This window comes from Salarias fasciatus, chromosome 10 (assembly GCF_902148845.1).
Source record: "Salarias fasciatus chromosome 10, fSalaFa1.1, whole genome shotgun sequence".
NCBI lineage: Eukaryota > Metazoa > Chordata > Actinopteri > Blenniiformes > Blenniidae > Salarias > Salarias fasciatus.
In genome coordinates this window covers 8,204,604-8,348,782 of record NC_043754.1, presented here as the reverse complement: position 1 = coordinate 8,348,782, position 144,179 = coordinate 8,204,604, and the positions used below count along the sequence as shown (strand labels likewise).

Below are 144,179 nucleotides of genomic sequence, written 5' to 3'. Positions count from 1 at the left end.
TAAGTAGTTTTTGCTTGAAGTTGTGGAATTATAGCATCCTGTCTTTCAACAAACACTAGAGGCAGATTTTCTGTCTTCTCACACACGTATGCAAGAGTACTTTGATAGATTTCCGCATTAGTGGAGTTCTTCAGGTTCAGGAACAGCAGGATTGTGCCTTGATAGCCTGGCTGACCTGTTTGTCTTTCATTATGACTTGAAAATGAATAAATCCACAGTCCGGGCCTGTTGAGACAAAGGTCTCACCTACTGAGTCAAACTCTAATAATAATTTTTTAATCATGTCACTGGAGACAAAGCGATCTGCGATCAACCCTCCACATTGGAAGTGTGTGCCGTAACCCTAACCCCCAGGGAAGAGCACCGCAATGGCGAAAGGCTTTTTTGTTTTTTTTTGATGGATTCAGCCATTTGTTACCGACTCACGGCACCGAGAGGCCAGCGGGGAGACTCAAAATTAGAGTGACAAGTTGTGTGACAGTCTGATCAAAAAGAGAATAGACTGTAACTTTATTAGTGCCGCCCATCAATCAGCCCGAGCAAAGGTTTACAGGCACCTCGGTGACAGGGCGGACATCGTTGCACCGCTGATGGTGATGGGTCACAAAAAAAAACCTAGCGTGACAGACATCTGTCTCCTCCTCGGTTTTTCTGATCACAAGTAGTTTTTTCTCTCATCACATTGTCATTTTACATTTTACTGTCTCCAGCAAAGGTATCAGACATATGGTTCATGGGCCAAAATGGACGACATGACGGAGAAGATGTTTCTAATTGCTTTTCTCCAGGTAGCAGAGATAATGCAACGCTGAGACCCAGACCTGAATGTGTGATTTCCACACCCAAACACAGCTGGTCAAGTTATTTGTTCCATTTTCTGTTGTAGCAAAATTGACAGAGATTATATGGAGGTCAAACGGAGGACGGCGTCAGAATGGAAAGAGGCCTCTAAATGATGCAATGTTGACATCATATTTTTTCAACTTTTTGTGAAAACATAAATACAGACCATTTGAGAATGCTTTCAAACTCCTTTGCACTGAAACAAAGGGAGAAAAGTCGACTGTGCTAACATGTTACAGATGGAGTCCGTCCAAGGGAAAAGCTGGCGGCATGAGGTCTCTGAATTGAAAACAGTTTGACACCTGTGATCTGGAGTTTAGGGGGAATATCAAAAACAACACACACGAGAAAAAAATCTCCAAACATTCTTCCATCCTCTATAAACACTTTATCAAACTTACAGTTGTGGGACTTAAAAGGGAAGAAAAACTGCAGTTACTGGAGAAAACCCATGCAGAAATGCACTGAGAAAACATGCAAACTCATAAAACCCAGAATGTGAGGCTACACCACAAATCTTAAAAGTGAAATAATAAAAAGGACTAAGCATTACAAAGAGTTTAAGATATATAGGAAGTATCTCACAGTTATTTCTGCACATGGTAGTGGCATTTGGAGCAGTCACGATCAGACTGCGACGCAGGATAAAATATATTTAACACCTTTTGGGTGTTGAGACACAGTGTTCGCATTAATATGTTTTTAAAATGTGCAAAACTTCTGCTGACATTTATTTCTCTCTAAATATACTTCTTTTTAAGTTATCCACATTAGTAATGTCAGCAAAATCAGACGCTTTTTTTTGCATTAAATTTTTATTTGAGCATATTTCTGATTGGTCTTGGATATCGAGCCTGTAAAACTGCGTATGATTTCAGGACCGAAGCACATGGTTTGATGTCATTTTCAAGGTTTTGTGCACCTTCATGTTATTTGTTCAGATCATCTTGTCTTGGATGTGGGATAAGAAGTTATATATTTATTTGCCAACTAATATTTCTCAAGAAAATGTTGCTTCCTAAAAATAAATATGCACATCTGAGGAACAGAGTTAGTTCACTGGATACTTTGTGAAAGCCGCGATGCTGAAATCAAGCTGTTGCTCTCGATCCTCAGCAATTTATTAAAGGTGAAGCCCTAATTTTCTTAACTCTTCTTCAACAGCTCCAGAGGTTGTTAGAATGAAAGAAGACGGATATCTGATATGAAACCGGCTCTTCCTCCTCCTCCTCCTCCGTTCTTTCTCTGCATCCCCTCTGGCAACTCCAGCAACACACCAACACGCCGAAATGAGAGAGGGGTCATTTTAACTTGAGCCCTCTGCCAGAGCCGCGGACTTCGAGGTAAAACATTTTGTTATCAAACCACAAACAGCACATTTCTTCTTCTTGAAAACTAAGTAGGAATGTTAAATGAGAAAAAGTGGGCAGTGTTCAGGAAAAAGCTCATCTTCTTATAATCTTCCGATGAAAGGCTCAATTAAAAAAATGTTTCCAAATTTGAGTATTCATGCATAAAACTTGTTTTTAATTCATTTGTCTTTTTATTGTCTTCGGAGTAGCTCATGCTGCAGGTGTAGGAGTCATTTAGAAACGCAAGAAGAACAGATTTTCCTGCTCAGTTTTTGTTCAGATCGCTTTTTTCGCCGTGAACATGCGACACATTCTTGAACATTTTAGTGGATGTTTTCATGCTTTTCAGTGCTGCATTTCTTCGGAAAGCGGCTATTCACTCCCGATATGAATCTCATTCTGGCAGAGAAGCAGCACAGCTTTGCATGATTGGCTGTATTGCTGTCCTCTCACACTCCCACAGACATGCATTTGATTTGTCACCAGCATCCAAAGTCTTATCTAAACACTGCGAAGAATCTCTGAGTAAATGTTCCCTGTTGGCACACTCCAGCAGCACAGAAACCGACGGTTCTTCCAAAGGATCCTCTAAGTACCTTTCTTGCGAGCGGAGATTAGAATGTGCTGCGAAATAAAGGAAATAAATGATGTGGAGATGACTTGGCATGTCGGAACATGCGGGCCACGTTACGGTATTACCATACGATAAGAGGGACGGGAGCAAGTTTCCATTTTGTCTGTTCATGTGAGAGGAGAATGAAAGAAAACAGCCCTGAACTTAAGTAATTGGCTTCAGAAGTTGCAGCTCCCTCGCCCTCCGTTTCTGAGCTGAGGAGGAGAAACCTGCCATGCTTGTCAAATCTTCATGACTGTTACTGTGATGGTCAAAGGGAGCAAAAAAAAAAAAAAAAAAAGCTTCCGTCCTGTAAGAGCGGGAAAAATACAGGTTTAGCCGAGTGTGAAAAAATGTCTCATTATTAAAGTGAAATATGTCATATTGGCAGCAACCAAATTGACACTTTGGAAATCCGCCACATTGTTAAATGTTTAAAACCGCTCATTACGGCCTCGATAGTAATTTCCTATCACATTACCGGTAAGGTTTCAGATTACTGTAAAGGTGAAAAAATTTCCATTAAATAAATAAGTAGCACACCATGTGGCGTGCATGTAATAAGGTTTGATTTATGGTCTGACAAGCACAGAATCAGTGTCAGCACCAAACTCGGACTCGATCACACGCACGGACTATATCTAGTGAGAGTGTGTGTGTATATGTGTGTGTGAATTTACTTTTTCAGTCACACAGAATGGCTTAAATACCGATGCAACACAATATCCTCCGAGGGGAAAAAGCAACAACAGTCCTGTTTGTTCGGCGTGAAATGCTTGATCCACTCGCAGGTGCTGTGCAAATATGTATATTATTTTCAATAATTAATGAAAATACAGACGCACACAGCACACTGCGTTCCGGCATATGTGCATACATCTGCGTTAGTGTGAGGCACGTCGGGGTTAATGAGGAGAGATGCTTTAAGGCACATTCTTGCCGGTGCTGCTTTGTATGTGTGCTGGTATGTTTAAAATACAGCGTGCATTAAATGAAAGAACCCCAGGAATGTTGAGAATGGGTGACTAATAAAAGGGCTTAGAAGCTTAAGCACGCCTGTGATAACTCTTGAGGATAGCCGATTTTCACTCAAGTGAAATAACAATGCAAGTAAAGCAGAAGGTGTTCATTACCGTGACTATAAAAAAATCAATAGGATACATTTCCCAGCATTTACGGATCAAGCCTGATGATTTTTTGTTAGCAAACACCGTATCATTTGTGCCTCCCATAATCTTCTCACTGTGAGAAAAGGTCTTTCCCTCTGTTTTGCTCTGCACATGTGTTTGCATTTAAAGACACTGCGGCTTGTTTTGCAAAGTTTCAGGCAGGCTAAGGGAGACAAGTGAAACCAAACAGCAAAGCGTAATCTTCGCAAACAATAGCAGGTATTGTGGTGAAATCTCTTCGACTAAACTCACACTTCATCACTGTTTCTGAAGAATTCCTTAAGCACTGTGTAATGAGTTATCATCACTGGATTGCGCTGTTGCCAAGCGCGCGGGGCAACTTCAAAAATTCTGGAGCCGCATTTCCAGAAATACTTGTAATCAACCGAGTTCTGATTTTCCAAAACTGATTAGCTGCTGCCATTCAGTATTTGGCAAGCAGTCTCCCCCAACTGTTCAACTTTCAGAGCTGTGGCTCACACTGACTTTTTTCTGTCTTCAGACATACCACGGCGCTCCGGTTTAAAAGAGTCTTATCACACCGGCCCTCCTCAGTGAAATAGACAGCACAAATACGTAAGCAGCAGCTTAAGTCAGGCTCATTAGGCTGCACGAAATCAAGCTATCTTCAGTCTTGAATAAATCCCTCGGGAGGTAATGTAAAGTTAAATTTTTCACTTGGCGGCCAGACAGAAGACATCGCTTCCCTGAGATATACTCGCTGCTCGGCGGGAGATAAACAGCCAGAGCCAGAGGACGTGAGCAGGTGCCGCAGCCCCACATTACATCCCGGCTCCCTCGGCTGCAGCCGTCCCCGGCCATGCCCCCTTCACCCGCACAGCGTGAAAGGCAAACCTCAAGGTACCGCTTCCAAATAAACAAGTAAAAGTATGTATTTGTTGTGACCCCTGGCCAAAGCTGTGAATGCATTTGGGGTACCACAAAAAAAAAAAAAAAATACATAAAACATCTCTGGTACATGTAATGCGTCTCCAAATAAAATAACTCAGAGCAAAATGGTTAAAAAAAAAGAGGAATTTTCTTGCAAATTTGAAGTCAAATCAATGGTGGCTGAGGGGGCTTTGAATCATGTGTGTGCATTATGTATCCTGCAACAGTTGCACAACACGCACATGAATACTCTGAAAACATTTGTGCGGGACTGGAGCTGAGGTTATCGTTGACTCACATTCACAAATTGTGCGCATAAATATTTGACGATCACGATTTCCTGTTTTTGGGAAAAACTAGCCCGTGTTTTTGGTCATGAATGAAAATCAAGGATCTTTGAAAGCAATGTTATTAATCATTAACCCTCATCATTAGCACATAATGTATTGAAATTAAAAATGTGTTCATGCTTGAGCGTACTGAAAACACTTCAAAAGCTAAACCTGGCGCAGACTACAATTACAGAATCTCACATCTTGAAGTAAAGAAGGGTTGGGAGGGGGGTTCACTCTGTTGCTGTGCAGGCAAGACAACTGGGAAAAAAAAGAAACTTTGGGGGAAGATGAGATGTGGTGCTTCAGCTTTCCACACTGAACAGATTTGCGTTCCATATGTCTGGGGCAACAAAAGAGAGACCTCCTGAGAGACAACCAGAACCTTCAGCGGTGATACAGGAAGCAGACGAAATGCTGAGATGAGAAACATCTGACGGGGTAGGCTCGATTCCCCAAAAAGAGAAACAAAAAGAAGAAAAAGGTGCTTTGGAGTTTTCAGGGAGGAAGTAAACAAGCAAAAAAAAAAAAAAAAAAAAAAGAAAGAAAATGTTATTGGCTGGAAGCTGAGGTGAGAGGTTTTTTGAAGGACCAGACAGACTCTTTAAAGCCAAGGGAGGGACATGCTGTTATTCAATTATGTAGTTTTCTAATTTACTGAAGATACTGTGGGGGGAAAAGACGAGGAAGTGGGTTTATTTAGTCAGGAGAAAGAAAAGGGAGCGAGTGAGACCTTTATTTGATGAGTACTAGACACATGAGGTGAGGCAAAGAAGGAGAGACCTTTAATTAGACAAGATCGACAGTGAGAGGCTGTGAAGTCTAATTAGGTATGTTGGAAAAAAATGGTTTTGAAAGTGAGATCACTCAACTGGGTGAGAGACTTCATTATAGTTGGGGGGGGAAAAAAAAAAACAGGAAAAGCCAACCACAGACAATGCATTTTTTTTTTTTTTTTCCAAATTACCACTGGCGACATTTTAGATAACAAGTGATTAGCTCTTTTGTCTGTTTCATTAGTGAATAAACTTCCTGTCAATTTAATTTCCATGATACCGAGGGCTTTTCTTCCTCGGCGGAGCAGATCGAGCTCAGTGACCTTGTGAAGTGACAGTCTCATTGGGCTCGGGCAGGTATTCTCCCGACCACTGGTAATTCCGTGGCTTCCCATGTCATCGGCAGTTACAGGACGTGAGAGGGAGCACGCTACGGGGAAATATCAATACAAATTGGGCAATTTAGCCATGAGTATTCTGTTGCCCACCTCTTCAAAATGTCTCAGTACAATAGCTGCCATTTTTCTTATTCCAGCCTGGGAAAGCACAACAGTAACAATAATAATAATAAAAAATAAACCACCTTAAAAAACCTTGCGTTGTGTACAGATTTAACCCTAATAATATGCAACCACAATTGCTTTCCGATGAAATACTACACTGATTATAGTGAATATATACATTTACAGATACTTATGCTTTACCTTTGAATTAGGTATGTTTCTCATTACAAAAGAAAAAAAAATGAATTGGAAGATAAAAAAAAAAAAAAGCTTCTAACTTCAGATAGAATAGAATAAAAATACTTCATGAATACCAGAAGAAAATTCTTTAAATTATTTAAGCAAGACCGTCCTGCAACAGCAGAAATTCCATTTCATTGATAGATGGAATAAACCAAAATATCTCTCGTAACTTGTTCCTCACGGATCCATAGCTTGAGTTTCAAAGTGCTTTAAGTCAGAATCGAACCTCAGTCCTCGCCTATGTTTTACATAGCATATGCTTCATCACACACAAAAAAAAATAACGTTTTCTCACTTGGCACTGTGATTTTCAAAATAGGAGATAATATTGTTAACAGCTGTTTTTCTGGGGTAAGTGGATGTTTCTGATTTAAAAATAGTACGACTCTAAATATATTCTGCAGCTGCCGCACACCGTGCATAACAGCTTTTTTAAAATGATTTTTGTCTCCATTACACTTTCAATAAATTCAATGGAAATTTAAATATTTGATAGTTTTAATCTTTATTTATTTATTTTTTAAATATTTCTTCTGGAAAAAAAAGTCATATTGGGAAAAGGCATCCCGAGACCCCCACAGCTGAACCTGATGCTTCGAACTCTCTGGACTCTCCACACTCTAATGACCACTGTTGTGCTATGAAGCTGGATCTCAACCTTTATAGGTAAAAATGACTTGACTTCTTCAAGCTTTGGACACAGAATTATCCATTTTTCCATGGAAATGGGTTGGAGATGGGGTTTCTTGTCCAGGGCCTCCTGTTTCCTCCTATCAAATTTAGTAATTTATATTAATTCTGTAAATACTCGTCATATTTATTGTTATTTAGTGTTAATTGTTTTCTCTTAATTCCCTCTATTTATATTTTATGCTTGTGCCCCCTTTTTTTTTTTTAATCTCTTCCTTCTTTTCCATAAAAACAAATTTCTCGTATACTTGCCAATAAAACCGTTTCTGATTACGATTCTGAAATGATATAATCACTTCTGCATGCTTAATTAAAGAGTTCACGTTGGAAATTGTTTTGCACAAACATGTGCAAGTTCTCACCTCAGAGAGAGAAACACTATTTTCAAGGAGGAAATAAATATATGTGGGCACTACTGATGTGATTGTAGTTGAATAGTTTATAACAAGCTCCAAAAAATGCTTTGTGTTATCAGATTGCAGGCGTGCAGCGCCTGATGGCATAAAAATAAAGGTGTGAATACACCCAGGATGCCATGAGGATGGATTGTGATCCAATCAGACAGGCCACCTCCGCAGGAGGTCTGAGATGCATTGTGACCCTATTGAACGAACGTGTAATTGCAGTGCGCGTGTAATAATGGCCGGCGCGACATACTCCTCCCGCTGAACAGCTGAGCGTCGGAGCACATCTCCTCTGAATAATGCCGGCCGCAATCCTCAGCAAACAAATTCTGAATTTTGATATCGATTTGACACCGGCTCCCCTTCTGTAAAGCCACCCGCCATAAGCAGAATAAACAGAGAAACAGGCGATTATGCTGAGAGTTTTGGTGTCACATGTGATTGTGAGCAGCATGTTCAGTACAGAGGAAGCAGCAGGAGGCGCTTTTCAATGCATCTGCAAGATAAAAAAAAAATAAAAAATACAGAACAGTAGACTTGGTCTTAAAATAAAATTTGGCAATCTGATTCAATCAGTTCCCATTCGGATAAAACTAAAGACATCATTCCATCCATTCATCCGTCCATCTATAGATCCTCTCACTTCATGCAGTTAGGTTGCAGAGGCAGGAGCTGATCAGAACTGACACCAGGCTAAAGGCGGCGAACACACTGGACAGGTCACCAGTCCATCACAGGACTAACACAAACCGACAGGCAATCACTCACCCTCACACTCACACCTACGGCCAAAGTAAAGTCGCCAATTATCTTAAACGGCTCGGGGATGAACCTGACCGGGCTCAGGAAAAACATGCAAACCAAAAGCTGAATCTTAATTTCTGAAGTGAACGTAAGTCTTCTTGCTCGGAGACAACAGTTGTAATCACCACAGCGAAGTGAGCCAGATCACAATATCAACAGGTGTGATCAACACTATAGAGACACTTCCTCTTTTTCTTTTTCTAACATAAGCTACTGCGCTGTTCTTCACAGCTCCCATTGTTAATGCAGTTGTTATCCACAAGTTCTGTGATGTTTTGTTTGTGTTCAATTAAATAAAAGGTTCAGTAACGATGTTAAAAATGTAGCCTTAACAATTGGAAAATTAAAAAATAAATCTCGTGTAGTGTATTTACAGACTGAGGGATAACTAACCTATGAGCTTGAGTCATGTCCGTGTCTGAACCTGGACTCTTTCATTTATTTTCTTTTACCATTTAGTGAATCGGCTAATAGAAACTAACTTAGGCTCCATTTACACAACAACATTTTCGAATGAAAATGGAAAACATTTATCTCTGTTTATATGACAACTGGGCAGAGCCATTGAAAATGCAACTTTTTGAAAACCTTGTTGTGCAAATCAGGCTTTAGGTAACAATCACAATTCAGTCACAGATTAATTAGCTGCTGCAATCCCTTCCAGTCAGTAGGGTCAAAGTACACAGAGTGAACATCGATGTTGTTTTACGGTTTTTATAAAGCTGATTCAGTTCCAACAAGATGCTGCTTTCAAGTTTTTCATCGCTCAGGAAGTTTACGAGATAGAAATTGTTAGTTCATGAAAAAAATACAGCACTCCATAAATTATAGAATTGAAAGTCAGACAACAGTTTTGCTGTTCCCGTGCTTCCTCTGGGTATGAATAAAAATATTACACCGCATTTCATTCACAAGAACAGCATAAAGTCAGGCGGACAGGCAACGCTGTAGCAGAGCTGAGCATTCAAGTCATACAAAAATGCAGCATTCTCAGGGTTCTTGAAACGGCCCAAATTTAGTCCTGGATTATTGACCTATGGTGGGCATGGTTATTATCTTTTTTTTTCACAACTCTGGAAAAAAAAAGCTTGTACTTTGGTGCCGTTAAGCAACCGAGAAAGCAGATTTATACCCACAGCATAATTAGCATATTTCTGAAACTGATTATTTCAAATATTCCGCTACTCCCGACGGACATTGCTGCTTCGTTTCCAACATGCTCATACTGTTCATCTTACCGTTACAAAAAAACCAAAAAAAAAAAAAAGGAGCTATTAACTGCTGATTTACCAAAACTTAAACGTGAAAGCCACACAAAAGTGAAAGACACCACAAAACCCACTGAGGAGGATTTACCTTCATATTGGACTCCTCTCACATCGGGAGTGTGTTCAAGGTATACGGTGAGTTCACAACTAACACCCAGCTGACCTTAACTGCTGCTGGACCTGTGTTTGCTCTTCAAAGTAAGCAAGGTTTTTAAATTTCCCAACGCATAAAAAACCAGAAAGCGATCAATATTTCACATCTATAGTGTTCTCGAACCAATTCTGCATTGTAACCAGAATCCAATGTGAGCGAGTGTACCGAGGTGCCGCCCTCCCTTTGATGCTCTCATGGAGATTAAATCGTTATGAAGGAGTCCAATAGAATGATTGTAAAGTGAAATGAATCTCCCTTGAAATCATTTTGGAATTTGAATAAGTTGAACCAATCATTATCTGTAAATGAAACATTGAAATCGTTCCCCGGTGATTTTTTTTTTAAAGCAGTGGGTTTATTAAGGCTGCCTACGAAAAGAGAGTAATATCTCAGCACTGGGTGATCGATATTTTTTCTCTAATGCAAGAGCAACATGCGCCCTGAATGTATTGTATCTCCAGGACTGCAAATGTGGATTCACCTCCATCATTGCGCGGCCGGCAGTTTGTATTCTTGACAGAGATTCTCAACAGGCCTTGAGGCATTGCTGATATAGATCTCAAGATCAACCCAATTTTCAGCCGATATGTAAGCCACTACTCATTTCACTCGCTGCGTGTACACAGCTGACTCATCCTACCATGATCCCACTCTGCTCCCATGGCTCCATTCAATATCGTGTATGATGCTGTGTTACTCAAAATGATTTTACAAGCAGAGCTCAGCCTTTAATAAAATGAAGATGAAGAGGAAGAAAGAGGGGGGGGGGGGGGGGGGGGGGGGGGGGGGAGTCTCTCGATGCTCAACTTTCTGCGTTTACATTTCCCAGTCTCAACTGGTCTGGTACTTGAAAAGGCTCACATTTTTTTTGAGAGGGCACAGACATGCTTGTGTGCCGGCGTGAAAGCGGAAAATGATCCGCACAAATGTGCATTTGCACGCATTACAGTATCACCGCAATATATAACACAATGGGTTTCTCTCTTCCGCTCTCTCCTTCTCCCTCTCTCAGGTTACAATTTATGACCAAAACACAATGTTTCCACTGCATTAACTAGGTTTGAGGTCAATTAATAAAATCAGAGAGAAGGAAGGGGGGGAAAAAAAAAAAAAAAAAAAAAAGCTGCGGCGGCACACATTCACAGCGCTGTCCTTGAAACCAGTCGTAAACCACTCACTGCAGCACCAGAAATAAATTTCTGATCATGGGACCAGAAGTAAACTGCTGACTACACAACTGGAAACAAACAAGCAGCTACGAGACCAGAAATAAACGACTGGCCCACAGAGCTGGAACTAAACTGGTGATCACAGGAGAGTAGATAGATGACCAATTATCAAGCGGTGAACAGGCAAAGCTCCAAGGGTTTGACATTCGGAGGGCTGTGTGTGTGTGTGCGTGTGTGTGTGTGTGTGTGCACCGCCCCCTCTAACCGTACCACCCCCACCCCTCAACAAGCTGGTGCCCTTTCAGCCGCCACTTAAAAGATTTGGTGAATTTGCTGTCGTGTGCTGGCTGCTCCAGAGGAGATGGGTCAGACCCTCCTAAAGGTTACATTCTGTCACATCGGGGAAGGAGGTCAGCCGCTCCTGTGGCTTACAATCAGCCAGTTATCTCCAAAAGCGAGAGTGCTGGTGTGTGTGTAGAATTATGTTAGTCCAATTAATAACAATTTTTTTTTTTTGCATATTTACAGTATTTTCTGTAAAAAAAAAAAAAAAAAAAAAAAAAAAGAGAGAAAAGGGCATTTTTTAAAGTGGAGGGTGTGCATGAGATTTGAATGACATGTAGTCGATTAGCATTATACACCCAGAGATGAACCTAGCTGCTTTTTAGTAAAGAGGATTCATGAAGAGTGACAAATGGCTGGCACTCATATCTCCTTTTAATATTTATATAAATAAGTGAAAATATCATTTCTTATCATCTGGACATCTGGGTGTAAGTGGCATTCTTACCTCACAGCAAGTACATCTCCAGCTGAAGTCCAGTTTGAGCCACTTCTGTTCAGAGTTTGCATGTTTTTCCCAGGCATGGATGAATTTCGGACATTTTCCTCCCACAGTCCAGAATCGTGTGTTGAGGTAAACTGGCCTCTGACTTGAGTGAAGACCCTGGATTAAATAAAGAGGAATAAATGGATGGATTGTCTCATACTTTAACTTCCTGATTGAAATCCAAAACATTAACACTCAACTATCAAACAAAAACTTGAAAAACATGTTTCGTTTTGCAAGTTCTTTAAAGAACCAGATAGTCTGAAAGTTGAATCACTTAAAACATATGTTAACAGCTTGATATACAAAACTTTTTTTTCCTTTTAACTCTCGTTTGGCCTGCAGTAAGCCATTCACATATGCTGGTATCTAATATTGATCACCACAGAATGAGCCATCTCAGCACAAATCGTGCTTGTCAATAAAAGTTGGAGGTGCTCAGAAACTGTGAAATGCAAAGCCTTTTGGATATTTCACTCAGAATGAAATACGGCGCAATTAATATAGATATCTGGACTCATATGTTCTTACAGACTTTTCCCAACTCATCACTGCATTATAAACAAATCACCGCAGTTCAAACAGTGCAGCACATTAGTTATGAGATTGGTACGCGCACGTAAATTAATTCGGCAATAAAACCCCCGGTGAAATAATAGGTTGCTGCGACCAAATACCGTTAAGGCTCACACAGAGAAAATATGGCATTGGGATAATGAGCCAATCAATTATTTGGATCTGCTCGAGATGACAGTTGGCTCCTCAACATTCAGCAAAGTCAACCCGCCGCCTGGAAATGTCACCGGGTGTTTCTGTTTTCGCAAAAGATTCACCCCAAACTGAAATACCCTCAGAGAGAAGAAGACAGAGGAAACAAAGAGGAACTACAACAGCTCCCTCTGAGAAGAAAGTGAACCACAACCAATTATTCTATCACCTGGAGGCTTCTGTAAAAGGTTGACGGATTGTGCGAGGCAGGTGATTAGTTTTAAGTGTCAGATGATTGGGCTGTGAACTCTGCACTTAAGGAACTATTACAAGGACTAATAGAAGGAAAGCTAATATTGCTCCCCAAAAACTCCCTAACAAGCTTCCTCACACATTTTTCTAATATAATTTAAACATATTACATCAAATGGTGAGACAACTTTCTCTGTCAAATACCTAGAAACCTTTCACTGCAGTGCTGCGGAGAACAAGACCAGAAAAAAAAGCACACATGTGGCAGTAATTTCATTATAAATAATTAAATTTGATAGTTTTTCCATCATATTGGCAATAAAGCTGTCATCCAAAAGTACTGAAGGTTACCGCAATGCTGCATATGACTCAACCAGAGAGATTCATCTAATTACACTTAATATTTAATTATGAATCACTGCCTGCGAAACTATAATAGGCCACGACTATCTTCCAACAACACACTGTACTGCCTTCAGGCATTATGTGTTCTACACATAGCTCTTCTTTAACATTTCATTCGTTGTGAGGATTCTTGTGTTTGTGCAAACCGCTCCAGAGGTGTTTGCGCTGTTCCACCTGCTTTTAAGTCCGTGAGCTTGATGAATGTAATTGATGCCGCGACATACACGCGTTTGCTTTCTTGTTTCAGCACTTCATCAAGGAAGGGGGCTATGTTTGGGAACTTTCTCATGTCTTCGTAGCCGACGCTGGCACGTTAATCACAGTTGCAGGATACGAGATTGGATAGCTGTGCTAATCATTGAGGAAGGTGTTGCTTGTGGAGGATCTCTGTAATTGGAAAGAAAGGTGATGGCAGTAGTCGACACGTCTGAAATATACTTCTGTTTACAGTTCTATAGCAAAGCCTCTTTCATATACCATGGATTTTTTTTCCATGTTCTGAACTCATATGCACATTATGCCGAGATGTATTATTTTTTAAATTGAACACTTGATTGGAAAATGACAGTATTTAGTTGTGCAGGCATGTCAAACTTATTTTAGAGCAACATATATAAACCCAGCTTGAGCTTGATTGGGCCAGACTAGTAAAAAAAAACCAAGTATATATCCTTGTGAAACAACAACAAAAACAACAATTTCAAATTAAGGTCAGGGGGCTCTGCAGCCGATCCCGGCTGACTGCGAACAAAGGCAGGATGGACCCCAGACGGGTCACCGCTTCAACACAGCCACAGGACCCGGAGCAAATTCATGCACGAGCAGGGAGAACAGGAAGACCCTTCAACCCATGACTCCACCTTTCAGACAACTCTTGTATTTTGTGCAAAGAAGACTGAGGATACTTCATAAATGTTCACTGTAACTTCCTAAAAGAAATGAAAACCAATCTGAAATTCTCTCTGCCACAGTGTTTCTCCCCAGACTGAAGCTTGTTGCTTTCTTGGCTTCACAGTTTTCTGCAGCCTTCAGTGTGCACGTTTTAATGAACTCATCTTTATAGTAAGGCTTTCATGCTTATGTGGTTTCACTAGTTGGATTTTCATCGCTCCAAAACAGGAGGCACCTTTGCGGTGCAGATCTGGGTGTTGCGTCAGCCGCTCTGACTGAAACAGCGTGAACGCTGGGGACACATTAAGAACGCCAGTTCCTTTCTTTCTTATTTTCAAAAAGCTGTAGATTTGTCTGTCTGTTTTTGAAATTTTTACACTGGGGAGGGCCATGCCATGAGGTGAATTGAACGATTGGGTGTGCTGGTTTTGGGCCAGAGCTGCGGCACTGTACAGAACGGAAATGATAAAAGTGATTTTGATGGTTTTTAATTGTACACTTTGAAAGGTTCTGTTTTCGTAAGAAAATGACCGAGGCATCAGAAAGCCTCTAAATAAGGCTTGATCCTCATTTCCATCTCGATTGTACTTGCATTTCAGAATCAACATGCATGTTGTCTGATCCCGTCCCGTGTCTGTCAAAGACTTTATCCGAGGTATTTCCTTTCTTGCTTTGTTTTTCCTCTTTTTTTTTTTTTTTTTTTGCAGCAGTCAAAACTACTCGCTGCTCCCGATTCGTCCTCCGTTCAATTAAGTTTACTTTCCATTCCGATCTCCACCTGCTCTGAACTGGGTGACATCGGTCTCAAAAATGTTTTTCCTGTAATTGCGCTTGACAAACAACCCGCTGGCCCAAGTAACTGTTTATTGACTTGTCTCTCCGCAGAGTGCGGCCGCCGCCGCTCCTCGTGGCGCAGTGCCACTGTAGCTGTTTGAGGCGCGCGAGATGCCGGCCTGCACCCATCCCCACCCAGGTGCCACAGTGTGTAAATGCAATGATCGATTTCAAATTTGTGGAGAGCTGCAGGGAATGCCGACGGTTACACAAACGGCTCCGTAGCCGAAGAATCTCGGCTCCTCTACCTGTAGAATTTTTCATTGAGCCCAAATGGGTGCCGTTTGCTCTCTCGTTGCTCACATATTTCATGTCTGTCTGGCTTCGGCGGCTTTAAAAGGGTCTCATAAAAAGATGAAGAAAATGGGTGTTTGAGTGCTTGTAAGCAGGTGCCGTACGGCGTGTGCCTTTTATCTCTACAGTTGTATTAGAAGGGTGCTGGTTCAATTCCCCATCTCTCCCTGATGTGTCACCTCTGTGAGTCTCTGAGCAAGACCCTTGACCCCCATCAATTCCCTGGAGTGCCATATCATGACTGCATCTCTGTATTTTAGAAACAGGGTTGGTCAATAAGGGGGAAATAATGACATTTCCCCAAGAGGATTAGTAAAGTACAATTAGTTTGGTTTCATAGCGCATATTATTGATGCAGCCATTATTGTTTTTTGGTACATTTTTTTCAATGCATCCACATAAAAGATAGGAACATTAGGTCCTATAGAAATTCTGTCCTGTTTATAACCATGTGTGCTTGTTTGTAATGGAGTCGGCTGAAGTCGTGAAAGTACTTCTAGAAAAAAATAAAGTGGGTACTTGGAAAAAGAAAAGAAAGAAAATCCCACTATGACCTCTGATATTGTAAAAGCACAGCTTAGACTGCTAATGGAAACGAGAGGAGGGAAAAACTGCTAATGTATTTCAGACATCTGACGACATCTGTGTATATGCTGGGTACATCTTAGGCGAAGGCAAACTGTGTTAATTCCATTTGGACCTGTAGTGGCGGCTTATTAGATTACTGATGTAAATGTCATGTTTATCAGGTTTAGAGATGTAAATGGAAAGAATTAAATGTATCTTTTAAGGCTGCAAAAAAAAAAAAAAAAAAAAAAATCTGCAAACAGTTTCTCCCTGGCTAACTGAGAGCTTGTGTCGAGTCTGGAACAGAATTTGAGGCTGATTTAAATCCAATACTTATTGCTGGTGGCCCACATGCCTTTGAGTGCGTGGGTGGTTTACATTAAGCTAAGTGAATATTTGGTTCTACAGTCAGCCTAGAAAGTATTTGGACAATGAAGCACTGTTTGATATTTTGGCTCCATTCTTTTTCCTGCTTGAAATGTTCAGCTGGATGATGATAATGAGGTCAGATGGTTTTAATTTTAAAGTATATTCAAATTCAAATTAATATTCAATGGAATGCTCGTTCCTCGCTTTTTACTTTACCGTTCGAGCCATTATGCGCCTCTGGTGCCTGGAGACACAAGTGCCTCTCCATAAACAAGGGGCTTGTTGTGAACCGAGGCCAGCGGCACTGAAGCGCTGCTCACCTGTTCAGCCCGGCAGCCAACTCCTCCGTGCTCCGCTCTGCCCTGCCAAGCTACACCGCAACCAGCTGGTGGCAATCTTCAATTACAACACCTGAGCTGCATTAACTCATCAGCCCCGGCCGCGGGAAGCAGCAGGTGTGTGAGGGAGAGGCGCGCCGGGCCCGCCGGTACCTGCCGACTCGGCCTGGCTCGTGTCAAAGGAAGCCACAGCCTGTTTGGTTCATGTTTTGCAGAGCAGAGTTTTTGCTCCCCTGCATGTGCAATTTTATGTTTGTTTGAGTTTGAAGTGGAGCCATCACTCCCAGTGATGCATATGTTAGAACTGATGGTGTTTTAATGTGCCGATGAAGTCATAAACCATTCATGTAAAAGAGATTTGCAGCTTCTGGCACAACAATGATAATTCTGATATAATACAATTCCCATTATTGTAACAGCAGCGATCTCATCAGCATGTCAAATCTCACATTTCTTTGGAGTGTTTTCTTTGTATCAAGTGCATGTGTGTGTGTGTGTGTGTGTGTGTCACAGTGTACCGTAGGCAATAGTGTCCTAGAGGTTTGTGGAGTGGACTTAGAAACTGGAGGTTGCAGGTTCAAATTTCACAGCTGAAATGTTGTCTCCATGAGCAACCTTTAACTCTGATCCACATAATAGAATCAGTTAATCTGGACAAAAATATTTTTTTCATATTTGGCAGCCATAAACTCAAGGTGATGAAGAGGTCCAGCAATAAGCTTGATCGATTTAGATTGACAACTTGAGCTGTTTGACTTGTTACGTGATCCTGTTCACAGGGACAGGACAACAAACATTCAGTGGATGCTCATGCGTCACAATTGTGCCAAGAAAATCCTACCCCCCCTCACCATCATCAGGAACCTGAACTGTTGATACGAGGCTGGATGGATGCAAGATTTCATGTCGTTAACACCAAATCCTGAACCTGCCGTCTCAATGCGGCCACAGCAATAAAGACTCATCAGACAGGCAACATTTTTCCAATCTTCCGTTGTCCAGTTTTTGCGAGCCTGTGCGAACTGTAACTTCAGCTTCTTGTTTTCATCTGACAGAAGGGGCACAGAGTGTTTTGCTGCTTGCAGCCCGTCCGCTTAAGGCTTTGCCATGTTGTGTGTCAGAGGTGCGCTTCTGCATACTTTGGTTGTAACAAGTTAGATGAGTTACTCTAGTCTTTCTGTCTGCTCTCCTCTGACCTCTGGCATCAACGAGACATTTCAGCCCAGAGAAATGCACGAATAGATATTTTCTTCTTTTTTTTTCTTGGACCATTCTCTGGAAACCCCAGATATCATCAGTTTGTGGAACAGTCAGACAAAGCCCGTCTGGCACCGACAAACCATGCCATGTTCAAAGTCACTTAAATCACCTTTCTTTCCCTTTTTTTATACTCGGTTTGAAGTTCAGGAGCTCATCTGACTTGAATACATTGAGTTCCTGCCTGATTAGCTATTTTGCATGAACCATTTGAACAGCTAAAACTAAGGAAGTATGTGTGTGTTTTATCTGCTTTATACCTCAGGTCTCCATGTATCTATTTATCCATCCATCCTCTGCCTGTCTCCCTTTGTTTCTCACTCCCTTTCTCAGTTTTTTTTTTTCTCTTCTCCCCTTTGTCACTTCCGCTGTCTGGAAATATATATGTATAATTAGTAAATAGGTAGCGAACCTACCGTGAGGCTTATAGTTATTCATCAAAAAGTATCATGTGAAGTTATCACCGTTAATTTCTTTTTTAGTGTTTCATGTTAATAAGGTTAGCATGTAAAGAGGAAAATCTTGGGAGTGAGCTCCTGCTCTCAGCCACATATTACACACCACCTTCAAGTGGAATCCCCCGAGGAATTCTTTGAAAAGCAGCCTGCCTGCAAAGAACATAGGATGTTCGGCTTCACAGTAATTGCACAAGGAGATTTCTGACCTGTTATCTGACCAATTACTTTTAACATAATTGAATGTGTGTGTGTGTGTGTGTGTGTGTGTGTGTGTGTGTGTGTGTGTGTGTGTGTGTGTGTGTGTGTGTGTGTATTTTGTTAAATACTAATATCCTTGATTAAAGTAAACCCTCTGTCCTTCAACCTTGCAGTCATTATGGTGTTTCCTTGTAAAACAAATCATTACTACAAACTAAAATTCAATCTCCTTCAGTGCTGTGGCATCATAGCAAGTCCTCAATCTCGGTGGCAGTGTGCCTCATTGCTCGAATTAATTTTGAGCCACTCCGAGGCATCGGCTCTATTTAGACAAAGATTTGTTGAAAAGAAGAAATTTGTTTTCGGCTATTTTAACACGAGGAGCAGCCATATTTGACAGTTTTTCAGGCTGCTACCGGAGTTCACAGCTGTCAAAAATAAAGATTTGCTTGGGAACAAAACCTCTCTTCTGGGTTGTGATGAATTTAACTTCAGACTATTTAACAAGGGGCAGCGTGTGAGTGTGTGTGTGTGTGTGTGTGTGTGTGTGTGTGTGTGTGTGTGTGTGTGTTATTGTAAATGTAATTATAATTGAATTAAAAGCCTCTAACAACCACCTACATAATTCAAATTTATCATCTGAGGATCTACCATTGGCAACAATATGTTTTAGTTCAAAAAGATAATTAGTTGTACATTTTCCTGTAGGGCCAATAGTGGATGCTGTTGTTTTTCTTTTTTGTTTTCTTTTTGTGATGAAACCACAAATGTGTGCAGAGAACAATTTCCTATAAACATTAGCAATTCAATGGAGAGGCGGCCAAGTCGTATTGCTGTTACTGGTGACTCTTAACTACAAAACTTCCAAGTCCCAGGAGAATACGGTGTACATGCGAAGCAGCAGTGTTTCAGAAAAGTTGCATTTTCCCCCGTTTTCACAGAGCTAGAGTCAGTGTTTTCAAAACGTTCAAACTTTGGAAAAAAAAAAAATGTTTTCAGTGGTTTTGACCTCCAAAATGCAAAGAAATGTGGTCCACTGTCGCCTGTAAATGTTGTCCAATAAACCAGGCTTTATTCTTAATGCAAAAGAAGTGACAGCGCTGATTTTTAAATACCTTTATTTGACATTTTTACACGGATTGAGTAATTTTAATGTCTATGCAAAAAGGTGGAATTATGCAGACCAGAATAGGTCTACATTCCTCTTGTGCCTCTGAGCTCTCCAAATGATGAATAAACCTATAAATATTGTGAAATCAGCAATTGTTTGACATGGGTGTGCTTCAGAGCATGCTGCTTCATTACCAGCGGTCTGTCAGTGCAAATGGGGAGCTTGTACGTACTTGACAGAGAGTGTACTCAGGTGGGATGTAATAGAGTGGTAAACGAGTGATGCAAAGCTTCACTGACTGACGCAATGACGGCTTTCGGTGTCCGCTGATGCACAAATATAGTGTGAGGTGTTTTTTTTTTTTTTTTTTTTCCTCCAGTCAGAACAGCTGATGGGCAAGATTAAATTAATGATGATGCTGTACATGAAACATACCAAGTGCACTCCTCCAGAGTCCTGTTTCACTTCAAGCAACTGTCCCATAATGATGATTTACTTCAATTTGCTTCATCAATTTTAATGCAGTAATATCCCGCTCAGTTAAAAATGTAAATGTGAAACTACTGGTGAGTGATATAATTTCATGAGTTTGATCAAACTTAAAAACTCGACAACACAGTGCGGCATTCCACATGTATTTGACTTATCAATCATTTATAAAGAAATGGCCTTGGATGGATGAGTAGGGAAAAAAAAAAAAAGAAACACATCAGCTTCTTGCTGTACTTGAAACAGTTGTGCACACACAAGAATTCAGATGTGGATTGATCGCTCGGGCATTTTTCCGGCGCCTGTGAAATAACTGTGACAATGTCTGGAACATTGTTTTGCTCATTCGAGCAAAGAGCAGTTTTGAAGAAAAAAAAAAAGCATCGCTGGCAACCAGGATGTGTCTGATCCATGTTACATTTGTATTCATGGTATTAAGATACATCGATTTTTGAAGTCATTCATTGATACAGCAGCCGTGGTGCAAGCTTTTAGAAGCATAGCTCCCAGGTGCATGGTTTATTATATAGAGAGCAGATGTAGCTTGAAGAAACATTGCTGTTTGAAAGTATTTAATTGGAGACTGCATTGCAAGACAGCCAGCCCTGCCGCTGGTTTTATTCTAATTGCCAGCAGCAAAGCACTTAATGAAGCGAGTGGTGAAGAGTGTGGGTAAAAGAGTGAGAGTGACCAGGTTTCCAAGGCAACAGCAGCGGTAGCTGAGTAGTGTTTTCATCTTGAGGAAAAGGCTACAGGAGAGCAGTGTTTCCCCGCAGTGCTTCCTGCAGCTCCGTAATGAATATCTATACAGTAATAGATACATTCATGGAAATGTTGCAGAGTCAAAAAATTCACGCAGATCCACGGAGGACAGCGTCAACAATGGACCGGAGGAAAAAAAAAAATCTTCATTCAAACCTGCAGGATTAGACTCGTGCGGCCCGCCTCTCAGCTGTAAGCTGCAATGTTTGGACAAAGAAATACCAAAGCCATTCTTTGCCTCACTCATTTCTCTTACAGATCACAGTATTTTCTTTAGACTTTAGCAGCAGCAGCAACTGACCAAAACTACAGTTCAGTTCTACAAGTTTATCTGAGCCACAAGGCCTTAAAAAAGTATCTGTTGTCCCCGCCCACACCCCCACCGCCATTCTCTGCTGCACTTCAACCTCAGGTTGTATTCAAAGATTTGTTATTTTTAAACATCATTTATGAGAAAATTGTTTTCATTTCCTCTTTTGCCAGTGGTCCTCATTCATGTGTGTCGTGTGTTCCAAGTAGGACACACCATGCCCAGCAGGAAAAGGGGGAGAGGCAGAGCGTGGCCGATGTGTTGCATTAGCCCAACGGTCAGTAATGGAGGAAATAAAGCAAAAAAAAAAAAAAAAAACTTGCTGAAGGGAACGTCTGAAAAAAAATCTCAGTGATTCAGGGAAGGCTTCTTTACTATTAGAACATCATGACCTTGTATGATCTGTGATCATGTTTGTACACTGAAAAGTGAGGTTATGCTGGGAAATGCGAGTGAAATTTAATTCCATAGGATCCATCCTGTATCAGGAAAAAAGCATCAGTCTGTCAGCGAAATGGAAAATACGTGACATTTGACTATTATATTTCAGTTTTGATTTATTTCTATTTACATGAGAGGATTTTCTCTACACCAAGAATTAAAGACTTCTCACATGAACAAGCACAGTCAGCCCCCCCACCCGCCTTTCTTCTGGTCAGTGCATTCCTTCTACTACTGGAGGAATAAAATCTATCTCCCCCTCATGAGTAATCAAGGCTACTTCATCAGTAAACCGGACAAAACACATCAAATAAATGCATTTTAAAGGCAAATAAAGCAGAGCTGCCAAATCCAAGGCATTGAAAGTGAAACTCGTGTTATTAGCTCTACGATCACACTCAGCACCCACTCAGCCTCAGCCTAAGTAGCAATTTTTTGGTCGAAGTCAGACTTCCCAACAAAATGTCCTGGCTGCTGGGACCTATAAGCAGTAAACAGCATAATAAGAGGAGCGCTAGTTAGTTTTATTCTTAAAGCGTTTGCCAGGTAAAATGTGCCCTTAAATGCAGCCTGTTACTTTACATCCCGTTCTGAAGTAGATGTGAGTTTTAGCTTGGATTACTTGAAATAAATGACAAGAAATAGGAGAAAAGAAAGGAGCGCTGACACCTCCCCCACTTTCATTCGTCAGGAACTTCCCCGTCACACACGCCTTCACAAATGGCACCCTGGACGCGCGGCACTATTGAATGCAAGATGCTTCATATCAACGCCAGTCGATTAAAGTCTTGAGATTTATAGCGGAGTCACAGTTTGATATTCACACTTTTTAACTTTAAAACAAGCTGAAATGTCACCGCCGTCGATGCCAGCCCACTACACTATTAAGGGAATATGATTTGTAAAACTGAATTATAAGTTGGGCTGCTCATGAGATATGTATGGAGTTATTGATTCAATTTAACATCTTCAATTTATCATCTTCCTGGCTTCATCTTTATTGCGTTGTCAATTACCGCATGGTCTCAGGTCTCTCTCGCCCAATTCTAGGTGACTCCACTGAATAGCAAAACACTTCCATGAGTCAAAAACCAGATAATAACCATAATACTGCGACAGCACATCCCTCAAGTAAGAGGGTCTCCAGCAGAACATAGACACATTAATAATTGATAGATAGAAAGCCAGCACTACACGACAATTCCGTGAAGCCCGGAGCCTGCCACAGGAGAAATTTCCTGCAGCAAATAGGTCTTGAAGGTGCCAGTTATGTCATCTTTCACCACAACGGTGAAGTGCAATGGCAAGCAAGTGTAATAGACTAATAAATTAGAAAATGAAAACCCCTACCCCAAGTTAAAATTCATCGGAGAGCAGAAATGTAGTAAAGCCTAACCATCTGTGAATACTGGAGGGGGGGAAAACCTGCCAAAAGCACCAAAAATGTGAAAACCACAACAGTTAAGCATTTGGGCAAGTAGTCCTCCACTTCCCGGCGGGCTGGAATACTTAATGCTATAATAATACTTGTTTCAACAATGGGTTTGTGGAAGGTTTAAAAGCACCCACAGCCTATCAGCCACCATGCTGTACTTAAGTGGTTCCTCTTCGGTCTTTTGCAAATTTAATCAGAAACGACCACATCGTTATGAATCAACCAAAAACTTAAATTCACTTCATCTAATTACTCTTTCTCCCCGAGCGGCTTGATGGAGGTAAAAGAGTCACACAAGGGCCTGAAAAAGAGAGTTTTTCCTGTTTTTCTGCAGGAGGAACTTGCTTGAGTAACTTTGGTGAGTTTATCTGCTCTGATGCCACGCTTAACTTGCTGCTAATTTTAGCCTCCCAAGCTTCGCGGGGAGTGAGAGAAAGCCAATATTATCAATCGCGTCTAACCTTAAAGCTAGACAGGGACTGCCTTGATGGAGACAGAATAAAGATGATGTAATAACTACACTTGTCATTGTACTGCGTCCACACTTTGCAAGATTGGAGCAATTTTTTTTTTTTTTTTTTTGGTCTGTGAACACCGGCGCATTGTTGTGACGACTGTTAATTGTCTTCATTATTGCCGGATGGGGTTGTATGGATATGTGATGGTGTTTAGAGATGCAGTGCTTTAAAGGTCGATCCCGCGGGACAAGGTCCTCTGAAGCCATCAAGTAAATCCCTTCCAATTTACTGACTGAGGAGACACAGCAGCTGCTTAACTTATCATGAGATAAAAGAGTAAGAGACCTTTGCTCTCCTGGTCAATCTGAGTCAAACCTTATTTCCTTCAAACAAAGCAGAAATTGATTGGGTTTGAAGCCTGTCGATGTGAACTATTTTTATATTTCTTACAACCTTGAAAAAGTAATTACCAGTGTTGTGAATAAGACATAAAAAAAAGTAGCTGTTTATGTACCACCACTATTGGCAGCGACAAATTAATAGTTTATTCGTAGGAAATTAGAAAAAACAGTTTCAGTTTTAGTGAGTTGACTGAAGCATTGGCAGAGTCGCAAAGCTGCTGTCTCTCACTTAGCCAACTGCTAAAATTAAAGTTGTTTTCTCTCATGAAGAGGAGTTCATTCCTGTTCAGTGTAAGTAACATGAGAGATATGTGAGTGGAAGTACCATTAGCATTAGCCTAAATCCAGAGTGAGTGCGATGCATTTGTATCAATAAATTAGCCCGTTCGCTGCTACCGGCCTGTTTGTAATTAATCTCAGCTCCATGTTATTAGGTCTAAATTCATTTACTTACAAGAAAAGCCAATAGATTATAACTGACTGATGCAACTTCAGCTCAAATTAATAAGTGAATCTGACAAGACACTGATCCACACAGCGTCAAACTCATTGACTGTGACACCGAAAATTAATGTAAAAATTTACCTTACAGAATCATTAGCAGAGCCGGCTGACCTGTTAGGCAATATGGCAAATGTTCATCAATGGTCTCCATTGAGAGGTCACAAAATATGGAGATAAAAATCTTCAAAAGCCTTTAAAAGCCTCAAATGAGAAAACTCACATTGATTCAAATGTGAAGTAATATACAATTAATACCACTGCTAATAGGAATACCAAATAAGTCCTTTTGTATGCTGTAGATATTTTATTTAGTTACTACATCGTGTAAAAGCAGCCATTGTGTGCAAACTGTGTGGTCATTTAGCTTGATGTTGATTATTGTTTTTATAATTTTTGACGGTTTTTTATTCTCTCATTTACAAGGTTTTTACTTTGTGGTCAGTGTTTCTATTCTAATTGAGATTTCTTTATGCTTTACTGTAATTTCTTCAGCAGGTAAATTGGGCATTATTTTATTTTATAAATAAAAGGCAGTGAGAAAAAAATGACATTCCATTTCTTTTGTAGGTATATGGAGCTCGCTGATGGAGCGGGGTACCTCAAAAAATCTCTCCGCCTTTTTTTTTTTTCATAAAGGTGTGTTTTCCCTCCATTTACACAACAATACAGTCGGAGCGTTGTCAGACAGTTCCAACTTCAAGAGGCCTTTTCAAAAATTGCATTTTCTTTGGCTCTGTGGATTGTTGTCGTGTAAACAGACACCCACAATGCAGCAAATGCATTTTCACTTGTCATTTAAACAGGACCTCGTATGAATATAGACTCATGTCGTTTATCATTCATCCCGATTCCCAAGAATTAAACGGGCTGGTCTCTTGTACAGTATTTTGATAAGAGGGAATTCTCTGCCTGCTGTGTCTCGTAGCTGTATGGCTGAAAAGAAAGATTTGTAACTGATGTTGTTTGATAGAATGGGCGTTTTTTGTTTAGCTAAGAAGACTGACAAAATCATGCTGACAGTGTCGTCTGTCTTTATTGCTCAAAAGTTTTGTGTGGAACAAAGGCATCTGCCTCAAATATACAACAGGCTGGTTTAGTTTCAGGAAACAAGTAGAAACATTCAATGTGTTTTATGCCATTCAGGAAGCTTAAGGAAACCCAAAACCAAGAACTTTACCTGTAATTTTCACAACAACATCCAAGCCGACAAAATAAAAAAGGAAAATAAAGAAATCGGCATATCAGTGTATCTCAACAAAAAGTAAGCATAATAGAAAATATAAATTAGATGTAAGTTTAAACCAGGCAGGAAAAAAAAAGAAGTTTAAAACTTTTTCTTTCTTAAATGTAAATGGAGAAAAGAACATTGTGGCTTTCAGCTACACATTGAAAAAAAAAAAACCTAATTTAACATCCTGTTTCACTTTTAACATCCTGAGATAGTGGGGTTTTTTTCTATTATTTTCACGACTTTTCTTTTCAAAAACTAAAGTTGAAAGAATGAAACAAAGAAGGTTTGAAATGTTCAGGCGTGTTTGGAATAAATTGAAAGTTCTTGAAAGTTTTTTTTTTAATTGGAGTATATTTTAATTTCATGACATACACCACTTCAATAGTCAGTCATTTTTAAGTGGGTTTGGGGTTAGAGAACAGAGAATATGCTCAAATCTTATGCTCCGTGTTGCTTTCAGAGTTTGCTGTTTGTAGGATCAGCCCGTTGTGTTGTTTTCTTTATGAAGACGCGACAGGAGCCGCAATTCACGCTAAAAGCAGTCATGGTTCTTTTAAGGGCTGGACAGTTCATGCAGATGCTTTTAATCCTCCATCTCACATGGAGGAAAACATACATTTATGCCTTGGGCTCACCAATTCACGCAGCGTGTCAAGGTCTCCCTCTCTGTCTCTCTCTCTCTCTCTCTCTCTGGGTCTATTTTGACGTAGCGTTCGAGTCAGCCCTTTGCCCCCATTTTCCAGCATTCATTGTTCTCGGTGCTGCACATACCTCTGCCTCGGCATATCCATAGCACCACTAGTGAGGCCAAGAGGCCATGCACACTGCTCATCACCAAGAACATACAGCGGATCCTCGAGAGATGTGGGCATGAGAGGGCCTGTGGTGTTAGAAGTGTAAATGAGGATTCAAGCCCTGAAAGCACTACTTGTTGAGAGCGTGTGTATTTTGTGAATATGTAATGGGACTCACAATTAGGTAACAGGTACGTCGAAATCTTGACACAAAAATGCTGCACGTAATTGGTACTCCAGGTAGCAAAGGTGAAAACCCGACGCAACAAATTACGTGATGTACTTTCTTCCCTCCTGATCAGCCGCTTGCAGTTCCCTCAGTGTTAAGCCGCGCGCTCCACGTGAACGCGTCTGTGGTTTGCTTGAGCACACACTCACATTCAGACATATCTCAGTTTGACGTCAAAGTTTGCATGATGCTGTATTTGTAACTTTCAGTTTCAGCAAGGAAGCCGCCAACCTTAGCACCTGCAATATCCAATTAAATGTGATGAGCCATTTTTGTGTAACCCTTTCATGCCCGACGTCACCTCCCTCCGTCGTTCACTGAGATAGTGTGTGAAAAGCAAGCGCAGCGTTACTGTCTACGCCCAAATCTTCATGTAACAAAGCCATACGGCGAACGGGGGCTGAGCCATAATGGCTGCTGGCAGGTATGACTGAGGACAATGTGACTAATGAGTGGAGATTAACAGGCTTATACAAGGGAGGGTGTTGCTTTTATCTGCTTCCAGAGGAGTTAATACCTCCAGTTTCACTGGCCGGTGCACTTGTTCAGCAGTCTGCGGATACCCCGAGCATATGTTTAATCTTTTCTGTCAATATTATGTAAGTATAATATAGTTCAGGCCAGCATAGCATGACAATAAGGAGTTATGATGGTCTCAGAGCCAGCCCTGCCCAACGTGATGCCCGAGGCAGGATTTTGCCCCCCACCCCCCATTCCCGTGATTTACATACGCTTAAAGAGGAAATGAAGTAGCAGTGCTTTGACCTTTGTCTTTCGTTTATGAGATACCATGTCACTCAATTTACATGCTTAAGATAACACCAAAACACCAACACAGAAAATCTGATGCATGTCTACTGCTTATATACAGCGTATTTTTTTCTGCACGTTAAATTACTTACAACTTCATTGTCGTTACAGTGGAATGTTATTTTCCTCACGCAAAAAAGCAGTAAACTACAGTTTAATATGTATAAGAATGCTAAGTTATGAAGCATTATAACAACAATATATATTATGTATATATTATATATTTTATATTTAACAAGCATAATAGTAAAAAAAAAAAGAATTTGTACTTTAACACTGATGTAAATATATTAATATTCAACTGTAATACACTGAACAACTAGGGTTAAGTGCAGATTAGGTCAATGTAGACAACTACTAGATTTATTCTTTACAAATGATCCATGACAGTAAAAACCACTCCACTTATTTGTTATCATTTCCAGAAATATTAATTAGACATTGCTTTACATTTGAGTCAATGCAAACATTTCCATGTTAAGAGTGAATAGTAATAACTTGTTTCACTTTTTATTTCAAAGCAGGAGCTGTGGGAGCAGTGCAAAGAATTATGGGAAGTTATTTCCCAAGGATTTATATACATTTAGTGTAGTTATCCATGTTGGTTCTGTATTAATGTTAATTTTTCATTGCCGTCTGTTATTGTTTCATCTTCCATTGCGTTGTAACCGCGTGGCACCATGAGTGCAAGAGACGTTGCAGCTGATCTCGACCCTCGCTACTGTATGATGTTCTCATGTGTTAGTTTATACATCTGAGTCTGTGGTTCTATACTAAGCTCAGTGATCTATTTAAAGCACATCCTGTCTGTGGCACCACAAGGAATTCTCTGAATCGCCCTCTTCGTGTCATGCTTGATACCATTAGATGGTCAGGTAATCACTTCAGTTTAGTCTGACAGTTTTTTTTCCCAATTATTATGAAAGCAATCATGTTATTCAAAAGATGAATCCAGACAATATTTAGAACCAGTCAACAGGTCAAATCACCGGGTTCTGTCTCTAATTGTCACTTTGTTCAAATCAGAGAGTGGATCCTTTGTCTTCTCTTGACATCCCTTTTTTTGTTTCCAAATAAAATATCTTTAACCTTTTGACTGGATTGACATGATGCTAAGTAAGCTCATTCACAGCCTTGAGAATACAAAAACATTCCCATTTGCCTCAATACTGATTATTTAGATGTTAACAGGAAAAATACACCTTTTCAAGAAAAAAATAAAGAAGCATCATTTCAAGTCAGTTTGTTGGCTATCACTCTTGCTTAAGGTTTTACCCAAAAATCTATCAAGTGGCAGTCAGTGCATACTCATGATACTATGTATCTGAAATGTTGTAAGCTTCTGAGCTTTTCTGAACAGAAAATGCAGATGGAAACATTTCACACTAAATCATGTGGTAAGATATTAAACTTTTCTCCTGCACATGCGCGCATAGATGGACATTAACAACAAAGTTTATAGCTGAAAGTCAGCTGTAACAGCTATCCAACTTTATCGTCTGTTCATATGAACATTTGTGCTCTCGGTGTTATTCTTTATAATGTATTGTCCTCTGCACATGTGCATAAGGTTTCATCCTAAAACCAAAACCTTTCTGAAACGTCTTGTAGATGCGGCCTTCAAGCAACAATAGTCAATATTTTTGTCCTAAATTTGAATATTTCAGTGAAGTCAGTGAATACTGATGCTGTAATTTTATTGAGAGTGGATTCATTAATTATGCAAACTAATTTAGTCAACAAACTGACAAGTGTTAGATACCGTTTGCCATAAATCTGCCTCATTTTCTTGAACACAGTGTGTCTGGTGGTGACCTTACCCGAGTACTGGCCGGTTCATCCAGGTTTGTAGCAGCATCTTCACCACAGTGGACGGAGAGCAGTTCCTCGATTAGGCACAATAACAAGAAATTTATGAGATCACGCTATTCACTCTCGTCTCAGCATATAAAGCAAAACGCTGCAGCTTCTGAACACTCTAAATCCACACATGACAGGAGTAACAACGTGTTTTAAAGATAGTCTGGGAAGAATTTAATTGCTGCTTTTAGTTTGAGTGTGGTTGGTGGGGAGTCACTGTACCTTTCAGTCCACCGAGAGTCTTCTCCTCAGTTTTGAGCAATTTTTAGATGATAAATTCTCTTTTCGATAACTTCTGTTGCTCCACAGCACCTCGCATGGATGTTTCTGTTGCAGAGAAATGAAAAAAGAAATCATTTTCCGATAATTAGTCTTCATCATCAGATGTTTATCATGTTTCACAACAGCTGCTTCAGTTCAAAACCTGTTTTTTTTTTCTGTTTGACGAGCAGATTGTTGTTTGTTCCACAAGATTCCCGCAACTGGAATGTAAATTAACCCTTTATCCGACAAGTAAACACTTCTGCATGGCTTCCTGTTTCTTTCAAACCAGTCAATGCCAACATGTTGTATCATTTTTTTTTAATTTGCTCTGCCATTCATTGAGATAAGTGCTCAAGCTATATTTTGCCTCCGAGCATCTTTTCCTTCCAGTCAGCTCAACTGGCTTGCAAATATAATAAATCATGAAAAAAAAGTGATAAAGCAAAGCATAAAAATAGTGCACATTTTCAAATGCACACTATTTTTTATGGAGTCATATCACATATCATATACTGTATACAACATAAAGTGGTGCTCGACAGCATGTTGCCAGTTCTTCACAGAAATCCAGTCAGCACTTAAATTTAAATACTTTTCAATGTGAAATAGTAAAATGAGCATGAAGTGTCAGTCAGAGCAGTACAAATGTGTTTTTTTGTTGGTTTATTGAAAATTTTTACAAGATCTACTCCTAATTTTTGCAGATTTGTGTCATTCCCGATTTTAAAAAAAATCATGCATCTTGAAATACCAATCATGTACTCATGTACTACTCAGACTGTTACACCAAAATGAAGTTTAATTCAATTAACAGGAAACTTACCTCAGTAATTAACCGAAAGAAGATGAAAGGACCCAATATTGTAAAGGTTTAGATGCTTGTTTCTGATCTGTGTTAAGTCTGATGGAACTCTGGAAAAGGCACCGATTGTTAATGATAATGGTTTACTCATCACCGCCTCTCTCTCTGACTGAGCTGCAGCCTGCAGTCATTCAAGGCCTGATGAAGGACACCTGGGCTGCAGCGCTGGTCGGAGGAGGAAAGTACAACAGGTTTTTGTTTTTTGTTTTTTTTTGACTGATTTAAACTCTATATATTTGATTCATAATCAGCAATTTTGTTTAATTAAATTTCACATAATAATAAACATTTAAATTGGAAGTGCCAATTGATCTGCAGCTGTATTTTCTCCAGATCAAATCAAGTATTCCCTCTGACTTGTGCACCAAAGCTTTGGATTGAGGCAACAACACAAACATTTCAGTGGTCCTTCAATGGGATTAAAGCGGGCCACATGGTGTATTTGAGTTTAAAACCTCCACATTAAAGAGTTACTGAGGCAAATAGTGAATAATAAGATTCACTCATACACACATTCGTCGTCATATTCACTCACACACAAAAAAACATGACTTGTGACGTTTCGTGTGGTAGAAAATGAGGACACAGCTGATCAAATATTAACTCTGATCAGTCGAGGCTCCCCCGGTTGTCCAATCCCATGTTTGGCGGCTCGAGTCCACATCTTCCCCTGTGTCAAAATGTCCCGTGAGACACTGAAGGCTGAGCTGCTCTCACTGGCGTGGCAGCACCTTGCATGGCAGCCGTCATCGTGAGTGTGTGAGTGTGTGAATGCTTGTCTGCACCGGTGTGGCGCACGGTGTGCGTCGAAACTGCTTGAGTGGCAAAATGCACTCTGTACGTAGAAGCCGTTTACCATTTCAAAGAAATGGTGCATTTTGAAGATCGATAAAAGTGAACCAGCTACGGGTGGGACATTAAAGAAAAGAACTGTCCCTTTAGTTTTCTTCACAATGATTTCCAGCTCTCACAGTGGCTGCTTAAAAGACTACAAACTATTTTCAGCTTTTAGCGGTTTCCCATTTCATGCAGCCTCTTGTCATTCTGTTCTGATTTCTGAAGTTAGTCAGAATATTGTCCACTCCTCTGACATTTCAATGATTTTGGAGGACAAGCACAGTTTTTTTTTTTCCTTCTCCGTTTTTATTCCCCAAGAGAAATAAAAAGAGCTTTTTTAAAAAAATTCCTTAAGTGCAAAGAGGGAAGGCAACAAAGAGTAAAACGCATGAAGGCAAGTCGTCTTTTCGTCTCTCTCATGTGTGTAATGCAGCCGTGCTGTACATTCAGTCATGGATGAGCGAGTATAAATAGTGGGGCCAAATGACAAAAAAGTGACACTAGACTTGCACTTGGACCGCCGTTTGTGAAAGAGGCCTTGAAATGCTTAATCAGTCATGTTGCATCACCGCAGTTCACACGTAATTAAATAATATGCCGCCTGTGCTACAACGATTGAGTCAATTAAATTCACAGCTAACGTGGCAATGATCAGAGCAGGAATGCAAAGAGCGTAAACATGCCGACATAGAACTGTGTCCCAAATTCACTGGGCGCAGCCATCCGCGGCTTATTATCCATTAAAAACATCCTATTCTCTGACTTAAAGCGCAGGCTAATGCACAGCTCAGAATTAACATCACAAGGCGGTGGCCTTGTAGGTTAGCCTTGCGCTGAATGGGAAGCAATGGGCAGCTCATCAATGCTTTGAGGAAATGGTGTTTTTTTTTTTTTTTTTAAGTGCATCGCTGGGACTCCAAGCACATTGTTTTTCTGGTTCAAGTGGTGAACACAGGTCCTGGGACTCTCCTACTTCAAGCCCTGGAATGCTTCTCTCTCAATATTCTGGGGCTTCCTGACTTCGAAATGAGGCGCTGGTCCCCGCATGACAAGAATACGAGTTCCCCTTAATGAGTCTGGGTCCTAGACTGAGACACATTTTACACAATGTAGCTCTGAGGCTGCTTAAAAAAAAAAAAAAAGAATTCTCTTATAAAAATGGAACAACCAAATGCTTGTTTAACAGTCAAGAGTGATGAATAATAATGGAAAAGAAAACAAAAAAACAAAAAAACAAAGAAAACATTGACAACGTAGGTTTTTTTTTTTTTTTTTTTTTTTTTTTTCCCTGAAGTGATTTTATTACAAAGTTCATGAGGACTTACAGTATTACAAGAGAATTTGTCAACATGCGGAAACAGAACAAAGCAGAACACAGGAGTTTAACAAACTGGTAAGATAAGACAATTCACTGTTCACGATAAACATAAAAACTGATTAAGTCCTCAGGAGGTGGGAGCCGGTGAATGACTACAGTGCAGGCATAGAACGGCCACATTCACACTGACTCAGCAAAGGTCAATCCAACCAAGGCAAGATGTGCACATCTCAAGAAAACATGTTACAATTTTTATATGCCATCGGCTTTTCTCAGAACTTTTAGAAAGCTTCACTGGTATGTACATAAAACTGTACAAAAACATGGCATCACAAGCATTTTATCCTATATAAATATACCAACAATTAGGATAACAACTAGATTCTCTCTTGCAAAGACATATTTTCAAGGCAATCGTCTTTGTTCTAGATGAACAGTGAAAAAAGATGAAATGTCCAGTTAATTTCAGTTCGTTTGGGAGAGGGCCTTTTGAATATGAACCAGCACTGACATTTCGGAAAGTCAACTAAAGGAAACCAAAAGAAAAAAAGAAAAAAGTAAACAGTTTCTACCAATTATCTTTGGAATTCATGCTAAAATCATGGCCTGCTCGACGGCAGACAAAGGGTTGTGGAGATCTATGTACACTACACCATTAACGGATTTCTGTTTTTTTTTATTTATTTTTTTTTAAACACAACCAGTTTAAGAGTCTTTGATCAGTAGGAAAAGGAAAAGAAAAAAAAATCCTCTGCCAATTTCAGTTCTGTAATTTTTCCATCTTTCCACAGAAATGATCACCATACAATACACACTACAGAGAGGCAAAAGATACTCAAGTGAATTCAACATTAAATCAATGTTAAGTACAAATTAAACATTATTCAACATACTTTCTAGTGTATTTGGGTGTTTTTGTGACGTCCTCTTACTCTGATCAAGGAGAACTGTTCTGTGTTCGAGAGAGAAGTAAACACAGTTCATTCAGCATGAGTTCAAAAGAAAGGTCAAACCTGGTGATATATTGTTCCAGAAGTGAGTAGCAGGAGGTCATTATCGGCTAGAGCAAAAAGAGTCCGACTCATCAAGAGAGGTTTGGGGGGGTTGTTTGTGTTTGTGTGTGTGTGTGTGTGTGTGTGTGTGTGTGTGTGTCTGTAGGGGAGTGAGTCCAGGCTTGTTTTTGTTTTGCAGAAGATTTAAATCAAACTCCTGCCCTTGCATTGGGATTAACAGCCGACGATTATCAGCTCGGAGCTGCCACCATTTTTTATTTTTTCACGTGAACGGCGACCGAAAAAAGACGCATCAGAAGACGCACCCCGGATTCACCACGGGAATTCTTAGGCTGGAAACGGGTGAAAGGTTTAACCCCAGAGGTGAATCCGGATGCGGAGCGGTTGCGTGGATCCGAGTCAGAGTGTTTAAATAAAGTTGTGATTGAGGCTATGTGACACTGGTTTTATCACTCATTGCTATCTTTCTCACTTGTCATTAATTCCAGGTCAGTGATCTTACCCGCTGCTCTCAGTTCATGAAGCGGCTATCCACAGCGCTGAGATGGGCGCTTGGGAGAACCTCGGCAGGGGGGGGGGGGGGGGGGGGCGGGGGGAGTTCAATCACAGTGTATCATGGCTGTTGTTGGAATTTTATATCAGTCACTAAATGGCTTTGGAAACAGAATAATGTGCTTTCTCCCCCTCAAGGCAGGATAATCGCCCACCTTATTTAATCACGGCCATGTCCAGTAATTTCCATATGTTTCCAGTTTAATTATTCTAAACGCACTTTTCAATGGCAGTATGATGAGGTAAGTGCTGATAAAAATACCCCTTTTAACTGATTGTAGCTCTGTGGGTGGATTTGCATTATCTGGTGGGTGCCTTGTCCTGGGGGTGTGCTCACACATGCCCCGGCTCAGGACTCATTACTCACCCTAATTAGGAAACGTCCATTCTCGGCTCCCCCACCCTTAGTCAGACACACAATCTCACTATGGAAATACTCTGCGGAGGTGAAAGGTATCTACAAATCTAATCAAATCAATTCTTAAATCAAAGACACCGACTAGCTCTACGACGTTGTAAGGCAGGCTAGTGGAGTCATCATTAACATCCAATTACTGACTAATACATAGTGTCCTTCAGACATATCCTTCAGATTCACTTGGAAAATCTTTGTAAAGATAAATGAAGCCCACGGGCATGCCCTATTTTTATTCTCTGTTCAATAGCCAGAGGAGGAAAATGTCTAATAACTTATTAAGCATGTTGTCCTCAATACAAGAGAAAATTATAATTAACAGGGGTTACCATAAATTCAGCCCAAGTCCCGCTGTCTGAACCTGCGTTTCAGCGAACCCAATCCAGAAGACAAATTCTCTCATGAAGTCAGATGTTTATTTTAGACATTACTACAATGCTGGGGATCGATTGCACCTCTGATTCAGTGAGATTTGATGCTAAACACAACAGAAGGAGGAGCCAGGATGAGGAGGTTTGTTTACATTAGCGTGATATTAAGCCCCATAAGAACTCCATCCCTCCGGCGGCTCTCAACGCTCCAGTGCCCTTTAGTGTAAATAACTCCTCAGGCGTTCATTAGATCTAGATTCGTTCTCATGGACTGTGAGGCGAGAAGGGGTATGGGTTTGAGAGGAACGGATTGTAAGTTACAAGTAGCGCCGTCTGATTGTCACAACGGAGGAGAGCCTTCAGAAACGGATACACCCACTATATTCCCGACGACAGGACGAGAAGCCAATCAGGATGTGTCCAGTGGGCACTCCACGTTTGGTCACTGTGACTCTGGGGGGGTTCTGTGGCCAAGTCAACCGTTTTCCATGATGAACGACGGGTCACAGTGCTGCGAGTCAGTGGAACATAATGTCAGTTTAAATGCTGCCACACAGCTCTCTCCACCAGTGGCAGCGCTCTACGGGGAGCAGAGGTAAAGGCCATTCTACTATGATTAGGGGTCGAAGGTGTGCGCGCACGTGTGTGTCAGTTCCTCTGTGTGTGTGTGTGTGTATGTGTATGTGTGTGTCTGTGCGGAGCGGATAAATGCCTTCCACAATATTGAGCTCCACTCCGGGGAGGATGGTTTCAATCAAGTTTAAACAGCAGCAGTAAAGAAAAGCTTAAATATGCTAAAATTCTGAGGCAATTTTTTTCAGCTTATGCCAGACAAAAATATATGTAGAACACACCATTCAAATGTATTTACAGCACTGTACATTAAGAGAGACCATTTCACTTGATTGTTAGTCAAAAGTGTTACGCCTTCCGATATGGCCTGACTGGCTGCGTATTAAATTATATCTAATAATGGCACAATAGCACTGAGCACAACTTTCAAATTTCAAGAGATCACTTCACAGAATGGGACTCGGCTAACTACAACAAGAATTAGTCACTACTTAAGTAGCAATTACCATCTGCAGTTCCATTTCAGCTGTCGGAGTTGTATCCTTCAAGATTTTGAATAAATAGATGAATGAGTGCATCAATTAACTTTGTGGAATCATTAATAAATATGCTAATAAATTAATAATTTAAGGAGGAAATGACAAAAACAAGTGTTCATGCCAGTGATTGGATGAGTCACAGCCTACTGTTAACTACAAAACGGGCATTGGCTTTAGCGTGTGGACAGCCTGTTTCTCCTTCTGAAGTGGGTGTATCTTTCCTTCAGTTGTGTACTGGTCGGATGAGTGTGTTCCTCACAGGTAAATTTCTCTTTTGGGAGTATGGGTGGAAGGGGAGGTGGGTGGGAACTCGGAGGCAACGCTCAGGGGCATTTCCTCCAAGGGGCAGTCCTGATTGACGTCGTGACCACCGCTGGAATAGGCACTGCGGGAGGGCGGAAGGCGCGACCGGTGCTCCTCGCCACCCAGCCTGGCGCTCCCGTTGGCCAGGCGACCCAGGCTCCCTCTCTCCTGGTAAGGCACGAAGGTGGAGAGTTTCGGGGGGTTCCTGGTCTTGCGTACGGGGGAGGGATGCCCGGGCATCCAGCAGGCATCCGAGTGGCCCAGTTCGCTGCACTCGGTGGTGCAGTTTCCAGTCATTGCCACGTCGGGGAGGGAGCGGATATCTGTGGGCGACAGCAGAGAAAGAAAAAAAAAAAAAAAAGAGGACACCATCAGAGAGACCTTCACAGTGGCAAACATTGTAACAATATTTATAACCTTCAAAAAAAAGTTGCCCAAATGGCATTTGTGAACAGAAATGGTGTCATCTGAAACACCCCACGAAACCCCCGTCCCCCCCCCCCCCCCCCCCCCCCCCCCCCCCCCCCCCCCCCCTTCTTGAGGTCTTTGCAGCTGTTGCTAAGCAGTCGGCAGCAGTTGCTATGTAGCTGTTGCTATGCACTATGTAATGAGCCGCCGGTGTGAGTGTGTGTGCATGCGTGTGTCTGTGTGCGCCGTCCACAAGTTGATGTGATGCATTTAAGAGACGGCGTGCCGCGTCGACGTCATTTAGAGATATCCAACTTCTCCGGCTTTTTTTTTTTTACTTATTTTTTTTAGTCCCGCTTCATGGTTGCTGTACAGCTGCGTATCGTTACGCACGCCGTCTGTCCATGACGTGAGATTCACGCGCTGCAAATGCCGCCATATCATCATCGAAAAATGTTGATAAAAGAGCAACATACAGTGAACTGGGCGCATGCAGTGTTTGGCCACAAAGTGAGTAGCTGGATGGATCCCTCTGGGCAGAAAAAACAGTGTTGAATGAGTTATTGATTGACAGCACTGAAATGAGTTCCCTGCCCCTGATTATCATCCATTTTTTATTCAACTGTTCCTAATTAAATAAATGGGTCCATGACCCAGTGACCTCATTTCGGTGTACAAGCTGGTAAAGCTCCCGAAATAAGTTTGCTTCAGCCATCGCTCAAAAACATTGCAGGCTTTCTGGATGCAAGAACGTGCACCCACAATCCCGAGTGTTTATTCATCAAGAATGTGCAGCTGGCAGCCAATAGACTTGTTAAGCAGCCCACCTGTTGACAAGCTAAACATACAGCCCAGATTAAATGGAAATACCACTCAATTTATCTTTGTTATCCCTTCAGACTGCGGCTGCGACAGCCAGATCAATGTCTTTGTGAGTAGCAGACTAAGATCTGTGATGTCTGTGATGTCACCCACATGTAAAGTTTTGATTGCTGTGATAAATGCATTACTGTAACGCCACAGTGCTGTCCGCACCATGAAAGAACACGTCCATCACCGGGCGCTCCGTCGTGCGTCGTGGCGGAGGGGAAAAGCGTGTGTGTGTGTGTGTGTGTGTGTGCGTAAATGAGCGGCTCGGTGGCGTAAGAGGGAGAGCCCGGGCGCTGCGCACGCACAGAGGGCAGCAAGATGCTGCTGCATGCGAATGATGCAACCACAAGAGATGACGTATTAGAGGCAGTAGTAAGAGTTCACAGCTAATAGGAGAAAATGCCAGCTTGACAGTAAGCCTGAGAGACGCACCATCAGTATTGTACTCATGACCAGTGGCAAGATAATTATCCCGCAAAATGTCAGACCTCTGAGGCTGGGGGGGGGGGGGGGGAGAAAAAAAAAAAAAGATGCATCTGGTTTAGTAAGGCCTCAGTCAATCACAAGCCTGAGCAGAACAGCTTGTGTGTTAAAAAATTTAACTGCCTCTGTTTAATAACAATGAATGGAAGTTACTTATTTCCATTTCATTATGCTTATTGGTGTCTAAACAGTCATTTCTCATGGGTAATCTACATACGGTTGCCCCATTGTTTATTAAAATAATAATAATGGGACAAAGAAGAATGCATAGTTCCATTGTTGCAACTAATCTCATTGTTCATGTAATCCTAAATAGCTAGATGTTTAGGCTATTTAATGCATTCACTTCACAATCCAGCAACGTTCTGCCAGATTCATGGCTAATTATATCATTTTGGTTAAGTAGTAAATCCTTCTCTCTGTTTACCAGGTCAATGTCAATGAAGTAAAAGTCTTTTCAAATGAATGAACCAGAGTTTCATGCTCGGTTAAGAACAAGGAAATGGAATTTGGAGCTATAGGAAACGGCAGGCAACCAAGAAAAGAGTGTGCAAGTGCATGTGTGTGTGTGTGTGTGTGTGTGCTTGTACTGCCTCACGCATGATGACTGGAGTTTCATTTTCTCAGCCCCACTAAGAGCGTTGTCTGTATGCATCACTGCGGCGAAATGGACTCTCGCTACAAAAGATGTTCATGGGAAGAGAGCCGAAGCGAGGGGTTGAGGAGTATGCTTCTCAGCACAAGCACAGTTGTGTAGGCATCTACCCCAAAAGGATTTCACACTTGATTAAAACCTCTCCACAGCTTCCAGGAGGTTTACGCCACACCAAGAGGCCTGCTGTTAGAATCGGCTCTGCATCTACAAATCAGCACATTGCATACGAGAGAAAGGAACCAGGTGCATTTATAAAGCTTTTCTGAAACACTTCACATGTCACAATTGGGAACCTTCCCTTCTTCATAAATTAGACATTGGCTTTATGTGTGGGCATGTGATCAGGTCTGGCATGAGTGCAAGCACAGCAAACTCCAAACGACCCACATTTGCCTGTTTGATGTATGATTTCTCTATCAACTCATTCTTCTCACAAGAGGAGTTTAGAAGTGAATCCTGGTTCCAGCATCTGCAGTGATTGTTACTGGCTTCTGTTTTTAGAAAATATAATGCCGACTGTTTTCAAAAAACGCGACCCCCCCACCAAAAAAAAAAAAAGAAAAAAAAGAAAATGTAATGTAAACACATCCCATTCACAAGTGACAGGAATTACAGCACAATCTGAACTGTGCTCATCATCAACAAGGGCCAGAAAATCAGCAGTGACAGCTAAATACACCAACTACCATGCCAGAGTCTGCCATTTTCTTCCAACGGTGCCAATGCAGATATCGCACGTCATCAAGAGCCAACACTGGTGCTCTAATGCCAGCTATTTTGGGAGGCCATTACCTTGTCTGTTAGTGTTTCATCTAAATTTCCCATGGTTTTATTTATAATGTGGCTTTGACGTAAACTGTTTTTAACAGACAATTTAACCAATCAGTCTATATTCAGCCGCAACCTGCCGTGATAGCATGTTCTGTCGTTACGGCTCTATTGCACGTGTACTTTCCAGTCGCGTCTCAACTATCTGACTATTTCTACACACACAGCCATAATAAAGTGATTAAAGTGGAGCTATGGCAGCTTGATTTGATTTGATGCATCGTTTATGAAAGCAGAAGTTCTTACATTTGCTCGCACTGACCTCTTGCACTCAAATCCATTTCCAACTGTCCAAGAGAAGAAAAAAACACTGATAACAATCAATACTGATAATTATACTTGTGTATAAGCTTTTTGTGGAAGACATTAGCCATCTGTAGCTGTAGTACAGTCCAGTTAAAGTGAGGCAGAATACTGTCCATTCTGCACATCATCAAAACATTCTCCTACGCCCAGCTAAAAATGACCATTGTTTGAATATTTGGCTGGCATGATGAAGCAAATGAGTCAAACACGGGTTGAGGGAGCCGCCAAAGGCAGTGTAGGAAAATTGGTATTTTCTCACCCACTCAACCCTGTTTGCAGCCGCACCTATACCTGAAATAAATCTGCTCAGAGTCTGGAACAAACCCTTTAGAGTTTATAGTCTTGTATGTCATGGATGGAGAGCCGAGGTGGACAATGGAGAACAGATGGGCAAACCACAGCACTATTATGCCAGTGGCTGAAACAGGCTGACTGGATTTAGAGGGCTTGTGATTTGGTTTTGTAGAGCAGTGACTCAATGACATTTCCTTCTCCTCTGCACAGCAGAATTCTTTTTCCTCCAGACTCGGAGATAGATTGCACCTGTAGCTTGCTCCTTTTATATTGGGTCAGTCCCATCTGCTTGCTTAAAGCAATATCGCGAGAGAGAAAAACAGTAATTTCTACCTTCTTCCACCTTCAGCACCACATCAGCGACTCACAGTGAACCTTTTGCAAAGCTTCTAAAAGCACCTCGGCTGCAGTAGCATAACATGCACTCCACAGTGCAGTTACAGAGTGGGGGTACACACAGAGCTTAACCCCCCGGCTGACAGATACATGTGAGGGGTGGGTTTGCATGCTGCTTGCATCAGGGTGCCAGTGGGAGGTGTTGAGTGTCTGAGGCAGGCTTCCTCATCGTCTGATCCCCTGCCCACGGGCATGGGGGAAGCTGCCTCTTCCTGAGATTTCACACTGCTCCTCTCTGTTTGATTGCAAATGCTGCCTCTCCCCACCGGCTGCTTTCCAGCGTGTGCGCCACACTGCTATGATCGATGGCGAACAAATATGAGAGACCCACAGCTCATGGAGGGATAACGGTTTAGAGAGAGAGGGAGAGAGAGAAAGGAAAGTGCTACTATCATTTGGAAGTGTGTGAGTGATATTAATGGCGTATTTGTGGTTCCTGCAAACAGTTTATGTAGTAAATGACTAAAGAAGTTCCACCGAACAAAAGCAGAAAGGAAGAAATACCCCACATCTGAGGAGACATTAGTGTCTGTGGTGGCTATCAGTATATAATAACTGGGTGTGGATGCATTCTGTGGCTGTCGCCGTCTCTGAAGAAAAACAAGAAGAAAGCGGGGTTTTGTATTTCTTTAGCTATGACATGTCAAGTCTTGTTATTCAAGTGCACAGTAAGCAGAAGCCACCAAAAACCATGTTTTTTATTTATTTTTTTTTTAGTTTCCCTCTAGAGGGGTACATTTTAAGAAAGGGAAACTTGCTGCAAGTACACAAACATTGTGTTGACATGCACATTTTCCTTTCTCATTGTAATAGAATCCAAAAGAACAATGGAGGAGTTTGACATGCACTTTTACATCTCACCAGCACGAATATGAATGTCTGAGCTCAGAAGCTTTGTCACAATACCTATACAGAACGCAGCCTGTGAGATGAAACCCGGTGAAGTATTTTTTTTTTTTTTTTTTCAACAATAGTGCGGTTTTTAGCTCCATAGATGATTGCACTCCGTCTCTTCAGAAACCTCTCTGTAGAAGAGTTCACATGCATGGTGCCGTCTTCAATAATAAATGTTTTCATGTCTATCGTTTCATGAAAGAAAAATACACTCTGAATGCACTGCGTTATAAAACTATCAAGATAATTGTGTCCTTGGAGGCTCAATTGTGTGTGTGTGTGTTTTTTTTTTTTTTGGTGATGGTGATGGTGGAAACAGGTTAATCAATCTTAAGTCAAACTGTCCAGATAAGCATCAGTATGGAGGCTTAAATCACGTGTCAAAGTCTCCTCCGCACGCTCACAAAGACCTGAATTCTGGGCTTCCCGGGCTGGCGGGCCTCTCCCTGACAAAGGCTGATGAGTGGACATGTCGACCAGAGGCACGTCAGGAGGAGACGCTGTGGATGGTTCAGTGGGTGATGGTACACCTCCTGTCAGTGCTCCCACCATCCACCATTTTGTCTCAGAGTTGCTTTTATTTGAAGACTGCCTTTTGTGCTGCTGCATTTGACAAAGCCTTAGCACCTGCTGACAGATCACGCTATGCACCAGCTCCTCCAATTGAGAAGTTGATATGCGATGTGATATGTCAACCAATACTAAGGCTTTGTCAAGCGGTGACAACGTACACAAGGCTTCCCCAGATAAAATAGATCCAAAACACCGGTGGAAGAATGCGGGCAAAGTCTGCTAAATGATGACATGCTTCCTTTTGTAAGTAATATAATAGTTTGTCTGCTGGTGCTGGAGGTGTTTGTGAAATGCTTGGCACAGGACAGCTTCATGCCTCTGCCCACAGCTATACGTCTGACTTGCTGGCCAATTACTGTCGGGAAATTGCATTGTGAACCCTGACAACTAAATATTGATCTGTGGCACCTACCAATACTAAAAAAAAAAAAAAAAAGAAAATAAATAATTTATTATGAGCATAAAAGAGTGGGGTTTGAAATGTTCAGAACCAGTTAGCACTTCCAGGAGCCTTCCTTGACTGATTTAGTTTCAAGCAAAGCAAGCTTGGTTTGTTGGCTGTCAATACACTGAACCTACAGGAACCATCAAATTACTGGAGAATCATTTCACAAGCAAGATAAGTCACCACTGCTGCACAGTTTGTGTGATCGATACACTTTAAACGCAATTATACGGAATATTGTTTGCCTCAATCACTTTTCCTGATTAAAAAAGCCCAACTGCATGTGTGTCTGTGTGTTTGCTCGTATGGCACACAGGAGCATTTCACATGAATATGAATCAGCATTACGCAGACCTCAGGTTAAAACGAGAACTGCACCAATGTGTTTGATAAATATGTTTTTAATCATAGCCTGAGACTGCCACAGCTTTTACCCAATTTCTACTACACTTACACTGCATTTAGGACTTAAGATATGTGTTTTAATTAAATAAGTAACAGATTTACCCTCCTGCTAATTTCTTATTAGAAATTTCCCTTAATTATTAAAAAAAATAAGAAAAAAAAAATTACTGGCAAAAGGCATCCCCTGCCCCAAAACAAATATTTCAAGTATTTTTGCTGCTGCTTCCTCCCTTTAAATCTCCGGTGACCCCACTATTTGGAAACCACTGCTCATATTTATTCAAGAGAGGGCTGCAGGAAGAGAGTGTTGAATGCTCACAGTGAGTCTGAGAAGCATTAGTTAGACAACAGTCCTTTCTCCAAATTTTAAAAATTTGCATTAGTTCTTGAGGCCACCACAGGTATTTTATTGATGAAGTTCATTGAAATCTTTACCGTAGGCAATGCCACAAAGAAAGAAGAGAAAAAAAAAAGGGACAATGCTAAACAGAGGCAGTAATGATTCCATTTTAAGTAGAGTATCCGTGCAAAAGCTCATTTTTTTCTTGTACATATTTGAAATAAAGTTATAATACAGTTATACATACAGGAACAATGTGATGTATTGGCTACTGTCAAATTCCACTGTAGCCACACGCTGGACTGAATATAGAAGAACATTACTGCAGAGACATTTTAGCCTCGTCGTTTTGTTTTTTTCTTTTATTTCCGACTAACTGTTTTTGCAGTCTTATAATATATTTATACCTGCTTGTATAATTACATTTAGGCCCACTCTACTTCCTTCCCTGTGCGTTTCTCTCACTCCTGAAATAGGAAACCTTGCATTTCCCGTTCGGTTTTTTTCTGTGTAATTTAATTAGAAATGCTCAAAGAAATGTAGACTAAATCCCTGTGGTGCAGGGTTGTGACTGGACGCTCAATAGCCTGATGATTTTCTTCTTTTCGCTTCTGTCTTCCACATAACTCATCCCAAATTTTGAACATTTTAAGAGGGAAAAAAAAAGAAGAAGAGAACAATTTATTCATAAGTTTGAAACCAACTGTTTGAAAGTGTTAAGGCTACACTTTAGTTTGATTGACTCTGCTTTGCTGAACCGTGCTGGATGTCAGCGAGTGGCAGAAGTCTGATACAGGTGCAGATGTGGCAACAAAAAAAAAAAAAAAAACATGCAGGACTTTGGTTTAATAACTGGTGACAGCGGTGAGGTTAGAAGAGAAAACCAAAAATTTTTTTTTTTTTTTTTGTGACTGCTTGAGAGGGAAATATTGTCAGCATAATTAAACTGAACATTTTATCAGCCGAGCCATTCTCTGATTACTGTGTGACATTTACTTGAAGAGTCACTTGTCTATTCCTGTCTCACACCCAAACATCCCAACGTTCTTTCTTCTTCTTGTCTGAATGTCTCTTTCTTGCTCCCTGCCTTTGAAGCTTTCTTCCTGCTTTAGGTCCTTTCTATGGCCCTTTCACAGACCCAGCACCCCATGGCCTCAAACTAGCAGGTAGAAGATGGTTCATTTTCCAAAAAGCTGAAAGAAGAACTACACATGCAGTCTTCAGTTTGTTCCATTTAAGCTTCTTATTTCTTTGAAGATGCTTTTTTTTTTTTTTTTTTTTTTTTTTTTTTAAACACGTGCAGTCTACCCAGTATTGAATGGATATCAAGGGTTCCAAGTTCAAATGACACAGAATAACGCGGGTACGTTATTTCCCCTCAATGAGAAAAATCAAAGGTCTCCCCAAACGTGATCCTCATCTTTAATCAGCAAGGAAGGAATTCTTCCCCTCTGAGGATGTTTCCCCAGTGTATATTCATGCGCGAGAACTTTCATGCTCACTATCTTTCACCCATTGATCTTATTGACATGTAAAACGGATGTCTTCCATGATCCATTTGTTGTTCTTCCTCCCCTTTCGATCAAGATGTTATCGCTTTGCTAATTCTGCCTTTGATCTCTTCAGCCTGCGACGTGAGAAGCGGTTCACTTGCACAAGCTAACATTAACGGCTAATTAGCCTACACCTGCACAGTGCCCGTGATAGAAAAATGGTAAGCCTTGCTTTCAAAGAGACTTGGTCTGTCCCGCAGTGACATATTTTCTTCCATGTCTGGTGGGTTTCACATTACCCCTGCCTGTGGCTGCGGTTGTTCCATGACGGCTTTTATCAATTGATCATACATCATATCCTTCAACCAGAAACCAAGCGGTCAGGCTCAGATTTATATCAGAGTGCTATGTGGTCTGAATGCATTGCAGGCAAAATGCACACATCAGCACAAGTGATAGAAAAAAAAAAAAAAAAAAGATAAGCGCGATAAAAGTTAATACGTAGAGATTTAAATAATTCAGTCACAGGAGGCACATCATTTTCATGCCCAGTTTGGACAAACATCAGCGTAATCTCGCAAAATCCCATCCTCAGAATCATGTAAGCAGCCCATGCAGTGGCTAAATGACGACTCTGGAGAGCCGAATGCTTTATTTGACCATTTATTGTAGATAGAGTTGCTGCATGACTGACAATTCTCTGGGAAAGTCAGCGTACTAACGCAGTCAGACGGAAAGCTCGGTTCCCACAATGCTCTGAACAATACAGCCATGTGTTTGGAGCAGGACAATTCAAATTTATAACATGATGGAAAATGAAAATTGCCTTTTTGTGTTGCAAAGAGGCTACAGGAAAAGAACAGCGGCCGCCTCCCATTGCTGCTCTACCCATCTGCACCCTCTGCCAGGCAATAGCTTTTCTGACAAGGCTTTGATTAGGGCAACAGGAAAAAATATCACATGGAATCAAACACAGGGCTTAAAATATAAGTATTAAGGGGAAATTGCAAATTTTGGTCTTTAAATATGGACTTAAAGAGAAGCCCAAAACACAGGAGGCAGCAGGGGGTCATCAAGAAGGCTTCTGAGGCCAGCGTGGTTCCTCCCTCCCCTGTTGTTCCTTACTGATCCACTGAATTCTGCTGCTAACGTTTGATTGACTTTGTTTGAAAGCTTCAGTGTGCTGAAGAAGGGCCATGTGCTTTTATGTTTTTGGAATCTTCACACAATAACACCATTATTATCTGTCGGGAAAAAAAAAAAAAAAAAAACTAGCAGAGAGGCGAGGCAGGGACACTCAGGTATAACTGGGAGACTGACTATTTTGGTTAATTGAATGAAGGCCACACCTGCACTTTAGTGCTGTCTTGTGTATTAAAAGAGCATTAAAAGGGGCAATATAAATGTTTTATCACATTAAAGTATCATAAATGGGCAGGACATACTCCACATTATGTGATAATAAAATTAAAATTTAATGCCCTGATGGGTAAACTGGGTCATGAACACAGCAGCAGTCCAGGTCTGTCTGTGACCCTCGGAGTGCTTTGGCTGACTGCTGCTGCCTGTTTGGCCGGAACGCTGTGATTTTTCAATGTGTTTTACTGAAACCGTTTTTGGCCATATTTGCGATGTTTTTCCGCCATGTGAATAGTATAGAGAGTATGAGAGCTGGTAATGGGCAATCAAGTGCAAAGCAGCCACAGCAATAACGGCAACAAAGCAGCGAGAGCACAAAGCAAATGCACAACAAGAGCAAACATCTATCTCTCTTGCTTCTGCCGCTCTCGCTCTCACTCTCTTTTTTTTTCTATTAGGGTCTCCTCTCTCCATCTGTTTTTTTTCAGGGCCTGTGGTGGCTGTATGTTTGATGGGTACCTCGTCTCCGGGCTAGATACTGTTTCAGGAGACAGCTCATCAAGATGAGTGACAAGTGTTGGGGGCCCTGCACATGGCATGACCATCCGAGAGGGAGGCACCGAGAGGGAGAATGAAAAATTCCATAAAATGTCTTTAACCGAGGACACAGTGACCACGGAACTCTTTGACGATCCGCCAGTCTCTGTTGAACCTCTGAAGTTTGCGGCGAGCAGGAAATCAGTCACGATTGTACAATGCATTCAAGTGCACACTCTAATTAGACTGGTGGAGCGAAGCTACATCGGCATGCAATATTCCCTCAGAATTACTCTACTTTTGGCTTGAGAACAAGGACTCTTCAGGGGTGGCTCAAAGAAAAGTAAGCCTTAAAAGTGAGTTTTGAAAATTACTGGAATTGGTGGAGTAATGACGGAGACGCGGCATTGATCAAAAACTCCATCAAGCTGGTGTAAAAATGCAGCCAGGACCTTGTGTAACAGGGCCGTAAAATGCCGGTTATGTCACCTAAAATGCATAACACTGTAATATGCTTGGCCATGAGGATAAGCAAGACTAATTCGAGTCTTTTTTTATTTAGCTTAAGGCATGCAGAATATTGACTGCATGATATACCATGTTAACACAAAACTGCAAATTAAGAATTGATTCCTTCACCGGGGGGGAAAAAAAATAGGAGGAAAGAAATGTACTGCTGCTTTTCATTTGGCATTGGGAGGACATTTTCAGTTTCACTGGATGTAGTTCTCATTGAGTTTGTGGGATCCTTGAACTGCAGTGAATTTTGAGATATCTTTGAGAAAGCCTTAAAGCGAGAGCGGCTCAGTTCCTGTGAGACTCACTGGAAATAAGGAAATGCATGTCAGGCCCATACAGTACAATTCCAGTCCCTCAAGTGCCATCCATCATTGAAGGGCAGAACACTAGTTAGAGGGAGGTTCAGCGGCTCTCGGTCCCCATCACACTATGATGGAGAGATGACCCCCGGGGCCTTTCTCTGATGCCGGTTTGAGCAGCCCGACCAACTGAGGTTGAAGTGGAACTGGCCCCTCGCCAGCATCCCCTCCCGAATACACAGCGCTCGACCTGCTCCACGAATCACATCTGGGGTGAGGCTGGGTAAAACCCACTGAGAGCCCCACTGCCACTTTCTATTTCTGCCGCCACAATTATCCTTAAAGTTTTAGCTCCAGATCCCATCGACCTAGTAGTGGACACTCAGCTATAACAGGGCATCTCTTATCGCCGTGGGCGACACTGGGCTAATTAAGGAATTCCTCTCCATGTGCCTTTATAAACTTGTACTTTCAAGCCCAAATTTATACATGCATTACCACCTCCAAACCTGCTGCTTCAGCATGCTGCTGCCCAGACTCACTGGCGTGGCAAGAGTGGGCAGCGTGCTATCCAATTTTTGCCTAAGCACAGAGAGCCATCCATTTTTGTAAGAGTAATACACGAGCACATCTAAAGCTTAGGGCTACTGGCTTAGGCATGCTGCCTCACTCATTCATTTTACAAGCTTAGTGCTAAAACCGGACATTTTCAGTGGCAGCATGGTGTTAAAAGCACTATTTATGGAACCTAATGTGTGCTTATATGCATGTACTGTTCTTCTCTGTGCATAATTCTCAACACTCATCTGCGTTTTCATCCATGATATATACATGTGGAGAAGCGCTGAGTAGCTCGTGTGGATCTCTATTAAAATAGCAATGACTGGGAATGGGTCCCTGGAAAATGCTCCAAACATGTTTCACTAACACCCCGATGATTTCTGCTTTCTTCTTTTCCATTATTCAAGCCATATTCAAGTGTTTATTTCAATGTTTTCTGAGCAACATTTACCACTCTTTTTTTCTTGTAAACCACTGTAGTTAACACCAAAAGAATATAAAAAAAAGGAAGTAATCTACGCAATGGGGTTCAAAATAATTATGAGCAATACAACAGACATTGTTAAAGCCCACAACAAACCTCACATTCCCACAAAATCAGGCTATTATCAGTGATGCTACCACAGTCTTCCAGTCACTGGACACAATGATGAAACTGCAGAGAAATCACTTTTATGTGTAAAAGAAGGTAGTATGAAATTGAATGCAAGGGGGGAGATTTATTGGGATAATGGGACTTCTATTCGAGCTCTATCTAGATTTCACATGTGGCTGCAATCTCTGCCACACAGTAAGTCAGTTCACTCTGAAAGACAATAAGCCAATTCCGTACTTTGCTCCAGTTAATGGTGTGCGATGTAATAACATGTCCCTTCTGTCACAAAGCTCCCTTTTCAAAAGGTCTGGCCTGTCTGCAGCCATTTGACAAACACTGTAATGTGTGTGGCCAAAGTTTGGGCTGAGAGCGCTGGTCTCATTGTCAGTGAGCACACAAGCGAAAGCACATTTTCAGTTTCAAATTGGGCGAAGGGAAATCTAGACGCATTCAAGACCTGTGACGTGTTGACACATCATCAGCGCCACTGGATTCAGCTGCATTGTCCCATGAAGTCATTTGAAAAAGGCTTATAGTTTTCCATTGTCAGTGGTGTCAAAGCCTTATCCAGGTTAGAGACTTTAATTCTGCTCCAGTTAGACTCTTCCAGTGACCTATTTGCTCTGGAATAAAACTACAAACAATTGGGGGTTAACAAACAGCAGCAGCTGATGTGAGCACAGCGTAATGCGTGTGCCAGAATGAGCGTGGGATTATAGGCGTATTACTCATGACAACTTGCCCCGAGGGACTACTTGTAGGGACTTTTTTTTTTTTTTTTTATGTCCCCAACAGAAGCCTCCACAAAACTGCCAGCCCCATGACCTGTCCCCTTCTCTGGGTGGTGGCAGCTCCAGCAGTGGCTGGCACAGGCCACTGTGCTGGTGCAGCCTGGCATGGTCTACTCCACTCAACAGTACTAACAGGCAGAGACACTGACAAGGCACAATGACATCTGCTTGAGGAAACCCACACCCCTGCATCAGCACGCAACGCCGCCACCCGGGCAGGGGCCCAAGCTGGCACTTATAAGACCAAACAAGCTCCATTAGGTTGACATGCTGCCTTTCAGGCGGCACACTGTCTTCCTCCACATTCTTATTTGCAAAAAAGAGAAAAAAAATGTTATGCTTTGCACATGCAAAAACAGATGTTCATGGGAAACACGTAATGTTATTGCAGGCATGGCAGAACCGCCGACACCCGGTATGATGCTGATACGGTGAAGCCCTGACAGCAGAAAAAACCCTTGACAGGAGTTCAAACGGTACAAATATATGAAGCTCGATGCATCATCTGTGAGATCTAAGGCCAGGAAAATCAGACAGTATTACTAAAGAACCTCATTATCATGCAAATGCCATTTATTCCATTTTATCTCACCCCTCTCAATAGGCCATATGGCAGTGAGTCCGCACGGAGGAAGACACGGGGAGACCTCACGCTGGGCACGCGGCCACATCAAAATTCCTCCATCTGTGGTCAATTGAGTTTGCATGAGTATGTGCTTTCTGTGTGTGTGTGTGTGTGTGTGTGTGTGTGTGTAAGCTAGTACCTGTCTTCCATGCACCTGTGTCTGTGCTACTCTCATATCACTGCCAAAATGGCTGACCACTGATCCCTGGAAGAGTGATTATTGTCTGGGTTGGACGGGACATGACGGGAATGCTGGTCAAAGTTATGTCTGAAGGGGACAGAGGGGTCCTCAGATGACTCACGTCCCATTTACATGCTATGAGTCCAGGTGTGTGCTGTGGCCCCAATAGTCTCACTGGCACAGGCAAATATTGACAAAAAGAGTGAAAGGCAGAAACATGTCTTACTCATTGATAGAAGCAATTCAAAAACTATTTCAATGGAACCAGATCAAGTCTGCGATTAGGGATGACTAAAGAAATTTTCGACATATCAAACACATTTGTCACTGATTCCCCTTTATTGTCGCATTTACTGCTGAGCCGATCTGCAAGATGCTATAGATCGCTTCAACATAATGATTGTTCAAGACCTGCGGTGGACGGACTGGTGGGACAGAAAAAGTCCTCTGGTCTCCCTCTGACTCACTGTGGAGGACAAATCATGCATCTTGACAGCAACCAGACATACAAGATAAGCAGTTTTCATGCTGTCTGAAGCAATCAATTTAAAAGGAATTACAGAGCTCAGTGATTACGATGAGAGTCTATTAAAGTAAAATAGTACTGTAATCAAAATGATTTAGAGATTTGGGGTGCGATGCAACATCCTCCACTGCAAAACAAACACATGCATGCATGTATGCAGGTGCACGCCCACACACAGATGCATGCACGTGCGCCTACCGGACAAACATTTCTGATGAGATTAACTAACAGTTGAGAAATGAGCACGCATGAATGTACGAGTGGAAAATACACATGGGGAAACTGAAATGGAGTGCACTCTAACACTAACATAGCCCGAAGACAAGAATTAGCAAAAGTGGGAGGAGGGAGCAGCTGCTCAGGCATACAAAAAAAGGAACTCCAGAAATTAATTGCTGCAGATCAGGCAGCATACATGTCATATATCAGGGATTTTATTACTGCAGTTTGAATCTACTCTTAATTTCAAAGCCAGGAACCATGAGGGAATGTATGTTGATACCTACTTCAATGAACCACAGATACTCTAGGAGGCTACACACACACACACACACACACACACACACACACACGTCTGTGTGCATGCACGCACACATGCACACATGCAGTTTCCTGCTACTCAGACCGGAAAACCAAGGTCAAGTGACTTCAGACTGCAAGCATCCTGAAAAGACAGAAAATATGTGCAAACAAAAAAAAGAAAAGAAAAGAAGATACTTCTCACAAAAAAAGCGAAAAAAGAAAGTCTCTAAATATAGATCAGCTTAAAAGCAGTTGATTTATTCCCCACTAATAAGCCACCTTTGGCATTAATATCCTTAATGGCAATATGCTATAAATAAAGAAACTGCAGGAAGTTGGATGCAGCAGCGACGACATTCTGAGCCCAGGATGAAGGAGCTGATCTAATTTTAGTTGACTGCAACACCAGAATTTTAAACTCCAATTCAAAACAAGTATAAACATAACATTTGATTATATTATTAAAAATAATTAATAATTTCAATTAATGAATCATTTTCCTTTTTCTCTTTTATTTCATTTGTTTTTTTTTTTCAGAAAAAGTTGATATAGTGTTGGAGAAAAAGGGTAATCTGTATTTGGATGTTCTTTTGAATTTTTTTTAAAAAAAATGTAAGCGGTTGAAGCCCAGTTAGTTATGTACAATATCATTTGGTCTTCTTCTGATAACATATCAAACTAAAAGTCCAAACTACAGGATTTGTTTTGTAATCAAAGCTGTGAAAGTATATTAAAATAACTATTGTTCATCGTTCGTAGTCCAGTATTGCCCTTGTCAGTCTTGTATAATGTTTATTTCCTCCACTTTATTTCCAGTTTGCTTGTTTGAGTATGTGTGCTAGTTTTTGAATCAAGATTTCCTCCATGATCTTTAGACACTGATCCTTTGCTGGTGGTGTTTCCTCACCCTAATTTCTCCTGACTGCTTTCTTTTCTTCAGACTAACAATTCAGAGGGGTAATTCCTTCTGGGATGAGACAAATATGTATAAATGTTTCTTTAAGGCTAGAATAACATGAAGACATATCCCAAGTGGCATCGGCTCTTTGGTTGTTAGGTTTTTGATTTGTATTTAGTATTACAATTAGGACTCATTTACGTTTCTATATGAATTAAATTTCTCTTGTAGATCTAAGGGAAAAAACAAAACAAAAGACTATGTTCCTTCTTATTTTATCCCACATAATTCACAGACAACACTGCTTTTGAGTCATTGGAATCTTCCTCAACCTGCATCTCATCCTCTCACCCGCTGATTTTAATGTTTTCGGTCAATCTAATAAATGCAAAGAAGGCTCATTTATAGCTTTATAATACAGATATAAGAGATTTGTATACATAAATGATTACCTGCATCTTTTTTTAAAGGAAAAAGCCTCGACCAGCTGTCATGAAGTTGCATTAAACACCTCAAGGCTGAATATATTTTATTGGAAAAACCAAAAGCTACAAACATGCGTCACCACTGGACTTTCCCTCTCTCTGTCGTTGCATCTCTTAGATCATGCTATTATCCTGAGGAAAAAAATACAGATATTTGTGTTTAAACATAAGAAGGAACAATATAAAGTTGTCAACACTGACATATAGGTCAATAGGTCTACTTTTGAATCATCTGAGCAGCGTGATTTAATCAATACAATTGACTGCATTATAATCACACAATATATCGTATTAGGGCTGCACAGTGGTGTAGTAACTTGCATTTTCATATCATAGTGAGAAGGTTGTGGGTTCAAAAACAGGTCAGGCCTTTCTGTGTGCATGTGAGAGTCAGTGGTTGTCTGAGTCTCTGTGTTTTGGCCTGTGATGGACTGGCAACTGCCTTCACTGCCTTCGCACATTTTTTAGCTAGGATTGGCTCCAGTGCCCCATGACCCTGAATTAGACAAAGCTGTATATAAGATGGATGTTTTGTTTTAAGAATGCAACATTAATAAAGTAAGAATCAACACTTTTGACAACACCCGGCCGGATCGCATTTCTGTATGTGAATAAATGGCCAAACAAACAGCTATACTGCTCTGCACTGCAGGCTGCAGGCTTGAAAAATGTAGATTCGCCAGTGTCAAAGTTCAGCTTGTGGAACAAAACACACATCCGTGTCGATATTTTCGGGGCCCAGTGATGCAAAGGCTGACAGTCTGGGGTTCATATATTGCGTTTTATCCAACTTAAACGGAGTGACATATCGTGCGCACCTCCCCATTTTTTGCCTGTCAGTCATCTTTACTGCAATGAATAAAGCTCTGCATCAGTACAACCTGTCACTCTGTCACTCAAATGCTTAAAAAAAAAAGATTTGGCGTCACCGTTCAGGTGGAGCAGGGGAGGAATTCCTCTGTCTCATTTGATTTTTCTGTCTAATCTTTCATTTTATGTGGGCTCTCTGTTATCTCCCTGAAGTGGGAATCACATTTTAATTAGGTCTACCCTTGGTTCGCGGTTCATCTTTGCATCTCCCTGTCCTCTGCGCTCATCCTATGGGCTTTGCTTGCTCGTCAGAGACTCTTAGTCCCCGCTCCCTGTCACAATCTAACATCTCCCCCATCTTGTGCCACCTTTTCATTCTCTAACTGCTCCATCTTCACTCACAATGTTGCTCTCCTGCTGCTGACAACAAAGAGCAGCCTGTCTCACAAAAACGTCTGTTCTGCAGATGGGAAGGAAACACAATAAACAGCCACAACAATAGCAAAAGAGAGAGAGAGAGAGAGAGAGAGAGAGAGAGAAAGGAAAATGCATATATTACAGACTCTAAGTGCATAGAGGAAATAAATGGGAGTAGTCAACTGTTGGTTCCTGTTGGCTGCTGGGCTATCAACAGCTACCAGTGTGCAGAGTGACCAGATCTATCTATTGAACACGATGTTTAGCAATCTGACCTCCGCAGGGCCACGGGGAAGAGCCACATTGGAAAGTTTATCCTCTCCTGCATGCACGCTCTCCGCTCCACTTCTACATCACGGTGTCACAAATTCACACAAACAAATAAACATCCGCAATAGAGATGAATAAATCAGCTAATGAGAGCCAGCACAAATGTCTGGTAAAGAGACGATGCATCACAATGCAAGACACTATACTAAGAATAGAACTTTGTCATCCGCTGTTTTGGCGTGACGGTGACACATTTTAGCCTTTGATCCTGCAATGTTTTGCGACGAGGGAGTGCTTGGGATTGAAATAGTTTTTTTGTGTCTCTCTTCACTTGAAAAAGCCAGAAATCGCTCAGCACTCATGATGTACAGTCCCGCTGACAATAGATACATCTGTGCCTTTTTTTCACTCACAGTGTGACAACATGGCTGTCAATGCTGATCAGCAACTCTATCAAGTCCTCCACGCTGATGCGCGCCTCGTTTTTGTATGGGCCAGTGAAAGCTCCGCCGCTTAAATCCGCGCCGTGGTGAATGCGAAAAAAGCAGAGCCTCCCCATGCTTTTCAGCTGAAGTGATCATAATGGGACGCACTAATGATGGATAAATATAAGGAGAGGGCTGAGACGTTCTGGGTAAGCAGCAGAATATTATCATGGAAAAGTGTGTAGTCCGAAGAGTGGCGTGAATGCAAAATACTATAATAACTGGAAATGCACCGTGTGAATCACTTACCATAGCGTGTTACGCGACAGGTAATGGATTATATTTGGCAGCTTAAGGCAGCAGAATTGTTATTATGATACACAGTTCACAAAATGGCAGTTATAGCTTTTTTTCCCCCCTAATACGACCCTATGCTGAGACCATCAGCGCTCGGCCTGTGGATTGATCACTGAGCCTAGAAATTATGGCACCTGCACACCTAAGCTGCGCCGCGAGTGGCCTGCGACTAAAGGCAAAGAAATGCTTGGAGTAAACACAGTGTTGTCTGCACAGATGTCATGGTTCAGATTTATTTAGAGGGCAAATGCTCCATTAGTTAGGCTTTTTAATTAGCACACTTGTGAGAGTGGGTCATTAAGGATGTCTGACAGAAGACCTGCTGATGAGGGGGATGGAGGCACTGCTTACTCCGGCCTCGGCACCGCACGCACGCACGCACACCTACACACACACACACACCCACGCGGGCGCGGATCTGCTTAAAAACCAATAACATTCCCCCCACAGTCATCAACACACACAGCGAGGCAACGTCACGGGTGCCACAACATTTCCACTCCGAGATGGCCACAGAGCACAAACAAATTTTCCTCAAATGTCTTCATCAGCGTCAACAGCGCACACACATTGAGGGGCTGTTGGAGACATTTACATTCAAATACATATTCATAAAGGAACACGCCGGAGCGGGGGGAGGGTGGGGAGGGGATTGCCACTGTACCATTTTCTGGGTGTTCAGTCTCTCCAATGCTGCCATCTGGAGTGGTCCTCTCATAGTGGTCCTCAGGTAGGGTCAGCGGTCCGATGCGAGGCCCGGATGACGACTTGCTGCTGGGAGTCTCCGACTCCTCCAAGCCGCTGTCATAGTAGCTGTGCTGAGAGGCATCCTGCAGGTCCTGCACGGGGTTGGTGGTGGAAAAGGTCACTCGCCGATGGGGATGCTTCAGAAAGAACAAAATAGAGACACAACAAATGAATTTCTTCAACAAAGAGGAGGAACTCTTTACAACTCATTGTCCTTGTTTTGACGGCTCCACCACGGTTTGAGTGTTACATGTTGGAGCTGAAAACGCCCCCATTAATGCCTAGTGTCTGAATTTCATTGGCCCCATAAAGCTCACTCTTTCACAAAATAACATTAAATATTAAACATTTTAAATATTAAAGTCTTCTGCACTATTATTATTCGGAGGATAAGGTAGACATATATGCATTGAGTGAGGTTATTGACTTCAGTAATGGGAGTGAGCAAATTAGCTGGAGGGAAAAAAAAAACAGAAATATTTATTCAAAACTGACTGTATGGAGGGAAAACAAAATAAAATCTAAATATTAGGCTGGATCATATTGTCCTGTACAGTGATTGCTTAAACAAAGCTAACAAGTTACACAAAACTAATAATTTCTTAGTATTTAAAGTGCAGAAAAACCGTCTATTTTCTGAACAGTTAATTCCCTGATGACCTTGAATGCACCATGAGTGTCCCCTTTCAAAGCGGTGAATCCTCGTCTGAGCTTCTGGATATATTAAGACGTGACTTTTGTTGGTTTCGTCCGTGCTAACTGCAGCTCTAGCTCCTGTTTCTTTCCTATATTGTACAAACATGAATAATAGGTAAAGGGGCAAATGTGATTGGATCGTTTTTATTTCTGGTCTGTTTTATTCCCAAGCCAACCAACCACATAAAAGGTTTAACCGAGCCATTACCTTCCTTTGTGACTAGCACACATATTATGATATGGTCGGCTGCATGCTTGTTTAGTTAATATTAACGCAAGCATTGCTTATTGTTTGTCATTTGTTTATTGGCATGTACTTTCTTTTCAGTCTAATACCTATCTTAATGACTTCTGTTTGGAACGCTGCTGCAGACCACAGCCATATTAAATACCTGGAGATTACATCTCTATCCCGAGGAGTGATTAAAATCAGTTTGTAAGCAGTGCATAATAATTTGTTGGTGGAGAATTGGTTGGTGCGCAAATGCCACATATCTTTAGAGAAGGTACTCTGGCATGTTGATGTTGTGTAAGATACCAGATTATCTGTTAATTAAATAGAAAGTATTGATCCATGCTGAAAAACGTAAAAGCGTAAAATCTGATTTACTCATTTCCTTTCAGATTAAGAGCTCCTAATATGATATGTGTAGAAAATTAACGAAGCACAGACATCATGTGTCACGATCAGTCATTCCTACTATTTAACAACGGCAAAAAAAAAAAGAAAAGAAAAAGACAGCATTATTGTGCATACAGCCTGATTCTTATGCATGTGGAGAGTGAGGACATGAAAGAAAACATTATAAAACAAGCCTCGCAGAGTGTCATAGAAATCGAGCATGCAAATAGTATTATTATTGCCGTTATTGTCATTATTAGTCAGACAAAAGTTTCATTTTCTCAATCTGCTGCTGCCAAATGAATTCTGATGACAATGATTGGTACACTAATCAGTAGCCCCAGTGAGCTACTTCCTATCTCCATATTTTAATATTTCTCTTTCCCCAGCTTTTGATGTTCAACCAAGCGGAAAGCTAGACAATATTTCAGCAATTTAACTAAAAAGGAGTCCTAAGAAGATCTAAATAAGGCTAATGAAAAGAACAAAACAGAAAACTGGAAGTACGGTTAGTTTTCCGGCACTAGAATTTTCTATAGCTTTTGCTGTGCTATTTTGATGTGACTTGGTGAAAGAACAAGAAGGCAAATAAACGAATGAAGACACTGATGAAATCTTGAGTTTGATGGCTTCAAGAGGAGCCGAGCAACATAAGAAAAATCATTTGAGATCACACCCTTTATCAAATTGAACGGCTTGTAAATACAGTTAGGAGACCATTAAATATCCTCTCCCAAAGATCGGTTTACTAATGGCTACTTACCACCGATCCACAACAGAAAGATGACTCCTTGCAGTGCACATGCAATTGCACTCCTTTTTTCCCCCTCCAACCCCCCACACATGAGCGGCTCTCGTAAAAGTCGGGAAAGCACTGATACAGCAGAACGGGCCTGCCTCTGCTCCACGAGTCAGCCGCGATCAATAACCACGGGGCCTGCGCTTTCTACCATTCAACCACTTTTCTGGCAAACAAATCCATGCCAGAAATCATTGGAACCATCAGCTTTTTAGCACACACACACACACAAACACACACACACATACACACACACACACGGACAAACACACATGCACACGCACGCTCGCTTTTAGAGCTGAGGTAAGTGCCATCAGTGGCGTGTTCTTAATACCGTTAGTGGGCTTCAAAAAATGTTTCCAGAAACCTGTTCATCTCCCCATCATCTCAACCCGTCAGCCTGTCATATTTTTCGCACTGCATGGATGCATCTCTGAGACTTTCATCTAAATAATGATTATTAGACTTCTGAAAGCACGCCTTTCTTCTTCTCTGTTTCCCCCCCTTCCCCTCTAAGCGGTGCTTCTACATCACTGCTTTAATAAATCCTCCCCAGCATAGTTTGAAGGAAAAAAAAAATGTCTTAGATTTCATGGTTATCTCATCTGTAACATTTAATGGGATGTAAGCTTAATTTTCAAACAAGATTCCCAAAAAGTAAGAAAACAGGGAATTTTTTTATGTCTTGGTTTCAGATTGTGATTCGTATGTTTGCTGTGGAAATGAGAGAAAGAGGAAAAAAAAGAGGGCAATGAGAGGTTTTGGTTTGTTTTCTTTCTATTAGACATGCTCTTTGATTAGTGCAGCTACACATAAAACATTTTTAACAGTGAAATTGTGCTTATCAGCTCTGTGAGGAGCTGAAAAACACAAAGTAAGACCACACTGTTTATCAGACTCAAGGAGAATTTAAATTGCATGGCTTGATCAAACAAGTTCTGAAACTATTCCAGAGCGAATGGTGAAAATAGACCACACTTTGCCAGGAGTTCTGAGCACAGGACCCATCCATCAAACCCGGCGATGACGAGTCCTACTTCCCTCCATCAGGCATTTAAATGGACTTGTTGTTGACTCACGAGGCTGGACCAGGCACATTATACATGCCAATGGAGCATTCCTCAAACATGATTGGTCGTCTCTCAGGCTTCACGACGATTTAAATGTAAGGGGGCATTTAGTTGTTCAAATATGGATCCTTGCTTAAACTTCTCCTCAAGGCATCACTCCAGAGAGTCAGCATGTTTCCTGAGTATGATAACTAGCTAAGGCTGCAGAGATGGGAAATAGATTCTCCTTTTAGTCAGAACACAAATCCTTTGCCAGGCCTTGGGGGGCTGCGGGGATGCGGCAAGACGGAAGGATGGAAGGGGAGGAGGGAGGAGGAGGAGGAGGAGGCAGCGAGCGGGAGAGGGGAGTTGGTCAGGCAGACACGGCCGGCGCTTTGGCTGGAGGGGACAAGCAGAAGGATTAGATTCTGGGAGACTGGAGGCGGGAGAGCGGGATTGTTCGGGCATTGTTGTAGGAGTGAGAAGCTATGGGGGCCGAGAATGAAGGAGGGGACATTTACGATGACATCTGAATTCATAACCCCATTTAGACTGAGCTAAAATGGCCTCGTTTATAATAATGCAATCCCAAAGCAGATGGAAAGATACAGCAGGATTCTGGCTTTGTGAGGAGGCAAGGATCCATAAAAAGACAGTAATAAACAAGCAATTGTCCTCTGCTGACCTGAAGTTTCAGGAAAAAAAAAATGTTAAGCAAAACACTGCCAACAGCCCAACGATTAATGCAACATATTGATAATCTAAAAGAGAAACTGCTTGCTATTGATATCAGTCTGTCGTGTACTTGTCGTGTCAAGAGTAGAAGCTAACAGTAATCAAGTACTGTTTGGTGTCATATAAATTTCCTCCTGATACCTTGGCAAACACACAGCCTTTCGCTTTCTGACATCAATAAAAATACACAAGAAAAGAGAGCGGCTGCTGGTGTATGTCCACCGGTTTGCCTGCAGCTATTCAGTAGCACAGACCTCACACTTATCTACACCCTAACCACCCTTCTCCCTTCAAACCTTGAATATCTTCAACCTGATGCACTTAGGGCAAAAAAAAAAAAAAAAAAAAAAAAAAGTCAGCACACCTTTTCCTTCAGTTCCTGTTTGTGATCTCACAAGTACAAATTGGTGGTATTTCCAAAAAGGAAATAAGGTCAGCACCTCAGCTGGTCAAATTTCAGTGAACTAATCAGTTGGAAAGGATTTCAGACACCTTAATGCAGTCATCCTGTAGAATCAAAACAAAAGGAAACGTTTAAATGAATGATATTGGTCACTTATGGTGACGGAATGAAGAAGGCAACGTGCTGATTGTGACTGATATGCCATCTTAATACGAGGACAGCGTGGTTGGTGATATCCTAATTGTTGCCATCTAACTACAAGGGAGCCTTCATGGAATTTTAAACGACAAAAATGTCAAATTAAATGGCCTTGTCACCGCGACGCAAGGAGAGAAGGTGCTTTGAAAGCTTTGTGATGTGGTTACGTAAGTGGAAAGCACTCATTGTTAATTAACAGAACTATTGATGTAATATAAAAACGTCTACGCAGAAAGACATTGGAGTTCACAGGCACTACAGCTCCCATCCGTCTCATCCTTTCATTGAAGTGTAGAACGTATAAAAATGTAGGGATGTTCTGCTTTCAGGTGAAATTTCGGGATGAAATAAAACGCACTATTAACCTTTGGAGGTTAACCTAATGTGACCTTCTCTCAACTTTTTAATGCACATGTCCGGCTGTTCAGTGTTTCAGTACCTTTTGTATGACTTGCTTCACAACTTGTGTAGGATCAATAAATCAACCAATACATGTTCTGGTTCAGTGAGAACTGACATTTAGACAGTCCTCCTCATCACGCTGTTCACATTTTCACATGATGAGTAGCATCTGATTGGGAGCTGTCAATCCAATCCGAATTTTCATACAAGTTCGGCAAGTCAAAATGCAACACAAAAACACGGAAATGCATTGAAATAAAACATATATCTTCAAATTGGGTGTAAAATGAAAACTTATATTACCTTATTTTCAAGATTTCGAGCAAACCATAAATGTAACGAGTGCAAATACAGAAAGCATTAAATGTAGACTCGGAGTCACGACTACAACACCTGAGTGAAATATTGTACTCCCCTCTGGATCCCAGGAGCTGGAACTAAAAATGTCTGAAATTTATCATAATATCTTAGGAAATGTGGCAGTGAAGTACAGATTACTACTGAGGCTGCGACTAAAAAACTTTTATCTGGCTTCACTCACTAAATTACTGGTTGAGATAACCGAAGGGGGTGACGGCACAATGGAGGTTTTCAAACTGTCAATCAATTTGTCCTCAGCTGTTGCCAGCTGTGCTTTGTAGTGATTGGTTGATTGGGCAAAGAGGTAGGGGACTGAGAAAAAGAAACTGATTGAAATAAAATGGGCTTTCTTTGTTACAGCAAAACTACAAGGACACTAACCGCAGGCCCCCCCAGGCTCTGCGCCTCTGGTGTCTAATGTACAACTCAACAAGATACAACAATATTCTGACACGGCTATCTTTACAAAATACTGCTTCGGGCTTGAGCTGATAAGGACTCAAAAAGTCTGAATCGGATGATTTCAAGAGAGGAGCCATGCGAGTGCAAAGACGCGCTTGAGGTGAGGGAAGGAGAACCCTGCTGCTCTGAACTTAAGAGTGCATTTTAGGTTATGTTGAGACCGGCAGCCGATATTAAATTCACAGCACAGTGAGACATCAGAATAAATATTTCATTCATCAATTCAGATTTAAGCCAAATTCACCAGGGAGGTGATATCGGATTTAAATCCTGGCTTTCAAACTACCCCTAACCTCACTTCCCACTTGGCGCTCAGCTGTGACGTCGCTTGTGGGGCTCAGTTAGTCTGGTTAGCCGGGCCAAACACCCCCTCCACCCAAAAAAACCCCATACATCAGCCACCTCTGTCACTAATGCTGTGTGGTGTGATGGAGGACTTCTGCACTGAGACGAGATATTGCCACGGTGTGAGGAGAGAGGATACATCTCCATTATTCACCCAGCTTGTCCCTGGCTGTTTTGTGTCTGTTTTGTGGAAGGGAAAAAAAAAAAAAAAAAAGAGAAAAGCCCCACCAGTCTGTAGTCGGGACGATTCCACAGCAACTCACGCAGATGGGTTATTGTTAATGGTTATATCTAATCACTTGCGAATAACAGTGTGGACAGTCTGTCCTAAAGATTGGATTTGAAATAAAAAATAATGTATTTGCCTGCAGCTTGAATAAAGAAATAAAAAGAGATTCCCGGGGCAAATGGCTGTGCCTCAGCAACACGGAGGGCGCTCTCGGTGGCTGTGGCGTGCCTCTATTGCCACTGCTGATTTGCACTGCTGATCCCTGATGGGACAGCAGACCCCGCTACTCTGTTGTGCTCTCACATTGCACCGAGTTCCCCAGTCCATTGTAAATGCCCTGGAGCTACCTGACACCGCTCCGCCGTCAGGTGCCCTGTCATCCAGCCAAGCTCCGCTGATTGCCAGAGCGCAGGGCTGCTGGTACTTATGCAGATGGGAAAGCTCTTCCATCTTCTTTGCCACTTTTTGAGCAGATTCCCAGCAGACCCGCAGGTGAGTTAGATTCGGTGTGTGAATCTCTGTCTTGCGCTTCCAACTTTGCATTTGTGTTGTGTTGACTGATCTGCGACTGAACATTTGGTCATCAAGCTGGGGATTGCATTGTATGTACTTTAACTACATCGCAGCGAATCACTTATGAAGTGAGAGCTTAAGCGGCTGATTATTGAACAGGCTGTGATCCATACAGTGAAAAGGCTGCTACCAGTCACTATTAGCATAATAATAACGACATTTACCAAGTATACAAACATATTATTATTTTAATGGAATAGCACTCTTGTGATTTGACAGATGTACCCTCTCGCTATGAATTTTAATCTCTCTGCTTTCTGTAATATGTCACCTGAGAATAGCTTTAGGAGGCATCTCTTACCCTCTGGATTTTAAGCTAAAATGGTTGGAACTCCATTTATAGCGCTCTGATTGCATCTCCATTTATATGCTTGCTGAAACATATCTGAATCACAATCCCATATTGCATCATTTCTTATGAATTAATCATAAAATAATCCTTTTAAATGAGTCAAGTGACGGCATGTGCTAAACTGGCACATCGAAGAGAATATAGATCTGCCACTTATTTACTATTTACAAAACATGCCACTTCGTATTCCACTGAAAATGTTATATTTCCAAAAGGTGGGATAAAGGAAACACACAATATGTGTGAAGTTAAATCAGTTTTTCCCACTTCATCTCATAGGTAACAGTGTCACAGCTAGTCTCTTGCCAAATGTTGGCATTTAAATTTTTCATTACACAGGCGTGTTGTTCAAGTCGAGTCAGTGTGGCCAGTGAAACACTGAATATTCAGAATTCCACTTGGAGGAGCAAAGCACAACATGGGCTTGGATTTCATTGCTTTGAAGAAGACTCATGAAGGGAAATTATAACCGACCGAAAACGATCATCGCCACATTGCAGCATCTTGGGTGCAATTTGAAAGTGGAAAGTACAGCTTCTGCAAAGACAATTAGGGAGCACGGGCCTTTTTTCCCCCCCAATAAAAGCAAACTGGTAAGAAGGGATGCTTCAGAGGGCAAAGATGGGAAGATCCACATTTCACACAGAGGCAGGTGGAGAGAGGAGACAGGAAGGCATGAGGTTGTGAGAGCGAGCTGCATTTTATTTACTGTACAGTGGGGTAGGTTTACAGGTTGTGAAGCCAAAAAGCAATAGTATACTCAACTGGAATACTCTTAACTCTTCGAGCTGCACAAAACCTATGTGGCCCTGTTTATCAATCCTGAGTCGAGGTATATCGTGTGTGTACTGGTGCTGGAAAGCCAGACTCCTCCTATTGAATCACAGCTATGTGTCTCTCTGATATTATGAAATGGGTTTTCTGCCCATGTTAAAGGAAACGGCTGATGTCTCAGTGCCCCTGTGATATGAAAAATTCAATTTAAAAGGATGAGAGAAAGAATGGTGCACGGCCTATTTTCATTCCCTCACACTGAGAGATATGAGAATGATGTTCTATTGTGTGGAGGAAATGATGCCAATCGTACTGCAGAGAAATTCCTTCATAATTCAATTCAATTTCTTCTAAATCCCAATGGCAAGCTCCTCTGCCAAAGAGAGGCAGGATGACTGAGACAAAAAGGGAGGGCTGGAGACTAAGATGGAAGGAGAGGGACGGAAGATTGAGACAGAAACAATGGAGAAATGGAGACAGAATCACAGGGAGCAGCCACACTTAGCTAAAGGTAAGAGCAGGAGACACTGATACAGAGTGGAGGGGAAGTGGATGGGAGAAAAAATGTTTTAGTGGTGATTAATTTTGATCAGTGTGGCATTTTAAGTATAGCCAACTAATTTCCTCTAATTACCTCGCTGCAGTGTCTGACAGAAGCAGAGAAAATCATTTCGGGTGAGATCTAACAGGACAAACTTCCATTATTTTTTTGTGAAGTAGTGTTCAAACTGGTACACCGGCGGATGGAGCGGCAACAGTGTAAACATCCTCTGTTATTCTAAACATGGCATTAGATACAAAATGTGCAACTTTGATAGCCTAGAGAGCGTTTTCCCCCTGAGTGGGAGCTGCAATTTCCATTTAGTTACAGTGTTTGTGAGTACATCCTGGCTCTGGCATTTTGGGCGTGTGTGCAGGAATCAATGAGCTGCCGCCTCTGAAGGCGCAGAAAAAATGAGCTGCACCACCAAATATGACAATGAAGAAGTGCACCTCTCAGTGTATGCAGCAAGCATAAAACCATAAAGACTACAGCGGTTGCAAGGGAAATGCATATGAAACTGTTTTTATTTTCCATTTCACCATTATGTCCTCCATTCTCATCCCATCTACTGCTCTCTCTCTCTCTCTCTCTCTCTCTCTCTCTCTCTCTTTCTCACCCCCCCAACACACACACACACACACACACACACACACACACACACACACACACACACACACACACAGTTGTTTTTGTAGGTGCAATAGCTCCGAGGCAAGCAGCGTGGAATTGGAGTCTTCAAAGAGTCTTGGATTATCAAAGAGACACAGCTACCAGAAAACTAGGGGACACGCTGGAGAGGGGGAGGGAAGAACATAAGCGTGAGGCGGGGTGGGGGAAAGAGTGCAGAGGAGTCAGCATGGGTTTGGGTGGAGGATGAAGTGATCAGACAGGGGAGGGGTGGGGGTGAGGGGTGGATAAAGACCAGAAGTCCCTTTGTTCCCTGTACTGTAAATGGAGAGGAGAAAAAAAAAAAAAAGAGGCTGGAGTAAATGCATTAAAAAACAATCACATAGACCTTAATGGTCTTGATAGGCAAGACTGGATTTGCATTCTTCACTGTCTGCGCCACCGCCTATTCCAGAGTATTTTATTCATCTTTCTTTCTTTCTTTCTTTCTTTTTTTTTTTTTTTTTTTTATCCTACACAGTGAATTTCATTTCAATGGGAGCACTGGCCTTGAAATACCATAATGTTGTCACAGTAAAACCAAGTATTACTGCAGCAAGACCCACCAAGTGTGAATATGGCTGCCACATCTAATGACAAATCTGACTGTTCATGCCATTCCATAAGAAAGGATGTGGGAGTGCTGGTGTAAATGCATCAACCTTCGACAAAAAGCTCTCAGTCAGCCCCTCTGTCCCACAATGAGCTATGGATGTCTATTTTTTTCCCCCTTTTCCTCCCATTATAGGAGCGCTCCCCGCAATAGAGCACATTTCAAGTGAGTGTATGAAACCAATTCTGGTCGGTTCGTGGCTGTCAGCTGCGGGGCGTCATCCGGGAACGATCCCGTCCCACTGCCGCAGCTTCCGCACGCGAAGCCTCCCACCTCCGCTGACCTGGTTTGAACTAAATTACGTTCGTTTAGCGTCTGATGGGAGCACAAAGCGCTTTGAGCGCAGGACGTCAAAAAACAAATCATAGTCGGAAAAAAGTAATCTTCTTCTCTGTACAGGCTCTTCTTGGGGAAACTGGGTACGCTTCTGAACAAAAGAGTTCCCCCTGCCTGCACTCATTTGGTAATTTTGGGACATGCTAAGATTGCACCGGTGGTGCAGTCATTTGTTCTGAACCGGGAAGAAGAGTGGAGAGCCGAGTCGAGTCTATCCGGAAAAAGTAGGTTGAGTTATTTGTGTCGTGTGCTGTTTGAATCGAAATACGTGGCAAAAAAGCACCAATTAAAGTTTGTTGTGATGCATGTAGTGGTTAGAACTTTAATTCTTCACATTGGGATTTACCATTGTTGTGTATAAGTCCGGCTTTGTAAAGTCTGGTCTTTTTTCACTTTGAATGTGATGAAGTGTCTTTATTTTAAAGCATATCTTGAGAAATGGTGTAGTCTAGTTTTCCCTGGAACCCTACCGCGTGTTTAAGAAAATCCTCCCCAAAAAATCGAGAAAATCCTTCCACCCGCGCACACACACACACGCACCAAAAGAATTAAATGATTCATTACAAATCTTTATTTTAAAAAAAAATGAACATCTGTTTGAATCATTTTGTTCTGTTGTGATCCTTTTAAGCGGTAATATACAGGCTTTCGATTATCTCAGTAGGTGTGCTATTATGATTTTATATTTAACATATAATCTTGGCAACCTCATAACCTCAGAGCAGACAAAGCCTCGGGCACCCTCCATGATCTCTAACGTCCCCCTGAGGGGGGCTTGGACCCCAGCTTGAGAACCACTATAGTCCATGCTGATGTTCAAATCCTGCTGTGATGATTTCCTGAATCCTCCCTCTTTTTCTCAGGGAGGTTCCCGGATTCATAACATTCAACTGTTAGACAATGGTTTGGACTTTCCTTAAGTTACAACAAAGCAGAAAAAGCATCTCTTTCAGATTGTGTGGTCATCAGGTTAAAGTTAAAATAACAACATCTGCAAGTGAAAGCTGGGTGATAATGCATCCTAGATTTTGGTTAATTGGTATTTTTCCAACATAATGAAATAAGATGATTGAATGTAATGTGATATTCTTTAGTGTCAGAGGAGATTTGGAGGCGAGGGATAAGCTTTTGCAGAAGCCAGAGAAAGGATCAGTGGTAAAACTTAATTGGAAAGGGCACAGGATTAAAATTTTTGATTGGTTTAGGGTTTAGATGGCGATGCCTTTCCACTGACACTCTCATTGTCTTAAACTGTGGGGACTAAATATGCTAATATGATGGAGCTAATAGGGTAAGAGGAAATCTTACAGAATGGACATAGATGTTGGAATTTGAAACACGTTGTGCCCCCCACGGTCTCCAAGACTCCAAGCGTTTCCACACTATGAATGGCAGCACTCTTCAGTTGTCAGGCAATTTTATTTAAAATATGGAATCTGAAATGAAATTTGGAATGAAGAAATATTTCATGGCCACAAAATACTAATTTGTGGCCCTGAAATAGTAATTTGTGGCATCGGAATTCTATTTTGTGGCCACAGTATAGTAATTTCAGTCCAAGAAATCGTCATCTGTGGCCATGAAATAGTAACTTGTCACCACAATTTAAAGTTTTATTTGAGATGTCTGAAGCTCTGTGTTAATCTGGATCTGTCACAATTGCAATGATTTTATTCATGATTCTTAAATAATTATATCCATTCATTTCCCTAGATGCTTTGAATGTAGTTCACAGAGCAATGTGCTTGTCCTATACAGTATTTATTCATTTATTTTTTACCATTTGTGTAAATCTGGCATCCATGCACGTTAATCAGCACCCAGAACACAGAAACCAGGAGTTTGGAGTTTGAAATGAAGTCGCAAAAGAGAACAAACAGAGCGAGGCGAATCAGAGGAACATGAAGATGGGAAACAGTGCGAAGGAGCGACTCTCTGACACAAAGGAAAGGAAAATGTTAAAACAGTCAGGTGAGATCGTAAGCACACTCTGAGGAAATGGCTGGGTTTTTTGTGACATGTCAGGTTCAGGCATCATTTGTCTGACAATGTCACCTTTTATTAATGGGCTCCATTTCAGGGAGAATCGATTGTTTGACGGTCCAAATATGTCAAAAAAATAAATAAATAATAGACTCCTGGATTGAACTTTCTTGTGCACATAAAAGAATCTGTTATAGGTGAGAATAATTGCATTGCATTATTTTTGTTTTATTCGGAAGCATATTGTCTGGATGTTACCGTGGCATGTTAGTGAACTGCTTTATTTCCCATATGTAAAGCACTATTCACACTGACTCATCCAGATTTTTATCACTTCCTCTCCGTGTGATGTAGCGCTTTGAATTTATTATTTTTTTCCCCCCCTCCTTTCAGTTGATCTGCTGACCCAGACATTAACACTCCTGTGAAGGCCAAAGTGTGTTTGCGGCCTAAATAATTTTCCAGCAACCACAACAACAGTTGCATTTGAAAGGAGAGCCGCTGTGCATTAGAGAGGCTACATTGTACCTTGGAAGCGCGCCAGCAGGGCGGAGAGTTACTGAGAAGCACGGGGAGGCTATAGCAAGCAGACAGATGTACCGTTTAAAGGAGAGAGGCTAATCTTTGTTCTCATTAGAGCAAAAAGGCTGGACTGTGTTTCTATACAGGAGGTTGCATTTGCTTGTTTTTGCTTTTGCATACTGATACAATATAATGCGCGTGAGATTGGACTTCACACCGTCTCAATTAATGAACTGCCTCCCGAATCGACACGGCACAGAAATAGCTATTGTCATCCTAATGCATTTTTTCCTGGTGAGAATCACTGTGTCCACACTATTTTAACTGCGGATTACCTTCAGCGCACTCTAAAAACGTGGTGACAGTGATTTTAATACCGACAGAATTTCATTTTCAACTTTCAACCTGACACCACGTAACCTCGACGGGATATTTTAGGAGGCCTATATTCGCACTATGTGACTCTGCACCTCGGAAAAAAAAAAAAAAAAAAGAAAAAAAAAAAAAGAAACATCACTTCCCTCTTTTGTGAACCTCCTCTGGAGAAACATTCAGTGCTCCGGTGGTGGAGGGTTCACTGCTTTTTATGGGATCGTGAGAGAAGCAGACTTCATTGACTATAACAGAAAACTTTACTGCGAATATGATATGCAATCTATCCTAATTAGGACTTCCACTGACTGTACAGCCGCTCGAATAAAGTCTTCAGATGATGTAATGTTACAGCCCCCATCCAGAATCTGCATCTGAACTTTAAACCAGGGGACTACTTACTTTGATATGCCCAAAGCAAGATAAACCCATTTTTACATAACTGCCAGGAATTGGCTGCAAAGTTTGTCAGATCACATCTGGTCATGCTCTGTAATGCTGCAGAGCAGACACTTTGCCAGCTTTGCAAATTGTAGCGTGTGTGTGTGTGTGTGTGTGTGTGCGTGTGTGTCTTCTAGTATTTATGTCTTTGTGGGGCCCACAAACTGGAAATACACTTCACTTTTTTGGGCTCGCCTAAAGCTCACTGCTTTATGTGTAACTAAATATTAGCTATGGCTTTGAAGGTGATGACGAGGTTAAAGTTAGGTAAATGGTTACATTAGATTCCAACTTTTGATCTTTATGCCTTTACAGGCATGTTGCTTCTCGACATTTTTGAATTACGGTAACTCAACTCAAACATATTCATATTCATTTTAACTACAATTGTGAGCTGCATAAATCTTATTAATTTCTTGTATATCTAACAATAAAAATAACTGGCTTATGCCAAATCAAAGGCTGTATCTTCCTTTGAAACAGTTCTTAATTTGTATTAATAAATAGTTACCTCGTTTGGTTAGAACCAGATGGCCAAAGATGGAATCGAAGGATCATTTGCGAATCGAAGGATCAGTGGTTATGAAACACAGTTCAATGTGAGAAATATTTTTGTTGACAAACTATTAAACCTTTCTTTTACTCAAGAGTCAGATTTGTCACCTCACACTGCACGATGGAAATCTATTTCAAAGATTACCTGCTGTGCAAACAAATTATAAATAAGATAACGTGTTTTTTCGCCTGGAACTTTTTGAAAGTGACAGAAAACAACTACAGAGACTTAAAAACCACATAAAGCCCAATTGCTACAGGTTGCAAACCTCTTGCAGATTTTTTTTTTTTTTTTTGTTATTCTTTTTTTTAAACGAAATGGCTCCACAAAGGTAGAACTGCAAGCCTGTGCATGCATGGATGTACACATATGCATGCATTTCAAGTTCTCTGCATATGAGGGTAAAAATACAGGCCCCACACACTTAATTTGAAGACGTGTTTTATATTTTTTGAATCAGGTTGGAGGCACTCAGGTGATGGTTCAGGGCGAACGCATGAAGAGGAGATAAAAAGAAAAGAAAGTGTTGCAAGTCTTTTGTGTGTGTGCGTGTGTGTGTGTGTGTGTGTGTGTGTGTGTGTGTGTGTGTGTGTGTGTGTGTGTGTTTGCCCGGCTTGTTCAGAGGCCCTCTTACGGTCAACTGTAGCTATATTCTTTAGCAAAATAAATGTCCCAAGGGCAAGTTTCCAATTCAATCTCCAAGAGCTGTGGTGCTAAACAAAACTGAATTAAAGGCAAACAGCATTTAGAGGCATTGCTGTTGAAGGGAAGACATGAAAAGAAGGAACATCGCTTTGCAGCGCGCTGATGGTGAGGAGACACGGGTCACCACAAGCTGCTCATTAAAAGTGTTGGCATGTTTGCTCGAAAATAAATAAATAAACAAACTATAATAAAATGACCACGAGTTGAGTTGAGTTTTCTTTCCCGCTCCCAGTAACCCTTCGCAGCCCCGTGTGTGTGTGTGTGTGTGTTTATGACTGATATTTTTGCTACTCGTTTAGCCATGCAAGGATTTGCAACACGTTCTGTGACACTAATCGATATTTACAGTTTTTTGAGCCCAGAGCTGAGGTTGCACAGTCGCCACACCTTAATAGCTGTCTGAGGGCCAGTATCCACTTTGTCAGTGTACCGATGTCAGCGAGGAATGTGGGCGCTCGGTTGAACAAGGTTTACATCAAGTACCTGCTTAGATTTCCGCTTACTACAGATATGCACCGAAAATTGTAGCTTGTCCGTTCGGCCGTTTCAAAGCTCTGAATTCCCCGTTTCTTGCAACATACCATAAAAATAAGCATTTTCTAAAGTGTCTCTCTGAAAGACATATCAGGACTTAATAATGCCAGGAGGAAAAGATAGACAGATGAGGAGATGGGCTGATGGGGGGAAGTAAAGAATCAGACATGAGAGAAATTAATCCTCAATATCCACTCCCTGCTGGGCACCTTATTGCCTCTCGAACTTCCCATCTTCAGAGTTAATATCTCTACTGCTGCAGCATCTTGCTGAAAAGCATGCATATACTTCCATTTGTTTGAACTAGGACATAATTGGATTGGGGAGAAGGATGAAAAAGCCTTCAACCATACTTAAAACTTGCTCTAATATGTGCACGAGTGTGTGCAATTTCGTTTTTCTCAGCATTTGCGTGCGTGGACATGCATGCGTTGCTATTAATAGCAACACTCTTGGTCTCGCTTGTCTAGATTTGTTACCCCGCATACGAGATGTCCCGATTGGCAATATATTCCACGAGCTGGACGGTTTTGGAAGTGCGTCTTATTCTTCGCACTCAAAGTAATCCCTTCAACGCAACTGGACGGGGGAGCCCTCACACGGCGCCATCTTTATCACGGAACTGGAAAAAAAAAAAAAAATCATGCTTAATTAGATTCATAGTGACCTTTTTCATCTCTGGCTACAAGCGCCCGGTCACTGGCGAGGCGGAATTTGTTCTCAACATTGATCTTTCTGCAGACCCGGGGATGGAGAAGACCGCAGCGCGGTGAAACGAGGCAGAAAAACAACATATCAAAAATCATCAGATGAAGAGATTACTCTGTTTGAATGAGCTGCTCTGTGTGCGAGGCCTTTCGGAGTTGGCGTGTTTTTTTTTTTGTGTGTGTGTGAAGAGCTCAGTAATCCACCTACTGCATCTCAATCGGAGTACAAACAAACTTGCACACAAAGTATCAAGTCCCTGCCCTCAGTCTGGTCGCCCATTTGCCAGACATGCACATGTAATCCCGCTGCATTTCTCACTCCCAAATCCTACCTCCGATTGCTTCTCCTCCTCTCTTCTACATCCTGCTGTCCCACTATCCCCCTCCTTTCCAAAACAACAGTCTGCAGATGAGCAATGTTCTTCCTGAAGGCTTCAAACAAAGGATGACTTACAACTTTCACTGCGAGGAAAAAAAAAAAAAAAAATAGATGGCCTGCTGATTCCCAGGCACAACAGGATACACTGGTTGTCCCTAAATTTTCTGAGTCATACATCTGTGCGTCTCATCTCACAAAGGCATCTATTGCACAGATAGAAATGTCTATTGCTCAAAAGTGAAGAGAAGTACGGGAAGTAGTCTTAAACTTCCTTCAGTCTAACATTGTGGGGACTTCTTATTTTTGAAATCCTAGGAAATCTAAGCACACGGGTGTCTCTGCAGCTTTGGTCATACTGTGAGGGAATGCACTAGACGCAGTTGATACAGATACGGTATGATATTGACGACAGACTTGATTAATCTACTGATGAAATTTTGGTGCAGCGCTCCACAATGGGGTTTTGGACAGGGCCCCCAAAGCACAATATCTAGTATGAATACTCCATTGCCAGATCCTTTCAGAGCTTGTTTGAGTCATATCTGACATATTTATGGCTCATCATGTCATATCGTAGCCATCAGAGTACAAGCACCATGAACCATTTAAATACTGTGGGCCATGCTGTCATCTCCAGTTAGTAACATATGTCTGATAGATGCATAAAAGAAGAGGCACTCAACTTGATTCTTTCAAAGTGCTGCAGAAAAAAAAAAAAAAAATAGACAGAGAGAGAGAGAGAACAACTGCAGCCCAGAGTTTGTGAGTTTACTGGCAGGGTAGAGGCTTATTTAGGTGAATTAAAATAAAACAAAACAAAAATAAATAAATAAAGCAAAATTGACTTCTTCATGAAGAATGGGACGCCAGTTTACTGGAAGAATGGGGGAAAAAAATGCCACAAACAGAAGCCTCATCAGGACACAGAATAGCAAAATATCTTTTTTTTTCTTCTTTTTTTTTTCTTTTTTTTTAAGAAGTAAAACTTAACAGTCGCACCCAAGAAATCTATAATGATTCTTTGTGTGCACCTTAACAGAGTTGCCTGGCAACAGAAGTGGAGCTCCGCAGTGAATTAAAGTGTCAAACGAAATACATTTGTAATCCAAAGGCAACATGGATTAAATTCTAGACAGTAGGAGTGCCTCTTGGACAAGATTTCAATAGCAAAGGTGGGCGAAGTGAATTGGAGAAAGGCAAATAATTTGCGGTGCCTTAATAACTTTCTGAGCGGTGACATGTACCTGAATGTGGATGGCTGAATGAGCACAAAATAACCACAACTAATTAACTGTATAGTTTCCAAATGGACTGCCTTAATGGATGCAGTTATTCATCGGGCTTCAGCCGGGAATCTATGAACTATCACGAGGGTGGACGTGAAGCTGATAAATCATGATAGCATATAGATCAGTGTCACACTTTTTTCCTGTGGAATTATTGATTAGCTCAAAGCCAGAGCTGCCGTTGGAATAACACATTTCCTTTCCCTGTTTGGCTACTGAAAGCCACCCGATAAATATATCAAACGCTGGCCCGTGGAAAACAATGCTTTTAATATGCTTTATGTATAAACAGGATGAAGAATCTGAGGAGCGCTCTGCCGACACACTCCCCCCTTGTCTGAAATGCCACACACTCGCTCACACACACACGCACAAATAAGCGCGCTGCCTATTTTCCACTAAACAATGTTAGGCATTTACACAAAGGGACCCAAATGAGCCACTGATTGAAGATAGAATCAGTGCCCCAGCAACCCATCACAGAGCCTCTCAATCCCACATATGCATGATTAATACATCAAACAACATCAATTCTCCTTCCTCTTCCACTTGTCAATGAGCACACGCACACCCACGTACACATTATATGGGTGAAACTTGAGCACATGCGCGCACACACACACACACACACATCAGTGTACCCAAATCCTTACAGGACTGCGCATGAACACACAGACACTGCCCCCTCCATCATGGTTAATACATCAAACAGCATTAGCTTCCTGGATTCCTGAAGCTTAGACAGACACGGTTCTGACAGCCCATGATTCCTCACTGGCTGCCTCCCCCTCCAGCTTCCCCACTTTCTTTATTCCCTATGAAGTCTGTTTGGGTGGTTACAGAACATGCTGCCAAAAGAGATTCACTTACATATTACCTTTGCTTTTTTGTAAGCTTGTATAATGTCATGTTAGGAAGCCATCTCCACAATAAGATGACACCGCTGAGGAGCTTTAGAAGCCTGTGAGATGCAACAATAATAACCATGAGCCCTGATCAACAAACTCCTTTATTTTATACGATTTCCATATTCTTCTGACATCGGCAGGTATTTATAACTACACATACACACGAGGCGTGTTTGTAGCATCGGTTCATGGATCTGGATCAAAACAAACAGGCCATCAAATGCATTCAAATCTAACCTTTACAATTCAGGTATGTTTTTTTCTAATTTTCTTTCTTTCTTTTTTGCAGGATGGGGCTGCTATTATTGCAACATCAATGAATCTTCAGTGAATGAGGCGAGCAGGTGGCTCATTGGATAACAGTCTAATAAAATGGACATTCATTAGTATATATTTTGCATAAAGTGCTCCGTGATTACCATGGGAGGCCTGTGTCCTTACACTGCAAGCTTGCATATGATCTCCATTTGAATTTATGGCACTTTCAGCAGGATATTGATTTGAACTTGATTTTCGAGATCCGAGCTGTGGTCCTTGCATACATTAGAGTCTGTGAATACCCTGCAATGAACCCCAGCCACAAAGGAGGCATTAGATGCAGAATATCTCCTTTAATACTATCGACAAACTGTCAGTTTTTGTGATGCTTTCAACATCAAATGAATAAACATGCCGCTCCCTGCAGTTACCATCTGTTTTAATTTCACTGTGTACTATCACAAACACGATAGCAGGTTTAGAGTTTCTGAAAATCCTTTAAACTTAAAGCTCAATATTTAACTTATTCCAGTATAAACTACACCATGCTGTTATCTGTAAACTAGCGGTTATCTAATCTGTTTTTCAGAGGGAACAAGTGATTTACAGATGAGCTTCTTAGGCACCACAGGCAGATGCAGCACTGATATTTTTTTCCACAATAGTTCCATTGGCTTAAAGTCGTAACGTTAGGGCACTTAGCAGATTGCCTCAAGAATTTGAAAGGTATCCAATGAGTATGGCTCTGAAAAATAAATGCAAAAGAAAAAGGAAAAAAAAAAAAAAAAAAAAAAAAAGAAACAAAATGAAAAGAGGTTGTGTGTTACGGATAGCCTACTGAGCTGCTGGTAGTCTAGCTTAAGTGCAGGGAGACTCATATGTGATCTGCTATACTGCAAATCCTCAGAAAGAGGATAAAGAGGCTTTAAAATCACATTTACAGCACAGGAGCAGCATCCTGCTGATAAATACAGATCATGGTATTTGACCCTGTCCATCAGCACACTGAATGGCTCAGGGCTTCTGCACTATAGAGTCTCAAACCAACCTTTGTCACTAACAGATACAGGGTTGCACTTCAATAACTCTAAATAATAACTCCAGTATGTAAGATTTAAGGAGCAACATGAGGACAAGTCAACTGGAAATCCTGACCCGTCCAGACTTCTGCTCCATTCCTGACCTTTTATTTTATCTACTTAATGAAACCGCGCTTTTGATTGTGTCCCTGACTTTAGGGGGGGGGGGGAAAGAAATGGAAAAAGAAGAATGTTATGAAATATGTTGTGTGTCACACAGATCAATAGGCTTTCTAAAAGCCAGCATGCCACATTTGTTCCCTGATCACATTCAACAACAACCTTAAATGCCAATACTGATCACCATCTGCCAGACATTTTCTGTACTACCTGAAAGGAATTAGCTTCACAAGATTACAAGAATCCAGCGGCAGGAGGAGCACCAAGTCCACCTCCTGGAAGCCATATTGTTATTGCTGCATCTAATGGTTTTTCAAGAACATTCCTAAGGTACTGCGCAAGGAAATATGGCCTTTATTGGGGCAGTGCGTCACAATGGGCTTTTTAGTTAATAACACAAACAAGCTACCTGTGTCTTTACAGAGAAAAAAAGCAATAAACCTCTGTTTATTAATAGCTGACAGAGAGCAGTATTTTATCTTTATTGACATTTTATCCCAACAGAGGTTCATCTCAAAGTGTATAGTTGTTTATTTATTCTCATTTCGGTTTTCTGTGAGAGAAAACACTAAAAGCTGCAATGAATATAATTAATGGATATGGAAGTGATTTTTAAGGATGCATTTGTGTTTTATCAGCCCTGAAGTGCCACAGATTGGAAATATTTTAATATCCTCACAATCTAATGGGAGCTAATCTGTGCACCGGTTCCTAACTGTCTACATATGCACTCATTTAGCACACTAATTTATCAGCTTTTTGGCAAAAGCAGCAGGGAATATTGCATCTCATAACTGAGCATCTTCTTTTATTTTCTGAAAGTTGCAGTCCAAGCACAGGATTTCTGTGTGAGTGCAGAGACACGGCTACTCCCAGTTTATATCGCAGAGCCTTTCAGGTGGGAATTAAATAATTGAACTGGACTGCGTAACATCATACATGAGTTGGCATCTCATGTTTATTCATTTCTTCATGTGATGGGAATGCCAGCAGAGGAAATTCACCGAGCTTCACTCATGTCACATGCGTTAGCATTTACAGGCTATAGCTCGACAGTCGGTAGATAATTTTTCCAGACGCACACATAGTCAGATGAAAAATGCAGAGGCAACTTTAGAGAAAGAAAGAAAAGGCCTCATCTTAAGATAAAAGAACCAACAAAACGAAAATGCAGGAAAATTGCCTGATCATGCCTCAGAAAGAGGTTCAGATTGCCTTGAAAATGGACCCGTGAGCATTTCTGAGGTATGTAGTAAGTTCCACATATTGATCCCCTAAATAGAGAGAATTCCCCGAGTAACTGAGCCAGAAACCCTGAGAGGTTTCACCACGCCACTGAGCACCAGCAGCGCCTTCTATATTTATACACGCAGTGAGTTTAGCATTGCAAAGTCAGTGAAAGTTGTCGTGCTTAATGCCTTGAGAACCTGTGAATAATGAGGTTTTATTGGCTTGCCATCCAAAATCATTTTTTATTCTTTTATCTTTATCTTGTTATATCTGCGGCAGGCCTGCTGCTGCTGACTGCTGACTGTTTCACACAGGAATCTTAAGAGGCGGTATTATTCTAGAGGATGCTTATACGCTCACATACAGCACAGCAGCTGCTACAATGGTACCTAACATGCCACTTCTGCTAATCACAGAAAGCTCCAGACGCACGGAGGGTAAAACCAAATAGTCCTTATTGTGAATTCAGACCCATTTACTAACATCAAAACTTAAACACTGAGGATGATGACAACCGTGTTATTTGATGGAGATAATGAACCACCACTCGAGGAATTCGGCAGCGCTTTCCGTCCTTCAGACATTAGAGGCACATGAGGAGAGGAAAAATAACTCCATTTCCCTGGTGGCATTTTAGTGACATTTTGATGTGAAGCATCTCGGGTGAGTTCTGCAGAAATCTCTTATATATGTTCAAATAGAAATTGCTCTGTGCCTGATAACCGCCTTGTATCATCTATTTCCGATCGATCACTGAATCCAAAATCCACACGGCCATGGCTTGAATCAATAAGAGGAAATGAAGTGTGTGTTCTTTAGCAGAACTTCATAGTCTTCCTTTCATGTATGTATTTTTCACACCGTGACGGCATCTAACGTCGATCCTCGGCTGATGGAGGCAGCGCGGTGGAGGTTAAGCTCCAGAGTAAATACAGCCGGGACTGGTTTTCATGAGCGTTGGTGGTGGTTTGTCAAGCCTTTTCCCCTTTTCCAAAACTGAATGAGAGCACACCTGGGTGACTCATTGGCACTACAGTAGTAGGTTCTTGCTTTATTTATGAGAGCCGGTGGTTTTCTCCAGCGTGTCTCCTAGGCCCAGTGATTCATGAATGGACTAGACAGCCTGAGCCTGCAATTGTGGAGGTGCATTGGGAGCAGTGGATATTGAGGATTAATTTCTTTCGTGTCAGACTGTTATTCCCAACCCCCATCAAATCCATCTCACTCTTGCTCTCCATCTACAATGACTTTCTCATTTCTTAGTTTAATAGTGTGAAGTACAATTATTTGTCCACTACCTGACAAATGGTCTGAATATTACGAGAGAGCATCCCTCTGATATACTGCCCTCTGTATTAGGTTGTTGCTGGTAGTAATGATTCAGGCAGCACCAGTCGAATTCTAGCTTGTTTTAAGCACATATAGGGTTTCATTACTTGCACGGGGGACTGAGGCAGAAAGAACAGTGGGCCTGTTATCCTGCAGGGTGATGCAATCGAAGGCTCAAAGCGTGAATGAAACACTATATCTGCTGGTGCTAATGCAACAAAAGCTCACCCTTAGCAAAGCTGTGGACACTTCCTCGCTTGTGAACAAAACCGTGGTGATAAAATGGAGATTGTCCATTTATGTGATTGGTTTAATCGACAACAAGCGTGCCACAGCCTGTCACAGCTGGAGCAGCGAGACAGTGCACTTGAATTATAGCCCGTGTCTCCAGTTTCGGTGACACAGTAGGTGTCCAGAGGAATCTTTGAAATAGATGAATATGTCCTGGTTTCAACAGTGTGCGTCCCCAGATATTCAGTTTTTGGCAGATTGTTAAATATTCCTTTCTAAGTAATGTTCCTTCTGCATCCTGACCCACAAAAAAGAATCAAACCATAAAACAAACAGGCATAACCCCATGTGGGGGTTATTTCTGCAGCTGCTGATGGTTGCTCAGCGGCTGGCACGCCAGTCAATCACAACAGAAATAGTTTGAACCGTCTCCTCGACATTGATACCGAAGCGGCTCCCACTGCCTGACGGGAGAGACTGCTGCCATTTTGCATCTCACCTCACCAAAGACAAACTTGTTCAACAAAGACTCCGAGCTGAAATCTTGTCATCATTTTCTCACACTTAGAAGCTGCTTCTAGGAACTCTGGGATGCTGCATAAAACTAGAATACAAACTGAAAGTCTTGATGTGCGAGTAAGTTTAACCCTGTATTTATATCATGGAACGATGAAAGGATTTATTGGTAAAGATGGGAAAGAATGTCTGTCTGCCCCTCACGGTGCATAGACGTACTTTCCTGGCAAAGCTGACAAAACACATCAGATGGATGTATTTAGAAAAATAAACAAGGGCATCCACCTCTCATGCGTCGAGAGGGAAAGTGATGCGATTATCTCAGAGATCACACACGATTTGAGCTGATGTCAGACTTTCAGAAGAATTTCACTCAAGGTCGGTAACGGATGCTGGAATGTTCTTGTACGTCTCTCCCCCACACACTCACTGACAAGACACAAACACACACACACACACACACCCACACACAAACACCCACACACACCGAGTATAATCAGAAGCATCCAGGTTTTCATTTTAAAAGTGAAAGTCAGGTAAGTCCTTATATAAAGGACTCAAACTATAATACTCATATTTAAATGTGTATGTATGTAGATTTTTTTTATTTGAATTGCATTCTGTTTAAAATCAGTTTTTTTTTCCTTCAAACATGGGTGTTGAACTTCATTTATTCCCTTTTTTAATCATTATTTCTTGTAGAAATAACAGGAAATAAGGCAATTGACCTTTTGAAATTGGGGATCTAAAAAAACGATAATGCTGAAAAAACACATTACAGTCCTCTGTCATGTTAGTTTATTGGTTAATATGTTGTACTCTGCTGCACAGTCGGCTATTTTACCCTGCATGCAGCTCTGCACACTTACACCTGCAGTCATACTGGAATCAACCAATGGGATCCGGCAGCACAAAGGATTCCTATGGGGCCAAAAGCGTATTTGCATTAATTATAAAAGAGGCAAGTGCTGCAGACTTCAAGAGACTGATGAGACTCTTCTCCACTGGCTCACATTGTGTTGTTATTAGACAGCTTCCTGGCTGATCAATGTGTTAATTTGATTTATAAAGAACAAGATGTATTGAACTTAGCAATTACTAAAGGGTTGCTGCAGAATGACTGCAGAGGAGCTCCACGCACACCCACTAAAAAACCCATTTTGTGCCTCGGTGTCGCTTTGATCTGCAGGAACACATATGCAGATCTGCAAACATCCTTTACATCCTAATCCCATTTCGTGGCATAATCTGTTCTCTCCCGACTTGTTTTCATGAGTCAGCTGCCATTGTCAAATCATGCCGTATCACGAGTCTATCACAGATTCCAGAAGATCAAGGTTGTTCACCGCAGCTTCACAATGTCATTTCTGACAACAGCGTTGAAATGTCAGGAATGATCTCTGGGTAAAAAATATATATATTTCACAGCGGCAGGATTTGAAACTCAGTTATAAAATGATGCGTGGAAGCTTCTCGATACACCTCTCTGCTACTGCAAATATTGCAAAATAAGCTACTGGCTTGCAGGAGAGCTGGAGCTTACAATCCTCCAAAACAATGCATTAGGATGTGGCTCATTTCTCATGTTATGGTGGAGATGGAATTCAAAAAGGATTTTTTTTTCCCCTTCATTTCTTTGCTGGGCTGCTTGTTGCTCACATGGCGTGAATCTATTTTTCAACAGCAAAAAAAACAAAAAACAAAAAAACAAAAAAAAAAATAACCACTTGACCTTGTCATTACTTTTTTATTACACAGTAACGTGTGAAAAGACAAGTTTAATTTTGACAGTGGAAACGTCAGGGCAATAAGCTGCGTCTGAGCAATAAGTGAGCAATATTGCAAACAGATCAAGAGACTGTAAGAAAGAGCTCCCAAGTGCAATGCTAAATCCAAAGGGTCATGTTTTATTTTTTTACTTAATATGATTGTTGCGACTGGCGGAGAGAAGAGCTATATTGTAGACAAAAGTACACCACTTTATATGTCATCCCAGGTTGCAATAATAATAGTTTGATTTAGGTTTATTTCTCCTCCTAAATGCAAATCAAAGTCAGAGTTTTACTTTTTTTTTCCGGCGCTGGAGTAAAACAAGGACTGTGGTGAAAGTAGAAGCTCTGTTATAACTCCTTTACTTCAGTAAAAGTCAGAAAGTAACAGTTCTGAAATGTACTTAAGTAAAAAATTAAAGTCATGATACAAGCTCGATTGGAGGAGCATTGATCGGGTGTTCAGGAAAAGGGAGAAGCTAATTGGAGTAATGATTAGGATTTTCCTTGTATTGTTGAAAAGAAAATCAAGCTAAATGTATACGTAGTTCATTTTCAACAAAACCTGAGGTTTTAAGTGTTTAAACGTAAATTAAATGTATTAGAACAAACAACATTAAAAGCTAGAAAATACACCACTAATAAAACTCTAGATGAAACGAGAAATAGGAGGCAGTAAAAAGAAAATTACTAATACTTTTCAAGTTAAAACCCACTGCATTGAAAGCGGTTTAATTCAGTATCTTTCAACATGAACTATAGAAAGTTCAGCATTCAGATGGAAACTACGGTTCTGCATGAAAACGTTGAACGTGAATTACGAGTGGTATGCGTGACATTCATGATCAATATATGAAATTTGCGACCCAGGGAAAATCAGCCCGTCAGTGTCGACAGCATTTCCTGGTTTCCTTTCTTCTTCTTCTTCATGATCATCAAACTATTTGGCATGTTTTGACTGTGTGATGCAAACTAATGTTCCCTGTTTGTGTGGTTACGTCCCTGATGTCAATTCTTCATCTGCCGCTGTTACATGAGTGACAAGTCAGTTTTAGGAATGTAAGGACTAAACATCTTTTTTACATGTTGGGAAAAGTACAAACCGTAAAAGTAAAAAGTCAGAAAAACACTTTCCACCTCAAGTCATGAATGTCATATTTTGTTGATGATGAAAAGAAACAAGGAATCAGGAAAATCAGGTTCAAGTCAAAGTTTGTCTTTAATATTTTGTTTTTAGATTACGCTGTGATTTCCTTGTATCGTGGTTTTCATAAAAAGCCGCCTCAGATTTGGTCTGACATGTAGCTGCCATAGTTCAGCTGAAATGATTGCCAGATTAGTTAAGTATCCCTGAAAATGTCTTTTTTTTTTTTTTTTAGTCTGTCTCATTTTGAAAGGATAACTCCCACTGGAAAGAATTGAGCTTTTTTTTCTCTCTCTCTCTGTCTGGAGTCAGACTTAACTAAATAGCCAGGAGGGGTTATGATGAGAGCAAAACCAAAAGGACTGGGTAGCCCTGGAGCTACCAGTGGGTTTATCATAAGATAAATATTAGAAGAAAGAGATGGAATAATTCCAGGCAGTTCGATGGCAGCAGAACAACATGACCCAAACCACGCTTTCTCATCATGACATCTTCTTCTCTACAGCCAAGCAAATAATAAGACAGAATTTCCTTTCTTTCCCTCTCCATGCCTCACTCTCTTGCCCTGGTGCTCCGTCACTCACTGTCTGCGGTCTGCTGGGTGTAAGAGCATGTCTGACACATTTCCATTAGTGGGGAGACTATTCAATTACCATAGCTCAAGATATTTAAACCTTGCCAATTACCGAACATCTCCCCTTTAAATTATGCATACACAGAGCTGATAAGGTTATGTGTAGTGATTTCTCCTTTTGACACGTTGCAGAGTGTTCTGCTGTGTCAGACTTGATCCTTCGGAGAGAAAGCCATACCTATTTGTTTCATCAACACGTCCGCTCAGATCAATGATGTCAGTCGCATTGGACAGCTGTAGAGTCGGAGCCCAAAAGTTGCATTCGCCACCTGAGCGGCTTTATATTTCAGCGTGAAACATTCGCTCGGATTTGCAATGCACGGTCAGCGGTTTCATCTCAAAATAAGGAAGTAATAACTGGCTCTAATTTTTTTTTTTTTTTTTTTAATATGCCGGGCGCTGTCGACAAATTGTGCATGCTCTTCGAGAGCATCTGATCTTTTCCTTTGTATCCTAGCAACCCCCCCCCCTCCACTTTCATTTCAAAAGATACTGTACTCTTCGCACAAACTCCTACTCGCCAATCCCACATACCTTTTCAGTGCCCTCTGCCTCCACTCTTTGCACCTGACCCCATCCCCAGGTGAGCAGCTACTTCCAATTTTTTACGAGACTCTTTCTTCACCTTCACCCCCAAACCCACTCATTTTTGTTCCAGCGGAGACACATATATAAAAGAATAAAGGCAACCCTCAGCGCTCCTCTGCTTTTGGCTCTCTATTCTCTAACTGTGTTCTACACATAAAGTCTAGTCCTGAATTTTATGTTGTGGGCACACACACTCACACACACACCCACACAGGGTAGGATATTCACTTACAGTAAGTGGAGAGTATATATATATATATATATATATATATATATATATATATATATATATATATATATATATATATATATATATATTTAACCGAGAAAGGTGTCGCGTTATAAAATATCCAATTCGAGGTCCAGACGATTAATTTGAATAATTTAATAGCAGCTGAGTCATCGTGGTCGAATGGTCAATTAATTATGTCAATGTCGAAGTGGATTATGCTTCTGGGGTGCGTTAATCAAAACTGAGCAATATCTGTCCTAAATCATGAAATACAATAGATAACTCATACTGTCACTGTCTCATTATTCTTCATTGTCGAGAAAAAATAAAATATACTTTTCCCAACAGACCATTCTTTTCTTGTCCCGAGGGGAGATGGTTTAAACCATTTTACTGTTGATGACGATGATACCCATGGTGACGATAATGATTATCATTATTTATTCATAGCAACAGCAAAAACAATTTTGTAGCAGCCATAGTAACAGATATACAAGTAGTAGTAGTAATAGTGATATCAGTAGTCAAAGTAGTACTAGTAGTAGTTGTATTAATAAAAGTAGTAGCCGTTGCAGCAAATTCCACTTGAAGTTCTTTTGACAGTGTGAAATGAAACATTAAATGCAACATTAAATGCTCAAATGATGTATCATTTTTTTTTGCACCATCATAACAGACAACTCTTTCTCCTCCTGCATTTGAGACATACGTATTCTGTCAATATGTAAGGTTGCATCTCGGCGGCTGAGAGAGAATTGTAAAAATCAACAGATAAGAAACATTAAAATGTATGATTTTTATCACCAGGCAGAGTCGACCAATTAGATTTAACAGAAACGTGGTTAATGCAAGCAGCACTTCAGCAGATTTAATCAATAAAGAACAATCAACAATTAATTGGTACTTGGAGAAAAGATTAGTTGGATTATCTACACAGTCCGAAGCAACGCTGATTGCTTACCTCCTCACTTTCAAAGCGGGTGAGAGTCACGACGGGCAGAAAATAAATGAGCTGTGTTGTTTGTTTGTTGTAATTCGTGTAAATAAATAAAAACTGAGAACAATTTTTGCAGAGTTTGGTGAATGAGGTTTCATACCAGCTCAGTTTGCCATGTTTTTCCTTCGCTAAATGCTGGTGTCAAAGCATAACAGAACACAAAGCCAGCAAGGTAATTACTCACAAAACTGGTGGAATATAACTGAGAAACTAAAAGGTTGGCTGCGACGAGTCCAAAGAGCTTTTAACAGAAACGGTCCAAGTCTCCATCCCAGATCTGATACAAATCACCTCATATCGTCACGAAGTTAAAGCAGCTGACAGCTGAAGTGAATAGCATTATTTATGCCATTACAATCACACCTGTTTGTGGAATGTGATGGATGGGACAGCAGATGAGCAGTAAGTTCCTGAAAATGATGTATTGGAAGAAGAAAAAGTAGAGAGAAGAGGCAAATAGCAGTGACTGCTGGACCACCGAGTCAGAACACCTTCACTCCGTTGTGTGTGCAGTGGTTAGTTAGCTGCCCGCCCAAAGTGATTCCAGAAAAGACCACTGGTGAATAACTGTCAGAGTAATAGGCACTCAGAGCTCAGCGATGTGCGCAGGGAGGGCAAAAGGTGCCCTGTTTTGTCGGGGCAGAGCGAGAGTTGTGCCAATATCTTGCAAACCTTTATGGCAGCCATGTTAAAAGCTACACTACGTACAGGTTACTGCAGATCATTCGGGCGGGGGGGGGACCATGCTGATTCTTCCCCACCACTTAGCGAGCGGCTCAGTTACTCATGGAGAGGAATCACGCCGGCAGCCCGGTGCAAATGTCTTGCTTGCCTGTGCAATCGAGGATGCACTGTGGGAAAAAAGGTAAACCCGCAGAGGCAGTGTGATGCTTTATTCCGAGACCTTGGAGATACACACGGAAGGTAGTTTTACACACCTACATAAACGCCGCTGCCGGCCACTGACACCTATAAATGGACACGTTTCCTAATGACATGGAACTCTTTGACCCTGTCACACTAAAAAAAAAAAAAAAAGTACAGAGATGATTGAAAGAACATGACAAAAACTATAAAGTGCTAAAATTCCCTGATTGTAATTCAATGCAGCATCTATGGGATGTGCTCCAGAAACATCAGAGTGACTGATCCCATGAACACAGCTGCAGACGACTTGGTCTTCATAGATCAGAGGTAGTACTGACGGGACCTCGACCAGGGGTATCAAACACATTTTAGTTCAGAGGCCACATACAGCCCATAACGGTGTCATAATAACTATTAAATGTAAACTATGTTTTGAAAAGAGCTTTTTTTTCCCCCACTTGCAATATCAATATGAATACAATTTCAATATTTTTTCTTACAAAATACAGTGAAATATCCAAAAAGAAATCTCCCATGACTGGAACCTTTTGCACGCACAGCAGTATCAGTGTTGCATTATGTCCGCTACTCTTAAGAAACACTGCGTTAACGCTTTCTTCGCTGTGTTTACAGCTTGCTGGTTTCAAGGGGCCATACTGGAGTCTCATGTGGGCCAGTTTTGGCCCAAGGACCTTATATTTGATAGAACTGACCTAGATGAATTCATTCCAGTTTTTTGACATTTTCCATGCCATGTGACACACTGCAGTTGCCACATGAACACACTGTGTATATACAGGCAGTTGGAGTGTATTGAGAGGGAAGGAGAGGCCGGATAGAAACACATTCCTTCTTCTGATGAATCTTCTTCCGTCTTACATGCGATTTCTCCAGTAAACCGGGCTAAATACATCAAACAAAAGCATTTGGAAATCAAAGTAGAGACTAAAAGTCACACTTTTAACTCCAAGATCACACACAGCATGTGCTTATTCTCAAGCTAGGCAGCATATTTTGATAGATGTCAAACTTATAAAGTAAGTTCATTAAAAAAAAAAAAAAAAGAATCTTATTTTTTCCAATAAAAGCTTGTCAGGTTGATAGCTGCTGTTTCATGCATGTTTTTTTTTAAATCATTTTTGATGTCTTTATTACATTAACATGACATACATTCTAAAAATGTGTTTTTAACAGTTTATTTTACTTTTTATATAAAAATGTATTCAAAAAGAAATGACTATCAGGTACAACCGAACCAAAATCCTAATGTTTTTTTAAGATCTCTCCGTCTCATTAGACTGCAACCCCACTGATATGTGTATGTTTTAAAGTGCAAGTAATTAGGAAAAAAAGTCTTTGCGGTTTCTTTTTTTGCTATCAGGAAAACACTAATGGTCAAAACAGGGGAAACCGCATGTCACAATGGAGGAAAATGAAGATTTCAGGGAGAGGAATGGCTGAACTGACGACTTTTCAAATTTTCTTTTGCATTATGGTGTTAAATACTGCCATAAACCCATGAATCACATCATTTTTCCAGCCTCTCAAAACATTCTAGCGGTGTGGGATTTTTACATACCAGCAAATTCCATTTAGATGAGAGGTGCTGGGATATCTGCGCTGGGGCCGCCGCGTATTAATAAATGCATGTCAAATTTAATCTGAATGCGAGTGCGCATCCTTTCTCTCCACCTATTCACTCATTACCACAGTGGCTGGTAGTTGGGAAAACACATTAAGAGGGGAGGCGCGGGGAAAATGCACATGAAGATTCACAAAGTCCCTCCGTTGCTACGTACTGGACATTTTGATTAACAAAGTAAGGTCTGAGTGCAAACTCATAAATCATCTCAAATGAGTGGAGAAGATTAAGGACTTCCATGGAAGCGTGTCTCCAAGAAAGCAGAAAAACAGAAGCCAACGGCAACGGCGCTCTCTCGTGAAAAGCCTATGTCTTTTATAGAATTGAAGAAAATGAACTCTGTTATGCGTTATTACTTGTGAAATGAAGTAAATTAATTGAATTATATTCAAGTCATAAGGGTAATTGTTTCTGAGTCAATGACTGTTTCCGACAGTGAGGCAGACAAGCTGAAAGACACAAACAAGCTCCCAGCTGGAGACGCGCGCGCTCAAAATCGGGGGAGTCGAGCAAACAGCAAAAGGCCAAAATCAAACATGTGCCGCGGTCACATTAAAAACACATGAAGGATAAGAGCTTTCTCGGCACTTCCATCAGATAGATCCGACCATAAACTAAATGGTTTGATTATCCAGCAGCAGGCATGATGCACATATGTGCTGCGTGTTGACATCTTTGCATCAGGCATAAATAAAGGAAGAAAAAGGAAGAGCTGCTGCTTGTACAGCCCGAGTTCCCCTCCCTCCACCACTTGTGATTAAAACATACCATTTACAATGCCAAGCCGAGGCTATGATTCAGATGAAAAAAAAATCTCATCCAATTAAAGACGCTCGTCTCTGACATGTCAGAGGTGTCAGAAAATGCGCCTTTTCCTCAGAAAGTGATGTATGAAGTGATAACTAATTTTCTCAAATTTCTTTTCAGATCCAATATTTGTTCTTGTTTTGTTCACAGTTCTGTATTTCTGGGATTCTAAAATGTTCTTTCATTACTATTTCTTAATGAAAAGAAGACAAAATAAATAAATGACCTCCTTTGGTTGAATGACAAAGAAAAACTATCATTTTAATGTATTCAAATTATGACTTTTCATCCCCCCACACCACACTGTTGTGTCAGTATTGCTTTTCAAAAGGATGACACAATCATTAAAAAACATTGAAATTGGAGTTAGTTCGAGAAAAACACTGTAATGCAAGGCAATAAATAACTGGACTTGCATTTCTTTAAAGGTATTGTGATTAAAAGTAATGAGCAGAGTCTAAAACTAATAAATATTTTATGAAAGCACACAATTTAATGTATTGAAAGTGTAATGGATACAAATTATAATGATATATAAGTTGCAGACTTATTGCCTGTGGATAAGAAAAGCTGTTTAATGCTTCTATTTTAAAATGTGAAAAACATTCAAAAGTCCAATAATGAAAGAACCTTGTATAAGTTCATGTACAAGTATCAGTTGCAGACTATAAAAACTTAATTAAATCCACTGAGCAGGAGAAAGCATATGCTATAATTTTCCAACAGATCCCAACAGCCTTCATCTCAAAATGACTACTTGTCTCAATACAAAGACTGTCAGGCCAGTTCAGCTGGCACAGTGTGGCACAAACTCTGGGAAAGAATAAGAAATCTGCAATCAAGTGGTGTTTGTAATTCAGCACACGAGTGGCAGCGGAAATTTGGGTGTTTGGGAACTTTTGGTGCATCTGCAATTGGCTATTGTCTCTCTGAACAGGAACACAATTTAGTAGACGATTGCTGCATGAGGGATAATGTTGTGCACACAGGTGCAGAAAGAACCTGCTCGAAAAAGAAGTTTCATCACTTTTTTTGTTGTTGTTTTTTTTTTTTTTTTCAGATCCAAAGTTAAACCACTGGAAGGACAGATAGAGAGTTCCAAGCTGTTTAAAATGCAGTCTGGTCTCTCCTCGGCACGGAGCAGGCATGATATGAAAAAGTCACTCCTTTAGCTGCAAACAATAATCCATAAGCTTAAAGAAATTTAACCAGCGTCGGGATCAAAAACATGGTGTTAAATGCACAGAGAACACAAAATCAAAGGCGACGGCTTTATGGAGGGCTGTAGTCAAATGTGCGGCTTATCACGCACTCGCAGCACATTGATTTACGACATATGCTTATCCAGCACATACAGAAACACCATTAAATGCGTAACCCGCCGCTAACGTATTCTTCGGGCTTTCACAAACACACCCTGAAATCTTCAGGTTTCAGATATATTGTGTTTCAGCTTATCCATCTCTGCAGAACGTCTGCTACCCAGTTAACAAGGTGGGAGTAGTCAAAGGAGGCACACGAGTGAGAGAGGATATAAGTAGCTGCCGTCAGATAACAGATATACTGTAGTGACTGTGTATCGCCCGGGAAAATCAACTAATCATGGATCTGTGTTGCTTTTGAATCCACCGCTAACTCAAAAGCAGAATTCTCCGCTTCATATCCGAGGGAAGCGTTTCTGGCCCCGGCGAGCCACCTGGGAGGGACGGCGATACGTTGTTTGTCTGGAAGCTGGCGGAACCTTTTAATAACTTAACATTTGGTATCTGGTGATGCCTTCAAACCTGCGTTTCCGCTACGGTGTGGAGATGAAATAAATGGTCACACTGGGAAAGATTTCCACCTGTTTTTCTGCTTTGTACCTCAACTCCGGAGCAGTTTTCCTCCTAAACTGTTCCTGTAACTTTTTGGCCAGGCTGGAGTGCAGACTCAGTAACGATGAGGTGGCATTTTCCGAAGAGTTTCCACTCTGTCAGTCGTGGTGTCAGTTTGTACAGAATCCACAGGGTGGAATATCCCATTTTTAACAAGTGAGGAAATTGTTAGGTGACGTCACGAGGTTACCCTGAACAGGCTGGTTTAGATGCTAGTTACCTTGTAAATGCGTTATGTAAATGTGAATTAAAAAAACAAAAACAAAAAAAAACAATGTCACAATTCATCCCATGACTGAAATGAGGTTAAAGTTATGTTTTTGCATGTTCCTGAATGCATCGCGCTGAAGTTCTGAAGTCAAAAACGGCATCAGCATGCTCACCGTGTTAACAGTCATGGTCTCAGTTTGACCAAACCTGATTCGTATTTAGCATGATTGCGCTGGCGGATGCATTTTTCCGTACGCAACGGTGAACGCAGCTGCCGCGGATGCATATTGTCTGAAGTGAAGTGGAAGGAGCCGGACAGTCGTCACACTGCGGGACGCCCCGGGGCTCAAACTGCGCCGCCACTGAAATTATCAATGCGCCGGGCGCGAGGAGCCTTCGATGCAAACCCAGTCCAGCTGTGCCGCCGAACCTTTCAACAGCTGGAATCTAATATCTGATCCCTGGCAGGCCTTTTCCATTACCGTCCACCGCTGTATGAGTACAGGGTAATCTCAGGCAGAGCCAGCGTAGTCTGTGAATGTATGAATTATAAATCACGGTTTAAAAAAAAAAAACAAACCCCACAAAGAAAAAAAAAACAAAAATGAGGTTTGAACAGCTGACACCTATTGATCTCTTTTCCTGAGAACAGAGAGAATGCAACAGAGGGATTTATCACAGGAATATCAAGTAATGTTGGAAAATTGCAACTGTAAGCTTGACTTCAAAAGGGAAAAAAAATAAATAAGAATATTTCACCATTGTGGCTGCCAGCTAACCCTAATTACACTGAAGTATCATAGTTAAGTAGCAGGAGAAACAAAGGGGGGACTGGAGTCAGAAATAAAATTGGACAACTGCCTGAGGGAGCGCGCTAAAAAGACCCACATCCAAAAAATGAGCCAGATGTCTGCAAACCCGTGATCGCAGCAAAATAAATAAATGAGCAGATGTGTTACAAAATAGCAGCTACGCAAAGTAATGGGAAGAGCGCTTCATGCAGACATCTTCATAGGTTAAAGTAATAGTGCAAAATTTGTTTACCCTATTGGATTTCCTCACCGGCGTCCCAGTCTAATCTCTTTGCCAGTGTGCGTTTACTTTCACAGTCCCAAGAAAACAGCACAAATACACACTTTGACCAAAATAAATAAATAAAAAAAATTGAAGTGTTAGCTAATATCGCACAATGACAACGTGGAGCTAATAAGAAAAAAAAACCAAAACATGGCGTCTGCTCAGCTCTGTGATATCAACAACAGTGTGCACCAATTCTTGCCCAGTGACACAGTATAATCAGTTTAATAGTATAAGAAGGCTGCCAGTTATTCTGACCCCGAGACAGCAGAGCTCACAATAATTCTTGTGGCAAATAATTAGTTTTATCACACAATGACATGGGTCACCCGTAAGGGCTTGATTAGAACACGAGAACAATATAAGAAAATGTGCGGTTCAGTGGAGCTCTCAAAGGGGATTGCTTCTTCATATCTTGTCAAATTCCAGATGACATTTCATATGACTGCAAACCAGAAACAATCCTTCCCCGTATGAGCCGCCGCAGCCTCTGAGAGTCATTATGTTGAGAGCTGAAATTCCACACTGCAATGCTTTAGCCCTCACTCTAAGTGCTTTGTTTGTACTGACAGTAAGCAGAGAGCAGGAAGAGGCAGGAATCAGATTTTTTTTTTTTTTTTTTTTTTCCAAATCGATGCCGGGACTTGCTCGAGTGAAACTATGCAAAAATTACGTGAACGCCAAGATCATGCGACGGCATTACGAGTTCCCTCGTTTGCTATTAATCTTTACCTCAAACTGATTGACAGCGTTTATTTCAGGTTGTATCATTCATCACACTTTCTATTACCCGTGGCAAGCTGTTCCCTTAATGGCACTGTACTGCATATTGTGACTGCCTCAAGGAAATGGTGTGGCAAACGTGCACATTTTGCTCTTTTTCTCTCTCTCTCTCTCCCTCTCTCTCTCTCCCTCTCTCTCTCTCTCCTTCTGACTCCAATCTGTATGGTATTGACCATATGTTGAATAATACAGCCTACTATTTGTTATTCCAATTACATTCAGTAAACAGTATTTTTTAGCTCGGCCTGATGGATTTGCACTCATCTAATGTGTGCAGTGTACTGCTGCTTAACACTCAGAATTTGCATTATAATGATTTAGAACACCAATGCATTTTTAATGCTCATAAACAAGAGCGTGTACTGTGGCTATTTTTTTTTTTTTCTTTCTTCCTACAGAAGATGTTTACTCCACCATTCAACTGTGTATACTGTTTTGGCATTAGTAGAAAGTCCTTGGTGAGAAATTGCTCTAGTTTCTATATGAGAGTAATCAGAATGAAGAATGCGCTTGAAGCAGAAATACTGAAACAAATATTCAAACCAGCATGCGAGGCACCTCGCAGGTGATCTGAGGCGGTGAATTATGCAGACTTTGTTGGTAGGATGGTGAGGCTTGCCTTTGAGAGCAACTCCTAATTAATAGAGCTCCTCTTATCAGGGTGTAGGAAACCTGATGTTTTGATATTGATCAGTGTTACACAGAATTTTAGGGAATTAGGAGGTTTCAGTAATTTCACAAATGGCCTGATTAGCGGGATGGGCTGCCGGAGCGAACCTCCGGGGGCCAGTTTCAGAAAGCAGCTTTGACCGGCTCCGCTCCGAGACGACAAACCCGCAATTTTCAGTTTCAGTAGAACGGAAGCGGTTCAGGAAACTCTGAATTAACTGTTTATGGGGCGACTATAAAACCCCTCCTCCATGGAGCTCCAAAACTACGTTCCACATTGCCAACAAGAGACCGAAAGAATTGTCCTATTTCAACTCTACAGCGAATTTATGACAAATCTGGGCATTTCCTAGACCTTAACGTGAGGCTCTGGTATTTTTTTTTTTTTTTTTTTTTGAGCTTCTCTAGTTTGTGAGCGTAATCTTCATGCAGTTGGTGAACACCATCGTGGTGTTCTACAAATAAAATTTGAACAAAACATGCAAAGAAATACTACCAACATCCCTCCAATTTACCGCGGCACAACGGTTTTCAAAAAGTCTTCAAACTTCCCTTTGTCGTGTAAAAGGCCACCAAAACATCCCTCATCCTTCAGGGAACCCGTTGTCTAATTAGGAAAGTGCTATTTACTAAGAGAAATATGAATATAAAGAAAAATCAAGTTCAACTTTTTAATGTGATTCTAAAAAAAATGGACCACTGTTTCATTCTGAGAATGAGCCCATTTTCACAAAAAAAATATTATAAATATATAAAAATATTGAAGGAAAGAAAAAAGACTGAATCAATGCACAGTTTCAGAAGGAGTGTGGCGCACATTCAACCACACTTTTTAAATTTTACAGGTGAAAGAAATGTTGGAATGTTGATGAATAAAATTTTATATTAATTTAGTTTAATACCTCAGTCACAAAGCACCTCTTGGAAGCACCTGAAAGTGAAACAGGCAATAATAACAGTTCAAAAAGGTAATTCATGTTTTTCTAAGGCCAACCAACTCATGGTGGCCTCTATTCATTCGGCATATTAGTGTAGCCTAAATCTAATTCAAAAGCAATTCTTCAACCTGTGACACAAGCTGCTTGAACACATTTAGAAATTATCATAAGAGTTGTGTTCAGCAAATAGCAAAGAGAAAAGCGGAGACATTTAATCTGGTGGCAGTCGACTGCCTCATCTGACAAAAACTCGATGTTTTCTGAAAAATGAAGACCAAGTATTTTCATTAATCTGGGAGCACGTCTGCGGTGTAAAATCAGAGGCGTGTGACGAAAAAATAGAAACGTTTGATCCGGGAATGACAGTGAATCTAATCGAGGTCTCTAAATTGTCTCCGACTTAAGACCGCCTGAATTAATTCTGCTTCGGCGTCGAAGCAGGTCAACGCCGTGCGTGACAGCGGCTTTAGATTCAGTGGGAGGGAGGAGAGAACTCGGGAAAACCTTCCAAGGCGCAGGTTGGGTTGACAGAGTTTAAGTCGGTATCCCCTCATCTTAGGGTTTTCCACTAAACCCACAATTCGGAAAACACACCCGAAGGCGTCATACTTAATATCTCAGATTGTACCGAGTCAATTTGTCCAGAATTCGGGGAAGCGAGGCATGCAAGCAAAAAAACAAAACAAAAAAAAAAAAAAAACCTGTATTTGAACAGTTTTTAGATGTAGACAGATTGGCCCCAAATCCCTTGATTATCCCTCAATTAGAGCTTGTCACTGTGGTACTGTAGCTCCAACAGATTGTACAAGAAAGGACAGAGCAGGCATGAGACATTTATCTTGCTATCAGTTTGTTTGTTTGCCGCTTCATACATCATCGTTTAGAATGCATTTTCACGTTGGGCAAAAAGACAAAGGCAACAAAGACACAATGAAATCATGACACAATTGCACTGCCATAGCATTGTGCTCAAAATACCCCCATAACTACAGCATCATGAGTCATGAATGTTCATCAGCCTGTCTATCTAATAAACAATCCAGAAATCACCAGAAGGGACATGCACCTTTAAATCATTCGCCAAGTCTTTTTCTTTTTCTTTTTTTTCTTCTGCTTATTAATTGTTGCATTGTCATTTATAAGAAAAGTGAGCCTGCGGTTTCTTGTCTTGTGTCGAGGAGCTTCGCTCACACAATGCACCCAGAATAAATGCAGAATAGTTAGAGGAGTCTCTTAAGGTATTAGGGTGTCCCTAAGCCTTTATCTTATCAAGTTTCAGTCCAATACACAGGGGATAGGGGCGGGGACAAAAGGAAGCCAAGCAATTAATTGTCTTCTCTGCTTGGCATCTCATTTCAGCACCCCAGAAGGTCTATTACAGGAGCAAGACAGTCATTAAAGCTCAACAATAATCACTGCTGAGCTATGGCTTCATCCTTCGTGCTACTTCAGTGTCTCCTGGTTAATGGCACCCAGCTATGACAATTCCACTCAAACGCAATAAAACTTTGATACATGCAAGGCGATTTACAGCTTTTAAATGGCATGTTAGTCGCTTTGGTGGCATGAAACAGAAGCAGGCGAGTAATTACGATGCACCGGAATCAGTCTATCAATTAAATGGACTAAATAATCCACAAAGATTGCTGCATAATGGAATGCTTGCACATCAGATGCAGAAAAAAGACTTGAAGACATGAAGGAGCAAGAACAAAAGAAAAGTAAAAATGTAGAGCGAGGGTGGTGGGGGGGGTCTGTAGGTGACAATGAATAAGCTCAGGGGTGAGAGCGCTCGAGAAGAAAATGGTGGGAGGAGAGGAAAGAGACTGAGGGCGAGAAAGGAGTTTGAGAGGCATAAAACTGGCAGTTGGGGAAGTGGAGATGGTTCATTTGTCACTGTCAGATCAGTTTGTTTCTCCTTCATAACTGCGAGGACGAGATCTGGCCCGCAACCCAGCCCCCGATCCTCCCCATTCTTAAGCCAACCACCCATCACCATCTATCCTCCAACCTCTGCCAGCACCTGCCCTCCCTCAGAGTGCTGGAGATGAGGATGCAACCCATGCTACTGCGCGCCCACACACACACACACACACACACACACACACGCGCAATTGTGTCTGCCTGTGTGGACATGCTCACTGAGCCACATCAAATGTATGTCCCACTAACAGTAGCGACTTATAGCCTGGAGTAAAATCTATCCATAGGCATGTCCACATGATATTAGCCTTTTGTTCAGAGCTGAATTAATAAGTCATGAAGCAACGTCATGCATCTGCAGTATTTTTCTTTTTTTTTTTTTTCAAATGCAGATTTTTATATCAAAGATGATTGTCTGATTCAGCCCTCAGTATCATCCAGCTCCAGAGCAGCTGCTTGTAGCTTGTATCTTGACCATGGCCCCTCTTCCTCCTCTATATGCACCTCCTGCAATGAGGTGGAGGCAGCATGCTGATATAGCACTCCTGGCTGCATCACAGGCAGAATTCGACCAACTTTTATTGGCTGAGTGTCTACCACAACCTGGGCTGTGTAATGAGTACCGAGGTGGTGCTTCCTCAGTAAAAAGAAACCCTCTCAGTCGGAGGTTAAAAAACACTTTCTCGGGCTCTGAATGCACGTCGTGGTTGGCAATCATATTGCATGTTGGGTCCCCGGTGGGTAATGCTACTACACATCCTTCACCGGGTGTAATTAACCCGAACTGTTTGGGGTGTGTTGGTTAAGTCTGCAATTACTGCACCTAACTGTGAGGAGTTTCTGCTGCTCGTGCAGTTATCTGACAAGCTATTCGAATGATAACAGTGGCCCTGAAGGAACCTGTTACTGACAAAGGACTTTTTTCTTTTTGCTTGAAAGTGCTCTCCTTTTGTTTTATCTGTCTTGTATATTGCCATTTACGATCTTTGCATTTGCACTTTTTTCACCAAAACTCTAAAAACATAACACGAGAGTGTGTGTGTGTGTTTTCTTTTTTCTTTTGTTGGTTTTTTTTTTTCTTCTTTTCTCACTGAAACCTGGTTTTCTCTGTTTCCGGATGCTTACTGATAAGTGTGAAAAGCACAACAGATGCAGCACGGTTGTGAACGTGATCCTACCCCAACCTGTTTGAAATGTGTGATAGTTGCTATATATATATATATATATATATATATATATATATATATATATATATATATATATATATATATATATATATATATATATATATATACACATATAGATAGATAGATAGATATATACTGTACATGTACAGAATATATTGATGTAGATAAAATTTTCAGAAATGTTCTTGCATTGCATATTTCAACTGTTTACTTAAATATTTAAGTCTAGGTCACATTTCTGTCTGTTTGAACAATGTGAAAATTCCTTCGTGTCAGAAGGATGGCAGCTACTTGCAAGCACTCCAATCCATGCTTAGGTGAATGCATTAAACAGTTGTTAACATGAGCTCGATTGCAGGATTAACGTCAACTCGGGTTTCCTTCGCGCTCCTCTCTGACTTGGATTGTCGGATTCTTCGGGGTGGGGTTGGGGGGGCCTGACGTGCCAATCAGATTTGAGTAGAAAAAACACGTAAACGCCACCTATCTTATCACCTGAGCGCTGGAAAAACAACAGTCAGGAGCCGCAGCCCGTTAGCGTGTTCACACACGCCGCGCTGGCACCTGTTACAAGCTAAAAAGTTGAGTTGCTGAAAGAGAGCAGGAATACTTGGTTGTTTCCAAATGTAAAATAGAGAGGATCTAATTGCTTAATAGTCATCACACAAGTGTTGAATGTGTCAAAAATGTACTTGAGTTAAATTAAAATTTGACACAATCTAATGCCATACAATGTCACAAATGTTAATGAAAATCTTGGCCGTTCCGCTAATTAGGTAAAACCTTTGTGAGAAATTCTGATGTAATCTTTTGATTCATATTTTAAATGTTGGGCACATCAAAATTAATGAGATTACTTCCTTTTGGCAATTTCCTTTTCTTCCTCTTTGTCTCCCTTCTGCTGAAAGGCAAAGGAGCAGTAAAGTCTCTAATCATAAATGTAAATGGCATGGCCGTATTACTGTGGTCTTAGCCCTATTCAGCAGCTTATAATGCATTTCAAAATCTTATTGATAACACTAAATTATTCATTCTCCTGGATTAAACATTGGAAAAAAGTCAAAGCCGTCAACATCCATTTTAAAGAGCTTTTCCTCATTATGCTGAACTCCAAGGCCAAACACACATACGGCAGGACGTCATTGTTTTTCTTCTCACTCTTTAATTCATCAGCAAGCTCTTAGCCAATTAACTGTGCATTACGAGATACATAATACATTTAAAAAAAAGAAAAAAGCCTTTGTGAAAGCGCAAAATTTATGTGTTGCAGAGTCACAGCAATTTGAATTTACATGCCTTCTTTTAAGGGAAATATTCATCATCTGCAAATGACACTATGAGAAACATTACAGCTGTGAGGAGGAAAAAGTGAGTTAAAAAGAAAGCAAAGCACCAGAGGAATGAAACAGCCACTTGTGATGTGAGAGGAGAAATTTGCACAGTGGAATACTTCAGGCAATGTGTTTGAAGTGAGTTCCCTTTTTAGGAAGCTTATTGCAATTCCTCATTGTTTTGGAAAATGCTCATCAAAATACCTGAATATATTATTATATTTTATATATGAAGGATTATGAGTCCCTGTTTGCCATGAAAGTGTTTTCCAGGGCAAATGGATCACAGTATGAAATATCTTGGAACCAGCACAACGGGATGTTCCTCTGGGGGCCTGAAGGCAGAAAAATAATTAAAAAAAAAACAAATACTGAACCCTGGTTGACCCCAGAAAAAGAGAAAACGTGTGAGAAAACACCTTATTAGTTAACTGATAACTTGTTTAATCATCTCCTGACAGATATGTTATATTAGATACTATTGCTGCAGAATTATCACTTTATCTTCAACTTTTAATGTCTGGCAGCCATTCAATATAACTGTGTGCCCCCTAGTGGGACATGAGGTCAACTCTCAACCTTGATCGCGGAGCTTTGATTCCCGGTCGTGAAAGGCAGCGCATCTGGTATCAAAACAAGCCACGTCTAAGGTTAAAATTCAAATGACTTCATGTGGTGATCCCTGTAAAAGGGAACAAGCGAATAGTGTGCCATCATTCAATATCGCCATTTGTTTTCGGCTCTTATGTTCAAAATGTGTGATTGTGATTGAACGGCTGTGCTGCGAAAGTCATCACAGAGGTCGCTGTGATGAATAATAAATGAGCACCGAGCTCTGTTTCTCTACTATATGCCAGTTTCAAATCATCTAGATGTTATAAATGGTTTAGGACTAATGGTTATAAGATGTGCATGCTAAATTCTGTCACTGACGACGGAATGGGACTTAAAACGAGTTAAAACCAATGTCAATGAATTTGATGGCTGATTGATTAGCAAGGTGAAAAAGAGGCTTGCTTCCATACTTTTCTTTAATAGAAAATGCAACAATAAACAGATTCAAGCAGGAATGATGAAGCATTTTCATAAACAAGTTATTTATAAAGGGAAATAATGACCAGACCTATAATTTAAAAATAATATATTTTGGCAGTAGAGAAACCATCCTGAAGCAATTTCACAAAATCCTCGGAGGTTGTGATTCAGATGCACTTTTCTGTGTAGAGTTAGCATGTACACATTTAACATTTTCTCTGGGTACTTCGGTTTCTTTTCACGGTGAAAATACAAAAGTATCAGAATATTTGGATGGATCGCTGGATGGATGGTTCTCATATTCTCTAACAAATTTCTAATTTTCCAATTTGGTGATTGGTACACGGACTCAGATGTGACTTAGCAAGCCTCCGTCTACTGGGGAGGACCTGGGCGCTCGGCCAGTTGGCCCACTTGGTAATCCATCCAGGTCTCCAGCATATTCAACTCAGAGCGTCAGCTAATCTGTTGTAACTCAAAGCAAGAAAACCGGAATAACCAGTAGTTTCCCATCCGGCTTTGTCTATTTTCAAACTGCTAACTTACAGAAAGGCAGCACTTTAAAACTAAATGGGAAAACAAAGTAATTGTGAGAGGATAAAGGGGGGAGGAGGGCGAATCAATGAGTCACTTGCCACCGTTAACAATGTTGGAAAAAAGACATGAAATGCATGAAATTAATCATAACTCCACAACAGTCTGTCAGAAAGAGAAACGTTTCTCCAAAGCTAATTAAAAAGCCATTCATTAGGCAGTGCTCCATGTGGCAAACTTGCTTTGACGGGTGTACTTGTGTTTGGTTGTGACACAGCACATTGCTTTGAAACCGGCAAAACGCATTTGTAGCTGTTGATAATGTTTATTAAATGTCATGAAAAATCTCCCCAAAATCCAAATGGTAAGTTGGCCCGCCGCAGCACTCCCTTTCATGCCTCTTCGCCCCCCACCTCCCCGGAAAACCTCCAGAAATAGTAATTTGTGGCCGAGCCACGGCTTCACCTTTGACTTGATCTCGGATTTAGAATTTCAAACTCGCTGTGAAAAATGTGTCTGCCTCCGGAAGATTTGGGTCAGGCTCATCAAACGTAATAAGCAGTGCTCTAATCACATGAGAGGCAGTATGCTGAAACCTCACAGCTGTACGCAATTGTTCCAATCGAAGGAGGGTGAAAGAGCTGCCATTTGCCGGAGAATGTGTTCAGGCAGTCACAAAAGGCTGAGTGAAATCTCAGCTGGGATCTGTTTAAGCTCAATAATGCTTATGCTAATTCATATTTATTGCAATACTTTGCATTGTGTGCTTGTTCCCTAACTAGAAAAATAATGGTATAATTGTATAACTTAAGCAGGTGTCACCAAACATCAAGGCTTCTGGAGATTTGACTCGCTGGTAAATGCGTTCTTCTCAGACAAACTGATGATTTTATTGTAACCTTAGCCGGCCCAGAGCGCCGGATAAATATTCCTTGGGCACACGTGGTACTTCAGTGACAAGTCGCGTAAGTTTTACACCATCTGTAACTGTGCACCTTTGTGGCTGACTGGTCTTAAAGGTGTCTGTGGGCCAGAGCACTTCCCTAATGGACCTTAATGGGTTTTATGGTGCACTGCAGGCCTCTAATGGGGTAGTATGTCTGATGGGGATGCTGCTCCCTGGCCCTCCTGGGCCCCATCGAGGTTCCTAATGTGACCTGAAGAGAGGAATACATAATATATCGCTGTTTGTCTAAGTCAGAGGTTAATACCCAGAGTTATACAAAGTCGAGAATTTTGGGGTGGAAAATAAAAGGTAAGGAGGGGGGGGGAAATAGGGAAATGTGTAAGAGCAAAAGACATGAAAAAAGAAGCCCAGGAGTTAAAGCAGAGGGAGAGAAAAAAAATACCATGGCATATTATTGAGGGACACTTTGGTGCTAAGCTGCTTATTGATAAAAGCACTAATCTGCCTGGCAGAAGGTAAGGAGGCTGGGTTGTGTGGTGATATAATATCTCAGCTGAAGGCAATGCCATCAGGGAGCTGAGCCTCCACACAGCTTTGCCTAAAGGAGTTACTCATTTTATTTATTTATTTTTACATAAAAGACAGAATCTGACCATGTGCCACTCACGGAAAGCATATGAGCCCAAGGAAAGAAATGAGAGCAGATCATTGTGGACCACCGGCTTTTCATCAGACATTTCATCAGACTTGATCGATCGCGAGAGACCGTCACTTTTTAATACGTATATAGATCACTAGCATCACTTTAATTATTTTCCCTCTACATCAAAGAGCAAGTCAGCGTCGCGGAGCATTCTGATGACATCAAGAGGCCCCGCGGTTGGCAGTCCGGACGGGCCGCAGAGAAAGTTCACTTACGATCGCCATTCATCAACGAAGACTCTGGTCATGGATCCCTTAGCTCTTAAATCACAACATTGCTCATTATTAAAATGTTTAATGCATAATCACGACATTAAAGCTGACATAATGAATGAAACAGAGTTCATGGACAGTGCCAAGTCTTCCGATGACGCTGTGCCAAATGAAATCTGTCACGGGGAAACTCTTTGTTCAGCTCGAACTCACAGAGTTTTTTTTTTTTTTTTTTTTTTTTGCTGGAGCGTGAAACACCACAACAGACTATATCCTGCCGCTGAAATTGCAATCACCTTGCCGTGGCGCGTTAGTCCTGGTGTAAACGCCAGGAAAACTGTTTAAAACAACAGGCGAACTGGAAGCAGCACACTACGTGTAAAGTGTCACGCTACGCTACCACGCTTCGTCTGCAAACAACTGCACCGTTCCATTTACAAAAAAATTTAAACAACAATACAGAACACTAAACTAAACAATATCCTGCCACTGCTGAGATCGATGTGTGGAAAATTACAGATTTTTTAGCCTTCACAGGCACAGTAATTGAGCAAAAAAAAAAAAAAAAATGGACCTCCAGAGAGGAGTTTACCAGAAATGTTCATTATGCTGTACATACTGAAAAAGATTAACGCCATCCTGATGTGGGCCCATTTTCTAAACTTGTCATTTCTGTCGCATCATGTCCTCCAGCCAGCTAAGCCCAGAGGGCCGACTTTGACCACTCAGTCTAAAAGGGAGGTCCAGATGAAATCAATCCTCGTGTCCTAGTTCAACGAATGGTTCAGTCATTAAGGAGAGTCTGCTAATTGAAGTCATTTGCCTCTCTGCTGTCTCTCTTGCCCTCACCGTGTTGATCATTCCTCTAGTTAAAGAGTTTCATCAGGAGCATTCTGAATCAATGCCTCCTTTGCTACCTAGTGAGAAACCCCTAAACATTATTTGCCCACAGAAGTGTGTATTTCTTTCCAATATATCTCCATTTTTTTTCTATGTTTTAAAGTTCACATTACTCTCGCCAATTAAGGACCCAAGGCAACATGTGCAGCTATCATTTATGGCCATTTAAAATATCTGTATGCTCTTTAGAGCTCGGAGACCCAATTTCCATCCTCTGAAACTTGTTCCTCGGTAGACTGAAATACATTTAAAAAGATGGTATCTTTTTAAAATGTCACGATGCATTGCCTCGCAAGGAATGAATATATAAGCGCAACTCTAAAGTTAAACTTGGGTTAACAGTTTCATTTTGAAGTGATCACACTTCCTGAAATTTACTAATCAAAATGGATGTTTAAGATTATAGGTAAGTTTGAATAGTTATATTCATAAAATGACCTGGACATGCATGCTGTATGTCTTCTAGAAATTTGATTTGTTTATGCATATTCATATTTGCCTAATGTATACAAATAATGTTTGCGTGAATGTAACTAGATTCCACCAACCTTTGAGAGCACACACGTGTTTGAACATATCAAAATTTGTGGCAAAAAAGTATTTTTATGCATGAGTAAATTAATCTGCGTACTTCTGCATTCCTATACAGACCTGCAAAAATCCCTTTAACTCACATCAAGTGAGATTCTCATTGACTGAACTTCAGTGGATTCTGTTTTGTGACATTTGTGAGTAGCGACGGTCATTATTTGCCCTCAGTCTGGTCTCACAGGCTCATTTTTTTTGTCAAGCCCGTTCATGTAATATGTTGAGAATGCACTGAGCAATACTACTGTGTCACTTAGTGTGAAGAAGGCCTTGTAACTAGGGAGACAGTGCAGACCGGAAAACCACACACTTTGGCAAGAGTGAGCAAAGAAAAACTGGCGTTACAGATGGTTACATGTAAAAATCCAGCAAGTGAAGAGGCCGACATTTACGGGTCCCTGTCGGCACGCTAAAATATGAGTATGCATTCAGCGAACGCAACACATGCACAATTGGAACAAGCATGCAAAACTGTAATTACATGAGGTTTTAATCTACCCACATATAATTCTATGCAAGCACAAACTCAAGTTCTCACTTGCAAATGTAATTGTTGAAGCACAATCATTAGGCACATATCAATAGCAATATGCACATACAAATAGAAATACACCCACACAAATTGAGATAGAGGCACAACTCTGCACATGCATGCACGAGCTGTTGAGGTGTTATCAAATCCCTGAAGAGAGTTTCTTTGAAGCAGTTCATGAAATGCACGACAGCACAAATCAAATGCTGCTTCAACAACTACATAGAAATTGTGCATAAAAAAATGTAGGACAAAATCCTGTACATCCGGGGTGTCAACCTCATTTTAGCTAAGGGGCCACACACAGCCCAGTTTCAACTTGAGTGGGCCAGACTATCAAAATAGTTCTATATTTTCACAAAACCAAATAATCACATTGGAAAATTGCTACAATCTCAACAGCTTTGGCCCATGGGCTTTATGTTTGACAACCCTGCTTTACACAGTTGTGAAATTTACCATTCAGCTTTATTTTAAATATTTATGTCACACTTTTGTTCACATAATTAAAAAGCTTAAGAATGAAAGACTCTTCAAATAGCTAGTAATTAGAGCTGCTGAAATCAGTCAACCATTGGATGTCTCCTGAAATATTAGCTCTTCTGTAATTTTAATGACAACAAATTGCAAGGGAATTTTGCATCTTTTTTCATAAACTTTTGTACTTTCTCATTTAGAAATCTCATTAAAGTCCAATAATAATCAGCCACTTGCCAGATGTGCTCTGCCTGTGTTCAGTGGATTGTGCCCGGTGTCACCGTCATCCATGGATTCTGACTTTAGAAGACACTTTTTGGGGAAAAAAAAAAAATCTTCTCTTCTCTGAGAACCTGGAAGTGGCTGTAAAAACCTGGCATCCCATTGATCTGCTTGTGTAAACACTCAAATATGCATATTAATGAGCATCACATGCAAATGGGATTTGACTCGTTAATGCAGGAGAACTCCGAGGAGCGGTGTCCCGCCAACTTTCGACAGTTGACTGGGTGCTGAATAATTAGGACGTACCCTGGAATTCAGGTGCTCCAGCCTTTAAGCGAACATGAAACAGACAGCATCAGAAGGGTACGCAGAGGGTGCCAAGAAAGTGGAAATGTGCTGAGTACAGCAGGGCGGTCTGTGCATCCACTGTTTCCGCATAAGCCTTGATTATTGAGCTGTGCCATCTTTCATACGGTGCAGCGCCGGATCGCACAGCTGACATCCGTCTCCATCTTACTGTAACTCAAGGTAACGCGTACCTTCCCCGTGCTGGCAAGGTACTTCAAAGCATGTCTGCGGATGTTATGTGAATATTATTGGCCTCTATTTTCACCTGCCTCGCACGGTTTTTTAATAGCAAGGAACAGACACACCAAGGAGGACGCAGATGGGTTAAACAGAAGGGATTTTAGGGAGTAACCCACAAAATATCAAGAGGAAAATGATTACTCGTGAGATAAAACATAGTGTGTTGGTCCTAATATTTTTTATTTGCTTGAGAGTTTAAACCTTGGTACCTTGTCAGTTGTAGCTTGTCAGTGTTGTAGAAAGAACAAACAAGGCTTCAATGTGATATTGTACAGACACCTAGTCTTTCCCAGACTTCCACAATCTAAAAACATCCCACTCTCCCTTCCCCCATACATTTTACAAGAGCAGACTCGCTCCAAAAGCACTGAGAGAGAGAAAAAAAAAAAAAAAAAAAAAAAAAAACCTTTTGGGTTTTGGATGAGATGTGTTGGTTTGTAGTGCTGCTTCTGGTGCTGTTATGTTGGCTAGCTATTTCTGTCAGTGAGCTAAAAGTCTAAAAAGATACTGGCTTGTTTGTACTGCACTTACACAGGTTTGGCGACTGGAGCAATGGAAGCACTTCCATCAAGAAGGTCAAGGACGAACTGCAATTTGAAGGCACAAGTGAAGGAACTGAAGTAGAAAAGCAACTATGGGCTTTTTTGACACCCTATATATGTGCTGCACAGTATACTGAGTCGTCAAGTATAGATTGACAACAGAGTTTTAACCTTAAAATGACATTGTATCATGTGAAAAAAAATTAAAAAAGACATATTATTTTTTCATTACATGTAACTCCAAATCCTAATATGTAAGTCATGCTGTTTTAGTGAGATAAATAAAGATAATGTAACACTGATGTTGACATTTCTAGAATTAAATCAGCTGGTTAAAGTACTCTAATTACACTACTGTCCTCCAGTCAAGCTTTTTTAGAGCACTTAACAAAATGACAGTCTCATTTCGCTCGTAACAAAATGACTTCATTGACAGGGAACAATATGAGAAGTGTCTGTTAAAGTCATTAAAACATTTAAAAAACACCTTGTATTTACTATAGTTCAACACTTTTTGACATGTTACATTGTGAAAACTAAAGATATCAATGCTGCCTTAAGTCTTCCATCAAAACAATGGAAGTAATGTCAGTGTGTCTTATTACTTCTGCTTCGCAACTTGGAAAAATAATTGAAGACACAAGTTCTGAGGTGACTGGAAGGCAGCTTGAGGCCCCAGCTGATTGGACCATGACACAGCACTGAAATTCCAGGTTGTCCACAGCAGGCCTCATAAAATGTACATTAAACGTGAACATCAGATTGCACTAAAACAAATCACGATACCCGTCCAGCCCAAATGAGATTAAAAGGCGAGGGGGGCTGAAATGAATTTGACACCTCGGTCTTAAGCACTATTAATGTTAAGCCTAATCTTCAAGTGTGTGCCATATATAGACAACACAACTAACCTCCAATCCGCACGGTCTCTTCTTCCCAACGCTTTTTAAGATAAACACATCAGAAATGTTTCTTGACGTTTGTCTATTGCTTCTATTTTCTGGTTTTCTTCTCTTCCTCTGGTCAATAACACTCTCGTGGATAAGTTCATATTGACAGACTGACACCGATTCAAGCAACAATCTGACAAGCAAGATGTATCTCAGCCGACTGTTTCTTTTCTCCTCAACATTATGCCACCTGCACCACTTAGAATAAACAAGTAAAAAAAAAAAACCTTGCTGGTATATGTAAGCACTGCAGGTGAAGGAAGTTCAGAGAAACAGAGACGGATGAATCGACCGTTGTGAGAGATTCAATGAATGTTCACTTATGTCTGATGCACAAGTGTTAATTAAAGTACTTGAAGTTAGTTTTAAATCACTAAATTTAGCTTGGCACAGATGAAAATAAAGTTACGGTCTTGTTTACATGTTTCATTTATAAACTGCATGCATAAAAAGCTCGAATAATCTTGGGATGCACAAAGACTATTTTATCATGCTTTAATTTAATTATTGTCCCAGGGAGAAGCTGGCAGTTGAGGGTTTGTGTTCACCCATCCTAAACAAAATGAAATTAAAGGCACACAGTATTTAAACTCAATGCTTCAGCAAAAAATAATGAAAATGCTCTGGAGTGTCTGGATTCATTTTCTAATGGGTAAGGAAGTGAGTCAGGGTGGGACCTGGATAAACTCACAAATTGTTTGCGTGTAATGCAATTTTAAGTACAATATATATATTAAAAAAGTTATGCAGGAATGGCAAAATGCCATATAAATGTGACGCAGTGTTGTTAAATGTCACAATTCAGTCATCGAAATTTACCCAAATGAGAATAAAATTGGAAGATAACATTTTCCCTGAATGAAAAAAAAAAAAAAAAAAAAAAAAAAAAAAAATCTGCTGCTAAAAGTCTGTACTTTGTTTAAGTGCCGTTTAACACGAGCGTCTCCTTTAGCCACTGCAGCAGAGTGCACTGTCTGAGAGGTGTTCAGGAGCAGCTCCGAGAGTGGGCCGTACGAGTTTCTGAAATGTTGACAGCCTCGTAGACAATGATTGAAGCCATGCAGACAAAACTGACTCACCACTGAGAAATGTGCCTCAGGTTGTGGCCGATCTCAAAAACAACAAAAGAGCCAATCAGTGCGACGCATAACGACGGTCTGGAGGAGAACTCCTCCATAATTACCACACCAGTGGTTTTCAAAGTGCTGGGGCTGATCTTTTTGGGGGAGAGGGGCATTGGAGAGAAAAAAAAAATATTAGGGTCTTTTTTCTCCTCAGCTTCCAGAAAAAAAAAAAAAAAAATCACAATAATGTCAAACAGCTTGACAGTCTGAGTTGATCATGTGTATAATTAAGAATAATTCCTATTGTAGAAAAAAGTGCAATAGCAATGATGATTGTAGATTTTATGGAAAGACACACCTGATATTTCAAATTCAAAGCTCTAACAAGCTCAAGAGAGTGTTTTTCATTATTCACAGATACCAACAGCTGTTAAGAATAATGTTTTAAAATACCAATAACAACAGGAAATCCAATATTCAACCAAACTTCACTACTTGGCATGAGAACTAAATACTGTGAAATCTTCTGCAGTCACCTTATAATGTGTATTTATTTCTTAAATTGTATATATTGATCAATGAGCTTGAATAGTGGGAAATAATACAAAAGAAATTGAGTTATACAAAAAAATAGAAAAAAAATACAGTGAATTTACTTTATGGACATATTTTCCATCTCTACAAACAATCTAAAAGAGAGAAAAAAAAAAGTGCAGTTGATGTGGCTAACATAAAGCTTTTTGTTTGTTTCTTTTGTTTATTTCCAGTTTGTTATCCCATATACAGCTTCTGGATGACACTAAGCTTATTGTTGCACAGACAATCTAGGTGAACTCTTTGTCATCTAGTTCTTTGTGGTTTTATCTAACAAAAAAAAAAAAAAAAAAAAAAAATGTGTTTCCAAAATCTTGTGCCGTCAAAATTGAGTCCTACTCTATTTGTTTTCTACATTCGGCCCAGATAAAGTCCGGCTGTGTCCTGACAGGTTGTGCACATGCAGCGGTACATCCTGCAGGATCTGCACTGCCTTTTTGCATCATCTCAGCTCTCCTCCTCGACTCCCTCTGACAGACACAGCCCTCTGCCTCTTTCTTCTCGTGTGTTTGTCATTTCTCCTCTTCCTCCTGTTGGCCCCCGCTGACCCCATCACCTGTCTGCCGAGCTGCTGCTCATCAGCAATTAGTCCCAGTATTTGCAGAGGGCTGCTCACTTGCCAGGCGATGTTACCCTTCTGCTTCAGCGGCTCGGCCATTACTCTTGTTACATGCTTGTTGGTTGCGGTATCTGCCCGACGTGCCTTTATCCCGATGCACCTGTTCTCTGTACGTCTGCGACTCACTCCGCTACGAGTTGCCTGTCTCCCAGCTCTGCTCTGCACACCCCAACAAGCCCGCTCTTTGAAGGCAATAAGCCTGAAATTATTTCACCCACTGGTGTCTGCATTGGAGTCCGACTCACTGTGTCAAGTTACTTGACTGTTGAAGGTGGGATTGGGCCAAAACAGGGGCCAGGGAGAGTCAGCTTTTATAAAAGGAGGCAAGGGAAGAAGGAGATGATGTATGAAGTGCTCGACAAACAAGTCTGCTCGGCACATTATTTCACCCCCCCCCCGATGCTATATCTTTCTCCAGCGGTAGATTCCAAGTGAAATTTTACTCAATCCTAGGAAAGCTTCCTCCTGAGAGTCGGCTCTTGTGTTCTTTGCGACTGCGTTTGATTCAGCCATGCCTCAGCTCTGTCGAGGCTGGATCAAAGTACCATACATTCATTACTGGCTTGTGCTCTAAACACAGCCTTTCAGTGTTTGTCTCCATGTCACAAACATCCCGGCACATCTCAAGCTAAAATGAAGAATTCCTTTCAGCAAGCTTTTTGGTCGAGGCTTTAGGCCTATTTATGGCAGTGTGACTATGGGCATACATTTCTCAGGCAGATTGGGTAAACGTTGCAATGCAGCTGAAACAGAGCAGTTTGTGATGAACAACTCATCTGATCAAACATCTTTATTGTGGGGATAAAAGCTATCTCCCACTCACAGCAATTAAAGCTAATTTATCTGCAGAAAGATTAAAAACATGCATTTCTAACATTGCATGCATGTAAAGATAGACTTTTTTTAACTGTTTCTGAGATATATAGGTCTAAATATTTACATGTAAATGTTAAAACCTGCTGCACCTGTGAACTCGTTCTCTAATTTGAATTTGTCTTCATCACAATTAATTCTATTTATCATCTAAAAATGTATTGTTTTTTTTTAAACACCCATTCATCCATTTATTATTACAACGTCTATTCAAGCTCCACAATGCACTATTGATGTATTGTGACATCAATACATGTAAAATACATATCACAAAAGACTAAGAATTGTGATAAAACATGTTTTAATGTACTGTGCATAAATAATGTGTGTTCATATACTTGGCCAGTAGACACTCGCCCACCAAGTCACAGCTGGTGTGAACTCAGGGCAACAGAGAGAGCAATGTTATCTATAAAAGACACATTAACCTCATCTGCATAAGTGTTTGCATTTATTGTTCATCGTGTAGTTATCACAAAAATCTACGAGCATAAATAGAATTATTGTTCCAATATCAAAAGCACTTCGATTTGTCCACTTCCATTAAGAAGCAATGGAACCAAGACACTATTATATAACTGTACTATTGGCATTTCTCTAGAGGAATATGTTGTAATTATAAAAATAGATTAAGTATCAAACACTGTATAGCAAAATGAAGCCATATGGTGTACTGAAGTAGGTTTGGTAAGCTAATAAGTACACTGCTGTAGGGGCAAACATTTAGAAATAATGCAGTAAGCTGTAAAATGGCAACAGAGTTGATAGCTGGAAAAATTCCCAACAATGCAGTGCCAGCACAATGTATTGAAGAATGCCTTTTATGGTATAAAACAGTGGGAAAACATGCAGTAGAGGCAGGGCAAATTGCTCCAGCATTACCTCACTTTTCCTTCAAGCCTTGTTTTTTTTTTTTTTTCTTTTTTTTTTTTCTGGGTAATCACGCAGGGCAAATATGGGGAGCTGTGTATGCGTGTGGGTGTCTGTGTGTGCGTGTGTCATGTCTGTTTGAAAAATACTGGAAGGCAGATTGAAACCGAGATGGGGGAAGATAAGGAAAATAAGTCAGCCGGCACTCGGTGCGTTCCACAACGCGCTGTAATGCAGATGACACATTCTCAATGATTTCTAGATTTCACTGGTCCTGAGTGCAAGTTAGAGAGAATAATGTGTCACAGTCTTGTAAGAACAAGTGCAATTTTTGCCTCCAGCCTCTGTCTGTAATACACCTCTGCTGACTTCAAACAGCAGTATTGGAGTAAATTGGGCTAATCCCAGCTCAAAGGGATGCCTAAAGTTCACAAAGTGTGGGCCCTGCTTAACAAAGAAACAGGTTAATTAAGACTCACAGTGACTCACTCTCTCTTCTCTGCAGCTCTAAGGAGCTGCTGGATTGGCTAACTGCAGAGAGGACTGAAGATGAACGAGTTGCCCAGAGGAGGACAACACTTATCCATTGTGGATAAAAAAAGCATTTTAATGGTGTGAATGTATATACAAAGAATGCATTTGCAGCTCTTCAAGCAGCGCTGATTGCTGCGTGAGGTGTACTTTCTGTGCTTTTCGTATCGCTGCTTTTTTTTCTTTTTTTTTTTCTTCGAATGCTGCATTCACATTAAGTGGAGTGTGAAAAAAGGTGCCAGCTCTTGGACCCAACAGGGCTAATTATCAGATTTAATGGCTAATGCGACTCGCTGGTTTCTCCAGCAACCGTCATGCAATATCACACGTTCAGAGGTGATGAGGGGATAAACTACAAAAGGTGCACAAACTTCCAACCTCCTTGTGTTCTCAATTGGTATAGATATATATATAAAAAAACAGCTTGCCATATTTTGATTTCAACGTGAAACAAGCATCATGAGGCAACATGGTTGATCTTCCCTGATGACCATATAATTGCTGACTGGATTTCACGCAACATCAGTTACTCAATATATATATCTTTTTTATTTCAGCACAAAAAACTGGTACGTAAATTTGTTATTATTTGTATCAAGATAAAAAAGTTTACACAGGCTTCTCTGAGTGTCGACTCGAATTAACCTCACATATACTTTATCCACTTGTGCATTAGAGGAAGCTGCAATCCTGTTATTCTTCGGAAATACCCCGCACTCTCTTGGATGTAAATGACGACCGTGGCATACACCTGAGAACAGTTTGACTTGCCAACACCCTGAGGAAAAGTCCCAGCGTCCCCACTTTAATTACAATATTACCTAAACAGGTGCAGGCGGTGTGAAAGCAACTGTAAGGAACTCCATTCATATTCAGAGCGGCGAAAACCTAAAGCACCGCGTTTGTTTCCATCTACCTTAAAAGCATCTGGGCTTTGATTGATGATACATTTGCACTTTTTGCTCATCCATTTCAGCTGTTTTCATCAGAAGCAGTAGAGTCAGGTGTTTTCTTTGTTTCCTCGGCGTTGGAGAGCTTTCAGTACTTACGGTAAAATGAAACCCTGCCCCCATTAAGCATTTCAAACACTTGATTAGTGTTTATAAAGGAATAAGTCAGTCTTTATTAGCCGCACACAGGGCCTTTAGTGTCTCTTTCCACTCATGATGCAATAGTAGTCCATCTGCACACAGGCTCTGGAACAGTTGGCAGTAAAAGGCACTGTCCATGGTACTGAATTTCATTGGTTCTGGACACATACAGTACATGACAGCCATTGGTTACAACTGTGGTTTAAGGTTTTGGATGTCTAACTCAATCCTTGGCGTTTCCTGCTTCGTTTTCACTGGAACAAGCGTTTAGGAAAAAAATATACTTTTTTTTCTGAAATCACTGTCAGGCAATGTTTTTTTTTTTTTCCCTCCTCCTCCTTTCAACTGTGTTTAGAGGGAGTATGTCTGTTGTAAAATAAGCAATCCCGGAAACAGCGTTTCAGGAATTTCTCCGCCAAAGTGGGTTAATTTAAAGCAATTAGAGGGCTGAAAATTTCTCTACAGTGTCTTGGGAAAAGATCAAAATGTTTCTGAATTGATAGCAGCACTAGCTCCTAGTGTGGGAGACAAAACAAATATTGCTTTGCACATATATAGCTGGCACATGCTTGGATATTATGGTGATCTAATTAGGACATCTTAAACATCTGTTGGGGCTTTGGCAACCTCGACAAGCCTTCACTGAAAATACAGTATTCAAATTTTCTAGTTTTCAACCTCCGGCTGTTTTTGTAGCTTCCTGTTATAGGTTCAGATATTTCTGTTGAATGGAAATACTTTCTGATCATTAACTCGGACATGGACAACTCATTTAATGCACCACAAATAAATATAAAAAAAAAAAAATGGCAGTAGGTGAAATATGACAGTAAAATAAATATTACAGCAGTGACATTCATTAAATTCTGATATTAGAACCTCAGATTATTGAATGAATTCATAAAATTTGTACAAGATTAGATGGATTTACATGTGATTATCATACTAACCACTTCCTGCCAGTTTCTATCTTGCACGACTCAAAGTTATCACATTGTGACATGACTCCTGCGGCTTTAAACTCTAATTAAGCTGCAACAAAATGCACTCATATTCTCAACATGTCCTAAATATCAGTGAGCGTGATCCAGGAAACTATTCAGCAACAAATGTTTCACTAGTTTTGTTTGTGTTGATGATTTCTTCCAATCTTGTGGGTTCATACTGACTGGTGGAGTGTTGTTTTTCTGCACATGAACATTTTACAGGAGGCAGAACTAAATCAAATCCAACTTATCCAAGCATAATGAGCATATTCCTTTAAAAACACGCTTTTATGCTGTCATATAAGCCACTTTGGACTATTACATGTTGGGCTTTTTTGTTTGCTTTTTTAAAATCATTGTGAGATATTGGTCTAACCTTAACATCCACATCTTTCACAACTGAGTATTTTTTTTTTAGAGTTTTATTCAGGGAAGTCAATAACAGGCAGGAGCACCACAGTTTGGCCTAATTCTGAAAATCAGCTAAAGTAACTTTGAAAGGATCAATTCTTTTCTTTCTTTTTTTTTTTAATATATATAAAAAAAAGAATTTTCCAAAGTCACATGAAAACTTCTACCTCGGATGTTTCACATTCATTAAAGGTCTGTCTTGATATTTCTTCTCAGTGCGTTTACTGAAATCGGTCATGCAATTCATGTTTTTTCCTAAAATTTTGTTCAAAATTTGTACTGGTGGAAAAGTACTGCGACCAATGAGGAAACATTTGTGTGCAACCTCAATTGAAACTAGTTTGCAGTCTAATAATATGACTACATATTTTAAATGAATGATTAAAACAGTTTTTAAACTTTGCTTTACAAGCCCTTGCAGTGAATCACATTATATTTCAATAAGATTGCATGCATGCAGGGCTGCAGGCCCCCTCTCCAATCTCTAATTTTTGTCTCTTTCTCTCTTTTGTTTAAGATTATCAGTCAGCAAGTTGAAATAGTACTCTTTCACAAATAAGCAGTCGACTATAGCTTCCAGATCAAATGTTAAAATATTTTGATTTGTCTGTTCACAATTGAGGCAGCTTATGCCAAACAATAGATGAGTGTTTGTAAGGAACCTGTCTCCAGCTGAAGCTCAACAGCATCCGAGCAGACGACTGAAAGGCGGTGACAGGCAGCTCTACAGAAAAGTTGTACCCCTCCAAAAAAAAAAGAAAGCTCATGATAATGCATGCGCTCATAATCCGTAAACATTAACTTTCAGACATAATATCCAGCATTTGAGCACAAACCTAGACATCTGACCACATTCCAAATGAGAAGCCATTGTAGAAAGTAGCACAGTTAATTAAAGCAAGGGCACTACTCTACATCTGTCACATCACTTGGCAAAGGCTTTAATTATATATTTTGGTCAATCTGTTCTTCCTGATGTGAGAGGGGATGCCATACATGAGACAACATCTGCTAAGGTATGTCGCATGAGTTTCAACATCTGTCCATGTTTTTGCACAACCTGCCAATCACATGAGTCATGTCTCGTATGCATTTGCAGTTTCATATTGAGAAAACACACACAATGCTGTCAGGTGCTGAGAGCTTACATCTGTGCCGCAGTTACAATTAGCACTCTTCCACTAAGGAGCGAATGGGCACACAAACGCAGAGATTGGCACTACACACAAATACCCAGACACACCCTGTGGCTTGCAGTCATTTTGGTCCCTTATGGTGTCCATCAAGGAGACAGTGGTGACTGTTCTCGAAGATAACTCCACCCACTAAGGCTTGTGATCACCTAAGCTGTCAGCTAGCATCTGCTGAAACCACCAACCAGCCAACTGTGAGACCGGCTCTGAAGATATCTCCACAGAAAATGTGTCACCTACACATGTTCAGAACTCAGCGGCATGCTTTTTTTTATTCTCCCCTTCTTCTATTTTTTTTTGCTAATTTTCATGGGCAAACGTTATCTGCAAAGCCTTGGAAAAGTGTCAGACTGTTTTGTATATATGACACTGAGATGTCAGAAATGTCTAGAAAACCTGTGTCAACGCGTCTGGGAGGAGAATAAATTGTGTACATCAGTGTCAAAATATTTTCACAGTGAAATGATGTCCACTCTTTGAACACCCTGCAGCAGCATGAATGTATCTTTGTTAAATCTAGTTATTGTCGGATAGTCTGATATATCATTTAACCTTTCAGCAAAGTTCACAAGTATCAGTTATGTTGAGAGGGTTATCACAATCTGTTTTTTTTGTTTTCGTTTTTTTTTTTTAATGGCGTACCTCCCATAAGAGGCAGGATGTGAGTGTAAGCTTGAAGTTATGCAGATTTTACCTCTGACTGACACAGGATGTTTTATTTCTCATCATAAATATGATTTCAATACATTTTCTATGAGAAAAATGAGAGATCAATTCCTACCACTAAACCATAGTTGTGGAAACTGGCGAGATCACAATGTTGGATATTTTCCCCATAATATACAGAATGTTCAACAATTTAAGGATAATAACCTGTCTGCTCTCCTCCTGCACGTGCACACACACACGCACTCACACACACGCACACGCGCGCAAACACACACAAATAGACATTTATGCTTGTCTGGTCCGAAATGCATATTCACACACTCCGAGTTGACACAGAAACCCAGAGACACACTAGCTCTCTATCCCTCGACTCTACAATTTTTCTCCTCGTAATCCCCTCTGAGTCTATTAATATTTCTGTTTCCATGGCGATTCCAGTCTTGCCAAATGTTGTACAGATAAGAGGAGATAAGAGCATAAGGAGCAGGGAGATAAGAGCAAGTGACCTGCAGAGATCAGAGCACTAGAGGTCAGTCAGAAGAGCAGAAGTAAGTAAGTGAGAAATGGACCTTCCCTGCTCTAGTCTACTGCCCGCCTGACAAAAAAAAAAAAAAAAAAAAAACATATGACAGACCCACTCGGTTTACAAGGAGTGCAACAACCGAAAAAGAAAGGAAAAACACTTTCTTGAAGCAACTTTCCTTGTGTATATAATTTTACCCCCCACTGAGAAGTTACAGGGGAGCAGAACCAATAGCGGGACGCCATGACTCTGCTGTTAACAGTGGGGGAGACACTGAATTCCCCTCGAAGCATATTCACATTGTCCAAAATGTTAAAGTGACAGCTACAATTTGAAAGAATATCATTTTATTTCAATTTAAAGAAGCTGAGTAGGCATTCGGCCTCTCCTTAATCTGTCATCTCACATTATGTACAGTTCTGCTGAGAGTGAAATCGAGAATAAAAATGGAGCAGTGGTAACAAATCTGCCATAAATGTTTAAGCATCATTTTACAGTTTTAACACTCAAGGTGATGAGTCTAACGACAACTGCCATTCACATCATTCGAATTTGATACAGTGTGACTCCTCACCAAGTGAGAGCGGTTGTTATACAGCCGATGCACACATTAGGAGGCACACAAATATATAAACACACTCTAAAATTTAATGATCTGCACCTGGATCCCTCATGTCAAGCCAGAGAGACATTTCACTGAGACAAGAGTGACTTTACCTGTTTGTTGTACTTCGGCTGGCTGGTCTTGTAGCTGTAATCTGAGTACTGGTCTGAGCCGGTTGAGTTGTCGTCGCCTCCTGTTCCTACAAAGGTGTTGGCAGCGGGCAGGTCCTGGACGGCCTGGTGCTTCTGGGAGGCCGAGGGTGACTGGGCTTGCAGCTGGATGGACGGTAAGGGGGAATTGGAGCGGTAATGCCTGCCTATATCGGGGCTTCCTGGTGAATACGTTAAGGGCAGGTGTATCCTGGGGCTATCATTGACTCCATCAAGGTTAAACTTCAGACTTTTTTGAAGGCTGACCTCTTCCTCTTCCCCGAGTGGTTTTGGGGACTTCTGTGGTTTGCCCTTCCGTCCTCGTTTGCCTTTGGCATTTTTTGGTGCCTGTTTGGGGGCATATAAGTCCTTTGTTTCCTTTTTCCCAGCCTGATACCCACTTTTAGTTTCTCTTTGGATGCGGTGTCGAATAAATACCACCACCAGGATTAACATTACAACGCCTGCCACACCAGCAAGGCTTCCAAACAAAATGTTACTTCTCTGGGCTGCAAAGCCATTATCGGGATCACCAGCAATGTCCCTGTCCAGTGGAGTGTAAAGACTGTGTCCAACTAAGGCCTCCACTAAGCTGACATTTGAAATAGTTTCATTGACATAGATGTGGACAAGGGCAGTGGCATGGCGTGCAGGCTTCCCCCTGTCACTCACTCTCACCACCAGACGATGTAGTCCACCATGCTTGCGGGTCATCTCCTTGGCCAGAGTGATCTCGCCACTGGAGGGGGAAATGCGGAATAACTGGTAAGGGTTCCCGCCAGCAATGCTGAAAACCAGCTCTGCATTGGGCCCGCTGTCCAGGTCTTCAGCTTCCACCACCTCGACGTGACTGTCCGGAGAAGCCAGAGGTGACAAGCGCCTGAAGGAGGAGTTGGACGGTTTAGTGATCACTGGGTCATTGTCGTTTTCATCCAGCACATTGATGGTGACCCCCACATAGGAGGATCTGGGTGGCTCTCCTCCGTCCACGGCTTTTAGACGAAACGTGTAGCTGCTTTCTTTCTCTCGGTCAAAAGAGATGCTTGAGAGGATGGTACCTGTTCCATTTTGAACTACAAACTTTCCTCCATCGGGCTCTACAGAGAGGTGAACCCGAGCATTCTCACCCTTGTCCATATCGAGAACTGTCACCATGCCAACTGGACTGAGGGGAGGCATGTTTTCCAGAACAGAAAAGCTGTATCCACTCAGCATGAATTTAGGGTCGTTGTCATTTCGGTCAAGGACTTTTATCACAACAGTTGCTGTTCCTTTATGAACAGGTGACCCTTTATCTGCCGCAGTGACCCGGAACTCGTAGCGTTCTTTATGTTCACGATCTAACGGACTTCGTGCTCTTACTGCACCTGTGTTTGGATCGATCTCAAACAAACCTTTGATGGAGGAGTCTGCCACAATGTTATAGAGCAGTTCGGCATTGGTGCCACTGTCTGCATCTGAGGCCGTAACATCCAAAACTTTGTCTCCTGATTGGTTTTCTTCAGCAAAGTCGACCTCAAACAAAGTTGGTGAGAATATTGGAGAGTTGTCATTTACATCAGTCACCTGCACCTTTAAAGAATTTGTACTGGAGAGGGCTGGGTTTCCTGAATCCACAGCCACAATTTCAACTCTGTAATCCCTAACTCTTTCAAAGTCAAGAGGAGTGGTGGTCTGTAGGAAATATTTCCTCTTGTTGTCAGTCGACGAGTCGCTGGCAGGGCGAAGCTGGAAGGGCACGTCTCCTGCTACCACGCAAGTGACGACAGCATTCTCTCCTTCATCCTTGTCAGACACTTGCACCAAAGCAACAGCTGTCCCCACTGGCATGTCCTCAGATATGTTGGCGATCCCTTCACTGTGAGTCACAAGACCAATTCCACGGATCTCAACAGCCGGGGCGTTGTCATTTTGGTCAGTCACCTCTATAGTTACAAATGTTTTTGAGCTTTTAGGTTGAGGACCCTTATCTCTCGCCACCACATAGAAGGACAAGCTGCTTATTTCCTCTCTGTCCAGAGGTCCTTTGACGTAGATGATGCCACTGGACCGATCGATTCGTAGGAGTCTGGGGACTGGGTCAACTGCTTGGTGAAGAGTGTACTCAATTTCTCCATTTGGGCCCATATCAGAGTCATTGGCTTTGACCTGAAATCAAAACACATTAATGGTTAAGGGCAAGAAACACATGTAAGAATTCTGAGTTATTTAATTAAATTCAACTAGTGTAGATATTTTTTTCAACTGCTGAATACATTTATAAATAGATCAATGGAAGTCTGATCATTTCAAAACGCAGAATGTGGACCGCTATTTTGTAGGTGTACTTCTTCATTACTCCCCTTCCTTTCTGCTGTTGATGACCATGCCACTGATATTTTGTTGATCATGTTTTATATTCTTTTGTCATTTTTTCTTTTTTTCTTTTTTTTTTTTTTCCTTTTCGAGGTCCCCATGAAAACATAGAGCAGAGAATTAGGGCTACTATTTTCTTTATGACAGAGCAATTTCACAGCAGTACGCTGAGAAAACCCAACTAGGAGCGTCTTACGCCTACACACAGACATTGTGTATCTCTAACTCTTGTCTTCCTGAATACAATACCACAACAAAAGCAATAAGCAGCTTAATTACCTGTACAAACATAATGTGCGACTACTGTAATATGTTTATCAATACTTAAAATGCACACTCGAAAAATAGCAATGAATGAAACTTGAATCATTTTAGAGTATATGTTATTCAACATTATGAATATGGCATTGGTTTTTGAAGATGTTTGAAGGGAAGAATCTCAAATATTTTAAGCAGCATCACATTTTCATTGTGTTAAACGTTTAATCTAAATTTAGACAACACTAAACTTTATAAGCCAGTGTAAACAGCACGACATGAAATGTCAAACTCCCAAAGATTCTTCAACTATACAGTGTAGAATACTCAGATTTTAAACTTTGGATAAAAACTGAAATATGTAGGAGTCTTACCTGCAACACAGAGTGCCCCGCTGGACTATTTTCTGAAACTTCTGCCTCATAGGTGGACTTTTCAAACTTGGGGGAATTATCATTAGCATCAGTCACAACCACTCGCAGCAAAGCACTGCTGTAGCGTTGAGGGTTTCCTCCATCGACTGCCTTGATGGTGAGGTCGTAAGAATCCTTCAGCTCCCGATCTAGATTGCCCAGAACAATGAGCTGTGGAAGCTTTCCTCCTCTGTCATCAGCCACTTGTAAACCAAATAAAGTTGCTGCATCTGGCCCCGCAGTCAGCGCATAGTCAGCCACTCCATTCCTGTCTGAGTCTCTGTCTGCGGCAACGGGTATGGAGAATAGTGCCCCCATGATCGTGTTCTCAGGGACAGAGATGGTGAGCACAGAAGAGGGGAATTGCGGCGTGTTGTCATTGATGTCCTGTACTTCGATGCGTCCTTCAATAAGTCGTGGGCTCTGGTTTTGTATCAGGTCTGTCACCGATACTTCGAATTCCAGGTAGCAGAGCTTGCCCTTAGCGAGGGTTCGACAGTCCCTCAAGGTCTCTCTGTCTATTGGAGTCTCTGTGGTGAAAATGTCCCCCGTCTTGCCATCGACTCGAAGGTAAGGAGCGCCCACTTCCAGCTTGTAAAGGTGACCAGAGTCTGGCAGCCCCTGGTCTGCTGCCAGGCTGCCGATCAGAGTGTTGGGAGGCTGCTCCTCCTGGACCCGGTACAGGATACTGCCATCAGCAGGGCCACAGTGCAGCACCACGACCCAAAACAGCACTACTCGTAACTTCAGTTCCATTAGGTCATCAGAAGATCAACCTGTGAAAGGACAAAGAGAACCTCGGTCAACATCATTTAAGAAACGCTTTACCCACTTCTCCTACAAACAGGCAATTAATTATTTATCTTTTGTATCTATGGCTAATCAAGAAGGACACATGAATCCGCCTCACACACCAGAGTGAAACATTTCGTGAGCTTGGAGAAATGTCACTGCTCTGTTGTATTACAAATCCAGCAATGAGGTGAAACATTTTAGTCAATAGGTTGTACCGAATCCTACAGCATGCCTTGAAGCGTAACATAATTAGACAACAACAAAGAGAAAATAAGCATTTATAAAAAAGAATGCAATCATAACCTCAACATGGTTTCTGTTTTGTCCCAGAGCTTGAAAAATTTCAAAGAATACCCCAGCGTTTGAATTGCGTGTAGAAATTAAAGCCGGAACAAGAATTTATATCTTGTGAGCTTCCGCACAAAACAAACTTGAGGGCCAGTGTGGATTGTTTCAGCTGAGTAATCAAATAAAAATGTAATACAAAATCTCACAGCCTAAGAGACTCATTATTTCTGTATTACACTACAAGACATTGAGTGGGGGGAAGCAATGTAGCTCAAAAATAACATACAATATAAATGCTTACCCTCTTTCTAACCTGCCAAGATATTGTCTGTTGAGAGAGATGAACTGCGTGATCTGTTTGTTTACCAGAGAGACCCTTAACAAAAACGGCTTGGCCTTTTAGGTGTCGGAAAGGCTATTTCTCTTCATGCAGATTATGCAACTTTGCCATTATCATCGCATGCAGCTTTCAACAACGCATAATGCACAAAAATTCAATCCACGCTCCGTTGCTACTGGCTAGCTCAACGACTGTAATCATTATGTTTGATTTTGAACCTTTCAACTCTGTAATTACGACCCATTATTTAAGTGTCTTCTTTGATCTGTATTCCCTTTAGCTAAAGAATTCTGGCTTTTTCTCATGCTGCAATGGTTTTAGTCTATAATTATTTCCTCTGTGAGTGTGCTTGCATGTGTGTGTACCAAGAGTCCTATTGGTAATTGAAATGAGCGCAAACACCGAGGTTAAGTATTAAGGTCTAGTGATGGGGAAAACTTAACATTTTAAAACTTTTGGATGTGTGGCGCATCAGTGAGCGCACAGTCACTAATCGGGTTGAGTTCGCTTCAGCGCTTTCGGGGAAGAGTGTTGTCTGCAGAGTCTGTTACAGTGCATGCGTGTCAGTGATGCACCACTTCAATGAACTGATCGATACTGGCTCTTATGGCCAAAGTATTAGTCAGACGAGATGAGTTCAAAATAAATAATGTCAGATTTCTTTGAGGTTACTAAAAAAACTGTAATATAATTGCATGAATACTGTATATTTTATACAAGTATTAAAATAAAGCTTTTTCTTGCATGGTGTTTAGATGGAGCTTTAGTAACCACTCAAGCATTGTTAAATCATTTGAATCTGAATTTTAAGAGTGAAGATGTGCTCAATATTGTACAAACTTGCACCCAGAGTTAAAGGATCGAGAAACTGGTGGAATGAGTGAACCATGAGTTTGTTTGGGAAAAAGAACTGGGTACGATGATGCATAAACATGAGTGAATAGTGCTATTTTGAGCAGAATCAGTACATCTGCTCACAGGAAATAATGTTTTGGAGAAGAGTAAAGAAAATGTGTATTAAGAGAGACAGCAAAACACAAATATACAGAAATCCAATAGGAAATCCATTTTCTTTTGAATACATTAAAATTGGAAGTGCTGGGTATTGATGGATTAATTGCTCCGTTATTGATGGGTCCCTTTTTACATTTGCAGGGGGAACCTCTGGTCGATGTGGCGTGAGCGGCGAGTGTGGCTTTGCGTGTGTGTTTGCGTGTGTTCATGAGTGAAGTGAGGACAGAAAAATGAGGGCGGAGTAAAAATATAATCAGGGAACAAACAGTGATGCAAAACACTGATAATAAAGACCGGTTTTAATGTAAATCAGCATCATGATTGAAATAATGATCAAGTTAGAGTAGTAGAAGTCATGGTTTCACATTGTTGCATTTGATTAAACATGGGCTTGAATGCATGCAATGCAAGAGCAATTTACATTGTTTTTGCAACTATGCTCTGCTTTTAAAACATTCCCATTAACACTGGGGTCCTACAATATATATATATTCCATTGAAAATTAACAGTGAAATTTAAGTTTGCATATTTCTTTTCATGAAACGCCCATTTGAATATCAAAATCACAACTGATTTCATAATGTTTTGTTTAGCTGCAAAGGTCCCCCTCCGATTACAGCCTCTTCCAGGATGAATAGGCCTGCTTTGATAGTGACATGATTGTTATGGTTGATGACACTCATGACTTAATGTCTTCCAGTTGGCCTCATGCCTGTCTTCCAGATGGCACCGTGCCTGGCAGCCCAGTGAATTGGTGTTCTCTTTTTTTTTCTGCTTTGTTTACATTTACATTAAAATTCATGTTGCTAGTGAAAAATGCGTTTTGCCATCACTCACAGAGAAGCTGTTATCGGTTGAATATTACTGACACCATGCCTTCGGGTTTCTACCTCATGTTTATTTTTTATTTTTGCTATCGCGCAAATATTTTATCAAAAGCTTGACAGCATCAGATTCATCCTCTTCCTCCTCCTCTTTTCTGAGGTGGTGGCAAAAAAGGGAACTCGTGCAGAGATGTTCACTACTGGACTTCCAGTATTCCTTTGTGTCCCACCTCAGTTGACTACCTGAAGCAGGAAAATGGATCAATTAGGCGTGCTGAACACCACGAGTAGTGACGTTTCCCGCATCTCAGCGCTTTTTCCTCAAAAAAACCTGGTTATCATCTGCCATCCCAGATGGTGTGGTAGACCCACAAGACTCTAAGAGCTGATTCAGGCATATCGCGATACTTAACTCATCACAAAACGAAAGAGATCAACAAGGGGTTACTTCTCCCTGCGTGAACAAATGTGTTTGTCATATCAAGCGCTTGCTTTGAAATCAATTTTTTTTTTTTTTTTCTTAGGCAATTCAATAATTAAGGTTTTGGCTTCTGTAAGGAGTGAACTGTTCAATAAAAATGCCAAGTAATAATAGGGTAGATATATAGAGCTGCATGAAGCATTGCAACACTGAAGTAAAAAAAAAAAAATACAGGCATTGTGAGACTATGAAAGAGAGAACTGTTAAAGCTCACCCAGTCAACAAACAAGCAGTGAGGCGACTAAAGAAAAAAGAAAATCACTGCAGATTATTATTTTTTATTTGTTCGATGGGCAACCCATTATAAGCAGAAAATCGGACGGTTGCACCACAGGACAACTTAGACCTGGCTAATGTCTGGACGACCCCTACTGCAGTAGAAGTTGTGGAAGTGCAGCACACACAGTATTTTCTCCTAGCAGAACTATTAGGGCTCTGTGGAGGCCGAGAGGGCTCATACTGTAATTCCCTTAAGTACCGTTTGCTGCAAGAAGCATCCTGTTCAAACAGACAAACCAGCGAGCAAAACAAGCAGACCCCTCATGGAGGTGCAGGCGAAGAAAAAGAAAAAAATAAATGAAAATACACATTTTCTGAAGAAATATCTCTGAAAACACAACGTGGCCATTATTGTCTGACAGAGGAGAGAACATTAACTATATGAGTGCAGCAGCCCTCGACATACAGCCTCATGCTGTAATCATGTAATAGTCCAGATGGTTCCAACATGGAGGAATGCTGAAGGCAGCCTGCACCACAGTATGTAGGTGGGCCTTCAAGGACGGTCTCAAACTGCCCGATGGGTTTGCTGTCTGCTGTTGGTCCTGTCAAGATGTTTAACTTTACAACGCAGAATGCAGTGAAAGCAAATATGCTTAGCAGTGGCGGTTAGGACCCTGAGGAGGCACGCTACAAAAACAGAGCCTGGCCCAAACCCAGCTTATTAAGACCAATGGGGGGGGGGGAGTAAAGTGCAACACCAGACTAGAGTGTCAAAGCTTCATGACTCATGCTCAGCATGGCTATCATTCCACACAGTCACAATCTGCAGGAACAGCTCACTTCAGCAGACCCCTTCACCTGTCAATGACCCCTATAGATAAGAGCGGTTTTAAGAGTGGTTCTCACTCATGCTCGCTTCGTCTGTTTGCACTTATCTTCAAGTCTCTCTGAAAGGGACCATGCATGTGTTGTGACTGATAGTCCATTGTGTGTCATCTTGGAGTAACAGTTAAGAGTAAAATAGAAAAGAAAAAAAAAAAAAAGAAACTTGCTGCTGAAAAAATTATTAAATAATCTATATATAGCGTGAGAGGTAACAGTTAGATGCCGGGACACCCACTGGCCTGTCAGCTTTCTCAGTAACAAAGCAGGAACAGTAGGAATCAACTGAATTTGTTCCTGAATTCACTTTCCGAATATTGCCTTATCATTTTATCTAAAAAAGAATAAACGAATGAAGAAATGGTCGTTTATGGGATACTACAATACTAAACTAGCAGCGGGAGGATGAGGAAAAAAAATACACTCAATAAAGTAGACAGTCACTTCCGATGACAGCCTTCGTTTGATTATTTTCAGGTGATGACCCCAAAGTTTAATCTTGGGACCCCCTGTGCCCCATTCTAAAAGAAAAATTAAAAAGATGCTTTTCTCAACAACAAAACATTTCAATCTTTGTAAAGTTTTTTTGTTAAGATAATCATAACATATTTTATCAGTGGAAACTGGATTTGGTTTGCTCACAAACAACATATGTAAGAGGATAAAGAAGCTGCAAAAGATGCTGCCTGTGCAATCAGACTGCTGGAAGAATTGTGATAACTTCAACAGAAAGAGAACGGAGTTGAATTTCGACAACGCGTTCGTTCAGCACAGAGGAGTGCCTTCCCATCCCATTCCCTCGGCTTTCTCTCTTAACTCATGAAACTCGCCATTTCCTCCAATGCCATTTTGAATGATAGCAAACTCCCAAATTCCTCCTAGCAACTGCCAACAATCCTCTACAGCCCCCACCTCTCCCTGAAGGCTCAGTGCCCGGCGCTTTCTGCTGCTGCTGCTGCTGCTCTGCTCTGAGGAGAAGGTGAGAGACTCCACCGGCACCTAAGCATCAGTCAAACTACAAAGTCTGATTGAGTCTCACATGGTGGCCCTCACGGTGCGCGCCACCCAGCTGACCCCGCTGTTCAAGTGAACATTTCTACTTCCTCGTGTCTACAATTGATGTCTCCGCCTGTGTCAAACTGTGCGGTTTGTTCCCAAGGAAGCAATTCCCAGTCTTAATGAGGTCAGAGTTGCTGAACCCAGTCATAACAGTGACCTCTGTTCAAAAAAAGAAAAAAAAAAAAAAAAGAAAAAGTGATGCCACCCATGCAGGCTGACATGACAGAACTACTCAGCTGCAGGACAATGAGAAAACATCCCCTATCCTGTCCATCGACTCTGACTCGCCTGCAAAAACTGCTGTCATTTCATAGGAGTGAGCGGGAAAAAGCAGGAAATTAACTGATCTACTCTGAGCAAAGCCTTCCAGTTTTCATTCTGGGTTTGTTAAGAACCATGCATCCGTATTAATTCAAGCTTAATGGCTGTGTCTCTTTAAAAAAAGGAAATGCAGCATTACTTGGACTTAAATCCAGCTACAGGCACTGGAAATTAACTGAATAGAATTATTTTAAGTTTGCTGAAGAAAATACATTTGACTGTTACAAAAAAAAAATATAAGTGCCAAAGCATTAATTAAAAGTACAATTGAATAGCATGCCATGGAAATCACACATTTCATTAGTTACTGGAAAATTGCCACCATCAATGTGTCATTATCATTTGCTTCTTTTATGTGGCATCAGCAGGCCATTGTTTAATTTCAAAACTGATCATTTGAGTCATGTTGAAGTGCAGGAAAGTAGACCAACAGCGCTTTTATCAAGGATATTTGGCCTGATAAAGAGGAGAAAGCAAAGGGGATGGAGAGTGAATGGGTGACTGAGTAGCTCCGAGTATTGTCATGTTAAAATATTTATTTCATAAAGCAGGTATTTAGAAAAATGAAGAACAATATAATTGCATTGCGGAGCATGTGCGCCCGTTCTGGTTGCCATAGAGACAGACTATCTACTGACTGAGTCAACTCAGTGACTGACTGGGTGACATTTGCTCTTTAAGTTGGCCGCTCCACAGGTCCGGCAAGCAGGAAATGACTCAAGCGTAGAATTAACCGTGGCGTAATTGTAAATCACTAATATGTGGAAGGGAATAGAGGCCGGGGCAGGAATAACAAATCATGAGAGTATAGGAATGAAACGGATCAGGTTGCACTAATTGCTTGTTTTGCAGTAACTGCGGGCAAAAAAAAAAAAAAAAAATGTTGATCCTGCAGCAGCCACCGGCTCCCCTCTCTCACACACAATCTGAATTTTCACCTGTTAACTCACCACAAATCAGGCTGGTGTATTTCTGCTGTAGGATGTGCTCTCCCTTGCTTTGCCAGAGTGTGGAAAGATAACGGATGATTTAATGATTTTCTCAAGTGATGTGATTTGATATATTGGCTGACTCTGCGCCTTTAGCTAGTATAACAGGTAAAATCCATTACCCTCCCACCAGCATGATTTATGATGGGTAGTATCACAGCTATGGCGCTCCTTACACAGCTGATCTACCAGTAGAATTTACAGCAAAATGTTCGGCTGCGCGCAGACTGCAAAACACAGGGCACTGGTAATGAGAAAGCAGTGGCCCTTTGGTTGGACACACTTGCTGAGGGCACGAGCATTTGATTTAGCTGTATGGAGTCTGAGCCACACAAAAACACTGATGGAGGGTCAAAGAGGAGGGGCATTACATACTCCGAGATCAAAAGAGCCAGTGTCCCCCACATTACCATGGACTTCAAAAGACATTCTAATATGTCACATGAGCTCATTTTAAAAGACCCTGGACAAAAACAATGAGAGAGAGAAAAAAAAAAACCCCAGCTTAGTCAGGTTTCCTTGTGAGCTTATTTTACTGTTTTTGTGTTGTTTTCTACAGGTTCAGGCTGTCAGAGCTGATATAACCTGTTTGAGCACTGAAGACAAAAATCCTTTTGTACCCTTCTTGAGTCATTTACCACACACTTGGGGTTCTTTTTCCAACTCGAGAGCCTGTTATTGTCCTATTTGGAGGAAAAATCACCTTTTATACAACCAAATTTATAACTGGTGGATGCAATAGATAGACGGCTAGATAGATAAATAAACAGATACTCCCACTCATTTCATTTAGATCATCACACTCATCAGCTTCATGTCTCCCAGACACTTAAGTGAGATCTGATGGTGAAGTGGTTTACATTCATGTTTTGATCTGTTCTGTTTTGACGGCCTGGTAGCCTACAGTCTGTGTGGGAACTTAGACCGACATCACTATGCAGAGTGGACTATTAAAATGTGCCTGGTGGTCGGTGGAGTGGCAAGAAACAACACCCCAGACTCTCAGTGGAGAGCAGAGGAGATTACCCGTGCGGATGCGCTGATCAAAGATTTTCTCCTCTCCATTCCCCTCTCCCAATTAAAAGCACGAACCTCTCCATAGAAAAACTGCCGATTAGTTATTAACATGACAGCCTGTATGTTGGGATTATTTGCGCAGGGATTGTTCCCGAGTAAACAGCTTCCAGATGAAGATGCACTAATAAAGGCAATTAGTGCGATGTTTGGTGCTGGTATGAAATAAATGGCGAGAGAGCGGGGGTGACGCGAATGGATCACATTTTCTGCTTCACAGATTCATAATGGTATACTAAAATGCAATTAGCAGATCGCCAGCACAGATCAGACCGAAGCCCGTGCGCTTAAATTGTCGCCGAAGTGCAAAGATATGCAGACTTAATGACTTAATACCATCGGGCTCCAACTCCGGTCCGCGCGGATGTGTTTTAATTGCGATGCATCGCGCGATCAATCACGCAGCGGATCCTCACTGTGGGTGACACATCGAGACTGTTGCCTTTCCCTCCACAGTATCCTATCAACCTGTAACGCCGTGCAGGCTGGGGCGATCTGCTGTAACCAGGGTGGGGGGGGAAGAAAAAGTGCATTCTCAACTTGTTGTATAAACGATCCGTTTGACGCACGGCCCGATTTCAAAGACATCACTGGAGGCAAATGATATTTGAAAGAAACTTCAGTCCGCATATGTCGAGCAACTTTTTTCTTTTTCTTTTTTTTTTCTTCTTTTCTTTCTGGCGGTGATCGCATTGAGACGTACCTGAGCCAGAGACTTGGATGTGAGCGCCTGTCGCGTCGCCAGTCCGTCCGTCCGCCCGCTGATGAGTCCGCCGGTGCTCCCAGAGGCAGGTGTCTCACCCTCAAACCTCCGCCACTGTGCTCACATCAAGATCGCCAAATCCATTCATTTAACAACTTTCCGCATCAAAATTCGGGATCCTGCATCCACGGTCGCCTGGCAGTCTTTGCAGCAGAGACGCAAGAATTTTCTCTCTCCCTCTCCCTCTCTCTCTCTTTCTCTCCCTCTCTCACTCTCTCTCTCTTCTGTACGTGGGATTATTATAAGTTATGAGCAGTTTGTGGCAGATCAAGCTATCTTATGACAGGGCTGGGAAATGAAGAGTCTCGCAGATAGCCTGGTGTGTGCCATTTTCAATCCTCAATAACTGATCCTTGCCAAGATATGCGCTCGCTGTCGCATCCCCTCCGCTCCAAGTTTCTCCGGCGCTCCTCCTGGTGTGGAAGTGGCTCAGAGCGCGCTCTCAGGGCGCACCGGGTGTCCCTGCGACTCAAATGGCATTTTCTGTTTTTTTTTTTTATATATATTTATTTATTTGTTTGCAATAAGAGGAAAAGCTAGCCGGTCTTCAACAAGAAGCCCATCTGAAGCATTTCCAGAGAGCAAGTGGTGAGACAGTGTGGGTAGGTTAGTTGCTCCCCTCTCCTCTCCTCTCCTCTCTCCCTTCCTCTCTCTCTACTCATCGGAGCGTGGGAGGAGGTGGGGCTCCCATCCACCGCAGCACACAGCAACTTCACACTCAACATCACATTATACCCAGGCTGCCTACCAGGAAATTGTGCGATTCCTACAGTTTAAGAAGATCTCATCAAAGTGGGTCACCTCAAACGGAGGGGGGATGTGAGTGAGGAGTGTGTGTGAGTGTGTGTGTGGAGGGGGGGAAGCGGGAGACGAAATGCACCCACTGAAATAAATGTCTCATAACAGGACTGCGCCCGCACTTGTTTCATTTCTGCGGCCATCGAAAACGCACGCATTGCGCACTGCCTTCCTGCGTGCGGCGTAACAGGTAGCCCACATTGACGGTTTACTTGTTGATATGCATTACATGTTGCAAAAATGAGTGGCCTTAAAATGGAAGCCGCTCGGCCACTATTTATTCATTTGGCGCCACCCTCAGGCGGTTATCATCAGCGGAGGGATGCAACGCGAGCCTCAATCTGCTGAGGATGAGTGAGAAATGAAGAGCAACGGGGCAATATCATCATATAGTCTGCTTACCAGCATAATAAATTAGAAAAAAAAAAAAACCCTAATTATTTGCTCATGAAAAGAAGAAAAATAATGTTGGTGCGTAAAAGGAAACAAACTAGTTATGTCTGACACCGTCTGTTAAAACTGCAGCGTTGTAATTAAAAGGGGAGGGGGGGGGGGGGGGGTAAAATAAAACAATGCTTTTGCTCAGGGCTATAAATCAGCGGGGCTCAGCAGGGAGTGAAAGTCATCCCACGCCACAGTTCCTCTCCTTTCTTCTCCAAAACACTTGATGCCAGTGATCATAACTGCTTAAGCATAACGCGGCGGACCAGGAGCAGTGAGTCAAACGCGGGGTTTGTCACAAAGGAAAGCCTTAAGCAATGTCCTCCGGAGAAAACTTGATTTCCTATCTTCCCCAGCCATTCTTACAGAAAGAGTTTATCAGAGTGCTTCCAGTCTGTGATCCGTTACTCCTCCCCCATCTCTCATTAGCTGCAAACACACAGCTGTTGGGTTACCTCTCCAGGGCTCCCATTAAGGGCTGCCACTCAGGCTTACAGTGTCCCTGAGCCAATCACATTACAGCTCCCGCCCACGCGCTGCCACTGCCATGCTGCTCTTCAACAGCCATACTAATAACATTTAAGCATTTTCACAGGTGGCCCATAAGTCGTCTGCAAGAGAGCAGGTACAGAGAGCAGGAGGTGGAACAGCAATCAACGGTTTAATGTATACAAATAAAACACAATTACCATCTAATGAGAGAAAGAAAAGAAAGAAAAAAAAACCCTGTGTTCTCTGTGTTCGCGTGACTCACTGTTCCAGCAGAGTGACCGAACCCGTCCAGTCAAGTCATTCTGTTTCATTATCCATGTTTCAAAGCGTCATTTGTCTGATTCAGATATCTCGGCTGCTCGACAGAAACGAAGCTTGATGATCTTTCTTTTGCCTCTAATTAAATATTATGTCTCAAGTTGTTCAGCTGTTCTTTTCAAGTCACATCAATCCAATTAGGAAATTGAGGCGGTTTTGTCAAATAATTACAATAAAACTGGCTACACAAACTATTAGATAACAGTTTATAGCTTTAAAAAAACTGTCAAGTCACTTTAGTGGTTACGATAATTAGAATTGTAATTTGTTACTGGAAAATCATTATCTTCTGTTGCTGTATATATATATATATATATATATATATATATATATATATATATATATATATCCTTTACCAGTCCCTGTTTACACAACTGAAAAGAGAATACTTTTGTTGCGTTTTGTGTGTTTGCTTACATGACCACAGTGCTCAGATCCACTGAAGACAAAGCTTTTTGAAAATGGCACAGGAAACAGGGAAAAAAAAATGTACATTTATGAAAATGCTCCAACTCCATCTACATGTAGATGAACGAAAATGCAACTTTTCAAATACGGCGCTTTGAGAGCGTCCTGCCTTCCAGTCCACATCTACGTTTCTGTGAAAGAGAAATGCAAAAACAATGCTTTTTTTTGTTTTTTTACTTCAAACACAATTCAAACATAATCTCAACTATTATATCTTCACAGTCTTCTGGGCTGTGATTACACATTGCACTTATTTACAAAAACCTAAGCCCTCGATATCTCTGAAGAAAAAATAAGTCTAATTGAAATGCATGATTATGTTTCATGCTTCAAATGCAAAAGAAATGTTTTAACATCTTTCAACACGCATGTGAAAAATTAACCCTCAGTTTCATTTAAGCGCTTCGTCGCTAGTAATGACATTTTCAGTGCAGCATCACCGATCTCAGAATCTCGTCTTTTGAGAACATTATAGTCCTGAGGACATTGTTTCGAGAAAGCAGTTACAATAAAGAAAATATATACCTAATTTGTACCCTACAGAAGGTCATATGGCAGGCCGGTTTTGGCCACAGTGTCAGCGGTTCCCAATAAATAAATACACAAAATGATGAAATATTGATGGCAACATGGAGCAGCAACATGTTGCCATTGAGACAACTGAGTTAGCCGAGGACTAATGAGGCACTCCTCCTCCAATAAACAGCAGATGGTGGAATAGTAATCTTATTAGAACGCATTCAGCAAAAACTGGAGCTAACACTCAGATAAACGAGTGGGACGAAGAGAGACAGCAGCTCTACAACAGGAATAATGACGGGAATTAACAGTTACTTCGTCATCGTCATCAGTTTCATTTGGTTCCACTAAAAGCAGTGGCAGAACAACATGTTACTTTTCCCAGCACTCATCTCCAGCTGAATAATGTTATTTGACAATCCTGGAGTAAACTAACTAGATGACAAAAGAAACCAATATTACTAGAATAAATTAATTGTCAAGGTTGCAAATGTTATAATACATGGAGTATTATTAAACGGTGATATTCGTCAGTGTAACGTACAATAGAAGCTATTAAATGGGACATAGTTATGGATTTGGGCCACAATGAAAAGAGGTTGTAAAACGTGTTGCATCAGTGTCTTGGTTTAAGTCCGGACTCCCTCGATGACAGCCTAGTCAACGATTTGATATTCCACAGATACAAAAGGTGGGCAGACGAGCGCGTCCATTCCTCAAAGCTGTAAAAGCTCTGTAGTCACTTTAAAAAAGATAATGATAATTGCATAATTCTGTTATGCAATTAAACAGAGATTGGTCCGAGCTCTTTGGGAAGCACTACTATTTATCACAGTGAACCCCAGAGGCTGCATCACTGGCAAGAGCCACTCAGAACCACGAGAGTCATCAATGGGCAGACTTTTTGGACAGTTCCTCCACAATCTGGCATCAGCGATGGAGCAATATGATTCATTTCCTCTGTCTGTGTCTGAGCACAATACTAAATTGGACATTTTGTGAAGGAATGTTGTGATTTCGAACGTCAAAATACAGAAAACTCTGAAAATGACGGCATGGAATAAGCAGCAAACAAGCTGATTGTGTCATTTTTTTTATATCTCATTTGATGATATTGAGCTACTTTGGAAGAGATTGAATGTCTTTGTGTCGTAAAATCAGATGTTTTAAAACAGTTTATTGTGAAGGTGAATTTTATGAATGCATGCATTTATCCGACCAAACAGAGAAGACAGAGACTCGAGGCCACAACTCCCACTGCTGTTTTTCACCCGTTTCAGGTATAACCCTGTGCCTGCTGAAGCATTGCCTGGCTTGATGTCTCTATTAGTCAGTTTAAAGAGCACAAGCCTGTTTGATTCCAGCTCACCTTCTCCTGGTGGCCGGATTCGGATCAGAGAGGGGGGAAAAAAACGAGGACAAGGCAAGGGTAACAAGAGCATCACAAAGAAAAGGCAGAAAATGCCCTTAAACTCTCTCAAATTCCCCAAAAGAGTCTGCTTGCTATGCCGTATCTGGCCGGCACATTGTCTGTGGCCAGTTCTGTGAATATTTCAGCTTCAGTTTGGCTCCGTCTGTGTCTCTCTCTCTCTCTCTCTTTTTTTTTTTTTTTTTCAAAGCTGACCTACCCCAGCCAACACATTCTGCAAACATCAATTAAGAGTTTGGCAAGTTTTCTCAAAAAAAAATCTGTTTTTGAGAATCCATCTCTATCGCCGTCAATTGATGCTGAAAACTTTGAAGCTCGACAGGCAGGCTGGATTCCTCCGTAGGCAGGCAGAGCGTTAGAATTCTGAGCTCATGGTTTGTTTGCTATTGCTGCACGCGGTAACACAGCGTGTGAATGTGATCTGTATACATTTACATCTATTCTCTTATCACATACCACACCTGGAGCACCTTTTCCTTCCTCGCTGAAAAACACACACACACACACACACACACACACACACACACACACATATACATGCAGATGCAACAGAAAAAAAAAAGGAAAAACAACAAACAGACACTAGAACAGGGGAAAAAAAAAAAGGTGACACACACGTCGATGCAGTTGCAGAGACAGCTGACACACACATGCACGCAATACAAATGGACATCTGAAGCAAGAGGCGAAAACACTGTCTGTGCACTTTGAAGAGTAAATCCGCGCTGAATGGGAATGGGCTCCCAGAACTGGGTCTCTGCTTGTTGTGTATGGGTGCAAAGGGTGCTCCAGCGCCGGTCACATCCCACTCAGCGATGCCACAGCGGGAGTTTTTTTTTTTTTTTTTTGCCTTTGACAGATGACTGCAAACACCCGGTGTGACATCATCACGCCGGCCGCGCCGCGGCCAGACAGGCAAAAAGAAGAAGAAGAAAGGAAAAAAAAAAAACATTTAAGCCAACAGGCGTCGGTGCAAGTAGCAGCTCTTTGCCATATGTGATCCGGTGCGGATTTACTCTCTAAATGTCACCACAATATTAAAAAAAAAAAAAAAAAAAATAGAGTGAGATATTTCAGCAGGGGACAAAAAAAAACTTTTTTTATTGCTCAGTTTTTCTTGGACTCTTCCTCTTGTGCTGACTCATGTGTTGGGCGCCACTTTTTGAAGCGGTAGCCAAAAAATACATAAGCAGTTCTTTTACCTTTTCAAACTTTCGGGACAAAATTATGTCAGACAATATCACAACTGACACACCAATCTTAATCTGATGTGTGAACTACTCAACTGAAATCTTCGTGCTTTTTGTCGAAAATTGAAACAAAATTTTGATGACTTTCTTTTTTAAACAGAGCAATGATTTTTGCTAATAACATTTAATGGACTGTGAAGACTTCTCCAACACCATGTTTGAAAATAAGTTAGTTAGCATGCAGCACACAGATGAGAATAATTACCAGAAAGTAAAAGGTAAATGGACATAATGGAGCGTTTGTCTGTTGAGCTAAATTGAAATAGGTAATGATTACGCTAATGTGGAAAATAAATGGTTGAAACAGGGCTAGAAAGGATGGGGGGGAATGGTTGAGTGTCTTGCTGCCAAAGAGAAGCAAGGCTAAATCTTGACAAATAAACCTATGCATGTGTGAGTATAAAGTCAGTCCACATTTATCAAAAAAAAAAAAAAAAAAAGCATTGTTGACTCTTCATATTCATTGCGCTCAAATTTTTGTATTTTACAAAAGCTTTCCCAGCTGATGCAGCGTCGAGGTCGACGAGATCCTGAACTAACACTGTTTTTAATGAGCGTTAAACTCAAAATGTCCTCTTTTTTTTTCAAGCGCGATTCAAAAAAATCTCTTTGAGAATCGAATATTTTGTCTGTAGACTGCTTTCAGTTGAAGGTTGAAATCATGAGTCTGAAAGGTGTGTGAGACGACCGTCGGATAAAAAGTGTTGCCTTGTGCTCAATTCGTGAACACCAATAGGATCAAAATGTTACCACCTATTATTTATTTTGCTGTTCTTTGAATAACATTACAACATTTAAAAACTACAAATTGCAATAATGGCGAAAAACTGAATATTCATTCAAACTTCCAGCAATGTTTTTTTTTTTTTTTTTTGCCAATGGATAACAACAGCTGTTAGTACCTAAAGTGATATTCCTTTGGAAGTAATATAATAACCCAAAATATGCTATTTCATTGTGAGACGTGTAGTATGTTATGATCTCAGAGTTAATAGCGCATTTATTTTTTATCCAGTCTGCTGCAGAAATATATTTAAACATTTATCCTCACTGTGATGAAGACAATATGGTAGAAGAGGGTGTTTCTCCACTGGCAACTAAAACCCACACAATGTTTTGAAATTCTACATGGAAGCTATAGATATATTTGGAAATGTGCACAGGGAGAACATGAAGCGCTGCACTCCCATAAATTTGCTTGACTTAATCCATACAAACAAACGGTTCTCTAATAAGACAATAAGGCAGGCTGCATTTTGGCATCACTGACTCATTACTTGACTCCAAACCCACAAGGTGAAGAGAGGAAGAAAAGAAATGGAGGTAAGGATTATTTACAGTATAATGAGCGCGCAGTAGCTTTAGCCTTGTCAGCCCTAATGAACGAGCGAATATATCATCGGGGAAGTCTCGACGCCACTGTGAACACACATTAAAAATTGCTTAAAAAAACTACACCTGGTAATTTAGATATGCTTATATCAATAAGAAATAGAGCCGCAGAAGATTGCAAACAGTCTTCCTCTTGAAGGCTGATTGAAATGTGTTAATAGATAAGCGATGTGCTCATGGCAGGCCGGTGTTGAAGAGATTTTTCTTTAAAAAAAAAAAAAGAAAAGAAAAAAAAAGAAGGCATGTTTATAAAGCTGTCAGCACCACATGAACAACTCGCCGTCCTCCCTGTCATGATTTACCTCGATGCGTGTGTGTGAGCGGTGGGGTAGTGTGGAGGCGTGCGAGTGTGGGTGGGTGGCGGGGAGGTTGGGAAACGCGCGTATTTCTGATTGGCAGCTACAAAGGCTGAACAGTTTACCACTAATATTTCCACCGGCTGCCGTCGATTCTATTATCTCTTCACCTCGTGCACATTTGTTTATCTCTGCCCGGCGATGCGGTCGGTCCAAAACCGAGGGAGTGAGACGGGCCCTGATCTGTGAGGATATAACGCAGGCGACAGTCGGGAGAGGTGCAGGAAGAGGGAAGTCACAGGTGGTCCCGGTCACAGGCTGGGGTGAGACGGATTCCTCCAGTGTGACCCCCATCTCACCTTACGGCATCCCACATACGGCACGGGTACGTGTCGGCATAAATTTCACCCGCCGCTCGAAGTCAGCGAGGGGGGAATATACAGTGAGCTTAAATCAAAACAAGAGAGAGCATTTGGACTTATGTTTGGCCCCATGTGGTTTGGTTAATTAACAGAATGGGCTCTCAAGCAAGCAGAGCATTAAGAGGTGGGAGGATCCGCATCACTCTCCCCTCTCGCAGAGAACGCAATATCTGAATTTGGGCAAACAAGGTGCTTCGGAAGGAGCTCCTTCATCTTCACACAGCTGGACTTCAAACAGGCAACCTGCGAGGAGATTTTTTAAATTAATATTCAAACTCTTAAATGAGTGCGATGACTATATTTCACTGTCGGGGTAAGTAATCCTGTTACTGTCATGTAAACATATCTTTCTGCCTTATCCTCAGGCCTCCTCATCTCATTCGGTGTATTTATTCCCCGCTCTGTGCAGCAGTGGTGGATGTCACTATTCCTCTTACAGGGGTTGGAGGTTTGCAGGGTGTTTAGCTACGCCAGGAGCTACAGTAGTTTGCATTTCTTTCACTTGCTTATTGTTTATGTTTGCCGCCGGGTTGGGATTATATTCACATGATCCTGACAGTTAGGCATGCAATAGCGGCGACAATAACGGTTCTGAGAGTTAAACAGTAGGCTTTAAACACTCCTGCAGTCATTTCGCTGCGCGCCGCACAGCTGCTAACCCCACACCATCCGCAGAAACCGGGGGAAAAAAAGAGAGCGGGAGAGGAAATTAAGCTACTTAGCATTTCGGTCGTGCTTTTTAAAAAGATTAAATTATGTATAAAGTCATAAATAAATGCTATAGAATCGAATGGATTAGGGAATGGTTGTATTCATCTCATTCTGCAGTCTGAAACAGGGACTGGCTAATTCAATTGTGGATCGATGCGTTTTGTCAAACCCCATAAATTCGAGTTTTTGTTGTATTGTGGCAAACCACCAAACCATTCATGTGATCACTGACTGGGTTTAATGGCAGTGGATATCGTCTCTGTTTGATGGGGGTTCTCTACGATGTTAATACTTTAAACCCAACTCCACCCACTGCATACATTCAGGAATTTTTATGCCAAGGAATGGAAATGGGAAGGTACTCCGGCTCAGCTTTAAACAAGGACAGACTTTTAATTCTTGGCATTTTCTTATCTGAAAATGTTCGCAGTTACACGAAAAGGACAGAAACACTGAAAATGATGTGGTGAGCACGCCAGGCCACACACACACACACATGCATAGAACTGCTCGGTTACAGTTTTACTAAACTCCTGGTTACCAGCAGTGGAGAGCCTCATTACTCCTGAAAAAAGCTGGTGAAATTCGCAATACTCTTCACAGTGAGGCATGAGCAACCCTCTGCTGAGAGTTCATCTCCGCTGTTTCTTTGCTGCTTTATTTATTTATTTTTCATAATCTGTGTCCAAATTTCATTTCTTTCAAGAAGTGCCAACATCTAAATTAGGGAGCATTTTCCTCCAACCAACTGACACATCCAGAAGTTAATTATCTCATGCTAGATTTTTTATTTTTTATTTATTTTTTTTGCTGATCATCAATGATATCAGAAACATTGCTGCCACTGGGTATATGGCATGGAATCATATCTGCTTTCACATCATGGTCCATCCTCAAAGAATGCTTGGCTACCAGTAACTCTTTCAACCACCCTATGTCTCCTCATTCTTTGATCGTGCACTTCTTCCCACAATAGCATCCATCACTGCACGGCCTTCAGTCTCCTTCCTCAGACTGTAGAGGAGGTACTCAGTGAAATGGGCACGGATCAAATTATGATCATGCATCTGAAATACTCCAAGAAATGCGTCTTGCGCGCGTGGAAACGGTGCGGCGGAGTCCTTTGCTTGCTTTGCTCAAGGACAAAACTCTCATGACCCACAATGGGTCTCGAACAGACAACTCTTCACTTTGCAATTCAACCAGGAAAACTAACCACTGTTATGACAAGCCTTACAAAATGTGTGTTTTAGTGAGAATGTTTTATGGAATATCTGAAATTTCCATGTACGTATAGCCAGACTAAATGTTGAAAGTGTTTGCCAGCAGTGGCTTTGCAGGGATGAGATGGATTTTAAACAGTGTATAGCATGCTGATCCATTTTTTAAACACTGTCCATGTTTATTCTTATAAATTGGGTGTCAGAAGCAACAGAGAAAGCAAGGAAAAATCTCATTTCAGATATTTACTTGGGCATGCTAGTAAAAAAAAAAAAAAAATGAATATATAGAGCAGATAAGGAGACCTGCAATACTTGTTGTACTTGCTGCATAATACTGTAGCAGATAACCGGTTGGGATTAAGCGAGTCAGCATGACTTGATTAATACCATGTGGCATCAACTCAGGCGGGATAAATCAGTGTTAATCTGAGTCTTGCTGCATCATGTTTCGTTTGCTCATGATTCGGTAACAAAACCTGTTCGATATCTTCTGTTTGTCATCTGCCTCTCGTCGGCGTTTATTTTAAGCATGTCTCACATGCAGCTGCTTCATGGGTCAAGCTCCAAGCAGAAGTGGTGCATCAAATTTCTACCTTCTGACATTTCCAGTCACAAAACGCTATACAACTTTTAAATATGTGATTCTTGTGACTTGATTGCGGAAAATACAGAGAAAATGGGAAGATCTGAAAAAGCACAAGATGCTACTAAATGGTAAATGCCCGAATGTCTTGGGAAAAATGTGTTCTGCACAAAGAGGGACTCCAGGGGAGAGAGGCAATGGCGTTGTATTAACTGTATTGTTATTTTCATTATTTGATGTTGGTAAAAATGGGATCTCATTTCCATGAGTTTAATAACGTTCAAAATCAGATTCAGACCTCTAAAAGAAATATGGATAAAGGCTACAGCAGGAAATCACACTCTTTTTTTTTTAATATCACTTCGAAATGATTAGTCTGCCTAATGAACACCACATTTTTAATAGATATGAGATAAAATAACAAAAAGCAAAACAAAACAAAAATAACTGTTCTTTCGCATTTGGATGCAGAACAACAAAAAAGGTAGTGAGCGTGTGTGTGTGTGTCCATGACTCCCTGTCGCTCCGCCTGTCACACAAGCCCTGTCGCACATGGTGAAACAATAATAGACGAGACGTCTCCCCGAGAAAAACAACCTTTAGACTTCAGCCAGCGATGAAGGAAGCTGACCCACTCACCAGTTCATTGGTTTCATCCATGCTAAAGCCACTAATTGCCTTAGCTGGGTTTCAGATACTGGCTGAAGGGAGAATAAATTATATGATGATAGCTAAAGCTCACCCACGCAACTTTACTCAAAGGCACTGTAGTCAGGTAGGGGTGACATCAGTTTGCTTTCAACTTTTTTCTCTCTCTTTAATAAGTATTCAATTACTTGATCTTGGCCTTTCAAGCCACCTACATACCTATCTCTTCTGTACACTCACTCGGGTTGAGTAAGAATGAACTCCGGTCATGTAAATTGTTTATTACCGTTGACATTCGCGCTCCTTAAAAAAAAGCTAAATTAATCATCTTTGGTAGCATATGCTGTAATGAGACAACGCCGTTCTGAAAGTTATCAGTAAATATGTACCCAGGTCATTAAGTTTTTTTTGTGTTTGCCTCCTTATTCAGTTATTTAGGAGAGAGGAGCGTTCAATGCATAATGGAACGGCAGTGGATCAGTTCTCAAGGTTGACGGTTCGATCGCCCATTTCGCCCTTTCCATGCGTCAACGCATCCTTGAGCAAGACACTAGGCTGCTCGCAGGTCGAGCAGCTTGAGTGAGATGAAAGCACTTTAAGTCTGCGCAGTGAAAACGTGACGTATATGTCAAGTCCGTTCGCTGCGAACTCCAGAATTTGTATAGATAAAAGCAGACAAGCCATTAAGCACATTTTCTGACTACACTTTTAGTCAACCTATAGTCTCTGATTCCTAACAGCACTCAGGCATTAACGCCTGAAAAAAAAACAAAAGAAGCAATTATTACTTTCTTGTGGAGGAACATGTAAATTCATGAATATTGACATCATTCTAACCCGTTGCATAATAGCCTCTTCAGAGTTAAACAAAAACCTGTCCTTGCCTCTACTTGTTCAGACATACGTGCTGCTCCTCTTCCAATTCAGCAGCGGTGCTGCTTCTGTTCAGTGTCTAGACAGAGAACAGCGCAAGGAGGTTTTAGCAAGTCATCATTATCACCGCTTTATCCCCAACACACACAGGCCGGCGCTCAAGAGATGTATGCCTACAGTTTTTTCCATCGCACCGGGTGAGAGTGAACTATGGAAGCTTTCAAGTCGTGTACGGTGTACCAACATGTCAGAAGTTGTGTTTTTCTCTCTCTTCCTCACAGTGTAATTTAAAAAACTGTATTGTGATAGCAGTCCCTACAGGAAAAAAATAAAAAATCAAACCACTGAAGCTTCATGCTGCACATTAACTGAATCTGAGTCACACTCAATGTGTTTATTCTGCTCGTTCCGCGTTTCGCTTTGGTACGAACTGGATGGCCAATTTATGACTTAAACCCTGAGCACAACAGAGATAATTTACTAAGCTTTGGCCACAATCTAATGCAATCCAATTACCCTGCAGCGAACACCATTTTGGTAAAGATTACACTATTTTCTTATTGAAGAAATGTGGCGTTGGATTTCAAGAAGCATTTCTATTATTTTGTTCTCAACCTGTACTAACAGTGGTTCTTCTTCTTCTTCTTCTTCTTTTTTTTTTTAAACATTATACGCCTACCACTTAAGGAAGGTATTATAAAACAGCAGAAGAACAGATGGCTACACATTTTGACTCTGCCCAGTTTATTCTTTTCAGGGAAAACAAATGAAAAAGATTCAGGTAATTTATTTAATTTGCACATCATTTTGAATCATGAGCAGAATGTAAAGAGGGAACACGGTAGAGACCGGCTGATACGTGGAGCTTGTGTCTGTGGTATCAAACGCACCGCTCTCTGTACTTTCGGTACTGTTAAGCATTATCAGGTCTTTATAGTCGTGGAAAGGTGAAACATAATAGTTTCAGCATTTCCTATAATCCCACAGGTCATTGAGCAGAAGCCTTAGTGAGCTATCTTGTGTCACTAATGGTTATACCATTGAAAGAAAAAAAAGCATTGTTTTCCACTTTAATGCGAGTTTCTGCGAACGGGGAAGAGAGAAATAAAGCGGACGCAGCCCCTTTAAGAGCGTATACCCTTGTGGTCTTATAGTGCATTTTGGATGAAAAACATTCAGCAAATGACATCTATATAAGAATATCCACTGGCTGGAAATGAAAGAAATTTTTCTTGCTTTATTGTGCATCCAAACAGCTTCTTGAAAAATACAGAGGCTACAGGCTGCCAATGGAACACTTTAGGGAAAAGAGAGAAGGCAAAACATCTGGCCTCCAAATTTTAATTAGACCTACCATTGGGATTTCTTTCATTTTATGTACTGGGGTTTTTCTTTTCCTGGAGGAATCCTTGACGACACGATGCGAAGTGAAATAATACAGTATAAACTATTCATTTAAATTGGAATGTCGTATATTTCTGAATTAATGTTAATTCATGACTGATATTTTACTGTCCATAAGCAGCCTAGTGCTGCAAGTATCTCTGCATGCTACAATAATTGAATTTGCAGGGATTTCAGTGCGACTGAGCCGTGGACTTGGGGCATTTTTGTGATGTCTGCAGCTCCACTGTAAACAAGCAAAGCTATTTTGTCAGTTTATTTGTCTGATTTGAGATTTTATGCGGAAAAATTAGACCAGTGCAAGCGAAGTGCAGACGGCGTTGAAAAGAGTAGATACACTGTCATCGATAGAAAACACCCCGGGGTGAGTTTTTATCACACAGTGGGGGGGGAAAACTGCTGCTTCACTGCACTGATCGGGTCCAAAGTTTGAAATGTAATCTTCCTCCGAGCTTTCTTTGAGCAGTCTCTCAGTCACCAGTTGTGCACTGCATCTTAGGACGGGTTACTCCGGCCCCTGCATGTCGACTGTAGAAGGATACACATTTAATTTTTTTTTTTCTTTTTTTTTAAAGGGGACTCTTTATACTGTTGTGCTGTTGTTTAGGCTGAAAATGTGCAGCTCAGCAAAGCAAACTGGTGTGATTTTAATTTATTTTTTTTCTTGCTGACTTCAGCTCGGACACAGAATAAAAGATTCTTCATTTTCTCTTTCCTCCTGTGACACAGTCTGAGAGAACACCGGAGAATCACGGCTGTGTTAATATTGCTTTAAGGCACTTAATGCCAAAGTCAAGATGAAATTAAACGCATATATGGCTATAAAATCACTTTGCACGCAGAGTCTGCTTTGACTATTCTACTATGCATTTAAGCTCATTTGCTATAGAAAAACTATAAATATAGTCAATTTATCTACAGGGATATGTTCACTAACGTATTTAAGGTGCTTCGTATTGGTGATTTACACAAGTTGGCTCTAACAATAGTGTGAAATATGACTTTTACTTCCAACAGCAGGTAATCAGCTGGCGCCCAGCTTTGCTAGCAGTTGTTTAGCTCCATCTGGGATTCGAAGCCTCGCAGCAGTCGTCCATCTTGTGGTTGAAATTATAGAGATAACATTTGAAAACCTGACATTACAGGACTGGTCTTTGCAGTAAGTGTGACAATTTGCCATCCCTGCAACTGGACCCACAAAAAAAAAAAAAGAAGAACAAAAATGGAAAAGAAACAACTGAAGCACATGAGATGCCACCCGGAAAGTGGGAGCAAATTGCCTTTAGCTTAATTGTCGATTTGAGAGTAGAAGACAAACCTAACGGCACAAATCTCTTCCCAAATGCCGAATGACCGCAGATGTATGTTTGGTAAATGATCCATCCTGCGTTAACTGCCACAAAAGTTGGCAGCTCGTCATGAGAACTGTTGCTCCTTCCAAACAAAATGCCTTTCCCAAAAGATTGACATTTCCAATGTGCGTATATTCAAATTTGATTCAAATCATTCCTGTAAATTATATACCTTTCTTACTAGCAGTCTTTTTGTTCATTTTTTTATGAAGCACTCTCACCAGCCTCCTTTTGGTGGACCTGTCCAATTCTACAGCTCTTCCATGAATCCGACCTTTACAAAGCTAGCAATTATTCAGTTTTTACCGACACTGTCAGAAAGGCAATAATTCTACTTTATAGTTATTATTGAGGCTGGATTGGGTGGTGATGGAGTGGAGTGCTGCGGCTCATTATATCCAGCAGTGTTTCTCACATCCTGCCCCGCTCAGGTATGTTGATGAGGTGGTTAAAGTACCAGTGTCACATTTTAATATACTGCAATGCAGTTCAACGCCACGGCGAACTCTGACCTTAAAAATAAACCTGCAGATAAATGAACATCTCTCTGACAGCATGAGGCAGGAGTGAATATTATTAGCTTTTGCAAAGGGTGGCCTGCGGCTCAGGTGGAAGAGCGGGCTGTCCTCGGATCCCAGTGTCGGTGGTTCCATCCCCGGCTCTGTGTTTGCGGCACTAACGGCGGGAAGGTCTCTGAGATTAAACCTTCAAATAAAAATATTTTTACCATGATCAGAAAAAAACGCAGATGAGTACATGTGATACATATCTTTACTGCACTGTGCACGTTATTAGCAGGAAACATCACTGATAACATCAATAAGTAAGTATTTGCACCAGGTAAAATTTAACAGACATTTTTATGGAAGCTTACGGTTTGAAGATAATTGAAGGTAATGGGCATGGCTTCAAACCTCGGGCTATTTCTTTCTCTTACTTACCTTTTTTATAAATGTTTCTTTTAGTTTAATTTCCTCTCTTGATTGGGAGTTTCTTTTAAAATCAAGCTTCTGATTTAAAGCATAGGTTGATGGATCTGGGCGTCAATGAAAACCAAGATTAAAATATATATATATTTTTATCATCTTTTCTGAAAGTGTGGAATATTGCTTCATCTCTCCTTTACATTTATTCCATCAACAAATTCAACAATGTATTGCTACAACAACTACACTGTAAATACAACGTAACCATTTAAACTATAGCAATAGTGAAGTTATCATCATAACAGTTCCTACTCCCACAAATACTAAAAACACAACTTTTCTGAAACACTCCTGCGCAAACAAACTGTGGGAGACTGAAGTACCTGGAAGCT

At 41.1% G+C, this 144,179-nt stretch overlaps 1 protein-coding gene across 1 annotated transcript; it reads right to left on the bottom strand.

Annotated features, from left to right (window-relative positions):
- Positions 1–35,167: 35,167 nt before the first annotated feature.
- On the bottom strand, positions 35,168–128,864 carry LOC115395587 (protocadherin-1-like). Its single transcript, XM_030101181.1, has 5 exons — positions 128,183–128,864; positions 119,151–119,965; positions 116,128–118,311; positions 55,725–55,944; positions 35,168–36,816 (listed from the first exon to the last, which is right to left on the bottom strand). Exons 2-5 carry the CDS (start codon positions 119,943–119,945, stop codon positions 36,446–36,448), a joined length of 3,570 nt encoding a protein of 1,189 aa, XP_029957041.1. The 5' UTR covers positions 119,946–119,965; positions 128,183–128,864; the 3' UTR covers positions 35,168–36,445.
- Positions 128,865–144,179: the final 15,315 nt, after the last annotated feature.

Coding starts and splice junctions, on each gene's coding strand:
- LOC115395587 (XM_030101181.1), bottom strand. CDS start 119,945: ATGGAACTGAAGTTACGAGTAGTGCTGTTTTGGGTCGTGGTGCTGCAC. Junction 118,312..119,150: donor CGGGGCACTCTGTGTTGCAG/GTAAGACTCCTA, acceptor TTTTGATTTCAG/GTCAAAGCCAATGACTCTGA. Junction 55,945..116,127: donor AGCCGAAGTACAACAAACAG/GTAAAGTCACTC, acceptor TTCTTTCTGAAG/CATCCCCATCGGCGAGTGAC.